This window comes from Onychostruthus taczanowskii, unplaced genomic scaffold (genome assembly GCF_017590055.1).
Source record: "Onychostruthus taczanowskii isolate IOZ18803 unplaced genomic scaffold, ASM1759005v1 scaffold16, whole genome shotgun sequence".
Taxonomy (NCBI): Eukaryota; Metazoa; Chordata; class Aves; order Passeriformes; family Passeridae; genus Onychostruthus; species Onychostruthus taczanowskii.
Genome location: NW_024498795.1, coordinates 6191832 through 6336010, shown reverse-complemented (window position 1 = coordinate 6336010; position 144179 = coordinate 6191832). Strand labels below are relative to the sequence as shown.

Genomic DNA, 144179 nt, shown 5'->3' with positions numbered 1-144179 from the left:
AGGCAACTCAGTCATAACTCAAGGGAATGTTTGTCACCTATAAAATTGATGTCAGGGAATAAAAATAGAAAGAGTGATAAAATAAATTAAATATGTGATAATGGGTGTCAGCATTGCAGACAAAGCAATGAAGGCAGTGCTTTGCCATAAGTCTACTGTGAAGAAAAGATCATGGGGGTTGACTGTGGGTCACCCTAAGTAAAATCATAGACCAAGTGACTGAATAGGTTAGCATTGAAGTCAAAAATATCTTAGTTTTGCTAGATTTTTCAAACAGATGAAGCATTAAATGATCATTTGTGATACTTGCACACCCCTGAAGCCTCTTGTAGTTTTGCCATCTGCTTTTTATTTAAAAATCTCAAGTTTGTGGATCGTATCACCTAGCAAGAGTGTAACACCAGTTACAATGTCTGATTTTTCCCCTCTCCATATTCCCTGCATAGCAAATAGAACAATAAATATAAAGAAGCTCAGGTGATGATTGATTTGTCATCAAAATATGCCACTAACTATTGGGGGGCTCATGATGGTTTTTTGCTTTACATCCTGAGGTCAGTGAAGCTCTCTGAAGTCAGGGGGCATTTTAGAGACTACTTAGAGGGAACACTGTCTTTATGAGAGAAAAGCTGCAGGAACCAGCTTGCAGCATGCTCAGGAGTGAGCTGGCTTGCTGAAATCCATCCCCTGCCAGCTCAGTGTGTGACAGCACAGGTAGACCCCTGCATGTGCCTTCCTCTGTGCAGATATGTGTGTGCATAAGATGTGCTCATAAATATGTTCTAACTGTTAGGGGAAACAAAATTATAGCAGCTGGTGGGAGATGGCACTTTTATAATAGCTTGCTAATGTTTCCATAGCTTATCACCAAGCATTTTAGAGCAGTGGTCTTGCCAGTAAGTGCCATTTCTTCTTGTTCAGTTCAGTTTAATAGCTTAATAATGCATAATTTGAGTTCTTCGGTACTGGTAGTGAAAGGACACTGCACTCCATTAAGTCCAGGATATTTGTTTTGAGAAAAATGAATGAGTGCACAATTTTCTGGGAGCACTAATAGACTTAAATGGATTGCAAAAAGCCTTTTACAATTACAGAATAAGACTCAGCTATGGGTCACATGCTCAGCCCCCAGGATATCACTGACTGTTCTGCACTAAAGAAATTCTGTGAAACTTGCTGGGACTGTCCCTGATTCATTGAGCTATGAATGGGATCAGAGTCAGCCTTCTTATTTTTAGAACAGACAGTACTCTTTATATAATGATATATTATTTTCAAACAACATAATTCAACATTACAGTGATGATTTGGAAGGGTACCCACTAGATGTTACCCTCCCCTCCCACCCCCCGAAATTCTGGTGTAGTCTGATTCATCCACACAAAGGGATGTTGCTCTCAGGATGGTTTAAAGTTCTTTCATTGACTGGTGGGGTTTGTGTTCAGACTTTCAACACCCTCTCTTCCAGAGCTCATGTGTGATGGACTGTAACATAATGTAGCCCCTTCCCTGCTGCTTCCTCTGGCCTCAGCACCATGGATTAGGTGGCTACTGGGCTATAGGGGTTAGGAGTACTCACATGGAGTGATGGACTCTTGGAGCGTGTTCAGCATTTTTCATGTCTGTGGAACACCACACCCCACACTTCAGACATCTTAGTTCCTGAGTCTTCAACACAAATATCCACCCAGAAATGTGCAGTACAGGAGATATTATTTTCTAATGTCTGATTAACATTTCTTTTGTGGCTGTAACATCTCAAGCCTTTCCAACTAGGATTCTACTTTGGTGTTAGAACAAAATTGCTAAGAATAAAAAGAGGAAAACTGGTCCAAGAGATCTGACACACACAAAATACATCCATTGTGGCAATGCACAAGGCTTGTCTGTCTTTCTTTCATGTCACTGGAGGGAAAGGGAAGTTGGGATATTTCCTGTTGCTCAAGCATGGGAACTTTATTTCCTTCTGATCAGGTTGGTTCATCACTTCTCTCTCCAACACCCCTCAGTCTGATACTTTGATCATCTCTGGTTCACGTTCCCACTTGCTAAATATAATGTATTCTCTTGAGGAGATGGGATTATTTTTCTCCCAGAATGCCTGGTGTAAATGTCTAAATGAATTCCTGACTGTGTCTTGCTTCAATTTGAACTTGTTTCTCCTTTGCTACTAGTGCTAGTAAATGTTATTTGGAAAATCTATCAATTTTGTACCCATATCGCTCATCTCATCTAGTGTCTAAATAAGAAACAGATAAAATTCATGAGCCTGTATGCTGAGCTAATGCTTGGCATATAAACTATAAAGTATTAAAACATATAAACAATAGTAAAAAAACCTAAAATATTTCACACTTCACTTTTTACCACTTCTCATCTTCACTTGTCACATGCATTTGGAAAACTGTACTGCAGCAATATTTTCCTTTCCAATTTAATTTTTATTGACTTCTTTTCTTTTCTCAATCCCACTCACATAAATATGACAATATGAGTTATGTATGGATGATTCATTTATCTTGCTGACAGCTAGCCAGTCCAATGAATTCTAAACAATCACAGCTCCATGACATGTATTTATACTTCCCCTGTGGTTTTGCTATGTTTAAGAGGAAAGTACAGTCTTAATCAGTAAGAATGCCAAATTAAAATTTTTTTTTTTTTTAATTTTGTAATCAGGCTGAAGACACATGATTTTCTCCAAGGAGTTACAATACTCTATTGAACATCACAGTTATGATACAGTATAATTATTACATTTCTTATTTCTGGTTATTTCTCTCTCTAGCTGCAGTTTTTTCATATGTGATCATGCTTGTATTTGAGCACCATAGACCACTTCACCCAGAAAAAGGTTTTTTCCCTACAACCACTTTTCCCTTCAGAGTTCCGTTTACATTGTTCTCCACAGAGGACCTTGGAGCCCCCTCAGCTCTTAGGACTCTTGACCTGGATTCAACCTCTGTCATATCCATCTCTGATGATTTTAAAGGCAGTGATGCTAAAGAGTTTCCTAAGTACAGTTCCCAAGGTCAGATGGAAAGCAGAATTCGAATCCATATTCCATGACACTTCCAACTGCAGGGGAAGTCCTAAATAGCTTCTTTCATCACCAGCCATACTGAGAACAAGGATGTGACTTCTTGTTCACAAGAATGCTTCTGTTGTGAGAACCCTTCCATGTTCAAGGACTTCCTTTGAGAAACAAGATTTACAAGCTTGTGTCTGCAGCTTCTATATGAAGATGATCACCAGAAACTAGAAACGTCGCTGAGCTTGAGTGCGAACAGGAGTATCTGCTCCTCAATTCTTTACCAGGAGGTGACCCACACAGGGCAACGCTTCTCTCTACTTTGAGAAGTACTTGCTAAAGGAGGGGGTTCTGAAATGCCCAGGAACTTCCCTACTTTTACCTCCTACTGCCATTTTTTGCACTGAGCACGCTGCTCACATATTGTCTCTGCTCTAGCTGAGACCCAGGAGGGGAATTGTTTTGCTGTATGCACATTCATACAAATGGAGGTAGTCCTACAAAAGCTTACATTTCCAGCTGGCAAAAAGCCGTATAACTTATTATTTTATCTTGCCTCCTGTCTTTGGTGAATGCTGTCATTGACACCAAGGTCATTGTGCCCTTGTAGGTACCATTGTCATTTTTGCCAGAAGGACTCAACGTCAGCTTCATAGAGAGTTCTCTGAGGTTGGTTTTAATCCAGGTCACCAGCATGAAAAAAAAAAAATCAACCACTGCAGGGTAAAATAATGCAAACCGTACAACAATACAATTGAAGGAAACCAAGAGGAAAATCAAAAGATTGTCCCAAATCTGCACATGCTTTAAACTTAATAAAGCACCAAGTGTCAATAAAATATCTTGCGGTTATGAACAGATCAGAAGTTCAAGGCTAGGAGCCATGAAATTATCAAGATTCACAGATATGTTTTGCATGGCTGCTAAACCTCAAAATAATTAGTATTGAATATCTTTGCTAATAATCTAAAGGAGATGTTGGAAATCAGAGGCTAAATCAAGTAATCCTGGATACGAAAAATTTATCCAAAAGTCCTATTTATGGCACACCATTGTTTTGTTGTTTTTTTTATTTCAGTAGTAACTGAAACGTGTGTTTTAGAACCCTAACTGACAAAATCTCACATTTTAATAACTGCTCTGTGTTTATCTCAATGCACATATGAGCATGCCTATTTGGAAGATTCCTGGTTTTCATATACCCATTTTAAAACTGTTACCAATTTTGGCAAACATCCATTTAAAAGCAAACATAAAATTTAAAGGCAAGTTGCTCATAATTAGTCACGTTATAATTTACATTGCAACATGCTCTGGGAGCTTGTGGGATGCAGTCATAGAAAGACCTCTAACAGGCCCAGGTCTGGGAAAACATTTGTTCACTTGCTTCAGTCTGTCTTTAGTCATGATGGTCCCTGCACTTATTCTTAGAGGAGCATTTCCAAAATTTGGGCTGAATGAGTTAAAAGGAGAATTTCAGTGGCTTTGCTATGTTATGAAACTCAATGTGGGTTTTAAAAACAGGTACAGCCCAATTAAAAGATTTATTGATTTAAAGTCTGAGTACACTGTCATTTAAATGGGAGTTGTAAAGAGTACCTGCAGAAACACCATCTGGCAACAGTATTAATGTGCCTAAGCTTTCATGAAACTTGGAAGAAAAAGTTGGAAATTGATTTCTAGCATAATGCAAAGACTATAGGAATACTTTTCTTTATAAAGCTCAATGAAGGAAAAAAAAAGGCTTCATTGTAACAGTACAGCAAACAAGCTATATTGACAAAAACTTAATAAATAACCTCTTTAAAAAAATTAAATACTTTTTTAATGTTTACTACCAGTAGTACGTAAATCCCAGGCTCTTCTATCTGTCTATCTGTCTTACAAATCAGGAGCACAATTGAGAAGACAAGGCTTGAAATATTGACCTTAATAATTTGTGCTGAAATTTTTGGAGTCTGAAATACAGGTCCTGCATTGTTGCCAAAGCTTATCTCCATGATTTGTTCTACTTCAGCGTAAAAGAAAATACACAGAGGGACAAATCCAGTTGTGTCTTGTCTGTTTGATGTGTGATTCTTTTTAGCAATCCAGTTACCTGGGGTGAGTTTCTTCAAGTCTTATAGGAAAATGGCACAGAGAAAATGTAGTCCTGTCTTCTCATACATCAGGCTTTGTGCATAACAAAACCCTCATGCAGACAGGAGTCATGTCCTTCTTTTGCCTCAATTTTTTGGTCTCCTCAGCCTAGGAGACTCAGCCTAACCCCTGTGCCTTCAAGCTGTACCCCAGCTCCCTGCCATTAGGCAAAAATTGCAGCCTTTGTGCACAAGGAGCCCAAAACTGTTCCCAGGGGAGACAGCACTGACCAGACCTTGTCACTGCTCTCTTTATTCCTGTCCCCATTTCTCTTTGTGGTTGGCTGCTGCCGTGCTCCAGCCAGCTGTCCAAAGGTCCTGGGAATTTACACTGTCAGGAAATGCATAAAGCTTTCCCCTTCAGCGTTGAATCTGACCCACATATTAACCTCATTACTCCTACATTTGCATGACAACGAGCAGTTTGCTAGGAGAGAAAAGAAAGAAAAAAAAAAAAAAAAAGGCAAGCCAACAATAAATCTGTGTAAAAATGTAAAACAGAAAAGAAAGAAAGAAAAAAAAAAGGCAAGTCAACAATAAATCTGTGTAAAAATGCAAAAACCTCAGGAAGGATAATAACTGTAAGTCTGAGGACTACAGTATGAGGACTATTTGCTCTTCTCCTGTAAGGCTCCACCACAGAAACAGCTGAGAAACACAGAAGGTAGGGAGGAATTGTAAGCTTCATGAAAAATTTGAGAAATGGATAAATTATCTCAGCACAGATACAATGGAATTTACAGATCTTTTTTTTTTCCCTGTTCAAAAGAAAGGAACTGAAACATTTTTTCAGTGCATGCACCATGTCTTATACTAAACTGCAATTCCAAAAATTTGCAAGCTGTATGCACTGGGAAATTCAGTTCCTGGATAGCTCTGTTTAAATATTTTTATAAATAATATGATATTATTTATAAATAAAAATATTTTTACAAAGTTATTTATTCCACAAGGAAATTTTTAAAGTCATGAATATGTTACTTGAACATGAAATTTTCAGAATTACACTTTCACATAAATAGTTTTATTTTGTATGCTATTCAGCACAGTGGCTGAAGGAGCTGTTATGTAAGTATTAACAGGACAGCTGCAGGTTGTCCTTTCATCATATTATTCAGATAAGCTCAGAGCCCAAGCACTGATAAAAATCTTCCAAAATCTGTGTTCAAAACAAGTCCAGCAGTATTCTGTGACTTAGTCATCTCCACAACAGAGCAAGTAGTTACAAATATCTCTTGTGAGATCCCTCTAAAAAGAGAGTTCCCCACAAAGATATTGCTGTCTGAGTTTATGGAGTCTGACTGGGCTTTTAGTTTAACTGCAAATAATTCCAGCCCCATCAACTGAGTCATTCTAACTTTGCAACAGATCTTATATTTAGAGAAAATGCAGAGAAAATATACAATACTTGTCTTATTCACCTATTTGAGCTGTAAGTTTTTCAGAGAAGAGACTTTTTTTTTATGATTTTATAATAAAAAGGGCCCTACTAGCAGTTAGAGTGTTAAAACAATAAATAGAAATAATTAATGAAGAAATGTCAGAAAGTTCTGAGGCTCACTGAGCCAAAAGTCTTTTATGTTTAAGAACAGAATTTCAATAAATTTACTTTACTTTAGACTTTTATAGCAGACACCTACAGCAACAGGGACAAAATCATTCTGTCTTTTCCAGAACTCACCACAGATATTCCAGTTAAGACAAATTCTGGATTTCTATGAAGAAGTTCACACATCTTGGCAATGTATGTTTGTGGTCTCCTGTCTCTGAGGAATACTTCAGAACACTGAAAGGGACAGGTTAAAGTGAGAATAAATATGCTATCCATACACTAGGGAAGCATTACATATTGTACCTGGACAAGTCAACAGAAAGGGCCAGATTCTGTCACCCAGCAAGGCTTTCCTCTGCTCCCTCCATCAACACAAGGCTGCCATAAAGACTTCACAGGCGCCCTTATCTCAGCACTGCAGAACTCATCTCACAGATTTGGGTAGTAGGCAGTTCCTGCTGCACTCCACACTGTCTGCAGGTGAGGAGAATGGTACCAGATGCCCACCATCAAAGCCATTCCTTGTAGTCAGACCAGCTTCTGGGAGTGTCAGACTGCTGCCAGGGACTGCGCCTGTGTTGGTCACCCAGCTCTGGAGGGCAGCACCAAGGTAGGAGAGCAGTGCCAAGCAGATATTTTATTGGAACAAGTCCTCCTGCCCACTGCTAAAGCTAATTAGATTGACTAACTTCATTATTCTGCTTTGAAAGGAAGCTCAAAGAAATCTCTTGCTATATTAGGAGGGCCCACACACCTCCCATAGCACAGGGCCCAAGCTTGAGTGTTTCTGTGTACTTGAGCAGTCCCAGGTGTAGCTACACCTGACCACGGGGTGTTGAGGTGATGGTGATAAATATTTAATCATTTCTTTGCCCATTGATGTTCCTGATAGTTGGAGTGAGTTGCTATGAAAGCTAGCGCTTCTTGAAGTGCAGAAAGTTGTTGTTTCTCCTCAATTGAGGTGATGGTGATAAATATTTAATCATTTCTTTGCCCATTGATGTTGGAGTGAGTTGCTATGAAAGCTAGTGCTTCTTGAAGTGCAGAAAGTTGTGTGGCAACTTTCTCCTCAGTCCATGGCAGGCAAGTTCTTGGTGTCTCAACAAGAGCCCTTCCCATTTGTGAGAGATACAAGTCCCTCCAGCAGCAGAAAAAGGGCTTCCCAAAGGCACCACCTACAGCTTTAAGCTGACATTTGGCTGTCACAGGCTGCCCACTAATGAGAGCAGCTGGGAGATTAAATGTGTGACTGTCCAACAGATCCTTGGGCATCATCAGGGAAGGAAGCATAGCATGCCAGGTTAGATAAATCCTTCTGTCACGCCTGAATAATAAGAAGTACCTTCAAAACGCTTTCTAAAAGTTCAAAGAATCTTATGCGACAACTCACATCTCAACATATTATTGCACTGCAAGTTAGTAATCCAAAGCTCTTCCCATTCGTTTGTTTCATGAACTGTGTGGGACAATATGAGGAAAAGGCTGCCTTTTTTTAGCAAGGAGAAATATTTCCTCAGTTTCTTTGATTGCAGATAGTTTTTCAGTCATACACTCACAGACTGGCTCTGAGACTCTATTCCAAACTCCTTCTTGTACTCCCTGTGTGCCTTCATACAGTTCCATGCAGACTGCCAGACTAATGAGATAAATTGGAGCTCAGCGTGGTTTATGTAACACTGGAGCTGCGCGGCTTCTGAAACTGAGATGGAACAGTGAGGCGCTCTAACTAAAGAGGGTGACATGCATTAGTGATGGGATTAGAATCCATTTATAAAATGTGATTCAGGCACCTAAATTTAGGCCTGAACAGTGTAGTTGTCTATGATGAAGCAGCTGTCTGTGGCATCACTATACGTAAAGGAGGTTGAAGGGTCAGTTCAACTTCCTAAATCATAGGTGTTCTGGCTATCTGAGACTCTCAAGGGCAGCTATCACAGACAGCTCACAGGGAATTTGTGTCCTGCTGCAGGGTAAAGACTCTGCTAGAGACCAGGCAGGATGACCTTGGGCTGGGGGCTCTCTTTACTCGCTCACAACTGGGCATGCACTGCCATTTGAAATGCTCTAGGAAATCCAAGGTTTGCAAAGGCTAGGAGATAGGGCAGAGGACATCTGGGGGACATGTGCCCATCTAAAATGACAGAGAAATAAGCTTGTGTAGGCAAGACACCCCGGCCATCTCAACTGGCACAAGATAAATATTTGAGGGTGATCAAATAACGATGTATGTCCTTGTCCAAGCAAATGGCTCACATCTCTAGTCAATGCAGTTGGGAATGAACCTGTTGACATACATTCAATAATCCTCTAGATCCATCCACTGCAGGGGCAGGTTACCCTGGAGACATGAAGAGGGTTCATGGACACTGGTCTTGTGTTTGCACTGGAAGTACCTTGTCTTGCCTGATGTCCTGCTGCTGTTCCAGAAGATTAAATGTCTCCTGAGGGTCCTGTGTCATACACACACTGCATGGATGTTCCAGAGACAATGAGACATCTCACACAGCACCAGGAGCCCATTTTTAGGCAACTGAATCCCGCAGTAGCCCATACTGGTTATAATAGCACCCTCACCACCAAACACCTACTGATACTCACCCTGTAGACAGCTCATCATTCATGGCTGAACTGGGAACTTCACCTCTAGCTCTGCCCAGAGCCTGCCATGCTGTAACATTTCAGACTACAGGCTGTTCCCTTACTTTGTGTCTACCACTGCGGCACCCTGATCTCAGCTCCTTCCTCCAGCTATGCTGAAATAGAACCACTGAACCATAGAATCAAATCACAAAATATACAGAGTAAGAAGAGACCCACAGGGATAATTGAATCCAACTACTGACTCCACACAGGGCAGCCTAGAAGTTAACCATATGCATAAAAGTGTTGTCCAAATGTTTTGCAAACACCAAGTTTGGGGCCATGACCTCTTCCCTGGGACACTTATTCCTGTGGCTGACCACCCTCTCATTGAAGAACTATTCCTAATATTCACTTCCCCTGATGATTTAAGTAATTTCCATGCATCCTATCAGCAGAGACCAGGAGGAAGAGATCACCACTCTTTGTACAGGAAGTTGCAAACAGCAACCTGTGCTGGCTGGGCCTGATGCCCTGGCTGTCCTGCACATGCTGCAGGGTGGCACTCAGGATGATCTGCTCTTGGATCTTCCCTGGTGTGGAGCTCAGATTGACAGGACTGCAGTTCCCTGGATTCTCCTTCCACCCTGGGGCACAGGTGGGCATCACATTTGCTCACCTCCAGTCAACTGGGACCTCCCTGGTAAGCCAGGACTGCTGACAAATGATGGAAAGTGGCTCAGTGAGCACTTCCACCAACTCCCTCAGTGCCCTTGGGTGGATCCCACCCAGACCCACAAGTTCATTACAGGCAATAACTAAAACATATCTCACTATTGAGAGAATAGCAAGTTTGTTTGTTTGCTTGAGGCTGAGCAAATCTACCGTCAGAGAAACTGCCCCTGAGCAAATTCCTAATTGCTGTTCCCTGCAATGCCAGGATCACAGTGACACAAAGAACAGAGACCTTAATATTTTTCCCCACCCCCATCTCTTTAATGACTTCCAAATCTCTTCAAGAGCCCATGCAAGCCTCCCCAGCTGCTGAATTCCCAAGTATTCCCTGCTTTACTGATTCAACAAAGTCTGCCTGGAAATGGATAAAAGGTGGTGAATACCTGGTTCACTGGGTACAGGTTTCAGAGTGTTCTCTGGTCTGGAGAGAGTATCCTGAGATGGAGGCCTCCGAGTGCCATTAATTCTGCACCTGCTCAGTGTGCCCATGGTATCATATGATTTTTTTTATTTTTGTACAATTTATAACAATTCTCATTATTACCTTGGCACCTAGGGACTGTGATTTGCAGGAAGGATTCTTTTCCAGGCCAGGCAGAATCATATTACAGTTCCAAGGCATGTTTGGCAACTGCTAATAGTGGCCGGCTATTTTTAGATACTTTTTCTGTTCTTCTCACAGTTCAGATCTGTCCTATTTACCCCAACCCCCCTCCCCTTTTTTTTTTTTTTCAAAAAACAGAGATTTTAGACTTGTAATAGTTTTCACTGAATTTTTGGAATATATTTTTACTGCTTTTAAAAAGGTTTTCTATTAGATTGCTTCTACTTTGATTTTTCTAAAACTGTGGTATAATTATTTTGGACCTAAACTTGTATCTCTTCCATGGTCTAATAGCATCTCTCAGAACAAGGACTGAATTCCCATGTAAACCATTTGTTCACAGTGGATTTTATATATATATATATANNNTATATATATATATATATATATATATGTATATATATCCAGTAACACCTGGTTTTGACATCTGAATATGAGGTTTAAATCTTCGAGGGTCCATCCCCTCAGTCTTTGCCATTGATTTGCATGCTTTCCAGTTTGGACTGTTCTAATTCACAAAGTCAAATTTAGTGACCCCCTCAATGTCTGAAAATGCCTGGGGCCATTTGCTGAGCTAAGAGTAACAGAGGAAGTGGAATTTGGCACTTCCAATAACAGTAGAAATAAGCAGAAAAAACTCTGCTTTCTCAGTATTATTTCACCTGAACCCACACAGGCAATTGCCCTGTGTGGAGCTAATTTTGTCTGAAACCCATGGTTCTAAAAAATGAGGGGAAAGTGGGGGGAGGAGGAAGATAATTTGGAGGAAAAATGTACAGTGGATTTTCCAAGGCAGCTGCCAAAGTTTTCACACATGCATACACAGAGAGGAAAAAATAGTGCAGTAGTGATGCTAGATCTTCTCTCAAGATATTTTTAGCATCTTGCTAAGTGATGGCATCCCCAAAGGAAGGGGATGTACTCTTGAGTATACATTAAGTGTCCCAGCAAAGTACAAATTAGATTAATGTGCCATGAAAATTTGCTTTGGCAAAGGCAAAAACAAAGATCTTTTTTACTTTCCATTTCACAGATATCTCTGTTTTTTGATTACTGCTACAAGCTGATTATAACTCTGGGACATGTAGGCAGGCACCTCACTGGCTGATAAATAAAAAAGGTTCCACCTGTGACCTGCCATGTATCACACATACCATAGGAATGTCTTCACAGAATATTTTCCCTGGATTATTTTTAAATTTACCTGGGTTTCTACTGTCAGAAATACCCATTTTCTGCTGCTGGAATTCTCTTTAGAATTGCTGTGCATTGGTGCACGACATATGATGAAAAAATCTGAAATGCTTAATGGAGGGCTTACAGGTGGCACATTAGAAAATGGAACATGCTTTCCTTTTTCTTGGTAGCTCACTATTGGAAGCTTTTCCAATGCTGTGAAAATATTATTTTTAAGGACTAATATTGCAACTACTGCAAGTAAATTTACAGACAGGGAATGAGAAATATAAAATGACAACTTTAATAAAAAGGTCTTCATCTGGAAATGTGAGGCTTATGTCTTGCCTCTGCTGTTCTTATATAAATCAGGATTAATTTAAATTTTAAAAGAAAGAACTTACCCCAGTTTTAAAAATGTGAGATCAGACTCCTGATCTGGGTGAATGAGAAAGATCTAGTCAAAAAAGGAACAACTATTATTAGTCTGTATTAACTTAAAATATTAATAAAGTGTCTAAGTACATTAGTTTAATGTACTTGCCTTGCAATAAAACCAGAAAATTTCATACAACAGAAAGGATTGTTTTTGCAATTGTATTCTGTATCCCTGGTAACTCAAGCACCTTCCTTGTCTGTTCTGCATGGGAGGACCCATATAGGGCATAAAAGTCTGTGTAGGTAACACCCAGCATTTGGAGAGCCCAAATGCTGTCAATGTACTTGAGAGATAATATGAGAGGAAATCCCCATCCCAGCTTTGGCTTTATCTGCTAATCTTGCTTTCCAATCATGTGTGATACTGTTTCTTGTAAGATACATCTCTGGCAAGAGAGGCATTGTATTTCTGCTGACTTTTCTAACATGTGGGAACAAGCCAGCCAGTAGCTTGCACACAGGAAAATGCCTAGCCCTGATGCTTCTTGTTTTAAATATTAGACTCAGATGGTGAAGAAACTTTGCAGATGCTGCAACTCCAATATTTGCTGGTTTTCCACGTTCATTTCCTACTTGGTTCAGGAGAATTTCTGAGAAATTTTGGCTATCTAGAAGGGCTTGGAAATTTTGCCATGAAATAGGATGATTTTGTATCCTGGTGGTGTTTTGCTAGTGAAAGCAAAGAAAAATGGAAAATTTATTTATGTAGCTGACATGCCACAGACAGTTGCAACCATTTCCCAGCTATATGTTTGATTTACTTTTTCCAAAATTAGTACTAATCATAACTCAGTCTAGTAAGAATTGCCTTAAGTGTACTGTAAGAATTGCTATCAAATGGTCTGGAGAGAAAGAGCCCAAAGGCTGGAAACTCAACACAAAATGCCACTCACAGCTACCACAGCCAGCTTCAAAGGGATTGAAACAGCTGAAAAGCATATCCAGGCCATTGACAAAATGTATGTAAGTTGTTTGCCACCACACCACGGCTAATGCAAGAAAAAGATCATCTTTTTTTCCATTTTTCTTTTTTTTTTTTTTTTTTTTTACTTACAGTCCCTCTTCTTAGAGAGACTATTAATGGATGTATGTTGGAGTATAATGATGCTTCCTGTTTCACCAGTTCTTCCTCCCATAATAAATCCTGTCATTAGATTTGCCTTCTACTTTCCACTAATGTTTTCAAAACAGTAAATGCAGAGACTGCAGGATGTCTTTTCCTCATGATAATAGGAAATTAAAAATCTATCTTTGTACAAGCATAGGTAGGATTCTTTTTCTCTCTTAAAAGCATTACTTTGCTTTCCTTAATTTAATCTAATTTGAACTCATTATGGATCTTCTTTCTTAGCCCATGGCTCGTGCTTCTTATGTTCATATCTGTCTTTCTCTCCTTTTCCAGACACAACTGGCTATAATAACGTTGGCTTTGATACAACTCCCTAGCATGGATATTTAAAATACAGGCTTCTTTCCAGCAAAACCAAGGCTTCAGCTGCCACAAATTTCATTGCCAGACTTCTGCCTTGTGCTCCTGGCAATAGTTTAAAGGTCTGGAGTGAGATTCTTGTGAAGACTGCCATCAAAAACAGGGGTTTTTTTGTTCCTGCTTGTACCAGGTGACCAGGCACTGACGTACAGCGTAGCTCAGGCAACGACCAGGAGTGAGTGCCTGAACTTTAATGCAACTCTCGAGCTGTGGAAAGGAAGGCCCTTGACAAGGCTGCTCTTGGCTTTCCCAAGCAGCTCTTTTCACAGCATCCTGGTCCCAGGATACACAGTTACACCACATCAGGGCTGGCCTTCAACATACAGGCCACTAAATCCTGTGCTGAAGAGGGAAGAGGTTGCAGGGCATCTAAACCCAGTCAGGATCATGAGATTTATATCTTGTTCCTTTACTTCCAAAAGATGCCCCAATGTCACCTGTGCTCCAAAAGTGTCACTTGAATATAAAGCTGCTAATGGATGATGGCAGTTTAGAACGGTCAACAAGTAAACCCTGGAATGAGTGCTACCAAATTCCTGGGAGAAATAGTCCTTGAATTCTCTGTGTGTCCTCAGAGCCTCTGTACATCATTTATTGGTTCAGACAATTGTTATGGATTTCTCATTCCATCCTGCAGACAGTATAAAATGGGATTCTTGGTATCTGGTCAAAATTTCGATCACTATCAGAAGTAATGGAGAAATCTGTGTTCCTCTTTGAATGATCAGAAAGTGATCATTTTAGGAGATAGTTTTCATGGTCATAGAAGTAAAATTCTATATTGTTTTCATTTGTTAAAAACTTAAACAAAAAATGCAAGAAACAAAGAATTTTCATGCCATGTTAGCAAGGATCCATTCAATTAGTATGATTTCCTAAAGGGAAGGCTTTGATTTTGCAGACAGAAAAAGGTGCAGAGTATTAGTCATAGGAGTAAACCATTGATTGAACTAAGCAGTTCACTGGGAATGAGGTGCTTTATATTCATTGAACCAGATGCTTGGATTGCATATGTTGTTATCAATTTGCTACATTCTCTCTATTTTAGACACAGTTCCTTTTTAACAACACAAATAAGACTTTTGAAGCCAGTGTGAGAAAGCAAGCTGCCCCCATCTCAGAGAGGGGGTTGCTTGGAAGTCTAGATCATTATTTTCATGGTAATGGCTTAATTCTTAATAGCTTAACTATCAGGCAGAGTTCAGAGGGCTGAACTCAGAATGCATAGAAGTAATCTAACTACTTACGTGGAAGTGAACCTATTAGAGCTCCCTCAATACCTTTGAAATGGCTAAATTATGCATGGTGTTGGAATGGGTTGTGCTGACTGAAAATCAACAGTGGCATTCTGGAGGAGAATAATAACTACTCTACTCAGTTTATATGTTGGCCTTGCTCTCACAGTGGGAAAGAATGCATGTGCTGCTTGTGAAACTGTATGGAAGGAATGCAGATGCAGGCTGTTGCAATTTTTTTGGCCAAGATTGTGTCATTTCATTTGAAATTCCAAAATGAGGTCACAGTAAATTTTCTGCATCCAAGTGCTAGCTTCTTTTTTTTTTTTTTCTGCTGCTTCAGTTTGCCAGAAATGTGAGCCGTTGTAAATTTCCACACAAAGTTGAATCCAAAAATGACAATGCAGATTTTCCCCTGCACCTGTCAGGCAGGCAGTCACATCCACTGACTTCAAGAGACCAAAAGCTGTAACACCGAGTGCTTTGGGTATTGACTCTGGAAAGAACAGCAACAAGCCAAGTTTGAGAGTTTTTGACAGTCTCATCTAGAAAGGATAAAAAAGCCAGTGAAAGAAGACCTGTTTGGAAAGTCCTTAAAAAGACACTGTGGAAGAAAGATTTGAACTACAGAAGGAAAAAAAATATCTGTTCTTATCACACAAGAATTACAAATAAACAATACATTCTGTGAAAGTGTTCTGAGTATGGTGAAATCACATTGCATGAGGTGCTTAAGATGACGTGTTTGCACCTGAGGCTTTTCACCCTGAAAACTATATTTTGATTTTTAGATTTTTCCTCCAGTGAAACTGAGGTTTACCATGGAAAAATTATGCTTGCTAGTTACAGGGGATTTTTTAGCCTTCATTGTCTTAGATTACAGCCATAGCCTTTCAGTGAAATGAGGCCAGAAAAAAAAGACACGATTGCCCTCTATCAAGTGACTCAATCTCTTTATAATTCTCTCTTTATATTTTTCCCTATGGCTAAATGATGAGACTAACAAGCCTCTTTGTGGTTTTTTAAAGGCATGATACATTTTCATGGCCGTATTTTTATAGTAAGCACCTGACCTTATTCCCAATTGGCCAAGCTAATGCATGTTACAATTTCTTTTGTATTGCTTGATTTGACACACTTGATTTTAACCAGATTTTAGCTCCAGCTATTTTTTGGAAAAATACAGGAATAAGACAATGAAAAAATTATGACAAAAAGTATTTTTACCATTACTTTTTAAGAATGTTTTATCTTTCTTCTCTCATTCAGCTTTTTTATATAGTGCATATAGTGCAGTTAAGAGCTACAAAAATTAAAAGAAGTTATCTTCTCAGATTTCAACAGATCATAGATTTGATAGAATACCTGATTTAAACATACTCAGAAAATAGGAAATCAAGGTCAGAAAACTACTATTTTCTGAGTAAGAAAGAATTAGAGTTTTGACTTGATGCTCCTGCTATCTGAAAACTATGAAGATTTTTTTATTAATAATTCAGGAGCATATCAGAGTTGGGAACAAATTCCAAGTTTAAAAAGTAGTTTATTTCCTCAAAAGCTGATTAGGAACCCATGATTGTGTGACAATCAGGTTCAAGAGCACCTGCAGAACCAGAATATTCCTAAATCCATGGGACCTGATGAGATGCATCCCAGGGTACTGAGGGAATTGACTGATGTAGTTGCTGTGCTACTCTCCATCATATTTCAAAAATCATGGTAGTCAAGCAAAGTCCCCAGGAATGATGGGTGAAAGGAGGACTCTGGAACTACTCACCCTTCAGACTCACCCCCATGTGCAGTAAGATCATGGACCAGATCTTCCTAGAAGATTTGCTGCAACACATGACACATATGGAAGACAGGGAGTTAATTAAAGACAGCCAACATGGTTTCTCCAAGGACAAATCAATGCCTGACTAACTTCATGGCCTTCTCTGATGGGCTGACTGCATCAATGGGCAAGGGAAGGGCTACAGATGTCACCCACCTGGACATCTGTAAGGACTTTATTATCTCTGATTTGAAGGTTTGATGGACTGTTAGATGGACAAGGATCTGGCTGGATGGTTGTATCCAGAGCTCCAGGCAATGCCTGAATGTTCAGGTGAAAACCTGTGATAAGTGGTGCTCCTCCAGTGTCCCTACTGGGACCAGTGCTATTTAATCTCTTCACCAATGACATGGACAGTGACATTGGGTGCCCCCTCAGCTAATCTGCAGACAGCACCAGGCTGAGTGGTAAAACTGATGCACTTTAGGAAAGGGATGCCACCCAGAGGGGTCTTGACAGGCTTGAGGAGTGGACCAACTTTTTACTAAGACCTACATGATAGAACAAAGGGAAATGGTTTTAAACTGAAAAAGGACAGATTTAGATTGGTCATAAGGAAGAAATTATTTTCTTTAAGTGTGCTAAGACACTGGAAGGGGTTGCCCAGAAAAACTGTGGCTACCCCATCCCTATAAGTGTTCAAGTCTGTGCTGGATAGGGTTTTGAGCAACCTGATCTAGGGAATGGCATCCTTGCCCAAGGCAGGTAGGCTCTCTCAACTAGAGATCTAGTTGATCTCTAAAGATCAACTAGATATCTTTAGAGATCCCTTCCAGCCAAAGTCCTACTATGAGTCTATGATTCTATAAAATATGTGGCTAGTCAGATGTCTCCCAAGATTAGCATAACTGACCAAGGGATTAGCTGGGCATCTACCCTATGGATTAATAGTTCAAGGGGAAGGAGCTATTACAGCTCCTAGCCCTTCTTTAGGATGAGATTTCAGCTCATAGCTTGCACATTAGTCTTGATTGTTCTGGTAAAAGGAATAATCAGTTCTTATGTTCCCTGCAGGCTGGCAGGCTGAAATGTGATCTCAGATCTCATTTGAGTCACCTTTGTTCAAGATGAAAACCTAAGGAATTTTGTTTTAAAATCTTCTAGGCAAGTTAGGATAATACCTGCAGGACAGCATGACTGTTCAACCACTTTTGCTAATTTCTCAGCACTAACTACATCAAATACATGTTTGACATTAAAAACCCCCCGAGAAGAAAAGCAGTGATATGGTTGAGGGGGAGGATTAGGACACCAGTTTTGATCCTCAAATAATGACATCTTCCCTCTTCCTCCTCTGCCAGGTCTCTCATTCCCAATTTGGTGTCATGTTGTTATGGTGGATATTCAGGCTGCAGGACCATAGTCTCTGCACTGCAGCAGTGTTTACAGCTACATTTGCTAATCACTCAGGGAGCAGGTCTGTCCCTGCATCAAGCTGTGCAGAAGGCAGGCTTCTCTCTTTCTGGGTCACAGGTGATAAACAAGTATGACCACCTCCTCTCCAGGGAACTTGAGATATTTCTGCTTGTGTCTGCATATGTTCTCACTGCAGAAAGGATAAAACATCTGTGGAGAGATGAATGCCTGAATGCATTTTAAAAAACACTGGTGACTTACTGAAAAAAAAAAAAAAAGCCAACAAGAAAACAAAATCAAAACCAAACCAACCAAATTTAATTAACAGTTGTTATAATCAACAGTGTTATGTATGGGCTTCAAAATGTCAATGACACCCTAAGCAGTGACTAAAAAGGCAAGATTGACGTTCTACAGTAGAACAATCTATTCTTCAATAGATTCTACATTTACTCTGATTTACAAAGCAAAATAAAATTACTCTCCCTCCCTTTCCCCAAGTGTCAGTTGTTAATCTCAGTATTCCAGAGGTTATTAAAGCAGGTAGGTTTTCAGCCTTTACAAAGTACTCCTCATTTACTGATACCACTCACAGTTATATGAGCAGAACAAACATTAGAAGGGATACTGACCCAACTCTCTGCCCCACCAGCTTCCCACTGTGCATTTCCTACATATTCTAAGCAGTTGTAGAGTGTGACAGTAGAATGAAATTTGTCCCAGTGGTCAAAAATCTTACCTGATCACCCTGAAGATCCTTAGCACAAACTCACTCTAAGAACTTCTACAAATCCCAGGCCAGGACCTTGGTGTGTACATTGGATGCTAGCACTTTAGGAGGTTGTGGTTGCGCCCATGAGCATGATGCCTGGTTCTAGGAGCAGCCTTCACAGTCCAAATGTGGATGTTTCTCTCCTTCCCCTTCCCCTGTACTTGGGTGCACATCCCAACCATTATGAAATTCAGTCTATCTCCCTAGACCAGGCTGAGAAAAATGAAGGAGCACTGGTTCTGAGATGTGAGTTGGAATAATGAAGGCAATGGGCTGGACAAACCCTCTACAAACCAGGAGCTGCAAAGGAGATGGAAAATAATTAGTAAGATCTAGAATGTAGAATTTCTTGTAGTGAGATTAAATAAGATAGGGAAGCGTTTGAACTAAAAATAAGGTCAAGAATAGATGTCTAGATGGGAAAGATAACCATGATTCTGCTGCAAGAGAAGAAAGCCAGACTGAAAGAAGGGAGAAGAGTAAGAAAGTCTGAGTTCAGATGGAAGTCAGTCAAAACCAGTGACCTATCTGCTTTTCACATATAAGAAAAACACCCTATGAAAACATCATTCCAGAGACCTAGTGTACACACTGCACAAGATAGATTAATACTACTCCAAGAATTGTTGTCTTTTGTTTTCATTTGTTAAAGTTAGCTTGGTCATTAGGTTAACAAATCTGTGGACTTATCTCAGTTTTACCCCAAAATAAGCAAAGTGCTGGCTGGTTTTTAAAACTGAATTCTTTCTCTTCAGAGGAAGCCAATACCTGCTGCTAAACTCAAAAGCCAGATGGTGCATTTGGATGCATTTAGACATGACCCACTACACAGAAGGGAGTGTTGCCAATATAAGATGATGCCTTTACCCCATGGATTTTCAAGAGGGACCAAACTTCAGCGGGTTGATAAGGCTGAATGCAGAATGATGCTGAGCCCAGCACTGTTTAGTGCAGGAGATTGATCACATTAGCAGCTCAGCTGCATGCATCAGGAATTTAATGCCTTCCAAGGGGCAGCTTTTTCCACCTTAGGAGCTAATAGTTCTTACAAATGAATAAACTGAAAAAGTATCTTCTTGAAGTGGCTTAGGGAAGAAGGGAAAACAAAGACAGAGTGGATGAAAGAAGCCTATCTTTCTTTTCACCCACATTCCTACCTTCAGCCTTTCAGACCAATCCTTGTATTCAGTTTGGCTCTCCAGCCATACAAAAACATCTGCTCTGAGTCTCTCAAAAGGAACTTGCTAATCTGTAATGTTTCATGCACACAACAAAACAAAACCTGGAATCCATCCTACGTATCATATGTAGCTGTGTGGAAAGATGCCTGTGAAATTAAGCTGAGCAAGAGGCATGTATTTATTTTTTCACAGCAATAAAACACAAATAAAGACTCAAACGTCTGTAAGGGCATTCACATTTCTCAAGCAATGCAAATCACCAGAGTCTGCTCACTTGTAGGTGTTCACTAAAGTGACAGTGTCTTAGAATCACAGAATGATCACAACATGACTTTGAAGGTCATCTAGTCCAATTCCCCTGCATCAAGCAGGGACATCTTCAACTAGATCAAGTTTCTCAGGACCCCATTCAACCTTACCTTGAACGTCTTCAGGGATGAGGCATCCACCACTTCTCTGGGCAACCTGGTCCTGTGTCTCACTACCCCAATGGTAAAAAAAACCCAAAAATAAACCAACTTATTGCTTGTTTGTATCTACCCTCTTTCAGCCTAGAACCATTACCCTTTGCCCTATCACTACAGGCCCTGCTGAAAAGTCTGTCCCCATCCTTCCTATAACCTAATCACCCATTAATTTTGAAAGGCCACAATGAGGTTTCACCAGAGCCTACTCTTCTTTCTTTGTTTGCTTTTAAACCTGATACCAAATGATTTCACTGAGTATTCTGTAGCTTTTATACTGTGAGAAACAGTGAACAGCTATTCCTCAACTCCTTTCTTTGTACTACTTGTGGTATTATAAAATTTAACACATCTCTCCCCCTTCCCTCCCACAGAATGTTTTCCAAGTTGATGATCTTGAGATTGCTTACTTTTTTTTCTTGTGGGAGTATCTTCATTTTGCAGATCAATGTCACTATTCTTATCAGCACCCTTCCCAGCTCAAGTAAAAACCTTTCTAGATCAATGGCAAGAATTTAATTACATGAAAAATATATTTGTGAAATCAGAATGTTAACTCCTACATTTGTTTCCTATTTTTTCAACGTGATATTCATCCCAAAAAGATCTTCTGGTTTAGTTCATGATAGCTTTACATGCCTTTGCTAAGGAATCTTTTTAATAGTTTTGAAAATCCATTTGTATGGACAATTGTAATGATCTGTTGATTGACACCTTCAAAAGACTGCAATAAACTTGCAACTGAAAAGAAATTGGAGCTGATTTTTCCCTTGTCTCATATTTACATTTTGCCCATGGTCTAATTTTATTCTCTCCTATAGTTCCTACAAATTTTCTTGATAAAAGTGAGATTTACTGCTCTCAAAATAAATTCTGTAGCTTTTTTAAAGACCACTGCAACATCTGCTTTTATTTTTAATGGGAAAAAAAAGTCCTTCAGTATCCTGGCCGCAACTTTCTTACCCTTTTCTATTAATTTAAATAAATATCTCGAATTAAGGATATAAATGATTGATTAATCAGTAATATACACTTCCTGACTGAAAAACAGCCCAAGTAGACACTTTAGAACTTTTTTAATTTCAGTAATTTATCAGTCTGGGGAGACTTTCTAGCAGCCTTCCAGTACCTGAAGGGAACTTACAAGAAAGAGACATTTTACAAGAGCACAGAGGGATAGGACAAGGGGGAATGGTTTTAAACTGAAACAGGACAGGTTTAGATGAAATATTAGGAAGAAATCCTTTACTACAAGAGTGGTGACGCACTGAAAATGTTTCCCAGAAGAGCTGTGGATGCCCCATCCCTGGCAGTGTTCAAGGCAAGGTCGGATAGGGCTTTGAGCAACGTGGTCTAGTGGAAGGTGTCCCTGTCCATGGCAGAGAGGTTGTAACTAGGGGATCTTTAAGGTCCCTTCCACCCAAACCAGCCTATGATTCCATGACTCATCTCCTTTGCCTTCACTTTCTTTTAGATCTCAAATATTGTATATGGTAGATAAATACTGTCTCAATAAAGTCTGCACATGGAGATTTCTTTTCCCTTTAACAATTCCAGTCTTGAACTGAGGGTTCCAAGCCATTCTTTTGCACTAGAACCTGAAGCCAAATGCCATTTTTCCCTCATGGAAATTGATAGGACTTAAGTGAAGTACAGTCTTAACATCAACCTACTGAGGAGCCTGTGTCTTCATTGCTGCATTTACAAAGACCTGCCAAGTCCTGGCAACAAAATTCATTATATAAAATTAAAAACCCAAACATATACCAAAATCTGATCTAAAAGTAAAGGATCTGCTGAGTTACTGATTGAGAAATTAAGAGATGTTTCCAGGATGCTTGTAAGGATGTACAAAACTATGCATGGCTACTTTGTAGTCCTCATTTGGAGGAAAGCATACACAGGAGTCTCTGAGATTGAAAGAACTAAATGGAAAACTGAGAAACTTGGGTGCAATTTTCCTGCTTGCAGGCATCCATAAAAATATCTTAAAATCTACATCTGTGAGTTCCCTGACAGAGGAAAACAGATGAATAGTGTGAAAATTTGAAAAAAAGAAAGCCTATTTTTCTCACCTGAGCCAATACACATACATGTATATCACAGGTATCAATGCCATACCTTGCAGAAACATTTCAGAGGTTGGCAAGAAAGATCCACACAAGATCTTTTTTTACAAGAGCTTTTAGTTAACATTGTTCTTACTCTCAGGAGCAGAGAGAGGGTGAATACACTGAGGATGAAAGGTGCACCTCCAGTAATAAGACTCATGCAAGTATAAATAAAACCCACTTCTACTTTTATAGAATATTCTACCATCTGACTGATTGGAATAAAAATATCATTGTAGCCCCCGAGATCATCATCTGCAGACTTATGTAACAGCAGAAACTGTTTTTCAGGAAAAAATATTAATTGCAGCCTATTATTAGCCATGAAAACATTCTTCAGTGTTATGAGTCATGGTTCTTGTCATCAAGCTCAACGCTATTGAAGTGTATTTCCTAAGAGCAACACCCTTAACTCTACTTAACACAGTGGTTGTGTTAACATGGTTAAATGCTGGCTCTCCAACATTCTATTATGAAATAAAATGGGCACATGTGGAAGGACTTGAATGGCATCACCTATATTTGGACTTCTGAAGAGGAGGGCTGATGCTGCCATAGCAACAAAGCCTCTGGACTGTTTAAACTTGAAATTAACACAGTTAAACTCCCTGTTGTGATAGAAAACAGCTGTATTGGTAGCCTGGGGTCACCCTATTCTTGCAACTACAGTTGTTTGCAGTATGATCCATATTTATGTTATTAGGGGCTGCATTTCTCTAGGATTTTACAGGCAGACTGGTGCCTCTCTTGTCCTTCCTCCCACCTGACCAAGAATTTTGTCAACACCAGATTTTCAGAAGATAGAGCTCCCTGTATATGTATTTATGTACATAGACACCAAACCCATGACTGAAGCTGGACGTCTCAATAGCAACATTGTCTTGATGTTTCTATCATTTGATTGTAAAGTATAATCCCTGGGCTTGTAAACAAACATATTCATATTTTGGAATCTTACTTTATGTAATGTATGCATATATTGCATCCTCAATCACAAACTTAGGGCAGTAAAATAAGCCTTTTGCCAGACACATTTATGCGATACTTCTGTTCTTTCTGAACTTAGCAGAGGTCTGGTTTAGGAGATTGCCTCTCTGCTTAAAAATTGTGATGCTTGAAAGTTGATGAGACATTTTTGACTTCTGTCTTTTCTGGAATTAGTGTTTACAATATGATGCGTCAGATTTTCTGGATTTTTTTCAGAATTCTGGAAGCAGTAACTATATTTATCAAATACTGATCGTTTTTCATATGCTCAAGTGCTACATCTATTACAGTTATCTACCTCATTGCAAATAGCAGTATGAGAATATGTATCAGTTTTTAATCCTTTTAATGTATTGAGTTCAGCTCTTGGGTTAAAACTCTCCATTTCTAAACTGTTAGTACTTTACCAAGTAATTCTGTATTTTCTCTATCTGCAAGTGTTGCTACTCTGAATTTGGTTCTCCCTACTCTCAGGCTGCCTACATCACTCTGGTGGAGTAAAGGCTCTATCTAAAGGTAGATTATATTTTAATCTACCTATTTTCAGGTATTTTTATGTATAGTAATTGCACTGGGTATGTTTCAGCTGAAAGAGAATCAGTTGTTCTGACGTATTATCCAGCCCTACTGCAATTGCAACAGTTCACAGTCAGAAATAGTTTATTACGAAAGAGCTGCTACCTATTAAGATATTTCTGGTGGGAATCCATTAGTGAAAATTTATGTTCCATTAGTGAAATTAGTTATGTAGCCAACATAGCTTTCTACTAAGTGCTGGGTGAACACTCCTATCCATTCCCACCTTGTAATTGGCTCACAAGTCATAGCAGAGCTTCCGACCACTGTTACCCCAGGGAAATAAAATGGGAGTATTTTTGGATATAAAGTCATTGCTACAAAGCAGAAACTTTCCCGTGGAGTGAAATTATCCATATAGATACAGGAACACAGTTAAAGTTACTCTGATTCTTTTGACAACAGTTTCTGCGGGTAGTTTCTCTTGTGATTTGGAATATCTCTTTTCAGCTTAATATATGTCCCTTCAAAAACATTTCAAGCCAAAATAAAAACAAGCTTAAAAGCACATATAGGTTCATAAGAAGACTAAAAGCAACTCACTGTCAGGGATGTAATTAAGCTAACATAGATTAAAAACTTCCCCAGAGGAAACAATCTTTATCCAATAATAAACAAGTTTATTATTTTATAAAAAGGGCGTCAAACACAAACTCACTATCACATAAGCTGTTATATTTCTTGGTACCCCAGGGAATGAGATGGGTAGACAGTGGGTATGGCATCCACATGAAAATCCTGAATACAGGCATCTCACAGGAACAGTTACCCACTGGCTCACCTTACTGGTGATTTTTTTTTCAGTTCTGGCTCTGAAACTCTGCTGGTATTTCGGGAGCACTGGGCATCCAGGCTGCTGCATTTTCCCTGTGCTACACCAAAGGTTCCTTGACCTCGGTGCAATAGTGTGGAAAATAGATTATGACGCTCAATCCTCACTCGCGTTTTTAAAAATAAACACCTTTTTATCTTGTGACCAGAGGCTAGCACAGGCTGTTCTACTGTTCTCCATAAATTTCATTTGCCTCTGAAAACTAACCAGCTTGGGAGCTCCTAATATATCATCATCATCATTACATTCGCCTTTGGTAAATTTACCTAAAATGTCTTTCCAGAGGACTAAATTACAGCATAGCAGGGGAGATGAGAAATTGCTACTCAGAAGTTACTGCCTTGCAAAGGTTAGCTTATAAAAATGTATGCTGACTTGGGCAGTGTTCTTCTTTGCCATTTTGGGGATGAAGATTCAGTTACATTAAGATTTCTTAAGATTAACAGGGTGTCCTAACACATATGTAAAGAAGAGGAATTGCTGAGCTCTGAAAAAATCACTTAGCTTTGTTTGCAGATTTTTAGGAAACAATAGGGGCTGTGAGGATAGAAAAATTGCTGAATATACTTCCATTTGTCTTACAAAATGTCACTTTTCAGTACTTCCTCTAAGGCATCTCCCAAGGATAATCAAGACACAGCAGTGAAGAAATGAGTCAAGTGCCAGTTCTTGGTTGACAAGGTAATTTGGAAAAATCAGATACCCAAGATCTATGTAGAGATCTTGGGTATCTCAGGACTGTTCTTCCATGGACTACAAAGGATTATCAATAATAATAATAATAATAATCCTTAATAAAGGATTTTGGCAGCAGGTAACATCGAGGTCCTTACTTGGCCAGGTTTACAGTTTTCTGACAACACTCTGTTTTTCAAAAGATAAAAATCTAGTAGAAAAGAATCTTATGAATCACTAAGTTGTCTGAACTCGTATGGGTGTATTCAGATGTTATGGAAGTCATTAACATGTTAAAATGAAGAAAATGTCTAGGAGTTAATCTGGTGATATAGGATTTACACATGATGACAATTTGTTCCTATTATTCAGTATGATTCAAAATTTTATTATGTGAATCTGCACATCCCTAGAATTTTACATGCAAATTAGTGCCTGTTAATTCTTCCTCCCATATGAACCAGAGTATTGGCTGCATCACATTTTCAATAAGGGGAGCTCCATATTTACATCTGTGCTTACATGTGCAAATCCCAAGGTTGTCCTTGCAGCTGAATATTTTGGTTTCTTCTATTTGCATGAAAATTGTTGTTACTAAGGGTAAAAACATAAGTATGCTTTGTATCAAATTATAGGCCTCTATTTCCCAGAAAGATTTGTGCACATGAATTAATATAATATAAATAATATATTGCCTGATCTGTTTTTTCCTTTAGGCTCATAAAAGTGGTAAAAATTTACTCCACATTTGGGAAACTAAGACACCCAAACATCATATGCTGGCCAAAAACATTGCTGCATCATTGCAGTCCCTGAGCCACCAAAGGCATGTTGGATTATTCAGGCATCTAAAGTGGAATTGTCCCATAAAATCTCAAATTTCCCTTTTGTTGGCTAAGCATTGTGAAGAAGTGCACGTTCTTCCCAAAGAACTGCTGTAAATTATCTTCCTGGTTACAAGGCAACAAAAGGGAAAGAAACACATATTTGAGGCACAGCACTTCCTTAAGCAGATCACTTTGTATAAGACCTTACACTTTGCTCTTATCTCTTCTTGAGAATAAAATCTTGTGCCAGAGCTTTGCAGGGTCAAAGCAGCATGCACACATTTTTTTTCTTAAAGTTATTAATTGGGTTGTAATAGTCAGTGATATTCCTAGCTCTTTTTTAGGGCTCTAATTTCCAAGGGCTGCTTTTATATTCACTTCATTTACACAATATTTCAGCTGTTGCAGATTGTAGAAAAAGTTATCTCATTCCACTGGATACAGGATAAGCAAAAGGAGGCTAATTTCCATGGCTCCATTTAACCTGTGTGAATAGCACTTGATTTTTCAGTAGGGGTTTTTTTTCTAACATTTCCATTAAATGAACCATTCTAAATAATGAAATTTATTCTGACAAAGGGAGCCACAAGATCAAGCATAGAGTGTCTGGTATCTGTTCCACTTTATCTTGCATGCTGTCATCAGGGAATAAATTTATAAACAAAGATTTTCCAGGACATATTCCAGATTTGTGAAGAACAACACTATCTCCTCAGTCTCCATCTTTCCTCTGTGTGATATGTTCTATAGCTTGGGAATGCTGAACACTGTGTACTGCAGGCATGTGTTTTGCGTGTCGGGACATGATCTAGAATTTATATAGGTGGATTTTTGCATTGTGAGGATTCTCACCTTTTACCAATCTTTCCTAAGAGGAATGGACAGCCTGAATGGAGGTCCTTCTCAAAACACTGCTCCAAGTGGCAGAGAATAGAACCATCTATTGATTGTGAGGTACAGTAATGTCTCCCTTCTGACACTCAAAATGCTTTGAGAGCTTATGTGCCACCTTCTGAACACCAGCATTGCTCACAGATTTTTATTTTGGTAAGTGCTATACTTCACAGATACATCCTTGAGAAGGAAAAGACCTAACTCCCACAGCTCCCAAGTGTGATTCTTTTAGCTATTAAGCACTGTAATCGAGAAAGCCTGTACAGGACTTTCTTCCAAATATTAGATAAGGACTTTGGTCCTCTCTAGTATTTAATTTAGTGGCCACCTAAAAAAAGTAAGGGTAACGTAATAAATTGCAAAACACGCAACAGAACTGTTTGCTTCAACATGCTTTATTTATTAAAAATATACAAACAATATATTTTACACATGTCTGGAGACTTTATGCTACCATGGTTAAAGTGGGAATACTTTATTATCAACAGTATAAAAAGAGGTACACAAGACCATAATGAGCCCAAAAATAGAAATCACTGGAGAAAATCACAGATGAATGCAAACAGAATCTTTGCACAGTAACAGCTAGCAGACACTCTATTTGATATATTTCATATGAAAATACGTAGTCCTCAGTTATTAACTAGGAAAAGAAAACAAACAAACAAAAAAAAAAAAAAAAAAAAAAAAAAAAAAACACAGTAAAAGATAAAAATGCTCTACCAGCCCAGTGTGCTTTGACCCTGCAGGCGCCTGTACATTCCCCGATAAGGCAGCGGGAGCGCCCGCAGCCCCCGCTGGGTGGCACTCAATAACCGGGCGTGGAGCGAGCCCCGCTCCGCGTCCTCCCCGAGCCCGCGGGGAGCTGCCCGCCGAGCCGCCCGCTCCTCCTCGCTGGATTCCGAACCACAGCTGGATGTTTTCCACCAGCTTGGCCTTTACAGCTGGCAAGCGCAGCACTCTTGGCGCAACTGGATGGCAGGATGGAGACAGCAGCTGTGACAGAACAAGGCACTGCCCCGGCAGCAATCAGCGCTTTGCTCATGACTGTCCATCTTTCATATCAAAGCCTGACCTTTACTTCATCCTTTTGTTTCGTGATAACAAGTCACAATAAATCAACCTGTCAAACCTTCACAAAGAAGCTCTAATGCAGTTGTTGACCAAACCTAAATATAACAAATATACAATGCCCACCATATAGAAACAAAGCATCTCTTAGCATGTAAGAGAGCAGCCTCACAAATGCCAGCCTTTCAAGACTATGTGCATTCTTCAGGACTCAAACCTAGTCCTTTAACACTAATCTTAAAAAAACTTTCTTTAAATGTTTCTCACTTTTTTTTGTGAAGTGAACTTGTTTGAAGTGAACCAAATATCTGAAAAAACCCTCACAGGAACTTAGACTTTGTGCTTATGATTTTGCCTGCTAAAACATGGTATCAGCATAGGTCTTTGTTTTCCACTTGTATGTTAAAAACCATTGTGTGTGAACATGGAATTGGCTGCGGGAGGTCACACTGAAGACCCATCCAGTCCAGCCGTGGCCAGCAGTACCTCACTTTTTAATGGAGCAACCAAACACTGATGACAAATGCTTGCAGTTCCTAGCAGGCTGGAGCTCAGGCACTCACACAGAGGTGATGTTTGTGCTTCATAGCTTTTGGTATGTCTTTTGTTTATTAGGTGGGGGTACAATTAATGAACTTGTTTTATCTCCATTTTCTCAACATGCATACAATTTGCCTTTGGACACTCTGCATGGCAATATGTTCCACATTTAAGTACACATTGCTTGAAAAGGGGTTTATTTCTGTTTGCTTTGAACAAAAAGAATATTGTTTGTTGTATATGTTAGACACAAGGAGAGAAGTTTGACAGTTTTAAATCAGATGGGAGGGCTCCCTCACCAAACAGACTTACACATGCTATTTGCTATCATATATGATAAAAGGAGTCACAATTATTTTTATATCTTCTCTGAAGTCAGGTGATTACAGCATCTATAAGGCTTGGCTACAAAGCCTATGACCTTCAGAACCAAAGTAGCACAATGTTTATCCAGGCATAAAGATGCTATGAGTGCAAAGCTCATTATTTCAGGCCTCTCCAGACTGAGAGAAAAGTGTTATATTCATAATGACATATGGGAAGTATGGTGAAATAAAGCACTGAGGTGAGATTCTGTGCCATGTTTGAGTCATCTTACAAGATCTTTAGATGTGAAGATAGTTTTACACCTACCCAGTTCTGAGGCTGTCTGTGCCTGAGAAGCTCTGCCTGTTAACTTATACTGTTTAAAACTCTCTGAGGCACTCACAGGGTCACAACACTGCCTTGTGTCATCTCCTCCTTCTAAAACTTTTTCTGTAATACAAAATACGTGTTGTATATTTAAAGTCAGCAAAAGGTTCAACCTCTTTGAACTGACTCTAGACTGAATCCATCAAGAAGCTCTGTAGTTCCTCATTTTGACTGCTCAGATCTTAATGTATTGCTTCCTCCAGAAGTCAGGCTAGGATAATTATGAGTGAACCTGCTCCCTTAAATGGATAGGAAAAAGAACTTTTCTTTGGAAAACCATTTAAAGACAGGTGGTTGAAAGATTTTTTATAGAAAATACAATTAAAATCTAATTATAAAGGCCTGGAAGTTTCTCACATTTATTCACAAGTGTCATCTTTAACAAGTGAAAAATGGGCGTTGGCATTTACCCATCCTAAGGCCAGCCAGAAAGCTAGGTGCAGACCTAGAGTTTAAAATCAATTTTGAATAAATCTGTAAACAAAACTAACTGGACAACATTCCTTCCAGCTGAACCTAGGTGAAGCCTGTTGAATTAAGTCAACAAAGAAAAAATTTGACCTATCTTGTTTGCAAAATGTTGCACAAATACAACAAATACATTGAGTAAATGGAAAGAGTGAAGCATCATCATCCAAAATATGTTCTAGGAAACATAAAGGTAGATAGCAAGCTGAAGACTTGCATCACAGAAAAAAAAGCTAAATAAAGATTCAAATCTGTTCTAACAAATTTAGCCTTGCTGCTCTTACTTCTTTCTCTATTTAATTTAGAACGGTAGAAAAATATCTACTTATCAATCAGACAGAATCAAATTAATCTCTGGTTTAACTCAGCTGAATTTAAAACCAAGACTGAATCAGTATTTTGATTGGCAGAGGATGACATAGAGTGGGCATGGGTAAAGTGCAGGACACAATTCTATCTGCATATATTGAGTACCCAAAACCAGTAACAATACTTAGTGTTCAATACACGGATGAAAATACTTCAGTATTTACTTGCACAGGAGACCTGGACTCACAGACATCCTGTTCCTGTCCTCAGCTTCTGGGTGGTACTACATCCCCTGGCAGGAGTTTCTTCTCAGGTCCTGCAAAGCCTGGTAAACTGGTGTTGGTATCAGAATCTGCTTTTTGGTGATGAACAACTGAGCCTGGGGACCACTGTAATGGAAGAGTTCTGAGAGGGTGAGCCAGTCAACACTTCAAGAAGGCATCTGTTTATGCCCAGCTTTTAGGCAAACCTCCTGTTAGGAAACAAAAATCAAGCAATGTTTAAACATGCAGAAGTAAACACAAAGCCTTAGATCTACAATACTGTGACACTGCTGCTGCGTTGTGGTTTCTGATGGTTACATCATTTAACAATTCTCAGCCTCCAAGGCAGTGGTGGCTGAGTTTGACAGCTCTCCAAGGGAAGCCAGAACTAAAGGGGGCATAATCTCCCTTCCCCAATCTCGACTGTGTGTCACTTCTGTTCACACATAGCTTTTGTGTGGATCAAGACCAGTTTGGTCCAAAGGTTTGCTTCCTCTTCTCTAGGTCAGAGCCAGTCTATTCTGTCTGCCAGACAGATTTTACACTTTTCTATGTGCAGGTCCAGTCCAGCCTCTGCAGGTGGGTGTGTTGCTGACTGCATGCTGACCATCTGATTCAAGTCTTTGCAGTCTGGGTACAATTATCTCAGCTCTACTATTTTTGTGTAACTATGCTGAGCAAACAGGTATTAAACAATATTTCACTTCCTGAGTCAAACAGTCTTGTGATATATGTGGGTACAAGGCAGGCAGGACGCCTCATGTTTCTGCTTTAACTCAGGCAGACTTGCAGCATAATTGGGTGCAACACAAACAAAATATATTTCTCAAAAAGGTCCTCTCACTGCAAAGTTTCCCCTACTGAATCTTGCTTCCTGACATTCTGGAGGTAAACTAGGCCATCCTGCAACTGAGCACAGCATGACTTTCCTTTTTTTTTTTGTCAAATCACCTTTTACTCAGCATGAATCTACTCACTGACTCATCTGAGAACACCCTCTACTCCTCGTCTACCTGAGCCACTGTAAACTGCCTTCTCCTATCAGTCAAAAGATAAATGTGCATTAAATATTGGGTTTTCTATAAAAAGGAATGGGTCATTCATATGCCTAAACATTAAGATGACGATTGTGCACTTCTCTGACTTGCAACTTGGTAGCAGTAATGGTTACTTGTTTAAGTAATAAGTAATACAAATGGATACAAATACTAGAGGGAATTTAAAATCTCCTGTTCTTCAACTGTGAACCACAGCAGATGGTTTCAGTCTATGCAGATTAAGAGCACAGTAACACATTTTGTATTTCCATAATAAACAAGAATAACTTAACACCAATTACAGTTAGATTGTGCAAAATAGGAAAGACAGCATTTCAAGCAGTGAACATCTACTGATTTGATCAGATTTTGAGATGATAAATATTACATGTGGCAGTTTAGGATCATCCATACCACAAATGGAAGAAAAACTGTGAGAGAGAAGAATGCTTCTGCCAAAACTAAGATTTGGTTCTCCTTTCCTTTACATCACTCTTCCACTCAAGTCTTTACAGTAATTTCCAATATAGCTTTTTTATGTTAGAACTAGTTTGGTCACTGGAATAGTTGCACTGAATTCGCCTCTCTTACATCCCGTGTTGTCTCCAGGAGGTTAAATCAAAGCATAAACAGGAGAGGACAGATGGGGAAGTGCATGAAAATGACACATCAGTACCCATCAGTGTGTCTGCTATCGGTTCCAGCAGTCTTAAGAGTTGTCATCAGAGCAAAGAAGAACTTTAACAAGGAATTTAAAGGTTGTATTAGATATTCATACACATAGGAAATTTCTTCCTAGTGGGCAGCACAGGGCAAACATGAAACAATTGGGCAATGCATATTGTAACAGATTTTCCACAAACAAACCTCAACCAGACCTGCACAAGGGCCTGCCCAGGAAATCCCATGCACTTGGTTTTCGTTCATGACCCACCAATCTGCAGCCCAGGTGGCTGAATTGATGCCAAACTTGAGGTGGCAATTTGAAGCCAGGTGATCTCTTGTCACTGCACAAGGACAGTGTCCAAGGTGGAGAGGGCATTGTCTGTAAGACAGCACCTGCAGCAGAGATAGGCATTTCTGTTGAGTTAGTGCCAAGGTCGGTCCTTGCTTATCTTTCAGGAGTGATTGACAGTTAACAAGTGTCGTGCAGATTGAACCATGGATTTAGTCAGGAAGGGTCCAGGATGTAAAATGATACCTGGTGTCTTTGCTGGTCCCATAGTTCATGATGTCACCCAGTTTCTGACACAAAATAGCTATTGTACAATTGAATCAAAATAATTACAGGGGTTAAATAGAAGAAAGTGCTCCAAATGCAGCTTGTCTTGAAAGCAAAAGCAATTTTCCTTTGGAGAATAAAGGAAAATCAGAACTTTCCCATATTTTGTGGCCAAATTTAGGGAAAGTGTTTGCAGCAAAATTCTGAAGGGGAAAGATTGAAATCACGAGGACATTTGTTCAGGAGGGAGAAAAGAATGTGAGTGACAGAAATACATAATAGACTTAGAAGTCAGCAAAGCATAAGGGCAGAAGCTGAATTAAAGTGGGATTTTTTTTTATGAAACCACAGATAGGAATTATGTGCTGAGATGTGTAAAGAGAAAGGATGATAAAGCACTAAACAAGAAAGGCAGGTGACTTCAAAGGCACTATTTGAAGATAGGAGTGGTTAAATCATGCCTGGATCTGTGAAGAAGACAACCCAAAGAAGAGTGACTGGAAGGACTGACAATGATTAAAGACAGTGTGATGAGTGGGCAACAGAAACTAAAAGAAAGGATGAAATTAATTTCTTAGGAACATGGTCAGAAGAGGAAGACAAATGGGAAATTTGAAATCTCACTATCTATCATGGCAGGAATAGCATGCTGCAGAGGAGTAAGAGCATATGTGTTTTTGGGTCTGGAACTCTCCTCTGTCTCTTCTCACACTCTGCAGTGTGAGCACATATCACTGTATCAGTTTTCATGAGAAAGCTGGGCCCAGGCTCTGGCAGTCACGCTGCTGGCACCCAGGCTGGGTGCTGGGTCCCAGAAAGGTGTGAGTGTGTAGGGGACACAGCTGTGGCAGGCTCTCGTGTTGCAAGCAGGATCTGTGCACCAGGATGCTCCTCTCAGCTTGGCAGTGATTTGTTTCACCACAGGTATCAAAAGTGTGGAACAGCTGGTTTCTAACAAATCACTACGGTATCAAATCAGCACGTCTGTTCCCAACACACTTAATTACTCTCCAGACTTTGGATATAAGACAAACTTAATTCCTGTGTTTGTAATTATTATCCATAGAGCTGTGAAGGTAGGTCTGAGTAGGAATGCATGTTTTGGTTTACATTAGGTAAAATAGATTCCTTCCCTGAGGATCCACTTTGATGCAAAGGAAAGGCAGATCTGACCTGGTGATAGCGAGAGCTGTACCAACAGAAGCATAAAGTCCTGCCATGACCATCCAAGGTGAACAGATCAAACATTAAAGGACAAATGAAAAACAGCTTCTGGTCATCTAGGATGGTGTCTTTGTAATCACTCAGGAGAAAGAGTTACTATAATGCAGTATAATTATTATAATAGACAGGATAGTAGACAAGGAGGGCAGAGACTTACTGCGCCCTAGGATACCTGGCAGAACAAGCAGCATTTGATTTTATACAAGATACTAATGCATTAGAAAGTCAGTGCTCTAGAAGTCTTACTAGGGAAAGTAAAAATAGCCCTTTAAACTGCATAATAATAACAACAACTGCATATTAATAATTTGACCAGCAGTCAAATTAATTCCTGGTAGAATTTTGCTGCCTTTAGGGGTAAAATGAAGATGTTGTCTCCTTTCATGCACATATTCATTGTGTTGCATTTTTTTGTTACTATTTTTTGTAACCTCAACCCCAAGAGGTGTAATGCATTTTAATTTCTCTTTAAGTAGGTCACTGGTTTTCCTTTTCTGCACTGCCCTCTTTCTAAAACAACTGGTAGTCTTAATCTTTATTTATTCTTTTGAAAATTTGGGGTGGGGGGGGGGGAATGTGCACGGAAAAAGCTCCACAGAAATTTCAAATCTATTTTGGCAATTCAACTGATTTTTACTTTAACCTCACCCACTCAATACCCACCAGGCTGTTCTCAAGTTCTTGCTTTTCCATCTGCTAGTCCTACATGGAGAAGGATTTGGGAAGAAGGCATCCCAGAAAGAATAATCCGCATACTGCAGAAAAGAGGAAACTTGTTCTTAAAGACCATGACAAAGCAATGCAACTTGTTACTAAAGCTGTCACCATTCTGGTCATGCAGGGTTTTTGTAAAAAGACAGTGTGTTACTGGCCATCAGAAGCTTAAAAGAAAACTGCCTAAAACCCCATCCAATTATGGTCTTCCTGTATTTGTCTCCACTGAAAATTAGAGTTAACTGTTCTCCCATCTCCCAGATACCTTTCAGAACCTGGTAATACAATAAATCACAAAACATCAAAACAATCATTTACCCATCCTGAGGTGGGGAGAGACCTCAGTGAGGGATTGACAAGAATTAGAGTACATGCAGGGAGCAGCTGTCTACAGGAGGGTTCATCTTGATTGCTTGCCTGAAAGGTGGAGAGAGATTGCCTCAGTAAATCCTGAGCATGGGATGCTACAGGCTGCAACATCACTGCCTCCATTAGGTCAGCACCCTGAAACCCAGATTACTAATCCAGGGCCATGCCACAGGGACTACAGTGTTGCTTGGAGCCTGTGAAAGCAACATTCAGACTCCTATCTCTGCCAACAAGATGTGAGGTTCACAGGCACTGTGGGAGGAAGATATAAATAATAAATGAGCTATATAATGACAGCTAGCTGTACCTAATTATAGTTCTCGTTGCCCTTTTGAATAAAGAAAGTTCAAAGCTGCTGCAAAGAGAGGCTGATACCTTTTCTGAATGGTGTTTCAACTTCACAGATTATTAACATGAAAAAGTGAGATGCCAATGGAAGCCACACCAGCCTGTCATAGCCTTGTCGAAGACAGAAGCAATGTCTCTAACATCAGTTTATTTACACATCAAAACATTCTTCATCTTAAATTAATATTTGGCTTGAATACAGAAGCAATGTAAGAATTAAAATTAAATTGTGTACATTACTTGGAAGATGTTCTTCCTTACAGCTTTTGCTGACTTGGGAGACTAATTTAGGAAAGTAGCTCTGCAGGCTCTGTACACAGGGAGCACAGGGGTCAGCTAACTCCAGAAAGAGTGCAGGTCCCTAGCCTGGGCATTTAAGTGTCTAATGATAAGTATGTGAATGTATTTCCCTCCCCATTCCTCTCTAGTCATTTAGAAGAATTTGTTCCTAGTGCCCTTCCTATGCTGCAAAGCAGGGATTATGAATGTCTGATCACTATGAACTGAATTTCTCTCAGATTAGGAGAGAAACACAGCCCATGGAATAGGATGCCCACAGAATTGGTGAGCTTGTGCTCTTTTCCAGCTCTTGGTGACTTCTTGTGGTTTACTGGGGGTCAATACATATTTTCCTCACATTCTTCTACCTGTAAAATAAATTCAGTAATTCCTCATTACATTCTAAAAGAAATCTTCATCTTTGGGTAACAAAGTTTTAATTACATACTATGATTATTTTGTTCCCAGCACAACTATCTATCTGTATGGGCACATTTAAATTATCATTACATATTTCTAAATAATCTGAGTAGTGGCTTAAATTAGGATTATTTTTAAACTTTAAGTGCATTTACCCTTTATACATAATATGAAATGTACTTTCACATAAAAGTTAAACTGCTACAGTATATTGAAACAACTGCATTTGTAGAAAGCCCAAATACAATTTCAAAGGACTTGTAAAAGTGCACAGTGCCTTTGGGCAAATAGTTAACAAAAGTAATTGTGCGTTGTTTTTATTCCATGTTCTATGTGCCTTCTCATTTTCTTTTCAGTCTCTCTCCTCTTGTAGTTATTTCTCTACAGAAAAATGTTCTGTGGAAGTGGTTCCATGTGCAATCTCTACACTACCCATACAGCCATCTTTTGTTGGAGAAGTTCTTCTGTAATGCTAATAAATACCCATTTAAATTTTTACAGTTCTTGGGTGAGTGTGTTAAGCAAACAGGCAATTTGCCTCTGCTTACAGAAATGGGTCTCAGGTCATATTTTACACTAATTTTTCTCTTAGTACGTATAATTTTTTTATTAATTAAAGCTGATCTATCAAAGTTTTAATCTGAAACACTCCTGGGTATAATGGTCAGTTTTCAGTAAGGCACAGCAGAATGGAGATTGGAACTGAGAATATTTTGTTTTCCAATGTTTTATGGTCTTAATTATTTAATATGATCTCTTGTGTTTGTCCCCTGTGTTTTGACACTTCCTAAAATAGATCTCTGTACTGGTTAAATACAAACATACTAATGTTTAAAAAAAAAAATTTTTTTGAAAGACCAAATAGATCTTAATACCCTTTATTTTTTTCTCTTTTGAGAAAATATAGTTGACAGCAGAGCTCATTAGGTATTTATTGGGATAAAAAGCCTCTGATGCCATTTGATAGATTTTAGGTTCTCTCCAGATGACTTGCTTTGAAAAGAATCTCTTCAAATGGCTTGCCAGCATTCACAGTCCCCACACTGAAAATTACATACTATTTATATTACTTAATGTTAGAGCATGTATTTGTGGATTCCCCACCCCTGGAGGTGTTCCAGGCCAGGTTGGATGGGGCTCTGAGCAACCCAGCCAAGTGAAAGGTGTTTCTGCTCATTGAAGGGGGGTTAGAACTAGATGATCAAGGTCTCTTCTAACCATGCTAAGATTCTATGATTCTAAAATAATAGAAAGCTAACATTTTCAGGTATGATTGGTTAATATTACTTGTACTGCTGTGGCTGAAAATACTACTTTTGAATGTCAGAAAATATACAGTGAATGCCTGCACATGTATACATGAATAATGGATTAAAGATTAATGAAAGCTGTTTTGTTTATTTTTGTATTTCAAAATGGAGAGTAATGTAACAGCCATTAAATATCCCTACTATTATTTACATTTAAGTCAAAAGCCTGAAAGCAATTATTGTGCATAATGCATACTAATAAAGAAATACAACAACACAGAAATTAATTATTTGATTGCAAGTGAAAAAATTAGGTTTATGAGCAAGTAAACAGTAAAAACAAATCAATGAAAATATCAAATACTGGTAGCAGAACGTAAATTACAAATGCTGATGATATCTGTCAGCATTGAGGAAATGATGAATAAGCAGCAGGAACACAACCACTGACTACAGTGAACCCCAATGTAAAGGGCAGTAATCTAGTCAGAGCTAGTACCACATCCTTCCTGATCCCCAGTGCAAATGAAAAGTATTCTGCTAAAAGGACATAAATTACACCAACAGCTCCCAAGCATATTTGTGCACATATGTACATATCCCTGTAGGTATATAAATATCTTAAAATGTCCTAATACATGCAATGTTTAGTGTTTTGGGTTTTCCCTAGAGCTGTCTGTTGAGATGGACAATGGCACTTGTCTCCCATACACACAAGTTTCTTTACAGGAAACCTTTCCTTTTTCAGGTGCACTTACACGGCCTGGCCACCGTGGTTCTCGGTAACCTGGCCTTTTGTCCCAGCAAGTGCCCTGATGGATCATTTCATCAGTAAAAATTCATACCATAATCATGAAATCTTTTTAATACAATTCAGTTTGCCGTAGCGTAGTTAATCCTGCCTTTTTAAAAGTTTATACAAAACAAAAGAGGGTCTCTCAACATAAGTAAGCAGGTGAAAAAGAAGTTAATGCTTTGGATGAAGGAAAACACTGTAAGGAAAGCTGAATTTTTGTTCTGCTGTGTACTTATTAAAAGTAATTGATACTCAGTGTCAACTCGCAAATCATCAGAGTTTTAGTAAAAAAATAAAATGCGCGTGGATAGATTTTCAGTATGAAATTCACAAAATTAATAAGGCTGCCCCACTGAAAGCCAGGGTAAATAGGTGAGGACTACAGGGGAGATTCCTCCTCAGACAGAAGGAGAATACGGTAAGAGATGCTGGAACATCAGGCCATGCTTTGCCAATCTGGAATGCTGAGTACTCATTGGAATAAAAGACTTCCTCCTTGGCTGCTATTCGAAAAACGTGAATTTATTTGACAGTGAAAAGGGTACATTTGCACTCCTCATCACGAAGCCTGAACGATCAAGGCTCTGCACAAGGATGGACCTGTGAGCCACGCTCCTAAGAACCAGCTGCACCTAAGGAAGCGCCTGTTACTCACATCTAGCCCAGATAAATTGCGGATGCGTCATTCCCACCTGTGCTCCAGCCCAGCTGGATGGGGCTCCGAGCAGCCTGCCCCAGTGGGAGGTGTCCTTGCCCATGTCAGGGGCTGGAACCAGATGATGTTTAAGCTCCTTTCCAACCCAAACCATTCTGTGATTCTGTGTTCCAGCACTTGGATTATGGTGTCATACGAGAATCCTTACAATCAGCGTTTATTGTTTCTCCTAAAGGAGGACAAAACATAGGTGCAAGCAGTCCAAATATTAAAACCCCAAACAAGTGGGTAGGAAGGTAGGACACACAGGGCTGAAAAAACCCTCACTAGTTCCCTGCCATTTTCCGCTGTTACAGCTCTTGTTTCCGAAGGAATCTGTTTTCTCCAGGCTGGTGCGCGCCACGAGAGGCTGGAACTCCCGCGGACACCCCCAGGCACCCCTGAGGCGGGTTTCCTGGCGGCCCAGGCCCGTTTCGGCGGGCCGGGACAGCCGGGACAGCCTCCGCTTCCAGAGCGGGCACGCGCGCTGCGGGCGCGCCCCGGCGCATGCGCGCTGCGCGTCTCCTTGGCGCGGCGCGGCGGAGGGCGAGCCCGGGCCTCAAGGAGAGGGATCGGGACAAGGAAGAGCAGCGGGAGCGGGGATCGCCGCCGCCGCCGCCATGCTCCTGTGCGCTGCCCTGCGCGCCGCGGCCGCACGCTCGGTAAGGGCTCCGTGCCACCGCCGGCCGGGAGTCGGAGAGGCCGCGGGCCAGCCGGGAGGCCGCGGCGGGGCGGGGGAAGGGGGCCTGAGGGTGGTCGGTGCCTGGAATCCCGGTCTGTGGACCGCGGACCCGCTGTCCCCGCTCTTCTGCAAAGACGGCCTGGTCGGCTCAGTCTTTCTAGCAGCGGGTCACGCAGGTGCGCCCGCAGTGTAGTGTCACTGGATGGTGGCAGCCTGTCCCTGTCATGTGACCTGTCCCATCCCTGGGAGCGTTCGGGGCCGGGTTGGATGGGACTCTGAGCAGCCTGGTCTGGTGGAAGGTGCCCCCGCCCATGGCAGGGGATTGGAAAGACATGATCTTTAGGTCCCTTCCACCCTAAACCGTTCTGTGATTCTACTTTAAGAAAGCTCAAAATTGCTCAAGAGTTAAGTATAAAAATAAATGCAATTTAATATAAAAATAATTTTTAATAGACTAAATACTTGGGGTAAAATTATAGAATCTTACTAATACCGGCCAGAATCTAGAAATCTTGATTTGTTCTGGCATGTCAGAGAGTACAGAGAAGAGTTGAACAGAACTTGCGTATGGGTCTGTGTTCTGTTCATTCTTCAGCTTTGTGTTTACATTTGCCCTCCTGTGCAAATGTAAACACAAAAGAGTTCTCAGCATTTCCTTTGATAAAAGCTGAAGAAGCATGCAAATGCTTACTGGAGAACTTCAGTAGCAGTAATGGTTTCTGCAGAGTTTATATCAGATGCTATGTAAAGTCACAAATTGGGAAATTCTTCATTAAATGTTGGATGAGAATTTGTGTTCGAGGCACTTTAATTAAGCAGTAGCAGAGTTCAGTCCTTTAATTTCTGCATTGTTTCAGCTGGTCAAGGCAGGAGTCGAGAGATTTGCTCTCCTAATAGTACTCAATAATATCTTCTTGACTTATTTTAAATGATTAGTGATAGCAGTAGAATTGATGGCTTACAATTAGAATGGAAATCAGGCTGGTTCTGAAAGCAGCCACTAGCAGTATGTGCATTGTTAACACTGTACTTTGCTTGTAGGCAAGACAGATCCGATACTTGCATGGAACAGCAGAGCGCAATGCCACTGGAGCCTTATTTGTGGTAAATAATCTGCTTTACTCTAAGGGGGATGGGTCAGAAGAGTTTGGCATGTGCTGTTCCAAATCTGCCTAAAAGCTTCTGATGGGCAGAACTTTGCTATAGAAACCTACTGGCATTTATAAAGAAGAGGGTTTTTTATGTAGAACCTTCTATTAGAGTTGTAATGGAGTTTTATTTTATATTTTATTTTAGTTTTTGTCTCTTGTGTTTCTTGCCTTATATAGTGAAAATGCTCCGTAATTTGTATGTGATTGCAGATGAGATTTGCTTAAACTTTATTTCATTATAAACCAGTTCTTATTTCCTTTATTTATTTGAGTTTGTAATTCAATCTCATTAAACTTTTTGCAGGTGCAGTTTCTTGCTTTCTGAAATTTGCTGCAGAATTACCCATGGGCTCAGGTCCTAGCTGTGTTTACAGGAGTTGAAAAGTACAGTTCTTGTTCATGTTCTGTGTGATAGAGCAAGTTGTACAATGAGTTGTAATTGAGGCCATTAAGCACTGTCATAAAAGGCATAAACAGTAGTAGTAATTGCAAAAAGTAAAAAGCCCTTGAATTTAAGTGTGTAAAGCAGCTGTGTTGTCTGTCTACCTCTGAAGAGAACCTGAAGCATCTCAACAGAGTGTGCATTTTCTCCCATTCTGCTCCATTCAGAGCTTTAGCTGGTCTGCAGTTTACCAGCTGAATAATTTGGCATTTTCCCAACACTTGGTAAAAATCAGCCCTTTACTAGAGAGTTGACCACTGTTGAAAACAGGTGCTCAGGATTTTTGGACACGTTGTTGTTATTTCCTTTCTGCAGCTGTCTCTACAGCTTTAACCATAAAATGAAGTTAATAGGATCTCAGTATTATATGCTTTGTGTACTTTTCCAGAAATCTGAGCAGGAATTGGTGATTTACAGGGTGAGAGCTGGTGTTCAAGGAATAGAGGAAATGCTGTAATCTGGCAAGTTTAGGAAACTTCAAGGGTAGTTGGAGGTTGGTGAAGACAGGCAAAAGATGTCTTTGGCACCCTAATGGCACCTTTGGCTGTTATATCTGACATTTGAAGCTAGATAGCTTTGTCAATTCAAGATCTATGTAATTGTTAAAATTATTTGCTGGAGGGGGGAGCCTGGTAACAAAGAAAGGCAAGTAGAAAAGCAGAGTGCTTTGCAGATGTTTATTTTATAGCATCACTGATGACTTATTCCGCAGCAGAGTTTTTGCTAAAGGAGCATAAGAGCTTGGTTCTATGTGGGTTTGGTTTTTTCCTTGTTGGTTTTTTTTATCAGCTGTTGTTTTTTGATAAGGTAATATTTGTTCTTCTCTGAAGTAAAAGGTAATGGGAAGAAGACAGTTGGATGTCACTGTATGTGTGTTTAATTGTTTGCCCTAACTGAATTACAGATGCTACTTGAAATGGCATATTTCAAGGGAAATTTGTCCTGCTGGGTTGAGACAAAGACATTCTTTTCATCAACACCAGGTGTTCATATGCAAATACAGTCAGAAAATTGGACTTCCCCTGGATTTCTGTAGAGGAAAAAAAAATTTAAAGGGTTGTTTTTGTTTTTTTTAATTACAAGCAGAAGTGTCAAAAGTGTGTTTAAAAACTGCTTGTGCAGGACTGAGAATAATTCAAACCTGTTATGGTGGTTGTCTTAGTATGTCAGTTTACACACAAGTGTCATGGGTTTGTTTTACAAAGCTTATTGCTGCTGCTTCTTGCACTTTTCATGTATAAAATCTGTACGTGAGGAAGGTAAATGCATACAGTGTATTTGTGTTGTAACAGCAGAGGACAAGCTATCAAGGGACCTGGTTGTCATAAAATCTAGTATTAAAAGGCATTTCTGATTTGCATGGCTGTGCTTCCCTTTGCAAACATGTTACATATTAGCAGAAACACAAAGACATAAGAGAACTTCTGCTGAAATACCTTTGTATTCTGAAACACCCAGAAAGTTGAATTTAATGATTGAGAGAAAGGCTCTAAGTGCCATCACAGGCAGCTACATTACACTTCCAGTGAGAGGATATCAAGTACAAAATTAGGCAGATTGTTTGCCCATAGAAATCTAAGTGTGATGCTCCAAATCTCTACATTCTGATGGCTAGGGAAGGCCTGATTCCAGACACATTTATTATGATTACCTTTCTTCATTGAAACATGCATTCTTTATACTTGACTTTTACCTGATTTTAGCCTTCTTATCAGCTAAAACTTAGCTCTTGTACTTTAGTGTTTTCAGTACATGGACTGAGTTTCCTTAACACATCGACAGCCCTGATGTGGCCTTTGTCATAGGGCTGCACAGGGGGTTCAGCACCAAAGGCTGAAGAATTGCTGTATTTGAGTTTTAGTTACTTGTGAAGTTGGTCCGTGAGATACTTGTGTTTGAGACCACTTCCACCATTCTTAAAGAGGGGTTTATATCTTAGAGTTCTGTTGGAGTAGAGAATGTAGGGTACTTTCCCTGTAGAGGAGAAGTAATGCATGTTTTTTCAGTGCTGATTTGATATGGATTCTGAACAGGTTGTTGCCCTAAACATCGCCCCTGCAGACCACCCAGTTCTCTCATTTTGGTTTACAGTGCTTTGGACTGGTGTTTACCATAGGGCATAGGTCAAGTTGCAAGCCAGTGTTTCTGCAGTATACATGGAAACTAAATTATTCTAACTATTCTGTTGTAATTCTTCAGTACTCTGTAGTAATTTTCTGTTTCAGAAAGACAGATGATTGGATCACTGGGAAAAAAGAAAGCATAATAATAAAATGGCCCAGGTCGGTGTAGCAAAAGGAATATGAGGTGACCATTGAGCAGCCTTAGTGGCTTCCATGGGAGTGCACTGGCATCTGTGGCTGGGTAGCCTTTGCAGTGAAGGTGTTCCTACTTAAATAGGCTCTGTTTCTGCAATATAAATGCGATAAAATCAACGTATGAGTGGAATGAAAACTTCACTTATGACTTTGGGAATAAATGCGATAAAATCAACGTATGAGTGGAATGAAAACTTCACTTATGACTCTTCTCATGCATGGGGGAGCATGAGAAGAGACTTGGGAAAAGACTTACATGGGGGGAGGGTGCAAGGAGGACAGAGCCAGGCTCATTTCAGTGGTGCCAGGTGACAAGGCCAGAGGCAGTGACCTCAGAGAACATCAGGAAACACTTTTTCACTATGAGGGTGACAGAGCACTGGCACAGGTTGCCCACAGAGGTTGTGGAGTCTCCGTTATTGGATAGATTCAGAAGAAGCCATCTGGACACAGTACTGGGCAAGCAGCTCTGGGTGTCCCTGCTTCAGCAGGGGAGTTTGACCCAGATGACTTCCAGAGGTTCCTTCCAACTTCAACCACTCTGTAATTTAAAATAGTACTCTTTCCAGCACTGTGTTCTTATTTCTGATCTTGCTCTCTACAATCTGTATCCTGAAAAACCATGGAAATGCACCCATGTCATTTAGGAGCATGTCAGTGTATGCGAGTATCAGATAAATGGCACATTGTCAGACAAATATAAGACTAGAGAACATATAAATTCCTAACTGCTCAGGAGTCCTAGAACTGTGTAAGCTCTTGATGAAAACTATCAAACTTTCCATATGAAGCCCTTTCAGGAAAAGGGAATATATAAAAGGTGGCATGACTTATTTATTGCTCACCTCTGCTATAGCCTTTACAATGTATCATGAAACCTTGCTACAGCTACACCTGTATTTTCCAGTATAAAGTCTTTATTTTTCCTCTTTACATGTAGGGCATTTAAGGATATCTGTTTAGAGATGATACACTGAAAAGAACAGCTGCTCCAGACAAAGAGGGAAATTTGTATAAATCAAATACATTTATTTGCAAAAGCATTTGCCAAAAACAAAGTACAATTGCTAACTATCACATAGCTATGGAAGGCAAAATAATAGCAAAATAGGCTTGCAGATTTGAGAAGGAAAAGCTAAGTTTTGGAAATACCATGAATTGTGGAATTGATCTGTGCAGCTGAGACATGGAAAGGTTTGTAAGGGAAAAAATAATAAAAGTTGTACAGTATTTCCAGTCAGTCTTCTCTCCATAAGCCTCTTTTTGAGAGCTTTTTTTACTCTTTTTCTACCAATAACATTGGTAGAAAACACTCACCAAGACTAAATATGGGTCATCAAATCCTTTATCTAGAAGGGTCAGTGCAAAATAATGGGAATTGTGTTCCTAAAAGGTCTTTTATGTTGTAAACCACACAATAAGCAAGAAATTAACACTAAATAAAATATTAGTGTGTTCAAAGGGCATCATTCATCTTTCTGTAATTCCTGTTCTTATAGGAAAGTCGTCCTTGGTGAACTATTTATCCAGGGTAGTTTTATACTGGATATGAAACTGTGGTGAGGGCACAATGCTTCAGACTGATGGTGGCAGTCATATTGTCAGCTTTGGGATATAGACAGGATAAGCAAAGGCAATCCCTGGACAGACCAACAGATGTAATTGAAGTATTTCCCTTGCAATATTTCCATATTAAAATTTCTAAATCTGAGAATAGCTGTGGACCACACATGTTCTAAGTTCTTCACTGGTGATACATACTTCACTTCAGTATGCAGGTGTTCTGGCAATGCTGAGGTTTTCATTAAATCCTTTGCTGCTTTGTAAGGAGGGTGTAGTGTGGCAACTGCAAAATCACCCTCCGTTGCTGGAGGAAATGATCCAGGTGGATGTCAGTCAAGGGGGCTTCTTTATTCTAAATACACTTCTAAAGCTTTTATTATTGGCTAGTTGTGGATTACTTTTAACATCAAGCCTCAGGTATAGCTTGTATTTTCCCACAAACTTTCCCTTTGATTTGAAATTTCCTCAATTTGAAAACTGTATGAAGTTAAACTTAGCTATAGGTATTTAAAGGAAACCCAAACGAGCTGCTTAGAGACAGCTAAAAATTCTGTGCAGGAACATTTTCTGGTGGAAAAGGATTTTAGTTAGAACTAAGATTTGACTACAGGAAAATGTTACTTTTTTCAAGACCTCCAAATTTGCATTTTCTGAATATAGAAGAAATAATGAAAATTTGATGTTTCCCTAGAAGACCACCTTAAAAATAACTTGTTAGAATATCTTATTTTGGAAATACTAATTCAAAATTCTGCTTCTTGCATTTTGATTCTGAATTGTATATAAAATGAAAATGTTGAAATCCATTACAAATCACAATAATATATTGAAATGGATTAATAATGTGTTTGAATGTGCAAATGTTTTAATTCTACAGCAAACTTCTTGATGAATTGTGGAGCTTTTTTAAAATTAATGTTTCATGGTAAAGGGAAAAATGAACTGTTGTTTTAGTCTCTTGTTTATTAAGGTATTAACCAGAGCGTTCTTACTCTTCCTATTGTAAATTTGAACATAATTATCAAACTGTATTAACAGTGTAAAAAATACGTATTTTAATAACACCATACATTTTCTCAATATATAATTTCATGTATTTCTCAGTAAATAATTTCTTTAATAGGAAGTAATGGGAATAGGTTATGATTTTTAAGATCAATATCAATATTTTTGATAACTTTCCCAAATATATGTAATCACTTTAGTACTATGACATTTTTATGTGGAATACATAGTTTTTATTCAAGCAGCTCAACTGCAACTGTGTAATGAGAAGGTATTTTACAGCAGTAAATGTGTCCTGAATAATTTTCTAATAACCCATTTTTACACATTTTTCTTCTTTTCCTGAAGCATAGAGATAGTCCTGAAAACAATCCAAATACTCCATTTGAGTTCACACCTGAAAACCTAAAGGTATGTAGACAAAAAAAAAAAGTTCAATACACAGACTTTGTGTTTAGAGCAGTACTGATTTGTTTTCCTTCTTTCCCTTTAACAAGCGAATAGAAGCGATCATAAACAACTACCCAGAGGGACACAAGTCTGCAGCTGTCATGGCAGTACTGGATTTGGCCCAAAGACAGCATGGATGGCTGCCCATATCAGCTATGAACAAGGTATTTAGTACTTGATTTTCTTTCAAGCATGATTTTATTGTTTTCTTTCAATATCTTACTAGAATATTAACATTAATTAATGAAAGCTTACTAACATGGGAATTTATATGTGGTGTGCAGAATTGTGAGAATTCCCTATGAGACTACATTTTTAAAATTACAAGGGAAAACTAACGCAGAAAAACTCAGGGCTCTGTTTATATAATATCAGCCCATTGCTAAAAACTACAGGCAGAACAAATAAAAAATTAGGTAAAACCTATTCAGATAGGCTCTTCTCCCAGAGCGATCATAGAATTAGGGGCAGAGACTTGATTTTGTTCACTGCTGAATGTGGGGGAAGAAAAAAAGGTAATGTCAGTGGAGTTTTCTTGCTCCCAGATAAATGGAATTTCACACATTGCCTGGATTATACTTAATCTCTAGATCTGTAAGGACTCTGCAGAGCAGTGTTAGTGTAGTAGATGTCAGGAGTGTTGAGTAACCTCACAGCAAGTGCCCGGAAGACTTGTCAGGTTAATTATTAAATTGTTTCAAAATAACCAGGCAAATAACTACGCTGCTCTAAAGTGAGAGGCTGCATGACAGTAACCAAATACCAAGAAATAAAAAAATCTGGTTTATATTCATATGAATAAATCTGTTGTACTATGTGTTACCATCTGGCATACCATCAATTTTAAAGTGTAAAGTTTTAAATTCAATTTAAGGTGAAGATTGTGAGCATTAGAGGAATGATTGAAGGAGGTGAATGAGCATTTAAAGAAAGGCAATTTATGTCTGCTACAGTTTCTACAGCATAACATAAAGCCTCAAAGCTCCATTAATTCTGGCAGTGTATATTAGTTTTTTTAAGTTTGAGATTGATACTACGTTTAAAACGATCTTAAGGCTTTTAAGAGAACAAGTATTTTCCATGATTTGTTATTTGCCTGCTAGAGAAACTGGAACGTAAAACAGTTACACTATTGAAACCAGAGCCAGTTCTCAACTTGAGCAGTTTGCCAGGGTTCCATGTTAATGAGATCAGGGATACTTGCACTAGAACTGGCTCCATGGAGATCATACTCCACTCCCTACTTATTAGCTGAGACAGGAATCTGCAGATGTAGCCCTGGTGTGTCACAGAACCCGAGGGAGACCTGCTCTGTGTGAATTAGATAAGCACAGTACCAGCTTACAAGTATTCCTTACCAAAAGGCTTCCATGGATTAGTGTGAGCAGGCTTGTACAGGTTGGTTCACTGACACAGCCCAAGTGCAGTGTGAGCTGGAGCTGACAAGGAAAGGCCAAACCCAGCTGACTCCTCACATCCCCTTGTGTCTGACAAGAGATGCTGGAGGGGAGCTGACTCAGCTCCTCGCTGTGCTGATCCACAGCTTAGCGGAGTTTGTGCTCAAGCAGGGTGATGCCAGTCGGAGAACTCAGGTGTCCAGTCTTGGCACTTGGAATACATTTGTCCTTTGATACCCACCCCCACCCTCCTACTTACCTGTTACTGCAGACAGGACAGGTGCCTTCACTGAAATGGTTTGCTAAATGCCTTTACTGCTGCCCTCTGAGAATTCAATATAGCGTGGTTTCGCCTGTCACAGGTCGCTGAAGTTTTAGACATGCCTCCCATGAGAGTCTATGAAGTAGCAACCTTCTACACCATGTACAATCGCAAACCTGTTGGGAAATACCACATCCAGGTCTGCACCACCACGCCATGCATGCTGCGAGACTCTGACAGCATTTTAGAAGCCATTAAGAAGAAACTTGGTATGACGCAAATTTCTAATTTACTTCTTATATTTTTTTACCTTTGTTTAATGATACTGAAGTAAAATTATTGATATCGTGGAAAATGGGCCTTGTTCAGCTTCATAAAGTTCACACGGACCCACCTCTTTGTCTTGTCAAGGTCCCTCTGGATGATAACGTGATGTTAACATAATTTTTGAATTTTCCATGGGAAAAGTCAATTGAGAATGGTGCATCATGGGATGCAAGGAGTACTCAGGGGTTTTGTTTGTAGGTTGGGTTTTTTTCCTCCTTTTTGGGTGGTTATAGGGAGAAGAGAGGGTAAGATCAGCAACTAACAACTCTTCCCCTTTACAAAAAGCTGTGTTAACTTTTTCTAAGAGTGGGTGATAAGAGCTACAGAACAGCTGCCAATTATCTGTTATTTCATATACTCTTTTGTCTGAAAAAAGCATATTTAGATGAAATGTCTTGTTACTGCATAGATAGCTTAATTTCTACTGAAACTCTCAGCTTGAGAAATCAAAGCAGTAAGAATGATTCTGTGGTTTCTACTGAGACAGGCCTTACTTACAACTTCCATTATTTCCAACTCCTTCCTAAATGGAGGAAAACAGCTTTTCAGTATTCTTCCTTCCATGGAGTATTTTGTAGAAATTAGACTCTTGAGATGTTACTTGGACTAACTCACCTCTGGGGAAGGTCTGTATCTCTAGCAGTAGAACAGTAACATGCCATGGATGCTAAGTATGTATACGGTTCAGTAAATCATCTTTTGTGTAAAAACTTGCAAGTTGTTTATCAGTTTGTAGCTAACAATGTTTGGATGTTGGTTAATTTGGGAATATTCAACACTGTATATTACTGCATTTCCTATCAGCACGTAAAAGCTGTGTGTCCCTATTTTTCCATTTTATTGTACTGATTACTAAAAATGTTCTTGAGTAGATCTGTTGTGTTTCTTAGAATTGTCATTTCATGGTTATTTTTCAATGATTCATACCTGTAAACAAGGTCTCAAAAATGTAGCTGAAAATTGACTTAACGGTTTATTAGAAACTTCTGTTTAATGGAATAATTTTGGAGTCATTTAAGGGGGTTTAACTTTGCAAATGCTTTTAAGGCCCAACTACAAGTAATGCAATGATTCATGCTTTATTACTCTTGTTCATAACCATTGCTGAGCCTAATTAATTTATTGGTTTAGGTATTAAAGTTGGGGAAACAACACCTGATAAACTCTTCACGCTGATAGAAGTGGAATGTTTAGGTGCTTGTGTGAATGCACCAATGGTACAAATCAATGACAATTACTATGTAAGTACTGCATTCCCTTTTAAAAGATTTAACTTCTTTGCTGGCTTACCTGTATTTTCCAGTTGTTCCAGACTGTGAAGTTGTGGTCAGTTTTCCAATTCCTATTAACAGGAAGAACTCATTTCCTACAGCATCTTTTAGTTTCTTGGCCTCTTGCTAGAACACTTCATTTGTATCAGTGTATTTTTCATTTCAGTCACTGTCTAGGATGCATTTTTCTGCTTGTGGTCTGCCTGTAAATCTGGAATTTTTAAATAGGTATTTGATAAGCTTTTGAAAGCATTTTAAAGCAGTCTGTTAGAAAGTATGGACTAATTCAGTAAGTGCTGTCTTGAACTGTACCCAAATTTTTTTTTGCTGCAGCCAACACCATTCTGCATGACATATTATGTGTCATGGCATATGTGTAGTGGGTAGGCAGAGACCAGCTCCCTAATATCAGGAAGCTGAAAACACAAACCCTTGGCCTGCATCAACATTGTTTGTTTTAACAGATTTCTGCAACTACACATGAAATAAAGTCTCAACATTAAAATGACAGTAAACTTTTCTGTTTTCCTCATTCTTTAAACTACTGTGTGTGTTAATGGATAGGATGAAAATTACCTGTGCTAGAGTCACGCTGATCTGATAAATTTGAAGTTGCTGCATTTTGAGTAACTGATGACTCAGTTTTGTCAATGATTTAATTTTTTGTTTTACAGGAAGATTTGACACCCAAAGATATTGAAGACATAATTGATGAGCTAAAGGCTGGCAAAGTTCCCAAACCAGGCCCAAGGTATGCTATCTTTATAATAAGCTATAATATAGAATTGCCTGTATTTATAAATTTTAGTATTGGTCACCTACACAAAGGGTGATTCTTCTGAGAAACTAAATTATTTTTCCAGCGATTTGAGTTCACAGCCTACAGCTAAAAAGCATTCCTTAATTTACTGAACAGAAGTGCATGCATTCAAAGCCAAAACAAACTGGAAAGAACTGAGAATTTGCATGTTCTTGATGACTGACCAGAGGAACATGGAATGTGCAAACATGAATTCTGATTTGTCTTAGTACTTAATAGGTGAATGATGTCACCTGTTGGAATTTTTGTCTAGATCATTTAAACCAACAAATTCCTGTTGGTTGGCTGGTTTGTTGGTTTTTTCTGATTTCTGATAAAACCCAAAGATTGTAAGTTGGCTAGAGACTGCTGAACTTTTCTGTTACTTCCCGCTGTTCTTTGTTAGCCCACCAAGTTTGTGTCAGTGGGGAAATTAATAAACACGGGTGTTACCTATTCCTATTGTTTCTGTAAAGATGTTTTGAATACAAGAACAGTAATTTTAAAACAGTTACAGTTTCAAAAAAACACAGGGAAGCACCTATAAAAAAACTGTGATTGATAAAATTTGATGGTGCCTGGCAAACCTATACGTGAATATAAAAGAAAACAAGTGGTCCTAGCTTGCATTTCAGTTATGAATTTTTTTTGTCACTACTTGGATTTGGAATCCTTTCACTTTAACAGCTACATCACACTTTTTCTGAAGGTTGAATGGGAAGTTAACAGCTACATCACACTTTTTCTGATGGTTGAATGGGAAGAACAAAACAAAAAATAGTGGCTTCATCCTTAAGTCAGATTTGTGACTGTCTTCTATCCAATGATTAAACAGAATCTGAGTTGTTATCAATATTAGCAATGAATAAACTGCTTTTGTTTTTCAGGAGTGGACGTTTTTCTTGTGAGCCAGCTGGTGGCCTTACTTCCCTGACTGAACCACCCAAAGGACCAGGTTTTGGAGTTCGAGATGACCTCTAAAGATTTTTGTAATATAAGATGAACTGTCTGAAAAGAATAAAGTATCTTCAATCTCAGTAAAGTTATGTACATTCTAATGTTTTGGTTTTTTAAAAAACCCCAGCAGTTAGACTATCTAACTTACTGTGCTTTTATCTACACCACAGTCTAATCATAATTCCAGACTGTAAGAAAAGTGATTCTATAGACTGTATAAAGTGACTCCCTGAAAGTGTCCACTTACAGTCAACGAGAGATGAAAAGTTGCATCTTTTGATCTGTCCTTGAAAATTCTTTCAATGTTTAGTTCAGAAGCAACAAATCTAAATTACAAATCAAGCAAACAGACAAGGAACCAAACTGAAAGGACATTATCTGACAAAACTTCATCATGTTACTTTTATTGGCAATTTATAATCAAACAAACACAAACAAGAAAGGTTATCTGAGCCGTGTTGTACATAAAATCGCGTAGCTTCAGTTAGAAGTGGTTCTTCTTAAAAGCTTAATTCTTCTTAGTATCATTCTGTAATGAGGAAAAATGTAAAGTCCCAAAGACCAGTAGTACTCTACTAAAAGAATTAATAGCAACCAAACCAACTAACTTCCTTTGTAAGTTTATTTAGTACAGACAAGGCATGGAGTTGGGGAAAGATAGAATAGATCAGAACAGTTCAACATGTGCTTAAGGGTAATAATATCTGACACTGGATCTTTGATTCACAGATCCTTCTTTGACCTTACTACTATGCACCAGCTACTTTCAAGAACTAATCTGTGTGAAATTGAGGAATTTCTTTGAATATACAAAAGATGAAGATAATTTTTTTAAAACTTGACTGCATACCTGTACTTGTAAAACTGGGCAAATGCTTTAGCTATACCAACATACATTTCCATGCAAATTAGGAAATGTGGACATATCAGTCATCTTGAGACTATATTATGTCTGTCTCTTCTCAAATCTGCCATGGAACTTGTATTTGTATTACAATTGACAAGATAGATGAAGATAAATGAACTGTATCATTTATAATTTTATTCTGTATTATGTTTACTTTGTTTTGATAATCTGATTAATAGTACTTCACCAAACTATTCTCCCTCTTCGGAGTTAAATTGTGTTTCTAAGATTACCTGCAAAATGGCTATCTCATGAAGTCTATTCATGCACCACCTTTATTTCAACATGCTCTGTGAAGTTCCTTCACACACCATAAAAAAAGCAGTATTGCTGTTGGTAGTTCTGGGAAGATAATATATCTGTAAATAATTTGTACGAGAAACTTGCTATCTCTTCCATATTAATATATTTATAAAATGAAATAATAGAATTGCATACAAATGGAAAAGAAAATTCAATAAATACATACAACTCATGAGTGAAGCAGTTTCCAAACAAGCAGAAGAAAAATCTTGTGTAGAAGTAGTACAGAACATAAGGCACAGGAGGAAATAGTACACGGATTGAAATCTTATCTCATTTCAAGTCTCTGAATGCTCTTCTGAAAGGTCACTCCATGTTTGTAATAGCCTCAGGCCTTGTAGCAGGCCAGGCATCTGGCACTATGTGGCACTTCTCTAGAGACATGAAGCAGACAGCATCTCACATCTTGATGCAAAGACAGATTCATTTTTGTATTCCAGTCTGACTACACTGTTTGTTCCATTTTAACAGCAAAGCTGTATTCTAGTTCATACAACCTTACCTTATTCTAACCTTTGAAGTATATGTTGAATACAAGTGAGGATGTTGCCTGCATTGTGGAAATATACTGTGCTACAGTTATTCATGGTTTTGTATGTAACAGTGAAATCCCATGGGATTGCATAATTGTGTTGAAGGGAAACAGTTTTGGACCTGCCAAGGTTGAAACATCCAACTATACAAAAACAAAGCTCCAGAATGCCAGACTCCACTCATTTTTAAAGCCACACAGAATTTGTAGCCTTATCCCACTTTTCTCCCTAATTTATTCAATCTACACATGACAATTTTGATGTCTGTCTCAGGAGCAGAACATGGACCTCCACAGTTCCCATATTTTGGAGATTGTTAGTGATGTTGCACAAACAAGCTGTCAGTCATTTTGATGCAACATGTGAGAATCTGCCAATCACTTGACTAGGATAATTTACATTATCCCTACTGCACGGCACAAATCTGATACATCACTCTTTAAACTGAGTACTGGAGGGCAACTACAGGACTATCAAATGATTGTAGACAAATAAGAAAATAACTATTACTTTTCTCTCCCATCTTACCCTCTTCATTCATTAATCAATTATATGAGGCTTTATAGTCCTGGTTTCTCCTCAAAAAAGTATGGGCAATCATTGTATTAAATGGTTAAAAAAAAAAAAATCACATCTTGCGTTATTTCAGGTTTTGTTGAAATTTGAACATTTCAAACATCTCAAGTAGAAATACATATTTTACATTATTTGTTACATGTAGCTGTTTATACAATAAATTATTTTCAGAATGGTAACTTATGCAGGATTGCGACGAGAATTAGCAAGGTGATCATTATGAAAGAGTTTCAGGATAGTGCCAGAATTGATGCATCCCAGTTCTGTTTTGTTTTTCAATAGCTGTAGATAATACCTTGTGCTTGCTTTTACTAGTATTAAAAATGTATATTTTAGTATATACATTTGAAGTAGGGCATTTTTGGTAACAAATATTGACAGGACAGAATTGTCATTTTCCTCAATAGCAGAGGGTCACTAATATTTATTCTAGGCAGTAGCACTAACCTGTCAGATAAAGACAATTGCAATTCTACTGTTTCAATCAAGCAGTTAATATCCTGGATAGAGTACTGGGTGGTGAGTTAAGCAAAAAATGAGTCAACTACTGCATCAGTCCACACATTCCTGAAACTTACTGCAGCACCAAAAGAACTGATTCTGTGTTTTCAGTGGTCTTGTTTGCCTCTCCTGAATGAGGCAAAAAGTAAAGTCACATACTATATTAAATCTCTAAAAGTGGAAGATAAAGAAGTAAAAGAAAGTGGGGAAGGAAAAAAAAAAGACTAGTGGTCTTGTTTGCCTCTCCTGAATGAGGCAAAAAGTAAAGTCACATACTATATTAAATCTCTAAAAGTGGAAGATAAAGAAGAAAGTGGGGAAGGGAAAAAAAAGACTGCCTTGAGAAGATTTTAAAACAGGTAGTCTTGAGAAAGGAAATGTGATTTAAGACACAGAAGCACAAGACACCAAAAGAATCCGCTGGACTGCAAGAGTGGGAGATGACAATTTTTTCCTTTGGTGAAGACAAAAGGAAGTGTGGAGTAATGGGAAATTCAACATACCCAGTGAAGTGTGTGATGTTGGATAACAGAAAGGATTTCCATGACCACCACACACTGCCAGAAAAATGTTATCTGGAACAGTGTCCTGTCATTAAATAGGGAGAAGCAGTGAAATCCCATTCCACCTGTGCAGGATGTCTGCTGGCCCCACGGGCTGACCTGCCAGTTACCTCCTAGAGGCTGGTGCACGTGCTCTCACCTGTGTGGCATCCTGTGAGTTCTTACGGCAGATTTTGGTACTGCAGTCTGAAATTTTCAGTCCTTCAGTTACTAGACTGAATGACACAGTTCAACCAGATGACCTTAGGACCTGTTTGTCCTAACACCAGCAGTTCACAGGGCTGGTGACACAGGACGGGAGGGCAGATCAAGGGAAGTCCTATGCACACCAACACCATGCAGCTACAAAAGCATCTTGCAGCTGTGCTAGACGTAACAGGGAGGGGCTGCTGCAAACAAGGGCAAGAAACAAATGTAGGGGCAGCAACTAGTGGTCAACTGACTGATGCTTTTCACTAGTCCAAACAGTAGTTTTACAAACAGCTTAAGGAACAGTATTTTTTCCAGTTACTGACAGATATTATTATCAGATCATAACATCTGCTTGCTCATGAGAATCCTTTCCCATTACCTCAGTGCTGGTTATGAACACCTAACACACACCAAACTGGAACTCCACACTACTCATGCACAAGGACCAAAATGCAGCACCACAAAGCAGGCCACACCTGTAGCCTGCTTTTACAGTGTGGATCCACATATAATACTATGGAAAAAAAAAATATTCTGCCTTTGCAAACTGCTCTTGCTCCATTTATGCTGACATTCCATAGGCTGTCTGCTACTCAATGAGTTTTCCACTTCTAGAGATAGCCTCTGCCATCAACCAAACACAAAAGAATATGAAGTCAACTCCCTTTGTGACATGGTCACTCAGCTGAGAGTTGTTCCTGGCCACCAGACAGTACGCACTGTACACTAACCAATTAATCAAATTAAAGTGAAGGCAGTTGCTTTACAACACAAATTATCCGTACCAGCATTTGTACAGGAAGATTGTGAAAGCAAACAAGAGAAGTTTGTCTGAACAGTAAAATGTGGAACATGGGAATATGAGAGATTTTTGATGCTCTCCTTTATTCATGCTGGTACATCATGGGGGGGATCAGAATAAATGGCAAGTCCACACAATAGGTGTCCTCAATAAAAGTTATCGTTTCATACTGAAAAAAAACCACTTTTCTGATTAATAAGAAGTATTAAAGAATTTCTACCCAGTAATAGATTAAAGCAATCCAATAGCAGTGACCACAGCAATTAAAACTATGCTAAAGGCCTTTGTTTAGCTGCCTTGTTAAAATACACCCGGCAGCCCTCCAGCACCTCCCAGAAGCGATCTGGAGAGCATTCCTCGAGAACCCACGAGTACAGCACCGGACGTGCTCCTTAAGTCCTGCCACATACTACTCTTGTCACAAGCAGATGCAAAACCTTTCACGAGTGCAGATGAATGACCCCCTTCCACGGCTACAACTACGGCTACATCGTCAGTCAACTCCGTAACCCCTTACATGTCTTTATATGTCGTCTGGCTCATTTGTACAAGCAAAAAGCCCCCAAAAAACCAGTTTGGAAACCTAGAAGTTGTCTTGTCCTGCAGAGGCGGGAGGATAGGAATTGTGCCTGAGTGGGGGGTGGGGGACGCAGCACTGACCAGACCCCCAGGCGCGGCGGGATCTGCATCCCACAGCCTTTGGCGAAAGCGAACGGCCACCCCGGGCTTTCCGGCACCGCGCCACACGCACCTGCGTCCGGGGGCTTCTCCCAAAAACTGCGGGGCCTTTAGCCGCAGTCCCTCCGTACCCGCTAGCACCCGGTGACGGGAGACAACACAGGACGCAACGGGAGGGGCAGCGCCCGCCGCGCACGCGCACAGCGCCCGACAGTCAAAACTCACTGCGCCATCACCGCCGGAAAAACCCCTCCCCGGGGAGGGGGCGGCAGCGGCAGGACAGGGCGAGGCCAAGCGGGGCGCGCTGGTGGCTGTAGGTCGGCTCCCGTCCCGCGGCACGGACCGGAAAAGCTCTCGTCCGCCACCTCGCCCCGTGACCAGCCGGAGCTGCCGCCGCCGCCATTTCCAGAAGGTTCCAGCGGCCGCAGCCCAAGAGGATGCGCGGCTGCCCCCCCGCAACCACCCCCGACGCGCATGCGCAATGCTCGCGCCCTAGTCCTCGTCCCAGCCCCGTCCGTGTGTGGCATCCCGCGAACCCGTTATTTCCCGTCGCCCTGCGGGCGTTCCCGCCCGTCTCCTTCGGGATGGGGACGGCACTGGGAATGGCGAGAAGCGGTGCGCTGCCCACCTCGCCCCGAGCGCTCAGTCGTTGGCAGCGGCACCGCTCGCCCGCGTCCCGTGCCCTGCGCGAGGCCCACGTGGGCGGCGCGCGGCCAATGGGAGCGCCGCTGGGAGGGGGGCGGGGGGAGCCGAGCGGCGGCGCGGGGTGTGAGGAAAGGAGGGAGGGAGAGAGGGAAGAAGGGAGTAGACGGGGAGAGAAGGAAGGGAGGAAGGAAGGTGAAGGAAAGAAAGAAAGGAAGGAAGGAAAAAAGAAGGAAGGAAAGAAAGAAAGAAAAAAGGGCGGGCGGGGTGTTTGCGATCCCCGGAGCCGCGGCTGAGCCTCAGCCCCTGAGCGCTGCGGGCGGCACTCGCTGCCCTGCCCGATTCCCCGCGGCCGCGCCGTCCACAGACAGCAGCAGGAGGAGGAGGACGCGTCCCGCTGCCGTGCTCCCGGGAGAAGGTAAGGACTGGAGCGCACCTTCCCGGCGCGCGGCGGGGACCCCCGGCCCCACCCGGTGCCCGCGGGGTGCCGCCCCCTTGTCCCCGAGCCCGGGGAGCGCCCACCCGGTGCCCGCCTCGGCGGTGTCAGCGCTGCCGCCGTGTCCCCCCGGGCAGCGGGCACCGCGCCTCCCGCCCTGCTCCGTCCGGCCGCGCTGTCAGCCCGTCAGCGCCGCGGCGGGGGCCATGGCCGCCGCTGTCACCGCCTGGCCCGCCGAGCCTGGCCCCTGCCCCGCCGCCCGGCGTGAGGGGCCCGCCGCCTGCGGGAGGTTGCCGCGGGAGGCAGGGCCGGGAACGTGCGGGGAAGGGAGTGAGTGAGGCGGCACGGGCGAGCGGGGCGCGGGTGCCGAGCGCGGCATGGCAGTGTACACACACATAGCACACAGACACACACGCACATAACACACACGCCCCGCCTCCGTGTCGGGAATTTCGGCTGCTCCCTGCGGCCTCGGGAGTTGCTCCGTCGGTGCCGGCCCCGCCGAGGCTGCCTGGCAGCTCGGCAGGATAACGCGTTCCCTGCCTTCCCTGCCAGCGCCAGGCAGCCGCCGATGTGGATGAAGCGCGGCAACTCGCGCTGCACAGGTGACAGCAGGCAACAAAGGAAGGGCAAGGAATGAGAGAATGCCAGGCTCAGTTCTTCATTCTAGTTCCTGTCAGACTCTCGAGGTACCACTGATAATATTCGGTCCTGTTTGCTTGGGATTTTTGTTTTGGTGGAGGGTTTTTTTGGTTTGGTTTTTTTTTTTTTTTTTTTGGTTTTTTTTTGTCTTTTTTCCCTCTAAAGGCTGTGTATGCAATAAGAAATTAAAGGATTCTGTTGTGGTGGGGGTTTTTTTTGTGGTGTTTTTTGTTTTTTTGTTTTTGGTTTGTTTTTTTTTTTTTACTTTAAACTCCCAAATAAAAATAATATTTTGCGGTATTATAGAATCGATTAGGTTGTAAAAGATCTCTGAGATTTTTGAGTCCAACCTGTGACCAAACACTATCATGGCAAGTAGACCATGGCACTAAGTGCTGTGTCCTGTCTTTCTTTAAACACCTCCTGAAGCATTGATTCCACCACCTCCCTGAACAGCACATTCCAATATCAGTATTATTATTTAATATTGGTATTATCAGGTAGAGCTCATGTGGAAATTGCCTGGACACTGTCACTGTGTTCCACGCCTTTCTTCTGCAGCCCATTTGATATGGAAGAAAGGGAATATTATGCCCCTGAATTCCAAGGTAACTGATGGGATAAAACAAATCTTTAATGGAGAAAAGTAAGTGAGTGAGTGGTGATGCTCAGGAACAAAAAGCTATTGGACAGATGTGGAGCAGTCCAAATATACTTAGGTTCCAGGAAAAAAATGTCTAATTTTGGAATGCTAGGAAAGGGTGAGATCATCAGATCTATAAGAAATTATTAACTATTATTAAAATAATTCATTTTGACAAATTATTGACAAGCCATGATTTGGGGGTTGGGGGCACTTCCTTCTCTCTAATTTTGAAACAGCAAGGGTGTGGGTGTTTTCAGTATGCAAGTTGGTGGTATCTTGGCTGTCCTCTAGTCTTGGTTACTGTAGGTAGGCACATGGTGAGCTGCTGTGCAGGTGCTGTGAAGCTGCAAGGAGCCTGTGCTTTCTTTTCCTTGTTCTGCAGTAATCCTTTGCTATAGTTCGCTGGGTAAAGTCCCCAGAGCAACAGATCTTCAGCATTATCTGAGATGTCAAGGTATTTCAGCTGTTCTTTTTATTTGAGGTTTGTGCAGGTGTTGGGTATCTATTGCTTTTCTTCATTCTCTGAGGTGGAAATTCAGACTCCCTGCTGACCTTGTGACTTGATCAGCTGGGAGCTTAATCTCACCCTCTGTGGATTTAGTAGGTTTCTCTGAAAGCTTGAGAAATGCTCTGTTCAAATAAAATTGTAGGGCTTGAGATACAGCAGAATATTTCTCTGGGAAGGTAATGGTGAACCCATTGACTGTGTCTTTTTACGCTCCATCTTCCCCTTAATTGTTCTGCTTTCTGTATGTGTTTTGCAAGCTAAAATGTCAAGGAGTACCAATGTTTTTCTTGGCACCCAGAGGACCATGATGGCTTTCTTGTGGCAAAGTCAGTTTTTCAGTGTGTGGTGTGTGAGTCCCTTTTCCTATTTCCTGGCATTTCTGTAGTAATCACTGAGTGTGGGCAGTTGATCAGAGAGCCTTTGGTTCTTTCACAAAGATGACAGCTCAGTCTTTCAAATATAAATATTTCTGCCTTTCTATTGCCATCTCTTTGTGTGTTCTTCTCCCACCCAGAGGATTATTCAAAATTGTTTGTGAACTCAGAATACTACAGACATTAAAGCTTAGGACAGAAGTTGTGTAAGAAAGCAAGCCCCATGCCACAAACTGAAGTCTGTGTGCAGTTTCTTCCAACAGGCTTGCACAATTGGTGACTTCTTAGAGGAAGGGGTCTTTTAATAAGCAGGCTAAACGAGTGCTTGTGTGAAGGTTCTGTGTTTGCTTGACATTAGTTGCAGGAGGTACTGCTATGATACCACTTAACCATAGGAATAAAAGCATACACTGGAAGTTGAATATCTATGTTTACAAATCAGTGGTCACCAGTCATTCTCAAAAAATAGTTTCTTTGAACCCTTAGGTGTCTGTTTAAATTGCTAGAAACTCCATAAGCTGTTGCAGCTTTAACTTAACTAGGTGCAAGGTCCTAGATATCCTTTTATTGGAAATATGGGCATGTAGAAATGACTGAGCTACAACTTCATCCTCAGCATTAGGCATACAGGCAGGAAAACAAATTGTATTTGTTGAGCTGGTTTACCATGTTTAGACCATCTTAGGCTGATGAAATTGCCTGAGAGACTAGTGCAGTTGGTCCTCTTTAAAACTGGAAAAAACTATTGATCACAAAGTACATAATGATTAACCTGCTACCACACTGTTAATATACACACTCAGAACAGCCTACTTTTGACATTTTTTGGATCTTACCTTACAAAGTGGTGGAGTGATGGGCGCTGGGCATGTCTGTTTGGTGTTTCTTCTTTTCTGTGTTCTCTTGCAGATGGATTTTTATAAATGTTGATTGGTCATTTAGTCTCCAAATCCTATCAAACTATTTTTTAACTACATCATTAGACTCTAGTGACAGATGGTATGAAATAAATATTAGCACAAACTCAGTCTTGCATTTTGTGTTATTACACTGAATGATTTTATTAACAGAATAACAGAAGTCAGAGCTCTGCTAACATCTTTAGGGCTTTTTTTTTTTTTTTGTCAGTTCATTATTATTCCAGAACACAGAAAAGTCTTAAAAGTTCTTCTGTAAGCTTACAGAGGCAGTTGAGGACCTTTATTGCCACCTTGCTTAAAGACTAAATATTCATGTAGAGACATGAAACCCTTGAAAGTATGACTTTGCCTTAGTTTATTTTAGATTATTTCCCTGGATCTGATGGAGGATCCTTATGTCTGCTGCAACTGCTTTTGTCTTTCGCAAGCAACATATGAATAAATGCTCCTCGGTTCCATGGCTTCTACACAGAGTGCTCTAGGTAGTGATAATGTCACAAGTGGGTTGGTTTCACACTGGTTTATGTTAAGAAAAGCCATTAGCAACATTAGAGACAGAATTAGGGGCTATATTAGAGGCAAAAACTAAAAATGCACTCTGAGGAGGAAAACTTTAGATCTTTTCTTCTTTGGTCATCTGCTTTCTACCCTTGAGTAGCTTGCTGGAGACAGAGAGTATTGGAACAACTCTTTCCTTGCCTTATATCTTACATTCATGAGGCTGGAAAGCATCAGAGGTAGAAAGCACTTTTTCCCCTCCCCTCCTCTCTGGGCTTCAGAATGTATTCAGTGCAACAAACCCCAAATAACCCTTACACATTTCCAAGTGTTCTGTGGTAGGTCTTAAAAAGTTCCATTGTTTGATGACAGCAGAAATGAGCTTGTGTGTAAAGACATTTCCTATGGTTTCCCTTCTCTTTCCAAGCCTTTTGTATTACTTCTACTTAAGAGATATCTGGCTATCAAACCTTTCAAGCTCTGTTGGCTAGATAACTTTCTTAGCTGGTTCATGGGAATGTCTTCCTCTTGTTTGTTTCCTTCAATATTGTGTGCAACAAACAATTAACCGAGAGAAACCAACTTTCTGTGGTGCTCTGTACTCTTCAGCAATCTACTAATCTGGGTTCTTACTATTAGTTTAATAATGAAGGGAAAATGGGCCTTTCATTAGTGTTACTCTCTTTCATGTGTGGGTAATGCTAATCTAGTCATCTTTTGACTTCAAGAAGAAAGAGATGTCTTGACACCCATTTTACCTTTTTTAAACAAATAAAACAAAATCCTGGTTTTTGTCTTGAAACTAACTGGTACTTTGCTTTCCAGTCCTTTTGATTCTCCAGATGACACAGTAAAACTTCAATGAAAGTCAACTGCAGTAGTCACTGTAGTTTTACAGCCCTAAATAGTTATACTTGTCTGCAAACGGTATTCTGCTTGTTCTCTGTTTCCACTCCATCTGTTCCCTTGCTATCTCTTTTCCCCTGAAGAAAGATTATTTTGGTAAGGGAGCTGACAGATGATTTTGTTGTTATTTTTGCGAGATTTGGTGATGGCCAAGAGGTGGCAATAAAGCCTGTTGAATATGTTGCACGTCTTCACGATTTAGCCATGACAAAAACCTCTGTTACCCCTTTGGGAACCCATGAGTAAGCCAAGATTGCTTTCTGTCCTGCATCTACTGCTTTAGATTCTTCTTGTGAATGGTAACACTCCAGCTACCTGCTTTACCTGTCCTGAATCCTGCTATAACAGAGGGGCTGTGAGTAGGTGTTGGCAGTTCATCTGTTCTTAGCCTGGGAAGGGCCTTTGTGTGTGTTTTAAGTCATGTTCTTTCTGGTAGTGCTGTGGATAAGTTTTCTTGGTTTTAGATGGACAAATTGTCATTAGTTTATGAAGATTTAAATAGAAATTACTGAGGTTCTAGTAATAACATATGGCATAGTTATGAAATCTCTTGTCTTGGACATCTGTAGATTTCCAGAGGGAAAGTAGATTCCTGTGGAAGGAGTTGAAAATTGTTTGGCAGTAGGTTTGCTTATCTTACGTTTGTCAAAGCACTGATAAAGAGGCCTTTAAGTTTTATTCTGGTAGGTTCTGCATATGCAATAATCTTTCTTAATTGAAAAATATTTATTTAGCTACGTCTTTAAGTAATAACCTGTAGATCCAGCCTGACGTTTACAACTCCACTTCTCCATGTAGTTTAAAGAGTGTATCATATTAAGCTAAACTGTGCAGGTGTTTCCTTTGAACCCATAGCTCATCCTAAAAAAAGACTCAAGAGGAAGCACCTGTGAACATTCAAGTTTATAGACTTGTAGATTAAAAGGGAGGACTAATGGATTTTGCAATAAGTATCTTTGGCTCCTAAGAGCCAGAGTTCTTGGGCCAGTGTATTCTTTTATTTCCCTGGAATAGAATTCTTCTCTGTAGAATCAAGGGTCTCCTTTATTTTGAGACACTATTGAGAATAAGGGGCAATCCCTTCAGGCACTCTGCAAATTTATCTGTGTCTGATTCTAAGAGGTGAGGTTGTTTTTCCATGTAAATGTTTGTTTTGACACCTAGGTCTTTCCCACAGTAGGAATATGATATTTCATTCTGCACCATTGGAGTATAACGCCCATACTCACGAGATGCACTGGTTCTTCTGGCCAGCTAGGTGAGGACCTTGTCCTATGCTGAACATGTCAGCAGGAGGAGAGAACAGCAGCCATCCTGCTGCTGAGGTAAAAGAACATCTGCATTTCTGATACATGGGACAGAATCGTGGACTAGCTGAGGTCAGAAGGTTCCTCTGACCCCCCCATCTGACCCCATCATCTAGTCCCCCCCAGGATCCCTGCAGGCTTGGCTAGAGTTGTGTGCTTTTGGTCATGACCAGCTGAACCTGGAATTTGGCCCAATAGCACAGGGAACATACTATGTTCTAATTTTAGTTGGTCTGTTGAGATTCCTTGCTGAGCTTATTGTTGAAGGCTTGATAAATTTTCAGCTGTTGTAGTTAATGTGTTTTGCCTGACTAATTTAATTTTTAATAGTCAGAGGATGCATTCTTCTTGTACTGCCTGTGTGTGGTAGTCTTGTAAAGCTGTGGTATGTTCTACCAAGTTCTGCTATACAGATTCTTAATTAAGTCATTTTAAAAAATAGTTAAATTACTGATTAGCTGGTTGCATAAGTAAGACTTCTTTGGACTTCATTTCGCCTGTTAAAAATTCAGTTTCTGATTTTTTTTAAAGAAAAATCCATCTATGTCTTCTGTACATTACTTGTGCTATAACTTAATGGAAAAAGTCTCTTCCAGTCTTTGACTCTGAGTAAGAGTGAGAAACTGAAAGTGAAACAATCTTATTTTCTGTTGCTGAAGGAGAAATACAAAAAGTAGCTGAAGTATAATTAGCAATAAGACAATTTATTCAGAAATTATTTGAATATTGCGAACATCTGCAAAGGAGCTTAGTCCTTTTTTGATCCTTTGGGATTCTTTAAAGAAGAAAAACAATTCTTTATTCAAGCTATTCTATTTGTTTTTTTCTAATGATTCCTTGCAGAGCAGCCAGCCTGTGTAAGAACAATAATGCTAGTATCCTCCATGAAAAGACAAAGGGTTAATCTGAGAATAGAGAAATGCACTTGAGAATAATACAATACTGACAAGTGTCCTTCAGATTCATCTTGAATTCTGGCAGCAGTTCAATTCCTTACTGGCCCACATGAAGGAATGCTGTAGAAATAGTGTGAGTGGTTCAGAAGGAATGACGCCCTTTTGTCACTATGTGGGAGCCACTTCTGCCACACTGAAATGAGGGTTGATGTCTGACTCTTGAAAGGAAGATTTTTCACGGTTCTGGGTGAGGCAGCGCTTTTTTGTTTGTTTGTTGATAATGCCAGGAGAGAACCAGAGATAACCTTATTCCTGAATGTTAATTTCTTTTTTACGTCTTATCCTTCCCATTTTGTGGTAGGGAATGTGTGTCTGTATGCATAAAGAGAAGCTTCAACACAGGTCTCTCAAAATCAGGGAGGAGTTTCTGCTTTTAAATAATTCCTAACCATTCTTTAATGGTGTGTGCTATGCAAGTTCCACAAACTTCCAGCTTTTGTACTTTAAGCTGTTCAATTTAAAATCAGTTTTTTCATAAAATGTAAATCTTTCCACGCTGCACTTTTCTTGATTACTGAAAGGAAATTATATGATAGAATGGATAGTGGTAATAGAATGGTCTGCCTTTTTTTGCAAGATAATACTGGCTTATTGATAAAGATTCTGCCGTTCCTGTGCAGTCTGAGATGCTATTGTGATATCAAACGTCCTGGTGTTTTATGCTTTTTTAGAAAAAGTCACCTTATTCCAAGCCTGTTGTGAAAGTTACTAATTACTTAAGACTAGGGTTTTGCAAGTTCATTTGTAATATATGTATCCAGTCTACATGCTTCACTATTAAGCAAGCCCACAGTCCTTCAAAAGCTTCTATGAAATAATGGAGAATTCCATAGTCTCATACTGGTGGAACTGCTGATCTGAAAGTTTGTCCTGAATATAGACATCTGTACTATTTCTGTATAAATCAGAGAGTACTTATTGTAAAGAGAGTTCCTTGACCCTGTGTGTACCTTTTACTAAACAATTAATATTTAGGATTTCAGACTTGTGAAAGTATTTGTGTTCAAAAAATAATAAAAAAAAAAAAATCATGATATTTGATCTTAAGTGTTCAAAAAATAAAAAAAAAAAAAGTCATGATATTTGATCTTAATTTCTTGTTCCTTCAGGTACCTTCTCATCAGTACTTTCCTTTTTCAACCCTCTGTTTATATAAAATCTTTCTAAGGGATCCCTGTTGCAAAGCACCATCTTCCCTGCTCACATTTTTTCAGGGTTGTGCCATCCTGTCTGTTCAGGCTGTCTTTGTAACATTGTTTTTTCACCCTAAATAATGTTATGTAAACATATTAATTCCTAAGGACTTTTTTTTTTTTTTTTTTTTTTTTTAAGTAAGGAGGAGTTCAGCATCCTAGAAGGGAGCTGTACAAGAGTTATCTGGGAAATGAATTAATCTCCTCCCTCCTTCTTTTGCTTTCTACCTTTTCTCAGCACCTTACGGGGCTTTGTTGGCGTTTTCTTGGTGTCTTCTTTTGGATGGGTCTTGTTATAGGTGGGTTTACGCAGGTTTAGGGTCCATGAATCTAAATAATTATTTGAGAGTGTCCCATCCTTTGGAAATTACCTTTTTGGATACTTGGTCTTCAATACTGCTATGAGATGTTAAAGTAGAGACTACCATACTACCATTTTTTTTTTCGTTCTTTCCTGTTCTGTTATTCATGTGGAAGAATTTTAGAGGTCATTTATTAGATATTTGGGATCCTTCTTCTTTTCCTTGGTCATGCTCTGCTAGTAATTTTTAGGTCTTATATGCCAAACAATATGTCAGTTGGTTGACATAGCACCTGCAAGGATATTTTGACAAAATGTTAGTTTTTATGTGTTTTTTGCAGTGTCTTGGAAAGACATAAACAGTAATTAATTCCATATGAGTTTAGAAGTGTGATACCAACAAACTGCTTTGATTTTTTTTAATTTTTTTTTTTCATAATCTTGATGAGTGGAGTGACATCTGCAGTGGGAGGATCTCGGAATCTGTTTGAGACTGGAAACTTCAGAGAAAGTAGAGGAAGGAAATGGGAGGAGTTTGTTGCAAAAGAAGTGAAACGAGTGCTTCTTGTCTGTATTTGCATGACTTCTTGCTGTGTTCTACGGTGTGGCTGACCTTTACCTTTTGCTGTAGCAGAAATGATGTCTGCTCTGTATTAGAGCAGCACTGCTCATTTGCTCTGCTGGACACAGCAGAATTGCATCCTGAGTTTATGGGTTTTTGGATGATATTCCACTTTCAATGATAAACTGTACAAATGTTTGGGGTTAAATGCGTTTGTGCAGTCTAGGTTACTGCTCTAAGAAGAGTCCGGTGGCAAAAGCTGAAATAAGTTCTCTAACTTAAGGTTACAGGAAGAGTGGGTCCCATGTTGAAGGAAGTTGAATACTGACCCTGAAAATTACCTATCTTCAGTCTGTTTTGGATTTTGTATGAGCTACTGGCTTTTATGAGCACATGCTAAGTGTTTTCCTCACATGGGGATATCTGCTTTGAGACTGTTTGACCTTTTTGCTTCTGCAGAAAGACTGGTTGCTTGTAGAAGTTGAAAATTAAGTCAGTAGTAGCTATGGTCTAACCGTGTATTAACTGCTATTTAATGCAAAATAATCACAAAAATAAAGTCTTTGATGTTACAAGTGTGGCAGATTGACCAGTCTCTTCATTTTTTTCTTCTCTTCATTATTTCTGTCAACCTAATTTGCCATCTGTAAAACAAAGGAAATAATGCATTTTCATCTTCCAGCAATATTGTGAAAAGAAATTAATATTTGTGAAGGGAGTTGGAGCACTCTTGGTTTTGGCTTAGGAATAGTAATTTCTTTGGAGTTGTCTGGGATAAGTGCTGCTTTTTATTGAGGATGTTGGTTTTGGTTTTAGTTTTGTTTTTTTTTTTTTTTTAAGGTGTGGTAGACGTTTTCTTTCCTTTAAGAAGGTAGAAATCAAGACAAGCTGAAATAGCAGGAATCATGTTAAGAGTGAGAAAGGTATTATCATTCTCTAGGATTAGGTTTAGCCACTTGCTGCAGCTGTTTGTGGATGTTGGTTCCTCAGAACTTCACCGGGTTGTCAGCATGTTGGTTTCATTCTGACAGGTAGATTTTAGAATTTTAGTTGAGAATTTGTAAAGCAGGCAATGTCCAATTTACTCCAGTAAAAGTTTCGGTCCTTACTTGGTTGATATTTAATATTATGTAGTTGCAAGAAAACCTTTGGGAAGATGTGCAGGGGTATTCCTAAAGACAAGCTGTGACATGAAAGAGGAGTCGTCTCTTGCTCGGATAAAGCTATTACTGCAGCATGATCTCTCTATTGAACCGTATGTATGAACCCATAGCACCTTTAAACTTGAAGTCAGTCCATATAACACATCTCTAAGACATATAGGGGTGTGGTGTTTTCAATCAGTGAATAGCATTTTGTAAATTAAATCTTAGGCCAAAGTTTTTTCTTCTTCTTCCACAGTGTGCTTGCTTGTGCAGTGTCGCTACAGGATTTATAGGTGCCTACAGTTAGGAAGTTTTGTGCTTTCCTTACTTCTTTTATGGTGTTTTCCTGCTCAAGTAACAAACTCAGCCTGGTCTGTGTAAAGTTCAACTGAAGCTGAAAATGTGTGACTGACTAGATAACTGAGAGACTTAAATGGACCTCTAAATGTCTCTTCACCTCAACTGTCCTTTGATTCTATGTACAATGAAGTTCTTGTATTCTCTGATAAGTATGTGTTTAGTTAAAATAAAAGAGGAGAAAAATCTTACTAAAGGTTCATTAGAAAGCTATAGATTCGGTCATGATCTTCATTAGAGAATATTTGTTATAAAGAAGTTGACAAGTCTAGCTGGTACTGCTACCACAGAAATCAGTTGAAGAGTGTTGTGAAATCTGTGGAACTTGACACTTGAAACCAAGCGCAGGTAAACTCAGGCTCTTAAAATAGGGATAATCTGTAAGAGCCCAAGAAATTATATAGGCAAGTGCAACAAAACCACTGCAAAGCTTTTGCTTGCTTTCTGCATAGGAAAGAGTTGTATGTCCTCTCTTTTTTTTTCTCTTCCTAGTAGAAATTCCTAGACTATGAGATACGTTCCTTATTTTGGTAGGAAGTAGTTGTGAGTTCCAGCTGAAGTATTGGAAAATCTTTCTTGCTGCCTGAGTGTTGGCTGTTTTTTAGGGCCTTCGACCTATCCCTGTATAGCACAGTCTGGCATGCAATGAGTAGGTACTTCAGAGTATATTAAAAGCTGCTCTGGAGATTGTGAGTAGTTACTGCCCATGCCTGTTTTACTGTTACACTTTATTTTACAAAGGACACCTTTATAAAATGGAGTTCAAATGAGGAGTTTATTTTGCTTATTGCAGAAAGATTTGTACAATTCTTTTGAATCTTTGAATCTTGGTATCTCAACATTTCAAGTTAAAATGTAGGAATGCTCTCTAATAAGACAATGAGTCTGTTCCATCTAGTGGCTAGTATTTTGGAGGAGTCTCCTAAATAAATAAATAAACTTATATAGCTTAGCACATGGCACATATTTCTGAAATGCATGTTTATTAAGCTGATGCTTTGTTTTCTTTAACTTTTTTGATATATCCACTAAAATCTGGTAGGGCAGATTGCTGCAGGGAAGTGGTAAGGCACTGTTCCTAAGATTGCACAATAGGTATAGCAAAAGAGTAGAACTAATCCCAGCATTGCATGTTCTAGCCACAAAGTTGTCTCAAGTATTGTGTAAATCTTGAAGAAAAAATGTAATAAAAAAGAATTTCTCACTTCTGAACCAAGAATGTTTTGTCATATTTTTATCGTCAAATGCTGTAAAATCTGCCAGATTTGTGACTCATGTCCGTGCTGGGTACTGCATTTGCACTTAATACAGCAACAGACTGTTGCCTTAGGCACATTCGTTTGAGACTGTGTTGGAGCTTAGTTCTTTCATCATAACCCTGACACCGGAATGTGCATGCACTGAACCGTCGCAATTGTGTGAAAAGACCTTGTGAATATTTTCCAAATAAAAATGTTCTTGTCACCTTTCATCTGCAAAAGCCACTGCATGTATCATTCAGACTGTGTTCTCTCTACAATACTAAATTGCTGTGCTACCTAAAGCCAGTGGTGGTTAGTAATTTATTTGCTGGTTACTGCCAAAGAACTGAATTGTCAGTGCAATGAGACACCATGGAGCACAGGGCAAAAAGAGCCTGGTGAAATGTTCTGTTCGTTGTATTCGAGGGTATTATAGTGTGTGCCACGTACAGGAAGTTGTGATGGTAAAAATACAATCTCAAATAGTACAGTGTACACAAATAGCCTTTTATTTAATCTTTTTTTATGCAGAATGTGGTTTCCTTTGAGCTTATAAAGAATAATATGGTTCTAGCCTGCAGCAGGAGGCAGGCTTGCCAGTAGGGATGTATTGCAGTGTATATTTAGTCCATTATAGCTGCATATATCTAATGTATTATCAGCTTTTTAGAAAAAATGTTTTACTGTCTAGATTTTGTACCTATTCATCTTTGACTTTAGCACCCAGGGAGTTAAAATGTTCCCTAATCCTATTTAGCAGTAATATGTGTTGGACTACAGCAGTGCCCTCGGTTGCTAAATGATTGAAAGGAAGTCTTTTTTTGAGGGATCCATGTAACAAAAGAACCTTAAACTATTTCTGCTCAAATAAAGCCTTTAATGACCTTTTCAGTGTCTTCATTGTAAAGATCAAATAAACTGCTCTAACGATTATAGAATAGCAGTGTTGATATAGTTTTCTTCAATTAAGACCTTGGTACAAATGTTTTTCTGGCTGCAGTCACTGAAATTTTAACCTTTCAGAACACTGTTTTGTATAATGTTCTGATGAGATTTTTTTAGTGCTTGCTCTCGGCAGTTTCCCATCCTTTACCATCATTTTGACATTTTCATGAGACATCAGCCATGTTTGAGACTTCATTTCTGCAAGTATATCTGTCCAAGGAGGTAGTGGAAAATGGACCACAGGGATAAGCTGGTCATTCTCAATTTAAACAAAAAGGATATGGATCACTCATGTTTTTTTACAAGGCACAGGAATGACAAGACTAAAGGCTTCTGGTTTGTGTTCTGTAACACACCAAAAAAAAAGTTTTCTGGGGAAAAAACATTTGTGTGTTGATCATGGAGTCCCCTGTGCTTTCCTCCCAGAGACAATCCCTTCTCAGCATTGTCCTGTCAAGTCTCTCTCTCCACTGTCTCCTTGTCACAGTCACATTCTGTCATTTGGCTAATCTGAAACTTTAGACGTATTTCTGTGTTGGAGATACCAGGTTAAAATGCAGACAGATGTTCTTTTTGTAGACGTGGTGCAACCCAGAAAAGCCTGGCCCTGTGCTACTGGACTTCACTGCCCTCTTACTGTGTGTTGTAATCTGAATGGTCTCTTTCCTCACAGTAGCAAATTGCTGGTCTTGTGCCTCTTAGCACATCCCCAGCCTCTAACTGAAATATCCTGAATAATATCTTGTTCTGTCTCAAGCCCTTTTTTTCTTACTGGACACTGTAGTTGAAAAGGTAGATGCTGATCTGATTACATGTTAATTTACCAAGAGCCATTTCATTGTGTAGCAGTTGGCTCTGGTTGAGTAACTGTATGTAGAAGGACTGAGTTCCATAAGAAGAAAATAATTTGCAGTGCTGCTGCATCTCCCATCACACATTGCATTTAGCATTAATAATTAGCTAACCTCTCTTTTGGAGAGAAATCACTTATCTGAGCTGTTTGCTGAAGGATGATGCTTTTGTTGTGAAATAAAATACTGAAGTCATTTGCACTTTCCTGATAAGAAGAAAAAAGAACACGGAGTGTTAAACTTAGTTAAATGAACATCTTTTTGCTAAAACTCTGCTTCTTACAGGATTTGAAAATACCAGTTTTCTGTAGCTTTTTAGTCCTTTGTACTATACCCATTCCCTTTCTTCCAGTGTGTTAACCTCATCTGTCTTTGACACACTCCCACCAGAATGCAGATAACATTTGGTATGGCTAGGCGTGAGCTACCTACATACTTCTTAATTAGCCAGTGTGTGCATACGGGTTGGCCAGCTGGCTTTCTCAGAACAGAATATGTAATGTTGGCTTTTGCCTGCCTTTCCCTCAGTTCAGCTGTTCTTAGCCATCTCTCTTGTACTCATCCACTAACTTTTTTTTTTTCCTTTGGTAGACTCTTAATAGCTTTGAGATATAGATCATACCAGTCATTTCAAAATAAACTTGGAAGAGACAAATTTCTAGGGCTTGGAAGGAGGAGATTGCTAAGAGAAAATCAGGACAGTCTTAGTTTAAATCAGTGACTGTCCTCTCTCCTCACTGTAGTTTAGTTTGCTATGTGTAGTGTTTTCAGAGCTTGATTCCTCCTGCTTTAAGCTGAGACGTGTTTAGGGATTTGTTGAATGTGCTCCAGACTTTAATGTGCATTTAATACATGGAACTGCACTAGAAGTTGTCCAGAGCAAATCTGCTAAATATGACTATTGTAAATTTGGATTTTTGTTACCAGCTGTTCCACTCTACAGATCTGCTCTTGATAATTCTTTACTTGTTGCTAATTTAGATGTAGCCAGAGTTGTCATTTTCAGAAGTTTAATTTTATTATAACATTCTGAAGCATTCCTGTCAACTAATTATAGCAGATTGGTATATTTGATTCACTGTTTCCCAGTCTGGACTAAATCCTTATTGAGAGAGAGAGGTGGTTTGTTTGTTTGTTTGCGTTTTTGTTGTTGTTGTTGTGTTGTTTTGTTTGTTTTTTGGTTTTGTTTTTCTTCTTCCCTGCAGATGAAGATAATTTTTTCCCATAAGATATGGAAAATATGGAAAAACAAAGGTAGCTGATAAGATTTTCTCACTCTAGACCCCTGCTTTTAAAATGCAGATGCTTTTTAGAGCAGGGGGATGGATGCAGTGTCTTGGAAATGAATTCATCAACTACTGGTATTCTCATGGAAGGCTAATCTTGTGCCCCCTTGCTTTGATGTAGTACTAGCAGGCAGCTAACCTTCAAGATCAGCTGTACAGCAGAGCTACCAGAGAAAACCTTCCCAAAGCATCCTGTAACATTTTGCTGTAGGTGTTAAAAGGAAGACAGTCTGAACCAAAAAGGAAACAGGTAGTTCAGTGAGCACCAGAACAAATTATGCTTAATTTGTTAGCAATTTGTGTCTTGTGGTTGACTGACTGGTAATGTGCAGGTCTCAACTGAAACTTCCCCCCATAACTAAGAGAAAAAAGAAAGTGGTTTACAAAGGCCATCTCATGTGGCATTTTCTTACAGCCAGTATGTCATGAAGCTCATATTGAAGCCTTCCCATGTGAAAAATGGTGATGGATTATTATTGTTATTCCTATTATCCACTGGCCATCTTTTCCCATTAAATTAGTGAGTGCTTAATATATTTGAAAATTTCTGCTGCTGTCAAATTAAAAGAAAATCCATCTACAGGCTTGGAAGTCATTAGTGAATCATACATATGCATCTAACAGGAACACATGGCCCTTAATTTCTCAGAAGAACAGACTGAAAGATGTAAAAGAGTGAATGACAGTGGCAGCAGCACTGTTGTAGTACTGCTTGAATTCCCGAGTTTTTTTACATAGGAAAAGACAAGCTTTTTCATCAGTGCTAGATGTAAGCTTATACAAATTAATGCAGTGACTTGTTGGCATTAGAGATTTATTATATTGCTAATTTTCTGTAGCTAATTATATCTGAAATTCTGGTGATTGGTGGGATTTTTGGGGATTTTTTTTTTTATGTCCAGAGTTTTTTATATTAAATAATCCTAGCATTTTATGTCACTGCCCATAGATCTGTCTAAATACTTACCTTTGTTACTTCAAGGAGAAAATAAAATTTTTAGTTCCTTAGTTGAAAAATGACTGAGAGAAGAGTTCAACAGCATTTCCAGTAGTATGACTTATGATTGGTAATGAATGTGCAGGAAAGATGTCCAAGCATAAAATAATATCTGATTTTGTGACAAACAGAGAAGTTTCTTTAGTAGGAAGCAAATTCTGTTTTATTGAAAAGCTTGAAATCAGTTTGTTTGAGAGAAAGCACAGCTGTTGCCTGTGTGTCAGATGAAAAGCGAGGACACTGCCTGTTGTGACAAAGGAGAATAATTTGAATGTAAAGAGTTTTAACTTTTAATTTAGGGTTCTGGTGGTTCAAAATGTGCTATCAAGATTGTCTAATAAACCAGTAATTGCATTAAGAAATGGCTGTGAGGAAAACTCATAGCAGACAGATCTAGGTTTCCCTGGAAGACTCTGTTAATGTTCTACATTTTCACTACGAATGCCAACATTTGTGTTTAGAACTTGAGTTGAAATGGCATTGAACTCCAGACAAATGGAAATAAAAGTTGAAATGTCAGTAAAATCACTTCTTCCGTAGAAAATGTTATTGTTATATACACTATGTAATCACCAGTTGAATAGTTTGCCTAACTTCTGGCCACCATAGTGATATTTTAAATTTTTTTTAAACATCTACCCTTTACGAAAAGTATTTTCTCTCAAATATGTGATGCATTTATGTCTGTTGTAAATTTTGCACAGCAAATTGTGCAAAAGCAATCTGGTACTTGAAATAGTGGAAATAGTGCTGTATGTTAGTCTTACAGTGTGGTGGTTCTGCTTTGATAAACCAGTATGTGACACTCAGTTTTAGTGAACTTCCAAAGCAGTCTTTTTTCCAAAACATATTTGTCTTGGGTCAAGAATTTCACGAATTCCCGTTTACTTTTGATCACAGAATCAGTGGGTCAGGTTGGAAGGGAGCACGGTGGGCCATCCCAGAGCACGTGGCGCAGGATTGTGTCTGGAGGGTTTGTGAATACCTCCAGTGGGGGAGGCTCCATGACCTCTCTGGGTTACCTGTCTCAGTGCTCTGTCACCTGCACAGTAAAGTTCTTCTCATGTTCAGGTGGAGCTTCCTGCACATCTGCTTCTGCCTGTTGATCATTTGGTAAAGAAAATGGGAACATCCTATGCTTTCTGTTTCCATTTACTTATATTCGTATATTAAGCTAATTGTATTATTAAAAATACCTTTAATTGAAATCTATTTTGAAGGTGTGTGCATAATCCTCTTGCCCCTGTACAATACTTGAGGCTGGGTTTTTTTGTTCTGCCACTTTAAAAAATAAACTGTTGCTGTCCAGGTAAGACAAAGGCAGGGAGGCCTTTTGTGAAGGGCAGCTCCTACTGGTGAGGCAAACGAGACCAAGGGTGCCAAGCCTAAGCTAATAAATTTTAGTAAACTCATTAAGTTTGGCTTCTTGCTGTCATACACCAGAGAATGGCATGTGAAACCAGGAAAGGAAGAGAAGCAAAGAAGGAATGGAGGTGGTTTCAGGGAGCCAGGTAGCAGCAAAAAAAGGAAGGAAAGGAAATAGCAGCATATGCAATGAGAAATATTCCAATTAAAATAATAAAGAAAACTTTGACCTATTGATTTTGTTAAAGTAGTTGTAATCATGATATATACAATGTGAATTGTTACAAATGAAACTTACAGATAGGATTTGAGAGGCTAAATGAGCAAAAGCAGATTTATGACTTGTCACTTTTTAAACTCATGAGAAGAGATATTTGCTGCTGTGGTAATACATTATGTTTGGTCTAATCAGAATACAGTAGTATTCTGTGAAGATAGTAACTTGTTGTGCCTTTTAGGATTAAGGAAAGTTTTTTGTAAATGACAGGAAACTTGGTGTAATGTTTCTTTCTCTCTGAACTGATAACCATGTTTTGTTCCTGCAGCTGTTATAAAAAGCAACTTAAAACAAAAGGCTGATAACCATGTGCTTTGATGTTCATTAAAATTGAACAATTACTCTCTGTATCAGTAAGGCCTCATAAATCCTGTTAACACTCCATAAATGAAGGGAATATACTACTGTTTCTTTTCTCTTAGGTAAGAGCAGAACAGTATGAGTTTCACAATATTGTATCATAGTGGAGACAAGATTTTGGTTGTAGAATGTGAGATTGTTTCTAATTAATCTCTTCCTCTTTTTCATAAGCTTGTGGTTAGTGTTAAAAAAAAACCCAATAAAACAAAAAAAACTTCCTCAGGTGTAGGGGAAAGGGAGGAAAACAGCAGACCTTAGTGCAACATTTCCTAATTCTCTGTCTCAAGGATTTAGCTTTTTGAACTTTTCTTCCCCTCCTATTCTGGAAGATTAAGAAAGTAGCATGTTACATTGTTGTATACAACAGTATTAATCTTAGACAAATATTCAAATTTTCCATGTTTTTAACTTCGTGGGGGATGGATGTGTGGGCAGGATGTAGAAATTTGTTTGAATATAAATGTCTCATGTGTCAGGTGTAGTGTACAAAATGTTTTTTTCAATGTCACCTGTATCAGATTTGTTGTCAGTTAAATGTGTCAAACCAAAATAGTGGCCATGGTCCTAAAACAGCAACAAATTCTCTATGTGATGATCTCAAAATCTTAATGGTAAAGCAACAATAGGAGTGTTGCACCTGAAATGATGACTTGATCAGGCATAAACTTATGACATCTCAGTAAGATTGTGATCATGTAAATACTTGTAACAAAATACATCAACTCAAAAAGACCCATAAAAAGTCACCAGTTCTAAATGCTGTCAAATGCAGTTTTACCTTTTGTGTGACCTTTCCTCTCAGCCATTCTTACAAAAAGGGTGGGTCTTCCTGCTGTGGAAGAGGCAAGCTGGACCTCTTCCATCATGTGAATCTGTAATGACACTTGTTTGGTATACCATAGAGATGAAACACTACACAGCTCTTGGAGCTTTATATAGATATATATCTGTCTCGAGAAGTGGCTTATGTAATTGATTTGATAGACAGTGGAAATTAAGGCTTCTAGTTCCAGGTTTAAGCTTTAGAAGATTTTTCTTCTAACAGGCATCTCTTGCTCCAGAAAGAATCATAAAATACAAGACTTGACTTTTTTTTCCATACTACTTTGAATATACAGTATTTCAGTTTCCCAGGCTAGGAAGCCTTGTTCCTCCTTCCAGTGTTGCTAGAAATCTTGTTCATCTTTCTAAGCCTTAGGACATTTAACAGGAAGTGAGATATTGAACCTATGAACCTGTTAAAATAGCCAAAAATGTTCAGTCTTCCAAAAAGGTAAGCTAGAGGGATGAAGCAGTTTAGCAGCTGACTCGGTGTTTTTTTCATGACACTGTCCCCAGCAGCAGCTGTCTTAGACCTTTTGGGGTTTTGCCCCCAGGTTTGAGCTGCATGTGAGGAAGATGCTTGAAGCCAGGTGTTATTATTAGTCATCTTTTTTGGGGTACTATTCAGCTCTGCTACCATCTGCAGTAACATTTGTCCTGAAATGACACTGCAGTGTGTGTATTTATGTAATGTTGTTTGTTTGTTTTTCAGACACAGGATGAACCCACTGATACAAGATACAACTAGCTAAGCAGCTATAAAATGCCCAAATTTGGGTCTACAAAAACAATTCAAGTTGAAAATTCTGACAGCAATAGCACCATGGTGGAAAAAACAACTGCAAGAAAGGTAAAATTTATATTAATGCCCATTTAATTTCAGTAAAATTAAGCATGTTTAATGATTTTTGTTGCTGTAATTGGAAGAAATATTCTGATACCTTCAGTATTGAAAAAAGTTATACATTTTTACATTTATTTAACTGTGAGATAAACTGTGGGACAGAGTTTGACTTTTATTGTAATGTGCAAGCTAATTTAAAAGGAGCTGGATGCTTTGGTTTTATCTGATATAAGTTAGTATAAAGTCTCCATATCTTAGCTAATTTGAAGTCTTCATATACTCACAAGAACAACAACCCATATTTTATTTTATTGTGTATTACTCTCTGTAACAAACACACAAAACAGGTGAAGGCCTGTGACAGAACACAGAACAAACTAAAACAGCAGTTTCCAGTATTGCTTTATAACAGAAGGACTTACTCCCTCTATGAGGGAGCACTTAAAAGCCAAATGCTGCACAAAGCTTTAGAGTAGCTCCTGTACAAGGGAGTCCCATCTAAAAATTGTACAGTCCATTTTTGAGTGTTGAAAAATGAAGGAATGTCATGTCATGATGAAGGGTGGTTTGTTGTTTATAAATGTGAAGAGCCCCATGATTTTCAGAGTTCTGGAAGCAAGTTTCAAATCATCCAGCTCTTCAGTTTGTCTGCCTAGTACACTTGTACGATAGACCACGCATTTATCTGTGCCACTAATGAGTAACAGAAGCTGGAGTAATGCTCTGCATTGACAATGATGAGTGACATGTATATTGCCCTAAGGAGAGAGAATCTGTTTGTTTCCCAACAATCTGTAAAAAGTGTCTTCTCTAGAAAACGATTTTTTTTGTGTGTGTGTGTGGTCATACTTACTCTTGTGTCGAAATCTGTATTCTCTGCAAGACCATTTGATGATGAATGGATATAAGACAGGAGGAGGTTAAAAAACAGGAAAAGATTAGAAGAGTCAGCATCTACTTGTAACTTTTTATCTTCCAAAAACATTCATAGAAACCTTTAGACCTTTTAGACTCTTCCTAGTGTATTTCATTGGTCCCAGTAAAGTGAGGCAAAGGTAATTCTTTCTGCTCACTCTGATGAACTACTTAGATAAGACGAGGAAGATAACAGAATAAAATGGGGAAAGGAAATCAGCTTACTTGTAAAGGGATGAAATAATGTTGGGTTTTCTTTTTTTTTTTTTTTTCTATTTATTCTGGTCTTTATTTGGGATATGGTCAAGTTAATTGAAGTGTCATTCAGTAATTTAGGGAAAGAGTAGGGAATGGAAGTTTGACAAAGGCGTGAATGTGGAATCCCAGTGATGGACTGATAAACTTGATACCAAAAAATAAGCTGATAAACTGCTTGCACTGTTCTATCCAGTGTTGCTCACTGTCCCCCTGGTACAGTGCACTTCTAAATCATTAGAAGTATGAAAAATGTTAGGGATTCATTAGCTAATGCAGTTGATGTTAGGAAGTGCTAAGACCTGGTGTGAAATAATGTTCATAAAAAACAGTGCCTCTTACAAGTGACAAGTAATGCTAAAGGATACCAGTCCATAAAAAAATCCTCATTCTTCACAAAATAAAAACTGTAGGGACCTAAATGGCATAAGTCTATTCCAATGGTTAGCATAAGATAAAAGAACAAATACTTACAGGGTTTTTTTTCCATTTCATAGTTTTTACACTGTTTAGCTGGTTCTAATTGTGCACTCTTAGCTGTTGACAGAGAAATGTAGAGAACTTACTGTTGTTATTATTAGACATAATCTTTCATATTTGTCCAGAAATTAATGCTTACTGTGCAGCCCTAACAACCAGTGAATAGCTGTGTGGATCAACTATGTGTTCAGGTCTTCTGAGAGCTCAAAAAAACCCATTAGAAATAACATTGTTAACTCAGCTGTTAATAAGCTGAGTTTATATAATGTATACATTATTTCTTTAGGGTAAATGTATTTTTATTTCAGTTGCTCATCTGGCAAGCATAAAAAATAGTACACATGTGTACGGCACCTAGACCATCTAGCGTTTGCATGAGATATTTTGTTAACATGTGAACATGATGAAATTTTAATTTATCTGAATTTATACTTCATGGACAAACTCAGGAAGTGAACTATGGAGATCTCTTCCAAAGGAAAAGCACATTTGGAGTTTGTAAGAATTAATTCTCTCCTTGGAAGACTCCAACAATAGTGCCCAAAACCATTTAGTACCATACAGAATATGCTTCAGTATGTAATTATCTTTGATAGGCAGAAAAAGAATGCTTGTTCTCCTAGGGCTTAGTACATCTGCTAGATTATATGGCTCTCTGTTGTCTCCTTTTATGTCTTGTCATTGATTGTAGCAGTACCAGACAATAGAGCTGGAATGGGATATCAAGAAATTGTCCAGACTGCTGTTTGTTAGCCTTCTGAGACAGTTCCTGTTGAACAGATTAAAAATGTGTTCCTCATCATAGCACACTAGTATGGTTTTGTTGACAGAGAAAATTGTTCCTTGTTACTACATCCTCCAGTGAGGCATGCATTAAATGTTGAGACATGCAGACCCAGTTCATCCATTTGCCCCAGAGTAGAATAAGCTATACTCAGTTCCTGACAGATGTTTGCCAGACCTTTTCTTTAAAGGCTTGCCTGATGGAAATTCCTGTCTCCTTGGGCAGTTTATTCTGGTACTTAATTATGCTGACTGGCATAGAGTTAGATACTTAGTAGAAGGATAAATAACCTTAGCTAGTCTCCTGTTGCAGTTTAAAGCCATTAAATGTTCTCTAGCTGTAGTGGACATGGAAAGTATGTAATGCTTTTCACTTTGCAGCAGTAGTTTAGTTTTCTGAACATCAACATGTCTTCAGTGTTTTATCTGATTAGCAGTTTTCACTTGAGATTAATTAACCTCTTTAGAAAGTCCACAGGATTTACGGATTATTTTATAAAAAATATCAAGTTCATTTTAGGTTGCTTATATGGGTCACATTAAAGTAATGCAACAGACCTGTTGATGCTGAGTTTTGAACCTGGCCTTGGCCCCTGAGAAAGAGATGTCCATGCTGTTGCAGTGACCAGACAGTGAATGCTCACTGTTGAAAATGGAATGCCTGGTCTAACTTGTAGGGTTTCTACTTCCTCTTCCTACTTCTACTTTCTCTGCTCCCTTTACTTGAAGTTGAATCCAGGGTGCCATTAAGAGTTTTCTATCTTCTAACACAGCATTTTGTGATGGTACAGTTAATTATTTTTATCAGTTTGTAGGATCTGGTTTTATCCTGGCTTTTCCTGTTTTGTTTTGTCTTAAGAGTGCTTTGCAAATCAGTCATTTTACATTCACCTTGCCAGGGCTCTTTGCTTCTCCCTCTCTTTCAGTTGTGTCTGCACAACTGATTCTATCTCTTATTTCAGCATTGTCAACAAAAATAATAAATAACATCAACTTTGTACAGACTTCTCAAACACCCTGTTCATTGCATCTTTGGATTGGAAAGTCCACCACTGAATGCTGAACGCTAATTTCCACATTACCTAAGGAACAAAATAGTCTCCTTTTTTCTCAGTTTCTGTGTATTCTATGTATAACCCTTTTTAAAATTTTCAATGTGTTTTTACTTATCTGAAACTATGCATTTTGAACTGTCTCCTCCTAATTAGATTATCACAAAATTAATTTTCAGTCATTATTGAAAAACTCGTGCATCAGTCATAATATTTAACATAATACATATAAGCAATTTAAGAATTAATGTAAAGCTAGCAAATTACTTAAGCAGTTTGTGCCTCTTTGTGAGCACCTACTGATGTATTTTACTGAGAAGTGCCCCCAAAAAAGGAATTGTTTTTAAAGATCACCAACTGCAAAAAGTGGTGGGGTTAGTTTTTTTTCTACTGAACAAGTTGAAACCAAGATTTTCGGCTTAGGGATTCCAAATTATTTTTAGTTCATCCTTTCTATTGCATAGTACATAATATTCTAGAAAAAGAAATAAAATTTTGATGCCACTTCATATTGTGGGAAATTCACATACATAGATATGAGAGATAATTGGTTTGTTTGAAACAAGGAATAAGAAAGCTCTTGGTGAGGTTGAGCTCAAGTGGGAAACGTGTGTGTGGTGGAAGAGATGGGGAAAGACTTAATGGAGTCTGGATCTGCTCTTGCCAACTTAGAGATGCATTTGGAAATGATGACTTGTGGTACATGGATTAACTTCTTTCATAACTAATACCACAGGCACTGTATGTTCCCAGGGCCTAGGGGAGTCTTAAGGAACTTGGATTTTTAGATTTTTTTTTTTTTTGTTCTAGCATGTAAAAAAAAAATAAAAGGGGGAGGGTGTTGATTTTTTGATTTTTTTTTTTTTTTTTTTGTTCTAGCATGTCAAAAAAAAAAATAAAAGGGGGAGGGTGTTGTTTCCTTTGGGGTTTTGAAGGAGAGTTGGCTTTGGTTTTGGTTTGTGGATTTTATTCTGCATTTTACTTTGGTTTTTTGGGTTTCTAAACTTGAAGTGAAGAAGACAGGTGTTCTCTGAGGGCAGCAACCTTTATACCTCAGGAATTCTGTTGATACAGACTAATGCCTTCTTTATAATTTCCCTTGTACAGATATTTGTCTTCTGAAGGTTGTAGGGATTTTGGGGTTTTTTTTAATCACTTCTGCCTAACTTTTTGGCAACATTTTAAACTCAGCATGTCAGATGATATCTGCCTTCCCACCTGAGTTTTGTTTCTTTGAAAAAAAAAAGGAAAGGTGCCTTTGAGAACAGTACCTCTACTTTAAGTTATTTTTTAATTTTCCTTCAATCGGAATAAATCTTAAGAAGTACCAAGGACCAGCCTTTTGGTTTTCAGTGATTGGCAAGGTGGTGTATATTCTTCTTCTACCTTTATGAAGTTAATCTATTAGTAATTTCATCTGATCCTGTGTTAAGAATGATATAAAGCTGTAGAGCTGTAATAGCTGACAGAGTGGATAATTGTTTCTGCAGCATGTATTGTACAGAAAAGATGTCTCTGCATTGCAACTCGATTGGTAGCTAAAATGTTGGGTTTGCAGAGGGTTCTGTCAAGCAGTCTTTACACTAACCTAGTATCTTTTGCATTCTTTCCTCCTATATTAGTGAAGTAATCAAGTATAAGTTAATAGTGAGCCTCTTAAGGTTTTTTTCTGTTTTTTTGAAATATGGGTTATAAGCCAAAATCTCTAGACTTATACAACTCAAGAATCCAAATAGCTTGTACCTTTTTTCTTCTAAGTTTGGTCTCAGTTTAAAACATTTCTTCATAGATTTTTCTCAAATGAAACATTGCACTGTTATTGTTGAAATAGAGAAGGGAGTCCTTTATTGATGGATCGATCACAGGGTGGGACTGGAGGCAGGGGAGGGTAACTAGAAGGTTTTTTGGGGGTTTGCAATTCACAGTCTGAATTGCAGTGTGGGCTTTTAATGTGCTTTTAGTGGGATTGTCAGGGAAGGAAATTGGGGTGGTCATCAAGACTTAGCAAATTCTTGTTCAGTTTATGTTGTTCCTTTGCTAATTAGTTAAGCCTCTAATCGTGAACAGCATTTCTACAGTGGTGTGTCTGAAATTAGAAATAACATAGAAGTTAGTAATTTAAAAAAGAAATGACAATTGATTCTTTTGTTTATGGAATAAATTTTTTTAATATACATACACAAGCACATGCATTCTCACGTATCAGTCTTTTCAGTCTGTATATATTATAAGACTATCCTGCTTTATGCAAAAATTACTTAGTATACTTTTTATTTATATTAGAGCAAGGACAAGATTGCATCCTACAGCAAAACTCCAAAAGTGGATAGGAGTGATGTGGGGAAGGAGATGAAAGAAAAGTCTTCCATGAAACGTAAACTTCCTTTTACTATTAGTCCATCCAGAAATGAAGATCGCAATTCAGACGCAGGTAGAACCTTTTTATTTCCTTAACTAATTATTTGTTGGTAAAATACATCCTAACTTAATTAATTGTATATTATGTTTTTACATTGATTTTTTTTTCTCTTTAAAAAGAATGCTAAGTGTAAAAGTTGCTTGCTTCCTTCTGATTGTTGCATCTCAGTCTGATAGGCTTTCATCCTATTATTAGCAATGGCCAGCATGCCACCATAGTTGATCTATATTCTCCCATTGTTTCCTAACCTCATTCTTCCCTTCTGTTTCAGTAACAAATCTTTCTTTGTATTGTCATCCCTAGAGGTCCATTTGTTTAAATGAGTAAACAGATGAAAAACCACGTGAATGCCTTGATTTGAGACACAGCTGTCAGCCTTTCGTAGCCTTTTTTGGGGAGGGAGCGTTGGGTAGATTGGTAGATGTACTGTCCTTCATAGAAAAGGTTGCTAACTAAACTAGTCATGGAGAGCACACTCCTTTCAGTTTAAGTTCCTATGACCTGTACCTTCTCTGCAGAGGCTAAGTAGTTCTTCCCAGCTTAAGCTTATTTATATTAGAACTGATTTCAGGGCTTCATACTGCCATTCTTAACACAGTTCTTTTCAAATCAAGATGGAGGAAGCTGAATACATTCCAAGAGATACAGTTATCTCTGGGTTTAGGTAATTAATTATCTGTGTCATTGTGCAATAATAGTTCAGTAATACTTAAGTTGATAACCAAATAGTATCCATGGCCAGCAGAACACATTAAAATTCCCCAAATTTCTCAAAGGCTGAGTGCTACAGTTTTTTTACATTGCTTATTGTACATTTGAATATTTTCATGACCAGATGGTTCCCTTAATACGCATAGATTTAAATGCAAGGTAGAAGTGTATACCTCAGTGTGAATTTAATTTTTGTTCAGGATTGATTTTGTGCAGATTTGGCTCCTTGATAATGCATGCATATTTTATTACTGTAAAGAGACTAGTATGAAATCCATATTCGAAATAGTCAATTACAAAACAATGCTCTTGGCTTTAGTTCTGTTCCCAGTGGTTTTGCAGCATTCTTGCACTATTCACGATACCATTTGATTTTGAAAAGACCATGTCTAAATTAGAAGTATGCTCCCAGCACCTGCTGTATTACATTTTTTGCTTGATATTAGACCATAACTATTTTTTCATAATGGAAGTAAATGTATTTTGATGTAATGTTAAATGTTTATTGAAAGTTTTCTCCGTTGAAAATCTTTGGTCATGTCTTCCCACCCCCATCAACTTTAAGTAAGCTATTGTCCCAAGCATCTTGTAAAGTAGCAGAACTTTTTGTGGTTTTTTTTGCTATAGCATCTATTTTTACAGTTGCCACAAACAAGATTGATTACTTCAGACATTTAGACATGCACAAAAAGACAGTGCTCACACTGTAAAATTTTTTTTGTCAGAAGTTGTAGCCGGGAGGTGAAGTAGACAGTTCAAGTAGAGGCAAGAAATATTTAATATAAAAGTAAAAGGCATGTGGCTCTTAACGGTGCTAGCAAACACCACAGCTTGGTAAACATTTAATTTCTGCTGAGGTAAGGAGGTTAGAGCAACTGCCCTTTTGCAGGTGGAAATCTTGGTACATAAACCTTCCAAATACTTCAGAGCGGGAGCATTGCTAGGATGAGAAAACTGTTCCTGTAATGCAGATTCTGTGCCTAACCAATTAAATTAGACCACTGGGAATTAGACACTTACACTGGTGCCAAGTTTGTCACTGACATGGATTAGGACTGACATCAGTGATCGTGAAATGCAGTGCTGCTTCTGGCACAAATGTGGCATTATACATAGAAAAGGTTTGCTGTCACTGAGCTAAACTGTTACCTCTGACAGAAGTGTCTCCCTGATAGCTGTGTACAGAGAATGGCAAATGCTGAGAAGGAAGAAAGTTTTTTTGGAAATGAGAGTGTAATTGGACACAGAGGGGGAGAAAGAAAAGGTAACAAAAAGCTTTCTGTGAGCTTCAAGGTCTTTAAAACTATGTCTGAGTTAAAAAAACCCAAAACATAAAAGTAGCTAGGGGTGCTTAAAAGTTTTTAATTTAAAAGTTTAATAAATGGTTTATCCCCAAGATAAGACATTGTAGGATCACTAGCTGATTGTAGAAACTCCATGACAATTGGGTTTCATCCTGTTTAGGCATGTGAATGACTCAAAGAATGGTGATACGTAATTTTTAGAGCTTTACATCAATAAAGGTTTCTTGGTTCTAGCTTGAGAGTCTTTGTAAACTAAAATTTTGTCCTTTTTTTACTGATTTTTGTAAAAATTGCTCCTTTTTCTGGTGGGCTATTTTTTTTGTTTTGTTTCAGGTTTTGTCTAAATATTGCAAGTGATAATGAACATGGACAGCCAAAATGAATGTTGGCGTAACACAGAAATGTTAAGGGGGTTGTTTTTCCATTTGATTTCTGCAACACTATACACAATGTACATTTTACACCCAGTCAGTTTTGGCAAGATTGAAAGCAAACAGTATTTGTAGCAAAATCTAAGAGTCTGCACAGGTCCGAAAGATAATGTGTGTCCCAGGAGAGCTGTGGCCCTCTGAAGAGGCCCCTGGGAACAGGACACACCTGGAAGGACACTCTGTCCCTGTCTTTATCAGCAGCATCCTGTTGTGTTTCTTCTGTTGTGCAGGGCTGTGACGCTCCCCTGGCTGTGGTGGCTTCCCGAAACTGAGGGCTCTGTTGTGACATCCCCATTCTTGGTCAGAGCAATCACAAAAAAATGTATACATCCTGCAGGCAAATTTACTTATATGCAGTGTGGCTTTAACCTATTTATAAGTAAATCTTGAGGAGGAGTCTGCAAGCAAGCTTTGATTGAAACTGCTGGAATGGATGATCAAAGCAGAATTATTTTTCATATATTTTAAAATAAATTCTCTGATTTTAAGTCTCCCAATCCAAAACCGTAATTTGATTGAAAAGCCATCAGTTATTTAGACTGCTTAGACAGAGTTGCTTAAATTTTCTTAAATTATTTAAGTAATCTGGGTAGTTTTAAGTAACCTCTGATGTGGTTATTGGAATAAGAACAATAGACAGGTGTTGATTTTGCAGAGGTCAGATTTGTTTGCTTTCTCTACCTTACTAGTCTGACGAGAGAAATTTGAATCTTTCATAATAATTAAACATAACTGCAGATCCTAAAAATCTTTCAGTTGTAAACAGAATCTCGTTACAGAGTTGATTATTCAGGAACAATGAGTTACAGTTACACTGAATGTGGTAATTCATTGATTTTTGTTGGAAATTATGTTATCCAGATTTACTGTTTATAGCAGGATCTTGGTTTTGTTTTCTGACCCCTTCAATTTCAGTTTTTAAAGTAGTCCAAACCTGGCACAGTCATACTTCTTTTAGCATTTAGTTGTCATCCAGAAGAGTAAAACATCTGACCTCTTCATGTTGCATGGGTACATCACAGTAACACAGTTCCTGTGCTCCTGCTTTCTGTAGTTACAGAGGTTAGGGGGAGTGTTGAAGGGAGTGTTCACACACTGCTTGCTGGATTTGGGCTTATTGTTCAACTATAACAACTTCATTTAACTGTTGTTTGGGCTACAGGCAGGAAAGTCGAGGTGGTTTTGTGTGTTGTTTTTGTTAGATAAATATGTCATAAATTTGATTAATTAGGTATCACAATAGTACCTTGGAATCTCTGCATTGTTAAATGCACTGTGGGGTCTCTGCATCACAATTCTAAGCTTTCTCTTTCCCTGAGGGTAGGAAACACAGCCAGTCATGAAGTGTTTCTCTTGGAAGTAACTTCAGTCCGGTTGCAATGATCACGCAGAGCTCTGTAAAATCTATCTCTGAACTTCAGCATCTGCAGAAGTGGTCTTGACCTAGCAATGAACATATTATTCTTTGGTTGTATGTCATTCAGTCTTATTACTTCATAGCATTCATTTCAAGCAGCTCATATTTTAATTTTGCATGGTCCTATTTTTTGATCCTGTTATTTTTTATGATTTAGACTATATTGGGAGTCTTTTACATAAAAACAGAGTATGATGAGCCCTGAAGTTTGAATTTGGGGTGGGGTTTTTTGCTTAATTTCCTTTATCCACTGAGGTGATTATTTTACCAAATTAAATACTCTGTTAGTTTGACATGATTTTTTTTTTGAGAAATCCACGTATTACATTACTTAATAATTTAATTTTCCAAAACATTAAAAATTACTTGAGTGGGTATTTGTAATTTATCCAATTGGGGGAAAAAAGGCAAGCAAACAAAAAACCAGATACATTATTGGTTGCCTTGGGACAAAATCTGTCATGTGTAAATTATCCTAAAACAATCACCAGTGTCTCTGATGTTCCTCTGATGTGCCGGTATGTTTTAAGTACTGTGAATGGATTTCATTGACCCCTTTTACAAATAAGTACTCAGATGCTCCTCAATTCCTGTTTCACATAAATTGAGTATTTCAAAACAATTTTTTTAGTGTTTATTGAAAAGCTTGTGTTGCCAAGGGAAAATCTTAAAGATATATAGTCCAGAGGGCTTTGGCTTTGTATTATGATGTTTATTTAATAAAGGTGGTTGAACATGAAGCCACTGGAAGAGTTCCAGTTTTTATTTTTTTTTAAAAAAGTGAAAAAATCTCTTATGTTCTGTTTCTAATGAACTTAAGTTCATTTCTAACTGCTAAAGAACAGCAGAAAGTGATGAGAATGTAAATGTAATAGAAGATATTCGTATTCCATAGAACCTGAAAACATAGTATAAAAAATATAAAATAAACCCAACCAAAAAAAAACCCGAAACAAAACAACCAACCAAAAAAAAAAAAAAAAAGAGAGAGAAAAAAAAAACCAAAAAAACACCCCCGAACCAACTGATGGAGTTTCATAGTCAATTTCCAACATTAAATTATATCTAAACTCAATATCTTTAACTGATTCTGTTCCTTTATTAGGGAAGTGGTTGCTGTTCAAATTGTAGAAACACCAAGTTCACAGTGGTGCAAGTTTTCTGTTACTGTGAGATAAAGAATAGCTAAGAAGTTGAAGTTCCTAAATGTTAAGTTGGTCTCATCCTGTTAAAGTGTATTGTGCTATGTGATGGTATTCTTGGAACACTGATTTATTTTCTGGTGTATAAAACTTTCTATTTTATATGCCCTACTCACTTTCTTCTGGTTTGTTTGTTTGTTGGGTTTTTTTGTGGGTTTGTTGTTGTTGTTTGGTTTGATTTTTGGGGTTCTTGTTTGTTTGCAGGTTTGTGGGTTGGTTTTTTTTTGTTTGTTTGTTTAGTTGGTTGGTTTTTTGGTTTTGTTGAGTTTTTTAAATTATTTTTGCTTTCTTCCACCCCTCTTGTCAGAACCAGGTCTTATCCATGAGGTCCTGGGGGGAATTGCACCTGCTATAATCTTGAGAGTTTTTAGCTTTGTTGTTGATCATATTGATTTTTGTTTATTAAACTGTTTACATTAACTGACAACATACATGAAGTCTAATATCCCTTTTAATAAAATTGTGTTTCCTTTGAGCCTTTGAGCAGTAAGTGCATAATTACAGCATAACTTGGTGAGAACAGTTGTGCTCTTATTTGGTGCTTTTAATTTGTAAGAAATAGAAATGCTTTGCAAACACTGTGTTAACAAAGTGTAATAGAAGAATAATTTACCTCCCCACTAAAATGGAGCACTGAACATGAGGCAGGAATAAATTTTGTAATTAAAAAAAAAAAAAGGCAAAACGTGAAAAACTCAGACAATCCCAATGTATAAAAGAGTAAAACCTAGATAATCAAAAACTTTATTTCATTTATTTTGATACATTATTTTCTTGAGCTGAAAATAGCTATAGAATGGTAAGGAATAATTCAGAATGAAAATAAGTGTGTTTTTCAAGGAAAAAATCATGAGCAGTAAATAGCATATGATAGGAAATATCTGATTATACTGGTCAATCTGAAATGTGTTATTTCAATGGAAGTACTAAATTAGTCAGTAAAGAGTATGCTGTACTTTATCTTTTCAGAAAGAACAGCATGCTTGCTGTGAAAAGTTTAAAGCACAATTTTATTGTTAAGGGTTTTTTTTTAATTTTCCTATGCAGATGTTTTTACCAATAGGGCACAACACAAACAGTGTTGATTTGGATATTGAATTCAGTTTTTAGATATTCAGGACTCTGAGTTGCCTGCAGTGTAAGAAAAAGGAAAAAACCATCATTTGATTCTGTAAAAGGGATCTTGTTTCCTTTTTAAGCATGATGAATAAATTTATAGAGGTTTCTAAAATATATACGTGGGTCTGTAGCTTTCCATTCTTAAATACTCTCACTGGCAATTGTTGAGCCCATAAAATCATGTATTTCCGATGGGTCATTATGGAATTCGAGATAAGACCTGTTGATGTGCTTTCCTGTGCCTCAAGAGCACTGCAATACTAGAGCTTGTGTCTGTTATCAGGCCTAGAAAGTGAGATTTAGGGAAGGCTAGGAAGGCAGAAAATTAGTTGAGAAATAAGGCAGAACTATAGAAAGTTAAAAGATAGCTAGGAACCTCAAAGGAACTTAACTTTCTAATTTTTACCTCTGTAGAAGTTCAGTGAAGTTTTCCTCAGTGGAGTCCTCTGTTTTAAGGTCTTCTGCTTTTGCAGATGACAGGGTTTCTTGGTTTTGGTGGGAGTTTTGTTTTATTTTTGATGTGTTTACTCAGATGTGTAATTTTAGCTCCTGGTTTAAAACTTGGAGATGAAATATTAAACAGCTTCTGTAAATATTGATAAAAGGAAAGAAGTTATGTATATAAAATAGCTGTATGTTTTTGAAGGATGTGAATTCTGGAGAAGAAATTGCTTTGAGACAAAATACCAGGATGAGTTTGAGAGAAACAATCTTTTAAGCAATTACTAGCAGATACCAATATTAACTAGTATTTTCCTAATTTTTACCATGGTGTCTTGAGAGAAGTAGAAGAGAGTGTAGTCTCACATGTGTATTCAATGTTGAAAGCTGACCAGCTGATTTTACAGAAATTTTAAGTTGCTGGCTTTAATCTCTGAGAATTAAAGTTTTGACATAGACCGCATTCCTTCTATGAAACAGGTTTTTCATCTGTTAGAATTTTTTTGGTAATCCTGCTTACAGCTTTAAGTGCTTTATCTCAGTAGCTTATTATCCTAATATGATTAGAACAGGTAACCAACACTAATCCAAATGCAGTAAGTTAGAGGTGTAATTTCTGTTTTTCGTCACCTGTCACCAATCACAAGTTTACAGGCCTTAAGAGGATGGTTTTATTTTTAGAAAAATATACTGATGGAACTGCAGTAGTTTGAGTCTTTAAATGTTCCTATTTCTAGAGAAGGAAGGTCCGGAGAAAAAGAAAATGAAGAAGGATGCTGGGAATAAGAAATCAGCACCCGTTAGCATTCTTTTTGGTTACCCTCTGTCAGAGCGCAAACAGATGGCACTTCTCATGCAGATGACAGCAAGAGACAACAGCCCAGGTGATCTTACAGAGTTAACAGTTTTCTTCCTCCTGCCTGTTTAATTCTGTCCTAGTTGGAATATTCAGAACATTGATGTTTTTCAGTAATCTTTTATTTTTTTTTCAAATACTTTAAGTCATTCCTACTTCTGCTGAAATTTATTTCACATGGATGATTAATCTGATGAAAAATTCTTGATATTCTGTATTTATGTGAAAAGCTTTGCACTGTGATAGCTGTAAAAACTGAAAATTTAATTTCTTCCTTTGTTTCTTTTTGCCTGTCAGACACTGTTCCATATGGATTATTTAAAGCCTGAAATACTTTCTTTTTTTATTTTTATTGAAGCTTAACTATTATCTCATTTTCTCACTTTGGAGCAGGATTTTAATTTAGGAGGAAATGGGACTATTTCCTTCTGATTTAATGGGAAAGGGGAGACATCTTGTTCTTAATTCACCATTTCAAACTGTCCTTGGTCCAGCTGCATTTAAAAAAAAACTTTATGTGTGTATATGTTCTACAGGTGTAAAGTTTTTACAGAATTGCTATTTAAAAACTAATGTCTGGGTTTCCTTAAGGAACTATCCAGTCCACCCAGCTGTGGAACTTAAGGAAACTATCCAGCTGTCCAGCTGTGTTGGTACAGCTGATGATTTGTATGTAGTACAATACACAGACTGTAATTCTTTAAAATGGCATCCCACTACATAAAAATATAGTGGAATTTTGCTGGAGGAGGGGAAGCAGGATAGATACTTATCTGTGTGATCTCACCTTGTCTTGATTCAGGAGAATTTATACCTGAATATGTGAACCTTGTAGTTTGGGTAGACTTCTTCCTTCCTAGAAACCTGCTTAAAATAGCAAGGTTTTGCAAAATGCCCTTTTTCATGTTGGAAATCAGCATTGTGCTGACACCTGTGAAGGGTGAAATGTCTTTCATTTAAATATAATTATTCATTGGTCATTATCATCTTTGAAGGCAAGTGTTGACAATCTTTATTTCATCTCAATTTAATTAACTTAACAGTGACCATTTAAAAACTTATTTTGTAGATTCCACCTTAAATCATTCCTTACAAACAACACCAACGCAAAAGAAAACTCCAACCTCTTCTTCAAGACAAAAAGACAAAGTTAACAAGAGAAATGAACGAGGGGAAACTCCTCTACATATGGCAGCAATTCGAGGGGATGTTAAACAGGTCAAGGAGCTAATCAGATTAGGTGCAAATGTAAACGTAAAAGATTTTGCAGGTAAGTTCATATGAGTACTCCTAACTGTATACATTAAAAGTAACACTGAAGTTGTTAACAGAGGTTTCCTTTCAGTTCATGTTGTATGCAAATGAAAAAGTATAACTTCATGGAAATTGCCAAAGTTGCGTTTTTCATTTCCAGTGGCAGTGGTAGTACTGTGACACTGTGGTACACAGTGTGTGATTAGAACAGTGTTTTAATACCGAGAGGTTTCACTTGTGTCCAGGGCCTTGGCGCAGCAGATATTGACAGAAATCTGTGCACACAGATTCTGTGTTCTTGCTGAACTTCATAGGGTTGTGCTGGGCAGAGGTAAATAGTGAGACTGTGGGCTATGGGAGGAGATGCAAATTTCAGTGATGGTGGAGGTAGTGTGCTGTGATGTGCACTGTCTTTACTGGGAGAGCTGATATGCAGCAAGGCAGAGGAGAGTGGTATGGTTGCCATGGTCATCTAGTCCTGCTGGATTAATGACTGCTTTGATATGTCAGTATTTGCTGTGATTTACATAATAGTTGGTGAGCTTTGTTAAGTTGTAACATACACAATATTTTGAGGTTTATGGGTCTGGATTATGTTCTCAGTGGGAATGGTTGAGAGGAGTTGAGGCAGCAGGCCCCCGTGGGAGAAGCTAAGAACTATATAGTACAATTAGTTGTTAGCTCAAACTTGACTTCGAGAGAAGATATTAATGAGATGAACTGAAATCTTGACTTTAGGTAAGGAATAGATTGCTAATTTCTTGATTTGAAGAAGGTAGCTGAATTTGTATTTGAACATGAAGCTGCCCAGGAGTAGCATGTAGAGGAAGAGAAGGTGACAAGCAGAAGTAGAGCACTATGAGATCTTCAAAGAAGTTGAGAGGGGAGATAAGAAGAACTTGTTAACAAGAGCAATTTCAGAAAAGGAGGGGGAGGTTCAGGGGAAGACAGGCCCATAGAAATCACTGGGAGAATAATAGAAACACTTGAAGAAGAGACGTAGTGGGTTGACCTTGGCAGGCTGCCAGACACCCGCCCAGCTACTCTCTCATTTCCCTTGCTCAACAAGATGTGGGGAGAAAATAAGATAGAAAAAAAGCTCTTGTAGGCCATGTTAAAGACCATTTAATAAGAACAGTAAAAGCTGCCTGTGCAAGCAAAGGAGGAAGAGGAATTCCTTCACTACTTCCCATCGTCAGGCAAATATTCAGTCCCTTCCCAGGAAGCAGGGCCTCAGCAGGTGTAACAGATGCTTGGAAAGAAAGACAAATGCCATTGTGTACAAACTACCCTCCTTCCCTCTCCTTTCAGTGAGCTTTTATAGCATGACATCCTATGGTATGGAATACACATCTGGGTAACTGTCCTGGCTATGTTCCCTCCCAAACTCGGGTGCAGGAGGAGAGAAAGAGAAAACCATGACACTTCACAAGCCCTGTTCAGCAGTAGCCAAAACACCAGTATGCTGTGCAGCCCCAAATACAATGCACATTACTGTATGAGTTGCTCTGAAGGAAGTTAACTTCACAGCTTCACCCCAATCTGACCTAGGGCAGATATTTTATTTTAAAGGAAAAGAACAAAAGGAAAAGCACAATGGCTGAGAACTGGTTCAGAGAATCAGTTGGATTCAAGTTGTTGGAGATTTCATTCAGAATCTGGAGGAGTTGTTTGGGATCAAGTGAGATATTTTTTTATTGGTGATCTGAAGTGAGAAGCAGAGATGGCTGAACTTCAAAATACTGTGTAGAGGGAGAAATCAAGAAGAGGGGGAGGATTGAAGCAGTGAGTCATGAGTGGAGAAAAGTAGGAATTTAGGATGCAGTGTAGTTTAGAGAATTAGAGGTTTTATAGCTAAGAATTTGGCAGAACTAAAGGAGAAGAAAATGAATTAGTAATGGAGGAAGTAACCCTGCTCATGGGATATCTGCCAGAATGATACTGCTGTGTGAGAACAAGAGTAAAGGAAACAGATACTGACAGCAAGCCAGCACTAGAGTTGGCAGACTGGACATTGTGAAAGGATGGAAAAGCAAAGCAGTACAACATGGAGAAAAATAAATTATGAAGATAATTAATACAGAGGATAAAAGACAGGGATCAGAGGGCTGAGAGTAGAAGAGTGTTTCACGTTGGGTGAGTGTGAAAAGGGCAAATGGCAAGAAAATGGAAAGATGGAGGTGGTAGCCAGACAGTGCTGGAAGTGAGTAACCCAAGTGATGATTGAAGAGGAAATTTAGTGTATGAAGAGCAGAAAGAAGTGTTTTGCTTTAGAATAACTTAGAACCTTTTTTCTTTTTTTCCCTTTTTCTTTTTTTCTTTCATTTTTTTAGCTGCTTTTAAAATTTAAATGAGTGGCAGCTTAGAAGTTGAGTGAAGGCTGAAGGTGAGAAATCCCATTACTGAGGGATTAGATAAGTTAGGGGTTTCTTGTACCTCCACTTCATGGATGTACAAGACTGCTACTGATAAGCTCATGTGATTAAACTCTTTTATTGGTTATGTTGGAAACAAAAGTTGAATGCCTCCCCAGAACTGGGCTTTGAGAAGGCATCAACAACAGTTCGGGTCAGCTATGAAGTGGAAGTAATCAAGCTGGGGAGAGGAAGTTGAGGTAAGGAATATAGTATGTGTGGGTTGTCATCTTCAATTGACATTCTGCTACAGAAAATGAGCACTGAACTTGAGGAAATCAAAATTGCACAAAATGACTAATGTTCTGGGAAATACCAGAATAAGTTCTCTGCCATTATTTATTAATGGCTTGTTATCTAGCTGCTAATGTTGTTAATGATTCCTAGTAGTACATGTTCAGTAACTCTAAAGGAGCACTGGTTATGCCAATTTGCCACCCTTACCATTTCCAGTAGTGTGGTTTTCAAATGGTTTCCATATATTAGAATATTATTTATATATACACCTACCAGATTTCAAATATTTACTAGCCAAAGAATCTCTGACATGTTTAGCCTGGGGATTTTGTACCAGATTTTGTCTTCTATTATTTGATGTGTGATTCCAGAATTCAGCTTAATCTCAGAAAAACTTGGAATTTGATGTGAGGATTAAAGTTGATAAAGCGTATGTTGTTTATCAGATGGATGACATTGCTGTTCTAACAAGTACTGTCAGAGTGTTTTGAAATGTTCAGAGGCAATAGAGATCTGTAGCACAGGAATGAAAAACCGAATCTTTGATCTTTGTCTTAAGCCTACCACTCTTCACTCTAGGTTGGACACCACTGCATGAAGCTTGTAATGTTGGTTACTACGATGTTGCTAAAGTACTGATAGCAGCGGGAGCAGATGTGAACACACAGGGCCTGGATGATGATACCCCACTCCATGATTCTGCTAGCAGTGGACATAGAAACGTGAGTGTTCTGGGAGAGTGGGAGGGGGATTAGTGTGTGGTTTGAAATGCTGACGCTTCAGTACAAATCCTAACTGTCCTCATTGCAGTCATATGGTCTTGTAGTTCAGCTTCTGCTGTTTAGGGGGCATCTTAAAGTTGTTCTGATTGTATTTGTTTCATCTGACTTCTATTGCCAGATATTTCCTACCAGTATCTGTTAAATATTTAAAAGTTTCATCTTTACTTTCTCAGCAAATAAGCACTTAAGTGACTTTTTTTGAGAAACTTTTACTGTATAGAATTCTCAAAGAAAAAAATTCTCCTAAAAGTATACTGTGGATTCATGTATATTATACATACATGTTTATAAATACTTAAAGGTATATATGCTATTTTTGGTTTTAAATATTTTAATGGCATTGAAATAGAGAATTGATGTATATACTTAATATTTTTTTGAATTTACCAATCAGCACTTAGTGGAGAAGACAAATGGAGCTCTCTAGGTGCTTTACATTAACTTTCAAATTTGTTCTTGATTTCTTCAAGTAAGATGCAGAAATGACTCTGCTTTTGCTTTATATCTCTTTTATTTCATTACTGTGTATGCAATCTGTTGTATAAAGCAAAAGACAGAATACATCCTTAAATTAAGTACACCTTGCAAAGTAGATGTTCAGTTTGAAAGGCTTTTCTCCAAAAGATAGAGAAATTACGTATGATAATCTGATGGGAATTTTTTTATTAGCTGTTTAGTAACTGCTTTTTTAGGTATGTAAACAAAGATCTTGGGTCTTTAGATTACGCTTTCATAGAGCTGTAGTAGAGTCTTGGAGAGTGAGAGCTCTTGCTTGTCTGGTATCAGTACAGGTACCTGTGGCCATCTCACTGACAATATGTACCAGAATAATTCTGAAGCTTCCTGTTAAGGTATCACTGTCTGCTGAATTTCTGCATTCTTTTTACACATAGGGGGTGAAAAAAGTAATTGATACTGGACACTGTGCTAATGCAGTGGCCTTAGATTTACTGTAATATTAACAAATTGTTGCCTTTGATGATGGAGAAGTTGATGATTTTGATGTATTGCATGCAGTTGCAGGTGGGGGTGCTTTGTTCCTCCAGTAAGATACTTGGATCTCTCTCAGGGCTTTTTGGAACTGCCGGGGAAACCAATAGTACTGTGACTTGTAAAAGCCTATCTGTTGCCTTATTTAAGTGGAATAAAATTTGGAGCAAGAGGATGAATCAAGTGCAGAGGGGTGTAAAGAGCCTAGTAGATGGGGAACCAGATAAATTGTGTGAAGAAATGCTAGAACAGCAGGAACAAAAGGCCCCTGTTTCTTTCTTTTATAATAATGCTGTGTCTGTGTAACAGAGGGCAGCTGTCTCTAGTCTTCCCCTTCAGCTCCTTTACAGAGCAGACTATGTATGTACTACCTAGACTTTTCATTTTCATTGCTGAAGTCTTGCTTTCCAGTCTCAGTATCATAGATAGGATCACATGTCATGTTGCTCACATTTTGTGTGCAATGGGAGATTTTTATGCTGGTCAGATAACATGTTGTGGATAACCTCAAATTTAATTTTTTTAATACTGCAGATTGTGAAGCTGTTGCTTCGACATGGTGGAAATCCATTTCAAGCTAATAAGCACGGGGAAAGACCTGTTGATGTTGCTGAAACTGAAGAATTGGAAATGCTGTTGAAAAGAGAGGTGCCCATCTCTGATGATGAGAACAGTTGCTCAGGTAAAATTAGCATTTTATTGCGTACTTAATGCATCATTTCACCTAAGGTTAAGCGGCCTTAATTTTTTGCATAGTGTTAGCTATTAAGGCTTGCTGCAGGCAACAATTGATATTGCTAAGGTTGCCTTCCACTTTTATTTTCAGAGGTAGCTTGTTAAATTTTTCAGCTGCGTTATCTGAAATGCATGTTCTGATTTTTTTTTTCTTTTTTTCTGTCTTTAGTAAGCCATTCCCACTTTGCAAATCAACTCTATATCAGAATGGTGATTTTACCAGAGAAAGAAAAGAAAATACCATATTTGTTGTAATACAGCATGTTTCTGAGATGGTTTGTTTCATGATGAAAAACATCCCCAAAGTCACTTACTTCCCCTCTTTAGTAGATTAATCAGGAGTCAGTGTTTCACATGGGTGTAACTTAGTTACTCAGTGGTAGAAAAGTTCCTGCCAGTGGGGGGCCACTGGTTTCTGTGGGTGAAGTTGCTGAAGTGGAGGCAGTAATTCTTGGTCCCTCCTATGTTTCTGCAGATTGAGGAGTAGGTAATACCTCTTGGAGCACAGAAAGAACTGTTGCCTCCTCTTAAGCAAAAGAATCTTGACCATGAGTAACTTGCTTGAGTGCCAGACAGGAACTTTTTATTTGGCTTTCACAGAATATTCAATGATTCAGAATCTTTTAGGTAAAAGAATTGAGGTCCATCTGAAAACTGGCCAGAATCTAGGCCAGAATGGTGGTGATTAGTGGCACAAAGTTTATTTGGAGGTCAGTACCTGCCTCTGTACCTTGGATCAATACTGTGTCCACTCCTGTTTAACACCTTCATTAATGGTTGGGGTAAAGTATTCCATCAGGAAGTTTCCTAATGACACAGAACTGGAAGTTCTGAGCAGGAGTGGGTGGTGCATCAGAGAGTTGTGCTGCCATCCAGAGGAATCTTACTGTGTAGGAGAAATGGGCTTGCGGGAATCTCATGTGTTTTCAGCAAGGGGAAGTGCAAAGTCCTGCAGCTGGGGAGAAACAAACATCCAAGCAGCAGTGCAGGCTGGCTTCTGACCAGCTGGGAAAGCAGCTTTGCAGAAAAGGCCCTGGCTCGTGCTGAACAACACCAGCTTGACCATGAGCCAGCAATGTGCCCTTGCTGCAAAGAAGGCCAGTGGTGTCCCAGGCTGCATCAGGAGGAATGTTGCCAGCAGGCTGAGGGAGGTGATCCTCCCCCTCTGCTCAGCACTGGTGAGGCCACAGCTGGAGTGCTGGGTCCAGTTCTGGGCTCTCCTGTAGAGGAGAGACCTTGACACCATGGAAGTAGTCTAGGGAAGGGCCAGGAACATGACAAAGAGGCTGGAAAAGCAAAGACTCAGGGGAATCTTGTTGATGCATAAAAATACCTGAGGAGAGGTTGCAAAGAGGACAGAGCTGGGCTCTTGTCACTTGTGCACAGTGACAGGACCAGAAGCAGTGAGCACAGAGTGAAACACAGGAAGTTCCCTCCGAACAGCAGGAAACTTTTTTTTTTTCACTGTGAGGATGGCCAAGCAGTGGCACAGGTTGTCCAGGGAGGGTGTGGAGTCTCTGTCCTTGGAGATAATTCAAAAGCTTTCTGGGCATGTTCCTGGACAGCTGGCTCTGGGTGTCCCTGCATGAGCAGGGTGGGCTGAACGAGATGATCTCCAGAGGTCTCTTCCAACCTCAACCATTCTGTGATCTGTGAAAAACACATGAAGAGCATCATGTCACATGACTGTAACAGTTGGTTTCTCTTTCCCAGACAAATACATAAAACGCAACCCCCTAGGAATGTTTCCTAGTCAAACTTTCAGTATACTTCAAGGAAAAAAAGTCATACTGCCCTATGTTCTGATGTAGTGTTCACTTTTTTGGCATTAGAATAACCTGAAATACAGTGTGTGGTCCTTCTGTTCTAATGGACAGTTGTGGCATCACTTCACAGAATCAGCTTCAGCTTAGTGTAAGCGTTGATCTTAAGACAAATATTTTTACATTTGTGTAATAGAAACTTGTTACTGTTTAGCAACTGATTCCTCAACTGTCTGTGCAGGGTATTGTCCTTTAGAAAGAGTCAGGTTATACAGGAATTATGCACAATAGGTGAGGTTTTCAAAATTTAAACTGCATTACTTTTATTAGATATAAATGTTGATTAGTATTTTTACATGCCTAAGTGAGAGCTGTAAAGGGAAGGGAGAACTTTGATTTCATGACCTTTTGTTTCCTCTTAAAAAGCTTAATTCTAGTGAGAAGTTTTGCTTTGCATTTAAGATAGGTTTTATTATTTTTTTCATTTGTAGAGGTGACTGCTAAACTGAACTCTTTTGTCCTGAAGTGTGACAAGTGTCCAATCAGTATTCAATTAGTTTTCACTTTCCTTACTCTAGATTCTGAAGAAGCTCCATCTGTAAATCCTTCCAGTGTAGATGGGAATGTTGATTCAGAAGCAGAAAAGGACTCTGTAGCCAACAACAGCAAACAAACGGTCCCTAATAAGGCACCACTTCCATCTGCTCTAGATGAGTATGAGTTCAAAGATGACGATGAAGATGAAATGAAAAAAATGGTTGATGACAAACATATTCTTAAAAAAGACCCAAGGAAAGAAGATGAGACTGAAGTTGAAAAGACCAGCTTATTTGTGAAACAAGAAAAAGTTGTCTTTTCAAAATCATTCAAAAACAAAAAGCAGAAACCCTCTAGAGTTCTATATTCAAGTTCTGAAAGTTCAGATGAAGAAATACTTCAGGACAAGAAAATGGTCTCTCCTTGCTCTGTTTCAGAGACAGCAAATTCTGATGTCAGAGTGAAGAAAGAATATATGGTTACAAACGAGCACAAGCAAAAGGGTAAAGTTAAAAGGAAAGTAAAAAATCAAAGCAAAAATAAAGAGAATCAAGAAGTAAAGCAAGAAAAAGAAAATGCTAGAGTAACAAATATAGCTACTTCTGGGTTAGATTCTTTAGATAAAGCTAGAGAGGAAGAAACCTTTAGGAAGTCTTTCACCTCAAAAGAAGATTCTTCTTTACATCTGTTTCATATCACTGCTGGAAAATCTCCAAAGCATCCCTGTGGGTTAAGTGAAAAGCAGTCAATGGCATTGAAGCAAGAAAACACCAAAACTTGCTTATCACCAGGAGGTTCTGAAATAACGCTGCAGTCCGAATTAGTTCGGTATGATCACAACACTGATGCTGATTATCTTGTAGAAAGTTCTAGTGGCAAATCTTGCAAGCACAAAGAAAAAAGCAAGCATCATCAAAAGGATTTTCACTTGGAATTAGGTGAAAAATCTAGTCCTAAAATTAAAGAGGAAGATAATAGCTCAACATTTGAGAATTCAGAATATACTTTGAGAAAAATTGACAAGGAAGGTAAAACACTTAAAAAGCATAAATTAAAGCACAAAGAAAGAGAAAAGGAAAAGCACAAAAAGGAACAGGATGGGGAGAGAGAGAAACACAAACATAAAGAAAATGTTAAAGAGCTTCAAAGAAGTATTGAGTTTGACAGAGAATTTTGGAAAGAGAACTTTTTCAAAAGTGATGAAAATGATGATGCATTGATAAATACGGAACATGAATCTCTTTCTTCAGACAGAAAATCAAAGCTAGAAAAAACTGTGGCAAAAGAAGATAAGTTAGTTAAGGAGAGACAGTTCCAGAAAGAGAGAAGTATTAAAGATGATAGGGAAAAAGAGAAGAACAAAAAGGAAAATGAGAAGTTTCTCAAGGATGAAAAAATAAAAGATCTAAAAGAAGAAAAAGAAGTTATGCTTGCAGATAAGGAAATTGAATTGTTCTGTTTTGGTGTTAAAGATGAGGCAGCCAGTGTGCATATAGTAGAAAGAGAAACAGATACTGAAAAGCAGGAAAAGAATTTAAAGGAAAATAAAGAGAAGACAGAAAAGAGATTCTCAATCAAAGAAAAAGATTTTGAAAAGATAGAAAGAAAACATGGAGAAAAAGAGAAAAAGTTAAAGCATGAATACAAAACAGAGAAAGATAAAGCAGAAGTAAATGAAAATGCAGAGAAAGTAAAGGAGAAGTCTGGTTTTCAGCAAGCAGAAAGGTGCCATAAGGAAAATGACAAAGTAAAAAGCGTGGGTGCTCTTAAAAAAGGTGATGACAAGGAAAGAAATAAGGAAAAAACTGATAAGAAGCATGATAAAGAAAAGGCTGATAAAGACAGACATTGGGCTGAAAGCAAAGAAAAACACTGTACTGAAAGAAAAGTCAAACAGTCTGAAAAAGAATCTGAATATACTAAATCAGAGAAAAATAGAACTAAAGAAAAGGAATTTGAAAAAAAAGACAAATCCAAAGACAAGGAGACCTCCTCATCAGCAAGCTCAAAACATACGCAAGAGGAAAGGAGATGCACTATTACTGAAAGTAATAAAACAGTTCATGACAAACTGTCATCTTTGAAAGAAAAACCAAAAGATGATTTGTTGAAAACTCCAGATGGTAGAGAGAAAGATAAAAAAGATAAAGATATAGACAGATACAAAGAGAGGGACAAGCACAAAGATAAACTGCATCAAAGTAGTTTGCTGAAACTAAAACTTGAACATGAGAAACTTAAGCCTAAACCAGCTCCTGCATCGAAAGATGCTCGGCCTAAAGAAAAAAGATTAGTCAATGATGATTTAATGCAAACTAGTTTTGAAAGAATGCTTAGCCTTAAAGATCTGGAAATAGAGCAGTGGCATAGAAAGCATAAAGAAAAAATAAAACAGAAAGAGAAGGAACGTTTGAGAAACCGCACTTGTTCAGAACATAACAAAATGAAGGAAAAACCCAAACACTCACTATCTGAAGTAAAAGGCAAAGAACTGATTCGTTCAAAAAGTTCTGAGTTGCCAGATGTTTGTATGAAGGAAAAACAGCAGAAAGATGCTACAAGTAATAGATCACAGTCACTAGATACAAGAAGTGTCAATGTTGCAAAGGCTTCATTGGTTTTAGAGAATTTAAATAGATCCCCCAAATCAGAAAGTGAAAAGATGGGGCTGAGCTCCAGGTCAGTGTCCATGGTTTCTGTTGCGAGCTCTGAGGATTCTTGCCATACCACAGTAACTACTCCAAGGCCTGTAAGTGAATATGATTCAGACTTCATGCCAGAAGGTTCTGATTCCCAGATGTCTTTTTCACAGTCACCATTTTTAGCAAGTGCCAAATCACCAGCCCTTGTGGAAAAGGAGGCCGATGGTCTTGCTGAGTTGCCAGATCGCATTAAGCCACCTTTCACGAACAGACTCCCACAAATGTATGTTAGATCAACATCTGCTGAAGATGTTAAGTTGGTTTTAAATGAGTGTAGGCCTGTTATAGAGGTTCGAAGATGCAGCATGCCTGCTGCAGTTTCTGAACGCAGCAAACAGCCTCGAACATCAGAAGAAAACAACCAGAATGCTCTGCCATCAGTTCAGACTTACAATAGCACTTCTCCTAAACCAGAGCTACTGTGCAGTGCACTTGAAAGAGATTGTCAAAGCAGCGTGGCTGTTCTGCAGTCAAACTTCACATCATCTCCAAACAGAACTGTTAGCAGCAAGCAGGCAACAACGGGGACAAGTACCATTAAGGATATTGCTCAGATGAGCCCTTCGGAATACTCTAACGTGCATTTAGAACCAGGTAGTCAAAGTGGTGTGACTCAGCAAACCAAACTGTGGGATGTGCCTTTTGACAGACTTAATTCATTAAACAATGACTTTAACAGCTCAGGTTGTGGTGTACCAGAGCAAGATGCTAAAAGCATTGTAACAGTGCATAATTCTGACAGCAGGATGTTAAAAGAGCAACAAGTATCTGAATTTTTGCCTCAGCACCCTGAAATTAAGGGAACTTCCAGTTCTCAAGAGTCTGCATCATTTTTGCCTTCACAGTCGCCTTGTTCTTTACCTATCCAGCCAGTTCCACTTGTGTCAAAACATGTTTCTTTACCAGGCATTATCAGTCAAGATTCACCATTAGTACAGCAGCAAAATCTAGTTCTGACTGCAACTTCTGCTTTAGAAACAGATGCTACTAATACCAGAGAGCTGGAAAATGCTTTCTTCCCTTCAAACATTAGGAAAACTGATGCACCCATGGTTGTATATTCTGAGAGCTCTGCAAAAGATGGTTCACAGAGCTATGAAAAGGTGAATGATTTACCAATGGTACCATTAGAGAAGGATACTCCTGAAAGTGATAGCAGTTCACAGTTAAACGTGAATTCATACTCTTTCAGTAAAGTTGCTTGTAAGAATACCCTGAGTGAAGTGGATGGTAACACAACAGATACTTCAGATATTAGAAATGAAAAAGACCAACAAGAAAAATTGGTCTCTGTGCATGTTGTTGATAGTAAAGCCAATGCTGATCTCTGTGAACTAAGTTCAGGAATGTCAAAGGGAATTACAAATGAATTGGTTAATAAAAGCCCCTGCCCTGCAGACAGAGAAAATGTGTTGGTGGATGATCCACCACAGTACTCTTCTATATCTAATTTGGAAAATAGTTCACAACCGATTACCCAGGAAGAGGTGCATAAATACAGCCAAATAGTTAAAGCAGAAGAAGAAGTTGCTGAGGATCAGAAGATGGAACAGCAAGAAGTACCGCAAAGAATTACAAGGAACAGAGCAAATTTGCTTGCTAACCAGGGCAAGCAGAATCCTCTTGGCTGTACACAAACATCAGAAAAAGAGTCTGAATCATCAGCATCGATGAAAGCAAGAATTAGATTAACTGAAGATGATGATGCTCAGGTACATCATCCACGTAAAAGGAAGGTGTCACGCGTGCCTCAGCCTGTGCAAGCAAACCCTTCTTTGCTGCAGGCCAAGGAGAAAACCCAGCAGTCACTGGCAGCTATTGTTGATTCTTTGAAACTTGAGGAGATTCAGCCATACAGTTCTGAGAGAGCAAACCCCTACTTTGAATACTTGCACATAAGGAAGAAAATAGAAGAGAAGCGTAAATTGCTGTGCAGTGTTATTCCTCAGGCACCTCAATATTACGATGAATATGTCACCTTCAATGGCTCCTACCTGCTGGATGGCAATCCCCTGAGCAAGATATGCATCCCAACTGTAAGTAACATGGTATTTCAATATGCAGTGCAATGAAAGGCATATTTTGGTTTTATTTTTTTACCTTCTATATTCATCCTAACTTGCTTTTGAATATTCTGCTGGCAGCAATAAGTTGACATATGTCAAATTAATATAGATTAGTAGAATCATATTTAAAAGCCCCATTCACTGGAAATACAAACAGTGGTTTTACAGTCACTGTAAGACAAACCATGTATGACACCTGTCAAGGGCACACAGACAAACACTCTATTTCAAAGTATGTAAAGCCTACTCTTTCAGAAGTGATTTATTGAGAGCTTCTCTGAATTTCTGCTGTCAATAATTTTGTTAAAACTAATTAGTCAAAGCTGTTTCATTTGGAGGGGAGTGGACGTGCAGTGCTTCAAAATACCAAATCTGTTGCCAGATGTTTTAAGCAGGAGAGGTCCTGCCAGCTATCTCAAAAGCAGCAGATGTAATCTGCTGTGTCCTGGCTTTTGTAATCCATCAATCTAAAGTGTTCATAATTTTATTAAATAATGGCAAGGTCTTTTTTCTTTTTACTGAAGAATATCTGTAATTCAGAGATACTTATTTAGGTCTAAGCTCTCAATTTTTGAATGGACAAGTTATGTCAGCTCATCTAAGATAACTCACCTTTACATGAGAGTAAAAAGCTTTAGCTTTTTCCAGTAGAGTTGAGGATTTTTTTGATGAAGCAATGGACAGAGGTTTAATGTGTAAATTTTAAAATGTTTGCTTCATTATGCAGCTAGTCTTAATTCTCTGCACAAGCTGTTGTTCTCATTTTTGGGAATGACTAGGCCAGTTACAGTCTGAGGAAAGATGTGGGTAAGATGACCCTTTTGCAAGGTCTGTAGGTGAACCAGGGTGTATGGTGAGCTTCACCATGATGTACCAGGCTGTCAGCCTTCCCAAGTCTACAAGTCTTTCTCAGTAGCTGTTGCAGCTTCTGTAACATCTTTATCACAGATAAAGAGGCACAGATTTCATTTTTTTTCAAAGCTGCCACTAGTCAGGTACATACTGTTTCCAAGCTACAGCTTGCTGCTTTGGCATCACACTTCAGTGCTTAATTTGGGATAAGTGGAAAGTCGAGAAGCATGGAATATTTTTCCCCGGCTCACCTACTATCTGAGCAATAGAATTCAATTCCCAATCATAAATGGCAGCGTGTGTGTAGACACCATAAGGAGGACAGAGTTTGTGACTTGATATTAAAGCACTGACTTACAGTTATTTCCTGTCTCTATTGCTGTGTATAATAGGAACTCTGCAGTTAATGAAAATAAATTTAGGTGTTAGAGAGCAAAATCTCAGGTAACAGGTTCAGAAAATACCAGAGATGGATTTGTACTTCCTATTCTCAATGGCTTTTAATTAATTGTTGAAAAGAAAAGCTTCTTTTAAAAATGTTGATAAAAATATAAGTATGTAATGGAAGGATTACAGTTACTGATTTTTGTCTCATTTAGATTTCTGGTTTGCTTCCTTATGTGTACATGTTCTGATGGTAATGATGTTTTAAACAGTTAATTGTTTTGTACATACTTTGATGGTCCTGGTAATATTCTACAGATGTAGAGAGAACAGGTGGAACTTTTTGTTTCAAGTTCCTAGAAACAAAAAGGAGGAAGATAAATTTTGAGAAGCCAAAATAAATAATTAGGAAATTGGTGATTATTTTCATTAGAATTAAGGTGTAAGAAAAAGCATGAGTTTTACTCTAAATAAGAAGATACTCTAAGCAATTCAGTTTTGTTTGTGTGAAAAATCTCAAATGCAACTAAATGCTTTATTTAATTATTGTCACTTGTGTAAATGGACAATCTTGATAAAACTTCTCAGGTTTCCTTTCAGAAAAAAAAAGTTATTTAAACAATTAGTAATATTTCAGATTTAACTTATTGGCAGAATTTGCTTGTGTACACAATCTAATGATTTTATTTTGTCACCATTGAAAATCACAGTTGTAATGATTCCTGTTACAAATACATAAAAAGGAGGATTTCTAAACCAAGGATCATTTCATTCTCAGAAATGAGTGTTTGTTTCTTGTACACGTTGTCCAACAAAGTGAAAATAAAGACTAGGCGTAGTCTCTCTGAAGTGATGAAATATTAATAACATGTTGTTACACCTATAATGCAGAATTTAATAACAAACTGTAAAATTACCTTTTTGTCGTGTTTGTTTTGCCGTTTTTTCCTTCAGTTCTCTAATGATACACTGTTAACCAAATTTTTGCCTCATCAATTTACATAGAGAGAAAGTAGATACTCTTTAATTATTCCTGTGTTACAGATATCCTTTGTGTAGGTCTATGTGGAGACAGTGTATTTAGTCTGACACTCTGAAACTCGGAATGGTTGGTGTATGGAACAGTGTGTTTACTGTTCTCTGCATTGGAATTTTAATGATGCACTGTAGTTTATCTGATGAACTTCAAACATGCTATAGGTGGGAACCAGGAGATGGTGTGCTGAAACCTTGTTTCCACAGCCTTGTTTATGTATTGTAATTTAAAGCCTGGATCACCTAAGGCTGTGAGGATATTCGTGTATGAATTATGGCTTCCCTCTCACCAGTACAAATACAAAACATAAGGTAGGAGACATCAGGTCAGTTCAAAATAGGAGGAACCAAATCTGAATCTTCTAACAAAGAAATTTCAATTGTACTTGGCTCTGTTGCCTTTCAGGTTGTTCCAGGTTCTGCAGGGTTCAGTCTTTATCTGTATTATCTTTATCTGTATTGTCTCCTGAGAGGAGGTGCCAGGATGATTCACTGCCAGCCTCCAATGGCTATCAGCAGATGTGTTTCTAGTAAAGGGGATTCTGTCTGGTCTCCCTGGCATTGCTGTAGAAACTCAAGTAGTAAGATCTAATTTTAGGGGTATTACCAGAAACTTGTTTACAAAATGCATGAAATAGAACATTAGAGTAGGCCAGTTGTTTGGGTGACATAGAAGAGTGGAGGTTTGTAGCAGGCACAAATGGGGATTGAAGTTTAGAGTGAAGAGTTGATGCTGTAGCTGTAGTTGTTTTGATGCATGCAAGGCCTGCAGGAAAGTTGCTGATGGATTTTGATGTGTTGCAGATGGGAAGGGCATGCCTTGAACGTGAGCTCTGACCAATCAAACCTGCTCTAATGGCTGGCTCCAAGTGAGGTGGAGCAGAGGCGCAAGGCCAAGTTTTGTCTGGCTTTTCTGGGTGAATTCTCAGACTGGGAACAGAGAATTCTCTGGGCCCCTTTGTTTCCCTCTCTTCTGTATGGGGCCTGGGCCCTTAAGAAAATAGTTAAATGTTTTGGTTATGCAAAAAACAGAGGACCTTTTTTTTGTGTTCAGGCTCATGCTCTGTTCTTGCAAGTCCAATTTACATGTTTGTATTTTCCCTGCACAGTTTTTTGTGTTCTCTTTAGTAATGGTTTCTTTGACTAGGAGATCCAAGAGTCTCCTCTAGCTGTTCCTGCCTCAGAGCCTCCAAGTCAGACTTTTTGGTCTCAAGGAAACCAATTTCCTTTGTCTGAATCCAGTGCTGGTTCATAAGCTGGTATTTCCAGCAACTGCCCAAATCCTGTGTTCAGACTCCTGAGGATCTGAGGCTCACTCTTCCCAAGTTTCCAAGAAGAGAGGAAAAAAACAGAGAATTCCATAAATGACTGTAACCAAACCTAGTATTTAGCTGTACATTTTGGCAGGTGGTGCTGGGCTGGGCGGGAGTGAAGAGTTTATGAACGTATCCAGTGGCAATAGGGATCTCTGGGGTCATGGAGACCTGTCAGTGTCACACAAGTCTGAACATAATCTGTGTTCAGGGCTGAACATAATCTGCTGAAACAGAGTTCTCCACGTTTAGATAGAAGTCCACACAGCTCTGCTGTCTAGATGATCGGCTACTTGTCAGGTTATTTCTGTGGTGTTGATTTTTATTTCTGTTGCACAGTTAAAAGGTCTGTAAACTTAAGGGAATAACATTTTAAAATATTTGAAATGTAGTAACATTACAAGAGTGAATGGGTTCAAACTGAGAGAGGGCAGGTTTAGATTAGATAGTAGGAAAAAATTCTTCACTGTGAGAGTGGTGAGACACTGGAGCAGGTTGCCAAGAGAAGCTGTGGATGCCTCATCCCTGGAAGTCTTCAGTGCCAGATTGGATGAGGCCTTGAGTAACCTGGTCTAGTCGGTGGCATCCCTGCACATGGCAGGGGGCTTGGAACTCGATGACCCCTGAGGTTCCTTCCTACCCAGACCATTGTGTGATTCTGTGAAATTGTTCAAGTGATGTGGATGCTTACCAGCTCTGAAATTTTTATTTCTGGAAAACCCAGGTGTGTAAACCCAAACCTTATTTAGATACTCTATCTTGTTTCTTATCTGTGCTTTTCTGTAAGCAAAATAGTGGAGATTTTGGGAGATGATTTGGGTTTATTAAAATTAAAGCTTGATAGTATTTACAAGCATCTTGTCATATTTTATTGAAAGATGTGACAGCACTATTGTATTCTACCATGAATGCAAAGTCTTTGGGAAAAACTAGACTATAGGGGGTGTATTTGTTTTTAATATTGATGTTTTACACAAAATGGTATATGCCATAAACATTACTGGTTTGAGAGCCAAACTGTTTCACTAAGAAAAAATGGAGTGTATCTTGTTCTGTAGTTTGAAATGTGAAGGAGTTGAATGTCGTTTTGTACAATATAATAATTTAAGGAATGAACTGCAATCAGTTATTTGGATTATGTGCTATAATTCCAGAGACGTTGGCTAGCTTCCCCTTGGGAAAAAAATTGTCCTGAAATAATTCTCCAATATAATACTAATTCAAGCATTTCTGGTGGATTAATCACTTCATTACTGGAATGTATAGGTGCAAGATTGATACTAATAATCTGGTTTAACCTACAGTGTGTCTGTATTCCATAATGGGTTTATTACTTCTTAACAGTTGAAAGATATATTTTATTGAAAAGAGCTTTATCTTTCTGCTTGTGTTAGGTATGAGGTAGGGTAGAGTAACTGCAGGTACTTACTTGAGTTGTGGTTTTTGGGTATCAGTGGTAGTAGGCAGTGTTTCATGTAGTTTGAATGGGTCTTTCCAGAGCAGTATCAGTGCTCTTGCACCTGTCAGGTGTTAAAACCCATGCTGAACTGTCAGACAGAGCTGACATAAGGGAAAATAAACTTTGGGTGGATTCTTAAAACTCCCAAGATGTTTATTAGTTGCTTCTCAAACAGCATCTGATTTCTGCAGTTGCCAAGAGTGCTCCAGGTGCCTTGTCAGTGTTTTTCATACAGCTCAGACCAGACAGTAATTCTGGCTGTTTACTATAATTGGCTGAAGATGCAAAATGTTTATAGTATAGCAAATCAGTAACAGCGTTGATATGTCACTCAAGTCTATTTGTTTTTTTTAAATTATTTTCTTTCTAAGGAATAAGTTTTTCTAAAAACTTATTTGAATAACTGACAGGAAGAAAAACTTCTTCAAGCTGCTGTCTGGGTCACTAGTCTGCTTTTTGTGCTTTCTTGTGTTCTGTGTGATTGCAAAATTAGGAGCCTGTTTGGTTATCTTTTGCGCAGTATGAAATGCTGTTGCTGTTGTATGAATATATCAAGTGGTTTGGGGTTTTTGTAGCAATACTTTTCTTTTTTTTTAGTTTTTTCTTGCATTTTGCTAGGCAGTTTTTATCTTCTCAAAATGAACAGCAGTGCTTTAAAGGATCTTCAAAACAGGAAGCAAGTTGTATTCTTACTATATTCTACAATATAGCCTTTTTAAAAAAAGCACCTATGGAATGCTGATAATGACTGGTTAAAAGCTCTAAACAGCTTGAAACACTGTTTTCACTTGGATTTATTAATTTTATTATATGGAATCCTTAAAACCTTTTATTGTAAACACTGCAAACACATTGAATTCACATAATTTACGGAAAGTAAAAAGTAAAATTATTTTTCTTAAAAAACGCCTCATTTATCGTTTCTTGGGGTTTTTTTTGATAGATTGCATAAGCAATGGTAAACATGTTAAATACACATTCACTATATTATTTATAAAACTTTTTCCACAGATTACACCACCTCCATCACTGTCGGACCCACTTAAGGAACTGTTTAAACAGCAGGAGGTTGTAAGGATGAAACTACGTTTACAGCACAGTATTGAAAGGGTGAGACTAATTTATTTTTGATGTCCTGGATTTAAGCTTTAGGACTTTTTGCCTTTTCAATGAACAGACTACATTTTTTCTTAATTTAACAGAGTTTAGAAGTAATCTTCTTTCTATCCAAATTTATGAATTGGAGAAACTTCGAAGCGGGGTGGGGAAATGGTTTGAGCAGCTGTTTGCAGAACCCTCAAGTTGATAAGATAACAGCTTTTTCCTGTTAATTGCTCTGAGTTGTGTCCCAGATTTATCCTAGAGGCAGAAGCTTCACACTGTAGTTTTGAAAGCTAATAATGATTGTAGACTTCAGAACCAAATTGACTGAGTTAAAAGAACGGAAGATATAGTGAATTCTGTATTGAGAGGAGACACGTGTGGCTCTAAGACTGAAACACGTTTGGCAATATTCTGCTCAGAAACTGCGTAAAATTATATAAGAGCTACACCTGTAAGCATCACTGATTTTGAACACAGAAATAGAGAAATTATTCCTGGTTTAGGAATGTTCTTTAGTTGTAGGTTGCCCTTTTTCCTTGGTAACCTAGCTTTAGATGCCAGTGTTGTGAGCCAGATAGCTTGTGGGCACAGGCAGGGCCCCTTTCTGACATGGATGTACCATAAGGATTTCCACATAGTTATATAAGGAGCTGCCAAATCCAGTGTGATACTTTTTTCAATTGGCAATTTCAATGTGACTTAACAAACCCAGCTGAGGGAGGGGTTTTACTTGAATTTAGTATTTCAGTGAAGAGTATAAAATAAGCAAAGAAATTGTAAACATGGTTCAAGTTCTGAGTGAAAAGAAATCAGTTGCAACTAAAAATATTGTGGCCAGCAGGGCAAAGGAGGAGATTCTGTCCCCCTACTCTGCTCTGGTGAGACCACTCCACCCCCAAGTGCTGCATCCAGCCCTGGGGTCCCCAGAAGAAGGAGGACATGGACCTGTTGGAGTGAGTCCAGAGCAGGGCCAGGAAACTGATGAGAGGGCTGGAGCACCTCTCCTTTGGAGAACAGACTGAGAAAGCTGGAGCTGTTCAGCCTGGAGAAGAGAATGCTCCAGGGAGACTTCATTGGGGTTGTTCAGTATTTAAAAGGGGCTTATAAAAAAGAGGGAGAGTGACTTTTAACACAGGCAAATAGTGATAAGACAAGGGGAGGTACAGTTGTAAACCAAAAGAAGAGAAATTTATATTAGATACTAAGAAGGAATTCTGTATTGTGAGGTGGCGAGGCACTGGAACAGCTTGCTCAGAGCTGTGGATGCCACATCCCTGGCAGTGTTCAATGCCAAGGCTGTGTGGAGCCCTGAGCAAACTGGTCTAGTGGAGGATGTTCTTGCCCACAGCTGGGGTTTGTAGATAGATAATCTTTAAGGTCCATTCCAGCACAGACTCTATGATTCTAACCAAAGGAAAGGTGGTCCTTTTGTCTGAAATACAGGAAATACACTATAATATTATAATGTGCCTTCTTTTATTTTGATAAAAATTAGAGTCATTTTATTGTAGAGCAGTAAACACATACAAACATTCTTCTTAATTTAAGTGCCTTAAAAAATTGTGCATATTTCTAGTTATTTTGTTCATATAGGCTGTTCTTCAAATGAAATCCACTTTATACAATTGTAAGTCAAATTTTGTCAAGTGAGTTGTATTTTTCTTGTCTCAGTTTAGGAAAGAATATTTATGCAGATGTGAATCTAGGGAGTTACTGCATGATGTTTTTAAAAGAATTATCCTACAAATAATGTATTTCAGCTTCAGTTTGCTTGGCCACTGTGCCTGGAGTAAAAGGCTTCATACAGTTAACATTCACAAATCTGTATCCCAACCCTATGCTCCTCCTACCTTTAATCTTTCACCACCCTCATTAACCAGGACTTGGCTCAGTAAGTGGAAACATTCAGCCATCAGTGGAGGCTGGGGCTAAGGAGAAGGTGCTTTCAGTTCTGACATCCATGGGACACTCTTTGCATCATCAAATTGAAATTTCGTATTTGATTAGAAGAAGAGCCTCTCCTACCTTCAGCAGCTCATTTCTCACAGTGTTCAAAAGTGTAAGCCCTGAAATGTTTAAATTAGTGGACATTTTTATGAATGTTTAACTTGCTAAATGTGTATCTGTATGTTGTTGTCTTAATTAGGAAAAGCTTATTGTGTCTAATGAGCAAGAGGTTTTACGTGTTCACTACCGAGCAGCCAGGACCTTGGCTAATCAAACTCTGCCCTTCAGTGCCTGCACTGTGCTGCTGGATGCTGAGGTGTACAACGTGCCTCTGGATGCTCAGGTAAAGATCTGTTCTCCACAGCTTCAGGCCAAAAGGGTCTTGCTAGCCTGGCTCAAGCATTCGGAGAGAATTATGCTCCCATAGCAAAATTGTCATTGATTTGCCTGGAATTAAGATTATGCCTGCTCTAAATTGTTACTTATATTGGGCCTCATTTGGGTAATAGGAGGATATGTGGTTTTTCTGGTTTGTACCATGTCTGGTTTGCTTTCACCTCCAGGAATTATGAGATGGATAAAATAAGAAAATTCCTCTGCTGATTTTGTTATAAAAAACACATTTCAGTCATAAACAGAACATGTTTTTGAAGCTTACGAATACAGCTTAAACAAGAGCAAAGAAATTATCAGCGTAGAAGATGACATCTATCAGTAATCCAGATAATTGGAATGCAGTAGTGTGTGAAGAGATGAAATTGGTTTATGAAATCTGGAGATACTTTGTGGACATATCCACATTATACTTTCTTTCTCTGTACAAGGCAGTCACTAGAACTGTACATAAAAAACAGATGACCAACAGTGAAATGTTAAATGGTACCAGATAAAATAACTTTTTTCAAAATTACTTCAGGCTCCATATGACTTTCTTGTGCCCTGTTATTTACATGTTCAATGTGAGTATTTAGTCCTGATTAAAACATATAAAATAAGAAATGTGCTTCACAATCTCTGTATTGTGGACTGTCACTCAAAAGTTGGCTGCAGCTGTATCTCTAAGAGAAAATAATCTCATGGTGTTGGTATTTTGTAGACAGTTTTTCCAACTAACAATCACAGCACCAGCATTTGACACCTGTTAGTGGCTGTGAGAAGCACATAATGCAAGGAGGAAATGTTGATGTTTTGGGTGTAATAAAAGTGTTGATGCATTGGATGTTGGGCATTTTAAAATGAAACACATTTCCAACATGTGGGAGATTTTACATTCATTCTGCAGCCCTTTATAGAATTATTGCAGCTTCCAGTGTTTCTTCAGTCAGTTACTACTTTTTTCCCCAGTTTTTGAAGAACTAGACCTATGCCCAGCGAGGTGATTCAGCAGGAGATAGCAGTTTTTGGAGACTGTATTGTTGTCTCATTTTAAGCTTCATGCAGATAAATTTTTAAAGCATCATTTCCTTAGTACTTCTAACTGATGGGGCAAAAATTTTTCTCTTCCAAAATTTGGAATATCCTTTTCTTTATTTCTGCTCCAGTTCATAGGCCTTGACCTTTTTAGAGATGAAGAGTACATGAGTTGTGCACAAAACTGCATTTTTTAGTTAACATTTTGCAATTCGTTTTAAGTAAACTGATTCCGTATTTGAATGTTGTGAAACAAAAGGAATCTTTGCTGGGGGAGAAGTTGAGGTGTTGTGTGTGCCCCCCAAGTATTGCCATTTTTTTGACCATCTATATAATAAGAGCAGTAATAAAATGCCTCTCCTTCCCCCTCACTACTTCAACAGCTTTGTGTTTCAGTCTGTGGCAATTTTTCTTAGGAAATTACATTGCATATAATGTTTAGCAAATTATGAAATAAATTTTTTATGTCATTGAAATCAATGTTTTATACTACCAGCTTGATGGTTTGATTAAAATTTGCTTAATGGGAAGAATGTAGATGCATAAGAAAACATTGTCTAGTAGTGCATCTGCCATTTTCCTATTATTACCTCATTAGCAAATACTAATTTTGTTCTCTAGAAAGGTCAATCTTTGCACATTTGGTTGGGCTTCTTTTTGTTTGGGCTCTCCTTCTGCTACAGTGTACAAATTCCTGCAGTGTCTTTTTTCTCTGAAAGAGGAACAGCAGCTTCTTGTATTTAGTGGTTATCATTTAAATGTTAGATTGGCATAGTCTGGCTTTAGGACTATGCATAGAGTATATCTAGTTTCTCACAGTGGGCAGATGTGACATTCCAAATCCTTTTGAAAAAGTTGGAATTTAAAAAAAAAAAAAAACTATTTCATTAAGCAGGACGTAATATAGGTCTGCTCAATGTTTTAATCTCCTTTTGGGGATTCTGATGGCAGAAATATTTTTTAATGGCTTTCAATGCTTGTGTAGTCAGTTAAATGAGGCTGCTTAATTTTTCCTTTATTAATGTTTTTGCTTTTCCCTGAGGGATATTGATTTCATTTGTTACTGAATTTTAAAGAGGAAAAAAGAGAGACAGTAATTTTGTGGAAGGATCTTTTATTAGTTAAGACTTTAAGGTGTAAATCCTTAAGCCTCCCCTTCTAAATTTCAAAACCAGAGCAGAGTAAATAACTTGAGGAAATCTGAAAATACCCATTTTTAGTGAGCAGCTGGCTCACAGTGGAAGTGTTGGTCAACATTTATACTTTCATATACCTTTGTGCTTTGAATCTGTTTTTCCATGAAAGCAGTGTGTTTGTGGGATTGTTTACTGTTTTATATCCCACAGAGTAGGTTTTGTGTTTTAATGTTTCAGATTGAATCATCAAGTTTGAATAAATTTTTGTTTTTTGCAGACTGATGACAGCAAAACATCGGTGAGGGATCGATTTAATGCAAGACAGTTCATGTCATGGCTGCAGGACGTTGATGATAAATTTGACAAATTAAAGGTACACTTCTTGGTTTTTCCACTTTAAAAAAAATAATAAAAAAACAAAATTAATGTCAGCATGAAGATGAGATGAATAAAGAGCAGATTTGTGTGCAGAATCATGGGCTTCTGTGGAGGCAACACAAAGGAAGGTATATCAGTATAGAAAAAACCTAACTTTTGTTCGTGTAGTGTAATGGAATATTCTGAAAATTTCTAAATACATACTGGGGGAATTATTTACTATCACCAGAGAGGCTCTTAGAGATATTTCCTGTGTTCAAACCTGTTGCAATAGTATTTTTTTTCAAATACTTCAATAACTTCTTTCTCGATTTTAAACCAGACGTGCCTTTTGATGAGGCAGCAGCACGAAGCAGCAGCGCTGAACGCGGTGCAGAGACTGGAGTGGCAGCTGAAACTGCAAGAGCTCGATCCTGCTACGTACAAGTCTATCAGCATTTATGAAATTCAGGAGTTTTATGTTCCTCTTGTTGATGTGAATGACGACTTTGAATTGACACCCATATGACAGCCAGCACCGTCTGGCTCGCCCCTCCCCGTGGACAGCTAGAGACTGAGGTGCAGTGATGCACAAAGGCATTTTTTCTTTTGAGACAGAGCACTTAATTCTGTGGAATACGACCTTTCTCCATAATTCGGGTGTTCCTGCAGAGAAGTGTGGCACAGACACTTGTTCAAACACAGAAGATGGAAGCTGATTTTAAATTCAGACTCCCAGTAACTGCTGTTATCTGTGTTTTAAAATTGCCTGTAGCTTTAGGGCTTATTGCCGAAAAATATGACAAAACCTGGTGAGTTTACAGCGCTGGAAGCTGTTGATAACTAAAACATCCACCAAAAAGCAAATGATACTTAAAATCTGCTATAAAGCTTTGTATTATGATACTTCAGTAACAGTTGAACTCCCACAGAAAAATGATGAGAAAACCTGTGGAAGAAAGTGTAAGACTTGGAGGAAAAGAATCAATCTTATTATGTTTTGTAAATTACTGTACAGATTTCTTTTTGAAAAAAGATGTAATATTGTCTTCATTTATAAATAATTTATTTTATACATATTGTGCAAATGTAAATAGTCTTGTAATTAATGTTCAAACCTGTATAAAATAGATATTTTAACTGTAAAACTGTTTTTGTCTAATGTTTTATTGGACCAAAGTTGTCGTTTCTATTAAGTGTAGTGTGTTCCTGGTTGGCAGTTCCTTTTTGTATGGCATGTGTTCCATTTAGCTGCTTGTTCCATCACATAACTGTAAGAGGATTGAACTGTATTGCATGCTCCACAGGACTCTGAACTCCTTCTCTTCAATAACTGATACCTAAACTGTTGTAATATTTACAGAATCATACTTCATATTAGTCTGCTGTTGTAATGCCATACCTATAACTTCCTATACTGAAAATATTTTTGTGTAAAACAAAAAAACCCTTTTGCTCTTATATGGTGGTCTCGTAATAGAGCCTATTTTTTCCAACAAAATGCCTTTGAATTAAAATTCTTAAATTGTATATTGTCTATTTTAATATTAATCTATGGAAGGGATATGTAAATAGTTGTAAATATAATACTTAATAAATTTTATTGGTCATGTTATTAGTTGGAATTTCTTAGTATTGGAACCCTTGATATATCAAACCTTAGCATTCCTGCAATATATAAGGAGACTCAGTGGAAAAGTTAAAAAAAAAATTCTCCATGTTGTGAAATTTAATGCTTTTTTATTCTTAGTACTGTTAATGAGCAGACAGTTAATTATTTATTAGTAGGAGGTTACAGATATTCATGAAAAAGATTTGTTACCCTCCAGGCCGTAAATTATTCAAGAATGTTTGAGATCTGATGTCTGTGAAATTATTTCTGAAGGAAATGAGGCTTGGGCAGGACAGCTGGTTACTCAGAGTAAGAGATTTAAACTCCTTGTTTTTGAACTGATTTTTAATGACTGGGTGAGCTACCACAGAGAATTTATATTCCTTGTGCTTGTGTGAATGTCCAGGGGGCATTTCCTGGGGCAGAGGGCAAACGGGCAGTGAACAAGAGACTCTGTGGGCAGCAGACTCCTTCCATCTGCACATCACTGCTAGTGCCAGTTTAGAATAGATAGTAACTCAAGCACAGTAAAGCAAATTAATATGTAGTTCCTGCCCTGTAAGTTTTCTTTTTTCACTTTTAATTTGTTTTAATACGTGTGGAAGGAGAAGTTGTTCCTGCTTTTATTACAGGAATATCTTCCTGACCTCATTCAAAATTGAAACTATTGAGGAAAAAGCAAATTTCTTCTCAAAGTTAAATACTCTTCTGAACACAGCTGTAAAATCTCAAAATGCTACAGAAATCTGTTTTATGTGCTTGAAAAGATGAGGAAAAATGGATAAAGCTGCAAGGTGTTAACTAGTAAGTGGGTACAAGTTACTTCTATCGGATACTTGCTAGAGTAGTAAAAAGTAGTAGATGACTGGAAGTGGCAGAAATACGAGATAAAAGTAATTAAGAGGCTAGCAAAAAGAACAGAAAATAAACTGGGTTGTAGAAGTCTTGGCTGTGTTAGAAAAGAAGTGTGTGACAAAAATACATAGTGTGCAGGAGACAAGAAAAATATTTTGGCAGTATCTTGTAAGGAGATGTGAAGACAGATGTTTCTTAGCATTAGCCTGGCTCTTCTTTATAAGGAGAAACGATTTCCCAGTGTGTGCAACAGAGTTTTTACAATTGCAACTTCTTAGTAAGTTTTATTGCTCCAAGTTGTTTCAGTCCCATAGATAATGATCTCTTGGCTTCTCTGATGTGAATCCAAGGTTTGTTCCGATTGGGGTTTTTTTGTTTTGTTTTGTTTTGTTTTTTCCCGACTTTACTCTGTGGCATGACATCTCATGTGTTGTTTAAGGACACCGGCCTGTGGATTTACCTCCACAGAGTGGTGGGAGCTGGGAAGAAGGCATGACATGGAATACGGTAGTAAGGCGTTGGCGCAATTGTCCTGTTTCCCTCGCCGGGGTCTCGCTGCCTCCTGGGAAGCCCGAGAATTACTCTGAGTTTCTGTGTACCCAGCCAGGATCCTCTTGTGTTTTTCTTCTAGGGACCAAACTTGTTACCTTGGTCCCTTGGAGCTTGGCACGTGGGATGATAAAGCCTCCGTCCAGCCTTGTTTTAGAGGTCCTGGGAGAGGTTGTCCGGAAGCCCAGGGTCCCTTCCCGATGCAGGCGGCCCCTGCCTTCCCCCGGGCACCTGCACCTTCTCAACCATCGGGGAAGTTCATCGCGTTTCCCGCTGGCGCTTCCAGCGGCGCTGCCCACCGGTTCCTTTTGTCCCGCCTCCCTCCGGCACGGGAGCGCTGCCCCGGGCTCCCTCTGCTCCCCGCAGCCCCCGCTCGGCGAGACCCCCGCGCCCCGCTGCTCCCGCCCGGCTGCCTTTCCTGCCCACAGAACCCCGAGTTTCGCACTCGGGTTGCGGGGCAATTCCCTCGTCCTCCCCTGAAGAAGCCCCTCCGGAGGCAGTGGCCTGGCCGTCCCGTCCCGCTAGGCACGGTCCGGCGGCAGCACCCGTCCCCCGGCCCCTTCCTCCGCCTCCTCCTCCTCCTCCCGCCCCGCTCCGCGCAGCCGCCGCCCGCCGGGGCGGAGGGTCCCGGGGGGAGGGTCCCGGCGCCTGACGGTGCCCCGAGGCGGGGCGATGATGCGAGGCCGCCGCCTCCGCGCTGCCTGCGGCCGAGGGGGGAGCAGTGGGACGAGGCGCGGGGTTGCTGCTGCCGCCGCCGCCTCCGGAGCAGCGAGAGCCGCCTGCGGAGCGCGGGGTGCCCGGCCCGGGGCCGCCCGGTGAGCGCCGCCGGGGGAGCGGGCGGGGGGCGGCAGGGATGGAGCTGAGGAGGAGGAGGTGGAGAACGCGGCGGAGCCGTGGCTGCTTCTTTGTGGCAGGAAAGTTTCGGTGCGGCTCGGCGCGGCCGCCCCGCTGCCTGCGTGCCTGCCCGAGGAGGAGGAGGAGGAGGAGACCCGCTCCCCGTGCGGGGCCCCGCCTGCCCCGAGCCGCTTCGGCGGGGGGTGTTCTCGCACATCTCCCTCCTTGTCACCGGCCTCCCGGCCCCTGGCAGTGCCATCTTTGGGGCCCGGGCCTCTCGGGAGCTGCGGCGGGGAGCCGAGCGCGGGTCGATCGGCTGGAGGGGTTTTTGGGGAGTTTTCCCCCCGAGTGCGATCCCGGCGGAGCGGGGGAGCGATGCTGAGCCGGTGCCGCCGGGGTGGGCTGCGGGAGAAGAGGGGCGGCGGGCGGGGGTCCTGCTCCGGGGGGACCCGCGCCGGATAAAAGTCTGGGAAAGCAGGCTCGGAGAATCGGAGCTGGAGCGGCGGGGGGAGGCCGGGGAAGGGGCACCCGGACCCCGTGCGCACCCCGGGGGTGCCCGCGGAGGCGGCGTCGCTCGGCGCCGCTGCTCGGGACCCTTTATGTAACGCAGCCCCGCGCCCGAGCCGTGCGGGAGCACGCCTGGATCGCTCCCCTCGGCCGGCAGCGTGCTCGCTCGGCTCCCGCGCCCGGGATGCGGCACCCGCCGGCTCCGGGCCGGCGGCTGTAGCCGCTGGAAGGGAGCGTTCTTGGCTCCGGATGGCAGGGAGGGAAGGCGGTGAGGGAAAAGATCCCGTGTTCTCCGTGCGTGCCCCCGCGTCTTGCAGGGGGGTCTCCCCAGCGAAACTTGGTACAGATGGCGGCGTGCCCAGCACAGCGAGATTCGGAGGCATTTAACAACCATTGTAAGAAGGACTAATCGGACACAGACTTTCAATGTCCAGATCGTGCCTTCATTTTCCACTTTTTTGCTCATTGAGGGTGTTGGGTTTTGCAGTTCATAAAACAGAAAAACATTTCTAGATACCAAAAGAAAGCCATCCATTGCTCCATTAGCATTCTTTCTCTCTTAGGAGAACAATACAGGCTCACTGTAAGCTTGCCCAAACATGGGCTGCCTTTTATTATATACTGGTACAGTGCCTGGTGCAATAGGTCCCCTTTTGGCCGGGCTCACGTGCAAAGCACGAGTAAAAACTGAGTGGCACGCTGCTAATCGTGATATATTTGTCGCAAATACCACCTGCCGACAGGCTGGGTTTTCACAAAGGGAGAAAGGTGGAATGCTTTGAACAAACCCTGTTCCTGTCTGTTTGATGTAGCAGATGCTTGTCGTCTCTGGTTGACCTCAGACACTTGCTTGGTTCTTGAAAGTTACTTTGTTCAAAGTGTCTGGTACTTTTATTTTTTTTTTTTTTTTTTTAATTTAATGTTGGTGTCTGTATATTTTTAAAAAAGAAGTTAACAGCTTTGTGACTGGGTTGATAGCCTGTGTGACATCTAAGGGTCCATGTGAAAACAGCTCCCTGTCTGCATTAAAGATGAGAGGGGTAACTTACCTTGTTGTAAAAGGTTGCTGCATGGCCTTGGTCCTACAGACCTGAGTGTACCTTAGTCTGAGGAGATACTACACAAAACCCATCTTTCTGCTTTGGGCATTTACAAAATTCAGTCTCCTTTGGTGGGTTTTCTCATCCAAGGCATTTTTTATCATCGCTGCTTATAGGATGTCATATTTGATACTGCAAACTTGAGATTGCTCGCCTCAAGTTTATTGCAATTTTAATCCAAAAGTGCAATAGCAGAAAGCTTTGTACAAATAAGTTAGCTGAAGGAGGAGGTGTTGGGTTTGCAGTTAAGTACCCCAATTTGCATTTTTTTTAAATATTCATATTTATTGAAGAAATTGAAAGGGGCAATGGAATAGAATTTAACTTGTGTTCCAACAGCCTTTTCAGTCGCTGGTTCTTGTTTCAGTGCTGGTTGAAGTACTTGTGAAAATTGCTCACCTGCAGGAAACATGAGGTCACAGTACATCACGGCACCCGCAGTCACTGTCCTTCTGTTCCTGCTGTGGATCCCCTCATCAACAGGCTGCAACAAGGCTCTGTGTGCCAGCGACGTCAGCAAATGCCTGATACAGGTACGAGTCCTGTGTCCTCCATCTGCTTTCAAGTGTTCAAAAAACTGTCCTGGAACTGCGTCCTGAAAAGATACAAATAACTGGTATTTTATGTTTAGTAGTGTCTCTGTACAGAGGTTGTTTTGATCTCCTACCCATATAAGTGCAGATTAACAACCAATTTATCGACAGAGAATACCAAGTTCATATTTATATGGGCATGTTTTTTGGGTTGTTTTAATTGAAACTTTTTCAAGCCAAGGATTATGTCTGTCTGAGATGTTCCCCTTAACTTTCAATTTGTCCAGTTCCTTAAATCTCAAGCAGAGGGTCAGGAGTTGATGCCTGATGCTCTCCATAGCATCAGGTTTGTACAGTGAATTAAAAGATGCCTAAAACCCAAACCAAATACCTATGAGCTGAACTGGTGGGAAGTGGATGTTAAATTCAGATGCTGCTTTTGACTCACTGCATGTCTGTACAGTGAAAGAAACAGAGTGAGAGCAGATTGCTCTTCTTAGAGCAGGAGTTAAGAGATGTGGTGTGCAGCAGAACAAAAAGGCCTTTTCTAGCAAAAAGACAAGCAGTTCTGGTAGCTACCAGGTATTTTTTTAGTTGTGGTAAACAGAGCATGCTTCTTGACTGCAGACTGAGAAAGGAGGCTTCATGTGGTCAGCTGCAGCTTTTTTAAAAGCAACTGTTTCCTACTGCCTCTTTGAAGATTGGAAATGCAATAACAGAGAGCACCAACGTCATATGGCAGTAAGATGTGAGTGTGCTTACTGTAAATTCATGGTCACAGCCTGAAAAGAGCTGCAGAAGTGGCCTCAAGCATTTCCATGTTTACTTCATTTTGCTGACTTCTGTCTAAAAGTTGTCTGAGTTACAAATAAAAATACTTGCCAGATTCACAAATCCATCCTGTGGAGTGAAGACTGACTGTAGACTGAGCCATCTTCTTTCTGGGTTCTGCACTGCCTTTGCTTTAAAAGTAAAGAAAAGTAATTTCTTCTTCCAGCCCCACCACAATCTGTGGAGTTGTTAAATAGGGGAGCAAGAACGAGGCTTCTGATTTTTGTCTTTTCAAGCAGGACTCCAGTGGTTTTGCTGGCATGTTGGACATTGTGCACTGTGACAAACTGATACACTTGTAAGCCCCTTCTCTTGCATTTTTTTAAAATCAGCTCCAGGATTGAAACCGGTAAGAAGTAAGATGCTAATTGTGGCATTGCATGTACGTGGCACTTATATAGTAAATCCAGTGGTACAGATTTGTTGATTCAGGGGAACGTTATTGGTCCAGGTGCTGGATTTCAATCCTGGAAGCTGTTGATCTGCTGCTTGTTTCTCGGTAAGCGAAGGGGAAACAGGGAAGATGTGTCTCCTTTCCTGGTGCCACTGATGGAGTCCACCATCTGTGAAAGAACGGATATTCTCCTCCTTGAGAAATCATCTCTTATCGAGTCCAGCTTGAGACAGCAAGCATTTAAACTTTATTTTTATGAGCTAGTCTGAATAGAGCACAGCCCAGGAGGGGTGGAGTTAATTCTACTGGAGTCCTTACTCAGCTGGCAATAAATGGCTGAGGTTCAGCAGTGCATGGAAATGGCTCATACAACTGTGCTTTCCTTGGATTATTTTGGCATCTCTGTAGCAACACAGCCCTATGCATACAGAGAAACCACTGAACTGCTTTACTTGTGGTAGGTGTGTTTTCTCTTGCTTTGTACACGTGATGTGGAGTCCCTTTTTAAAGCATTTCCCTAAAATCAAAATCATATGCAATTCTCTAGGACCCTAAAGTAGCCTAGGCCATGTGAGTTGTGTGCAGTTGCAAGGAATTACACTGTTTGTTTTCACCATCTGGCTGCTGTCTTCCTGCACACAGGCCTGACTTACCAGTCAGTATTCATTCTTTATAGAAGAACAGATCAGGTCAGACTAGTCTGATTGTGGACAGGAAGATATCCTAAAGCTTTGACTTAAAGCAATTGTCATCTTTCTTCTTGGCTTTTTTGTTTGTTTTAAAACTTCAGTGCTTTTGTGGCAGAAGTGCTGCACTGCTATATGAAATCCATGTTCTTTCCTGGATAGATATGCAAGTAGAGCACATCCATGTACTTTTTTCCCCTCTAAACTCTTCTGGAGGAATCTGAACTTAAAAACAAGATACCATGTTGAGGGAGGTTGCTTGACTATCACATAACATTTTTCCCTCACCGACTTTTATCGCTGTTCAAGTTTGGCAAAATCCCTATCTTGAAAGATAATGTCACTCGGAGACAGCCAGGGGAGCAAACAGGCTGTGAATGTTTGTCATCTGCATCTGTGTGCCTGTCCTGGAGGCACAGAGACAAGAGACCTGCTCACTCAAAAAGCATACGCTTAACATAAATATTTTTGCCAGCATGGCTGGAAGTCAGTACAGTCATGACTGCCACTCCTTAGGAGCTCCTCTGCTTAAGGGTGGTCCCTACATAAATATTTATTTTGTTAGATCCAGAGCAGTGCATGAGATCAACAAGTCCCATGGATTCAGCTTTCCCTTTGCATCCTGGGCTCTAGCTTTAGTGGTGTTCCTCTTTTTTCCACAAGCAAAGGCCTGGAAGAAAATAGCTTGAGGCATCTCTCTGCATAAGCTTAGCCTTTGCTAAGAAACTTTGTGGCTTCCTGTAGTTGTTGAGAGAGTTGTGGGTAAGACTTGGAAGTGTAGGGAGCAAGTCCACAAAATTAGTTTGGCCCTTCAAGGCTCTGGCCGTAGCTGCTTCCCATGTCCCTGGGGTTGGGGATTGGAGTCCATGAGCCACTGTTGCCATGCATTCCAGGTGGAGCCCTGGGTGCACAGGAGCGTGTGCTGCAGTGTTTACTGAGCACATCTGCTGTTGACTTGGCCGCGTGGGTTGTTTTGATGTTTCCATGTGTGGAGGAGATGAAAAGGCCAGTTGCACTCACTGGGCGGGGGGAGGCACATATTGTGTCCTTGCAACATGGAGGAAATCCTTGAAGGCAGAAACCTCGAGGATGAGATGTTCCCACAATTGTTCATAGCAAAAGGGTTTGAGGCGAGTCCCAGGTTGGCTCTTGAGGTGCAGAGCTCCTGGCAGGAGCTTTCAAGGCTCTGGCCGTAGCTGCTTCCCATGTCCCTGGGGTTGGGGATTGGAGTCCATGAGCCACTGTTGCCATGCATTCCAGGTGGAGCCCTGGGTGCACAGGAGCGTGTGCTGCTGTGTTTACTGATCACATCTGCTGTTGACTTGGCCGCGTGGGTTGTTTTGATGTTTCCATGTGTGGAGGAGATGAAAAGGCCAGTTGCACTCACTGGGCGGGGGGAGGCACATATTGTGTCCTTGCAACATGGAGGAAATCCTTGAAGGCAGAAACCTCGAGGATGAGATGTTCCCACAATTGTTCATAGCAAAAGGGTTTGAGGCGAGTCCCAGGTTGGCTCTTGAGGTGCAGAGCTCCTGGCAGGAGACGGGCTCGGGTGGAATGTCAGTGTTGGGCTGGAAGCTGAGCTTTGCTACCTCATCTGCAGCAGTGCTTTAAATTGCTGCTGTGCATAGGAAACAAGTGGTGTTATAAATCAGGCATGGTTTTATGATCCTTCTAAAGAGAGGTTATTTTGTGGAGAAAACAGGATTTTCTCTCCTGAACTCTACAGACCTGCAGCCACCTCAGCTGGTGTGGTATCGTTCCAATTAAAATCTCTTTTCATCTGTCTTTTTCGCCTCCTGTTAATCTTGTGTACAAACTTGTCAGCCTGAAAGGATTTCCAAGACATTTTAGCCCCGTGGTATGAAATAAACGCCACTCCTTAACTTCAGGGCTTCAGCATCTAAAAATTACTTCCAGTGTGTGTTGTAGCTGCAGTACGTAACCCGGTTGGGTTAACAAAACAGTTCTGGTTGGTTCACTTCCAGGAGATTTTCTGTTATTAAACTGTTCTAGGAAGAAAAGCTCTCTTTCACTCCCCCTTCCAGTTTGCAGAGAGGTTTCCAATGCCTTCAGGTCCTGCTTCTCTCTGCATCAAGGACATAGTCTCTGAAATTTCAAAAAAATCTTTGGAAAAAACTCAGATGTTAAACATCTTCTAAAAATTTTTGCTTGCTCTCTGGAGTAGGAGTATCTTTATTGTACAAACATGCCTACTTCCTACTTAATACCATATTTTTAAACTGTGAGGCTTATTTCTTGCCTAGCAAAATACATTCCCCGATGCACCTTCAGTAGTTCAGCTTGGGAAGTTGCCAAGTTGACTTATGAGTAATATTTTCTTCCACTGACGCCTCACCACCCCCAGCTATCAACAAGGAACGTTCCTTATTCTGCCTTGCTTTCACCCACGTCTCATGCAAACATTCTTTTAAAAGGATGTATCCTGTACCAGTATCCAGTGTGGATGAGTCAGGCAGGAGGACTCAGAACTGGTTAAGGAAACCATGGATGTGCAAACATATATATAAAAAAAACATACAGTTATTGCCCCAAAGTGGCAGAAGACTAATTAATTAAGTTGTTCTTTCTTCCTTACTCTCCCTTCAACTTTAAAATAAAGAAATAGTAATAAAAAAACAAACCAACAAACAAAAAAACCCAAACAGCAACAAAAAACTCCTTAAATATTGCACTGCTCATGAGCCCTTCCTGTAAAAACAAACTTGTTACAATACAGGTAGGTGTAGTTGTGCTGGCCCCAAGTCAGTGCTTTCACACACAGATGCTAAGCAGAATTTTTTGTTAACAGGTTGCACATGCAGAATTTAAGGTTACATTTAATTCTCTGAGAATACTCTTCCATAAAACCAAAACAACTTTAGTTTAGTGAACTTTCTGGCTTCTATTCATGCATTACATTTAATAGTTCAGGGAGAATTGCCTCCTCCCACATGCTGGCCTGTTGGTGTCTTTAAAATGTAAAAGTTGTTTGCCCGGTTTTACTGTTGAAGAATAAATTGGATATTTTTAATGCTAAACTCGTGGTTATTTTTAAAGTTGTTCTATTCAGGCTTTTTATTCTAAAGGCTGACAAAATCTGTTTATCAAATGGTAAGATAAATATTTTAGAAATGCAGCATTAATTCACGTAAGTCATCTTTCTAAGTTTGTGGTGTCTCCCGTGGTGGAAAAATGTACATATTTTGTTAATTAGCCTGGTTTCATCTCATGCTTGAAAACAGCACAGTTTGTGTGGAAACAGTGATAGGTGCCATTCATAAATTTTGAGGATGAAAGAGTAATGAATCTTAGTCATTTCCCCCTCTTTAAATAAAAATTCAATACTTGCAAGGGCTGCCTATTGCAGAAATATGTGTGGAGCAGGGTTTCACTCTCCATCAGTCAGTGGGGCAAACAGGTCACAATAAACTCTACAGGTGACAGCGTTTCTCAGCATTATGCATCACAAGCAATAGTTGGTCAATTTTGTTTCTTTGGTGGATACAAGATGACTTGTGACCTGGGATGAAGTAAATGGAAAAATAAGGAATCAGTGGATTTATACTGCATTAGTACATTGTAGCTTGTCTGCAGCAGTTCTAGGGCTTCTTCAGTTTTAGTGCAGGCCTGGGAGCACTAAACTAGTGCAGCTCCATTTGCAGTGTTCTGGAGGCCTGTCCCTAAACAGACTTTCCTCTGGCCTCCCTCTCTGAAGTGCATCCCTTGGTCTCCTATGTGCCCACGTGAGTTGGTGGGAGCGAGGGGTGGCCACTGTGCAGCTCAACAGGCTGTGGATATTTGCAGCTGCCAGTTTTGCAGAGTAAAGAGAGAGCAGGGGTCATACACGATCAGGTGCAAGACTGCACCTTGCTGTGCCTTGCAAACGTGTTCCTGATGTTTACTATAAAAATGCCTCTTTCTCCCCTGCCTCGTCAATAACAAGCTTCTTAACAATAGCAAGCAAAGAATTATTTAAAGAGTGGAATTTTGCCCCATGAGCTTTTCCCAAGGTGCTTTAGTAAGAAACCTCGCTTTGCAGGTAACACTGGTGCTTGCCACCAATGTAAGGAGCGATGCCCCTGGCCCAGCTGGGGTGGAATCATGGGTGGAGACTCCAGGATAGAGAATTTCAAACCAAACCACCTTCCTGCCCTTCTCCTATCCATGAACGTCTCCTGCAGTGTGTCCCTCCTCTGTCTCTGGATAATGGGATCAAAGAGTGGGGATGGGCATAATCTTCCCCCTGGCCTGGCGTGTGACAGATTTGCCGATGACCCTTCCAGTAAAGCCGGGGTGGAAAGATCCCGTGGTCAGTGTTTCCAGTAACGGGATTTTGTTTTCTCCCCAGTTGTGTGTAATGTGATAGTTGGACAGACGTCATCAAAACCAAATTCTTAGACAGGCCAACCAAAGGGACTTCTTGGCTTGTCTGTGTTTTGCACTATGATGTAATTCAAGGCTGTGAATTATTGTCATGCAGCCGCAGTCTTTTGGCCAAACTGGAATTGGTAGTATGGATTTGAGTTAGAGGGAAGGAGACCGCCCGGGTTTTTAGATTTTCTTCACCCATGTCTGCTTTTTCCATGCTTTGAGTCCACAACTGTGTGTCTCCAGCAGGACTGCTAAACCAGAGCTTTTGGGTTTAGGTAGTACGAAGAGAAATATTTATCTTTATTCTTCCACACCTTTTCCATCTTTTTAGGTTATTAATGGTTAAAGAAAAGTACTTGTGTAGGTCATTTCACTTTCTAGAGGCTCTAGAAGCCTTGTAGGTATCCCAAGGTGTCAGTTTGGAGGGACGAAGCATAAGATTGTTTTCATAATAGCAAAAATGAATCATCTAGACTTGGGGCAGATGGGAAGGGGGGAAAATCTGGTCACTAATGTTGCAAACAGAGAGCAATGTGTAACAAGTGTTTGGAGATGCAGAAAATCCTGTGGTCAGATGACTTAAATAGGTAAATTCCTCTTAGAATCCAGGGATAGTTGTGATGGTAGACATCATGCATGTCTTGAGTGGGCACATGTGGCTTATAGTAGCTTTCTTTTTTAGCTAAATTATAATGTATGGTCACTATTTATATATAAAGAAGCATCTGTCTCCAAGTTTCCTGTTGTGATGGGAAAACATTCAAAGAACTTGCAGATTTAGGAATGCACTTGCACAGAAGTGCAGACACCTTTCCCATGAATAGGAATTTTTGTCTTTTAAATGCTTGCTTCAGATTTCTCTTCAGAATGCCACCTTTAAGGGGAAAAAAAAAAGCAAACTTGCAAAAGATCCTTTTGTAAACTTGGATCGGTTTTTGGCTGGAGTTGTTTCACCGTTTACTCACTGTATTAGTGTACTAAGCTTTTTTAATGCCCTAATTTGAGTTGCGGCTTGAGGAAAAATCACTGTGCTGTGTAGTTATTTTACATCTGGGATTGCTGCAGTGTAATGAGTGTCTGTTGATTCCAGGAGCTGTGTCAGTGCCGCCCTGGGGAAGGGAACTGTTCATGCTGTAAGGAGTGTATGCTCTGCCTGGGCACACTTTGGGATGAGTGCTGTGACTGTGTTGGTAAGTTTGCACTTTTGGGGGGACTTCCTGCTTTTTTTTACTTTGCTTTCTCCTGCCACATGCTGAGCTCACAGTCTTAAAATAGAAGTAAAACACCTGGACAGAATCTGTGCTCTAAGCAGCTTACAGCTCCTTGTGGGGGTATGGAATAAATTACTGTGGAGACCCAAACATCTGAAGTCTGTGTCTGCTCTGTGGAGCTGGGGGTGGCAGTAGTCCAGGTGTTGCTTGTTAAATGTCATCATTGCTGATTATTAATTTTGTCTCTCAAACGCAAAACTCCTCTTTGAATTGTCGTCTTGAGGAAACTCCCCAGTGCTTGCTTTGTGGGGTTGGACGCTGTGTTTCTGTCTCTGTGTTTCTGAAGGTTTCTACCTATAACTGGTGCATTGACAGGTACAGCACTGGGACACCTTTAGGATTGAGTTGGGACTACTAGTAAATATGCACAGCCCAGTGTTTCCACTGTTCTTTTATTTACAAAAATAGCTCTTTGTGAAGGGTGAGAAAGAAATAGACAAGGTCTTACTGTAGGACTAGATGACAATCTTAAAAAGAACATGTTGCTGCTGACAGGTGGTGTTCAGAATGCCCAAATCCTTGCAAGCGAGTGCTGTCCCAGCTTAAGAAGGTTGCATTTTTATATGTAACAAAAGCTTCATCTTCCTGTGGTTGTTGTCCCTGTGCTGCCATCCAAAACCCTAGCTTCCGTGGAAGAGATGCATCTTGAGTGTTGTACCTGCTCTCAGCTTTTCTAGGTCAGTTTTCTCCAAATTAATGAAGGTGATTAGTGTCAAAATGCCCATTTTCAGTGCAGGTTATTTCCCTAGTTTAGAACCATTATCTGCTGTAGAAAGCAAGGCATAGTGTACTGATTTCTATGGGGAAGAAGGACCTACTTCTTGGGATTGTGAAGTCACACACAAGCTTCTTTTCATAAATCTGCAGGTGACTCACTGTTCTGCGGCTCTTTCCCATAGTGTTTTCCTGGAGAGGAGTTAACAAGGTTTCAGGATCAGTTTCCCAGTACTGAGTAAACTAAAACTTCTGATCATTCTTTGGGTGCCTCAGGCCTTTTTGAATTCTATGGCATGGTCCTATTATTCTTCTCTTCAGTGTAGGATCATCCAGCCTTATTCAAATGAGAGAACAGGAATACATGCCATACCTGACTCCCTAGACACAGTTCTTTGCTGATACCTGAGCTGATATTTTAAGTTTCTTTATAAGCTGATCTTGTCTAATGTAAAAGCAGATAGATCATTGTGTCTTAAAGATCATATGTGCCTTGAGGGCAGGAATTACCTCCTATCCTCCACCACTAACTGTACTAGTGCTCAGTTGATGCCCCCATGTTTTGTGTATGTTCTCTCCCTTCTCTGACAGGGAAAAACATGCTGGAGGAGGGAGAACAGCAACAAGTCCCCCATTCCCTTTGACTTAAGCTCTTCCAGTCCCTTGTGTAAAGGCTTATCTGCTTCCATCATTTTAATAGCCCATTTCTGCATCTTCTCATCCATTCCAAAGCAGTAGTGTAGGCATATTTGATCCTTACAGGTTGCTCATAAGTTAAGCTTTTTAATTTTCTTTTTAACCAAAGCTGCAATTTTATAATATTTACTTTATAAAAATATTATTATAATTGAAATGCTTTTAAAAACAGTAAAGAGTGAAGGATCTTTGTGGATGAGCATTTACCCATTAAACTATAAGCAATGATTTTTTGGTAATTACCACCTTAAGGTAATATTTTCATACTGCATTGATATGCACAAAAACTTGCAGGATTTTGGTAAACAATCTTGATGTTATTTTTTTTTTTCCTTGTGTGTCCCTTTTATCAGTGAAATTTTTTTCAGAATCCTACCTGGCAGAGGTCTGGTCTGACAGGTCTAGAAAGGACGACTGGTTTCTGTTTCACAACATTAATACAATGACATCAACTAAAGCATAAATCCCTTGATGTATCTGTACAAAACTCTTACCTGGTTTGATATCTTAACTGATTTTCATGTGATTATCCTTTATTGCAATTGTATGGTTAATACACTGCTTGTTAAAGCATTGTTAACATTAGTGCTTATTAAAGGGTGGTAAGGAAGGGATAGAAATGTTTTATTGAAGCAGTGAGTCTAGAAGTCTGTGAAGAACAAACCTAATTGAGAGGAGTACAAAAACAATCATGTACAGTAGGGTGCTTGTGTAAGTGGAATTATTTTTTAGTATGACCTGATGTTGTTTGGAAAAGAGGCTTATTTTTTTCCTACTCTGTACTTGGCTCACCTTTGGGAGCAGACTGTCGTGCAGTGTTCCTATTACCAAATGCTGGTAATGCTAACCACTTGCTTGAGATTTGCTAGATCTCATGCTAATCACCATGGACAAACTTCCCTCTGCTTTGTTCACTGTGGTAATCCATCTCCTTATGTTGAGAACATTATGGGTGTGTATAAGGCTCTAGTTAAACACAATTATTTGTGAAGCCAGAGTCCCAGTGGATCTATGGGGCAGGAGATACTTCTCTGGTTGTATGAGGCAGGTAGACTTTGGACATTCATGTCTCTTATCACTTTAATACTTCAGGAATTGCTGTGCTTTGCGCTGTAGCTGTCTAAACCTGTGTCTGTGAAACTACCCAAAATTTTATGCAGATGCACATGAGGAAAATGGATTTGACTGTCTCTTGACAGGTGACGTTAGTGTTTTATCACTCCTGAGTTTAAAATATGTATGCAGATACAAATTTTCTTTTTAATCTTGGTGGTTTCCACAGGTTGGACTTAAATTGAAATACACTTGTTTAATAGCTAGTAATAAATTTTAGTGTTTAAACGGTTAATGAAAGACTGGAACTGGCAATGCATATCTCAAAAACATTTTGTAGAATTGGCAAAATGAAAAAAGATTACAAGGTTTCAAAAAAGATACTGCAAAAGATGTTGAAAAATAAGGAAGAGGTAACCTAGAAATTAGTATTTTGCCTGTTGTGGCCCCTCCAGCTAAGTAGCCAAACGAGGTTCTTCTTAGCTGTCTCTACACAAGTAAAGTAATTCAGACTCATGCTCTGTCCTGATAGTGATCTTTGTATCTCTGGCAGATGACTAAAAAGATCTAGTGCACTGCTGCAGCAGATGAGATGGAATACTTGAATTGTGATCAAAAGTTTCACGTACCTCAGACTTATCAAGATATTCCCTTTGTTCAGTCCTAACCTTGCATTCCAGGTTTATGCTCCTATCGATTATACCGTGCTTCGTATAATCTCTCAGGGAAAACAAACCTTCCACTGAACCCTCCATTTTCTAAGCTGTAACACTGACAGGGAAGCAAAGTGCTGCTTAGATGAGGTTTTTCTTTCCACTAGTCACAGGTGTGTTTTGTAGAAGTCTGAATGATCCAAAACCTGCTGTTATGGAAAACTTGTCCTGCTGTATTCGATAGCACTTCTGCTATTAGGCTGAGAGTGGGATAGATATGAAAGAGCTCTGTTCAGCAAATAAAGAAGCAATTTTAATTGTCCCAATATTCCTACCTGTTTCAAGAGGAGCCTAGGGAGTTCTGTGTAATTTACTGTTTGTTTCCTCTGCAGGTATGTGCAATCCCCGCAATTACAGTGACACACCTCCGACATCCAAGAGCACTGTCGAGGAGTTGCATGAACCAATTCCTTCCCTTTTCCGGGCACTGACAGAAGGGGATACTCAGCTGAACTGGAATATTGTTTCCTTCCCTGTGGCAGAAGAACTATCACACCATGAGAACCTTGTCTCCTTTTTAGAAACAGTGAACCAGCCACAGCATCAGAACGTCTCTGTTCCAAACAACAATGTCCACACGCCTTACTCTAGTGACAAAGGTAATGAGTGTATTGTCTAAATCCCTAGCATCTCCTCTTGTCTCTTCCAGGAGTCTTCTCAGTGCATATCCTCTGCTTCTCTATGCTTACTTCTTCTTTTCCCATAAGAATGTGTGAAAGGTTGAGCCTAATTTTGAGCATGACATAACAGAAGAATTGAGACAAAGGTGTTGAGGAACGTGGAAGATGGTGTTAAAATGACTGATGTTCTTAGGAGACACTGAACCACGTGAGTTTGCTTCTGTAATTACTTCTGTGGCATGAGGCAGTTTGTTCATGTTGTTTCATGTACACTGGCACGGTGTGTTCTCTGACCTAGAAACAGTTACCTGTAGCTTAGAAGACAGGACAGACCAGAAACTGAATCCAAATTATGTATCCGTGCAGAAGTAGGCAACCGAAACATGGCTTAAGAGGTCTGAGAAAACCATGTGCCATAAGCTCTTGTATCTGGAACAGTTGTTTATTTCATCTGAGCTGGCATAACTTGAAATCTTTACAGGGATGTTTTGTATGGAATTCAGGACTAATAGTAAACCTAAGCAAGATGAGAAGGATTGATGAAGGAAGCATATGTGACAGACTGTCTTCAAAATAAGTAACTTGGTGGTAGGGGTTCAACTTACAAATTCATTCCTTCTATTTCATATTAAGTTTTTTATATTCTTACATTTAGTTTGACAGAGTTCAGGATACTGTTTGCTGTGGTTAGGTGGGGGAAAGATGAGAAGTTTGAGGTAGTGTCAACAGTGGTATAAAAAAAATACTGTTTCTTGGTTTCCATACTAAACCTGAAACATTTTTTCCTGCAAATCATTACATCAGACTTTAAAGAATCTCATAAACAGTTCATAGTGGAATTGCTGCTTAATAGGGGAAAAAGAGCATCTGATTTATTAGTGCAATTAATGCTTTGCTTCCTTCCCAACGTACACTTTAAATATTCGTAACCCCGTATGTTGCTGTTGTGATGGCACTTTTATTTTATCAATAAAAGATACCTTAATTGATGGACATGCTGCTCTTCCATACCAGTGTGAACCATTGACCTAGTTGTGTTTCTGAGTAGGACTGCTGCTGATTAAATGGAACCATAATGGCAACTTTTCTAATTTCCTTTGGCTAAGGCACATTATAAAAATAAATTAATTCCAGAACTAGGAAACCAGATGGGCAGAAAGCATCTCATTCATATGTCTTTGATGTTATTAAAATGCTTGCTTGCCATTACAAGAATAATGTACAAAGTCATGTAAAATGGAAAGCCACAAAAAGCCCTGTGTACAAAGACTAAAATACTTAAAATTATAAATTAAACTCAGGGGAAAAAAATTATGTTTAGTACAGCCTTGAATATATCCCACGTTACTTAGGTACTGCAATCCAGATGGCTGTTCCCTGACAGTCCTTTACTACCATACCAACAGGATGGGCTAATGATAGTTTTGGATTAAACTTAGAATTTGAATTGCATCTCAAGGGTGTGGAGCAGTTTTGAGTTCAACAACACAGACAAATACATAACATTGCCATTTTTTCTTAGTCAAAAGTCCCCTTCATTTCTTTTACTAGGAACATATTAGAGATTAGGCTGAGAGAGCTCTTACTGGAATGATGACAGTCCAAAAACAACAGTTATATTTGGAAATAGTTACTAAATGCCACTGGCTTTCAGGCCTCAGCAGACACTTAAAACAGAAATAAATGTCAGAGCCTGTTCTTGTAATCATTTGCTATGCCTTCGCCATCTTAGTGACCAGTGAAGAACTGGAAAAGATTGAAAATTACTTTCCACATCCTCTTCCTATACTTCTACTTGTCTAAGTACGTAAGCCTGCCGACGAGTCTCTTTTTTTGGTTGCAGTGTAGATAACTTTGTAGTGCTCTGTTTTCTCAAAAGTCATGTTAAATTTTGCTTATAAAAACACTGATTATTTGAGCATTGAGAACAGAGGAGGTGGAAATAAAATTGGCGTCTGGCCTTGGTCTGTTGATGTTTATTATGGTGGAAGCAGGACAGCCGAACATCCAAGAGTGCTGGATGTTGTGTGAGTCATGGGGTAGCATTGTTTCTAATACTGTTTTGCTGAGTTCATTGGGGAAGCCACAATCAAAAGATGGAGGGGTAGTAGGTTGGAACTGAAGAGCCTTGTGAGCATGCGCACAGTGAGGCAGCTGAGGAGGCTCCTGGAGCCTGATGACTTCTGCCCATGCAAAGCTCAGTCACACACTCGGGTCACTGCTTTAACAAGTTGGCAAGTGTTAGAACCACTGGAAGAGAGGGAGGGTTTGTGAAGGTGTATATGTGTGCTCAGTGGCAGTAAACACAAGCTGAGCCTGCAGTGGGAGAAATAGACCATGTCTTTACCCTTTTCTTCTCCCCAGAAATGCTGCTAGGCTTGAAGGCAGGTATTGCAAACAGAGATACCCTTAAGGTGACTTGCTAAGCAGTTGTCTTCGAGGCTGTGACAATCAGGGATTTGAAAGAATATTCCTGTGAGCAGGAACACAGATGCTTTATGTTTCCTTTAGTGCTGTGCCTCTTCCATTTTGTGGTTCTTCTGTGGCTCCTTGCATGCTTCCTTCCAACATGGTGTGCTGGCAGCAGCCGATGGCATGGCCTGTTAAGGGAGAGGGGCTAATGAGAGGTAGATTTTGTTGGGGGACAGTGGTCTCTGTGCTGTCTTCTGGAATACATTCCAAAATTTGGAAAGGCTCTGCTTACAAATACCCCTTGTCACGTAGTGTAACACAGCTCTGATTTCAGCTTTACTGCGCGTTCTCGCGGGGATCGCCGTTAAGCTGGCCCAGGGTGCCAGATTTGCCTGATGCAGCTCTGGGTGAGTGCCAGGAAAAGCAGCACCAGCCACAGGAACCGTGAGCTTTGTGCCTGAGTGGCCTGAAGCCACCACCAGGGAGGGCGGCTGTGGATCCGGGAGGAGGTGGGGTGTGGTGGGATATAAAGCATTCCTTTCTCACCCCAGCCTACTGTGAACCCAGCCACCAGACCTTGAACTTCCCCATTATTTTCCTAATGAGTGTCTTCCCTTTCCTCCTGTGAACTGACTTGTAATGTTTTAGCTGCCAAAGTTATGCATGCGCTGCTGGAGCTGCTGTAATTCTTTGTATCAGTTGTTTCTGGCACTTGAGCCTCTACTTCAGAGAGGATTGCAATGGTTATTAATCTGGAGCTACATTTGTACTTCATTCTCTCTGCTGTACTTCTAGCTGATACCCTCAGAGCTCTGAACTGTGAGTTCAGAGATTTAAACAAGCTTAGTTGTTTCAGATGATGACAGGATGTTGGCGAGAGGGAGAGGGGAACTAGATAATTTTTGGCAATTGATAAAACAAAATCTGTGCTGTAGTTAAGGGTTTCTGACTTACAGTGCTTGTGACACGGGGGATGGTGTTTGGTCTGCTAGAATTCCAGTGAAGAGACATCTACCTCTGTAGGTAGTCTAGGAAGATATTTAAAAAAAAAAAAAAAAAAAGGTTTTTTAATAAATTGATTGGCATAAAATTGACTTGTCCAAAAGTAGTAGATTATGTAAATGCTTGTGTACATGCTTATGTAAATTGTTCATAATCAGTTGCAGATTAATCTCCTTGTTCTTGTTTTCCCCTCTTCTCACTACTGCACTAGACTAGTGTTTTTTCTAGTGGAAGGTGTATCCCTGCCAACAGAAGAGGGGTTGGAACTAGATGAACTTAAGGTCCCTTCCAACCCAGGCTCTTCTATGATAAAATGGTATGACTGCTGGATGGACAGTTACCTTTTCAAAGAACTTTTAGATCTACCAATAAAGTGGCCAGCTGAAGTTACACAGCACATATAACTTCAAAGATCCCGTACAGCAAATTATCATTAACTGGGAAGATTCTCTGAGTTGCTAAATTTTTCCATATTATACAAATACAGATAATTTTATAGCAAAGCTTGGTAGTTTCTTCTGTTCACTTTTAATTTAGACTTGGTTGCTGTTTCTCTTACACAACTTTCACCGAGTATGAAGTATGAGGGGGAAAAAGGTGAGAAATTAATGTTCTGGGGAAAAAGTTTACTGCTGCATCCTTCTTCCTCCCTGCATCTGCAGTCTGTCATCCTTAGGGTGTGAAAATTGGCAAAATGCAAATGAGAAAGCTGTTACTGCACTAAGTAATATTGTTTTTACCTGCACTGAGGGAGCCAAGTGATGACTCGGTAATTAGCTTTGTGAAACAGTTTAAGTACTCTCCCAGATCCCAGCTGAGCCTGTAGGTAAGTATTTTTTTCCCCTGTGTAACTCTCTTTCTGCAGTCTATAGAGCAGAATTTAGTGCTTGAAGAGAGGCGCTCTCCTGCTTTCAGTAATTCAGCCTCTACATGAGCACAGAGGCATTGCTGAGGAGGGGACCAGGAGTGCCCTGTGACAAACAAAGTGTTCCCTGGACAACCTGACTTGTTCAGACCTGGCAAGTTTTTCAGTGAGCAAGACATCAGAAACAATTTGGTAACATATACATGGAGCACATCCTCCAGCTGCTTACAAGAGCTGCTTGGGACCAGACAGATCTACTGCTGGCTCTGGCCTGCCACATGCATTCTGCTCTCTCCCCTTTGCAGCATTTTTGTGCTTGTCCTCGGGAACCTAATCCTCTTGACTTGTGTGCAGGTGGAAATAAACTTTCTTCTCTACTCTCCAGTCAGTCAAGATTAATGTCCTTGGTTGTCACTGCCACCATAATAAGGTTGAATTTTGGCTTTGGTCCTGGGAGAGTGATTCAGGAGACCAGTCTGCACTCTCACAGGAGCTGACTGATGCCACCTAGTTTTGCCAGAGTTATAGACCAGGTGCTGCTGCTCCTCTGGTCTCCTTTATCCAGAGAGATGATTCCCATGTCATTGATCTTTACATCCTAGAAATCACAGGCTTTCCTTCCCCACGAAGTTTATTTCATTTCTGCAGGCATTAGCTGATAGGCTTCAGCAGGACTTGTGAAGAAGTACTAACAGTGCTGAGGCTGTCAGAGACGAGGTTAACATGAAGGTGAGCACAGATGTCTCCTTACACAGAAGGGACTGGACATTCTTTGGTGTGAAGACAGCCTGTAAGTACTGGGAGCAGTTAGCACATCTCAGAGTGTGCACAGCTTTCCTGACAACTTCCCTGACCTCCCTTAGGCTTTTCTTTGTGTACTGCAAGTTGGAGTGCCATGATCAACAGATAGTGAGCACTTCTGGCCACCCCTTGGATGGCTGCTTCCTTTGAAGAGCTGTTTCACTCCAATCTGGAGGTAGCCGTGAATCATTTTGCCTTCTCAGGCTTATCCAGAGACTAAGTCAGTCAGCTGGAGATGGCATCCCAAAAGGTGATTTTGCAGGAAGAAATCTTTCTAGATTAGCCAGGATTGCCAGTTTCAAGGGAGAGGGTCTGTGCCTCCAGCTGACACCTTCTAAGACTATGGAATTTAAGATCAAACTTAATGTAGTAACACTTCAGTAGAAAACTACTAAAAAGGCATCAAAGGACGCAGCAGAGATTAAGCAAAAGAGTATGAGTAATGTGCAACAAAGGCTTCTGTAAGGTTCGTGTGCTTGAATCCCAGCACTGACTTGGATGACTGATGGGACATGAGAATACTGTCTGGAGACTCGCGCCTACTTTCTCATCCCTACCCTTCCACTAAAAACTTCCTGTGAGGAGTAGAGGGAACAGATACCTGGGGTTATCTGGGCCTTATGGGAATGGATGGTGTGTGCTTCTTCTTGGGACTATGACAATCTGAACTTTTTGTCACTGGTGATGAAATGTTGCCAAGTCCTTGTGCATTCCCCATAGAGGTTGGAGCTGCTGTCTGGCCTTTGTCTTCTTGCCTTTGAGGCTGTGGTGGCTGCATCTCCATACTACTTTTCAGCTTTGGCTGAGCACTTTAGGTGTACACCTATCACTCTGCACATGGTACCATACTTCTGTTCAGCTCTTTCCTCTTCCTCTCTGTGAATCAAACATCGTTATTGAAGCTGTAGATATGTTGGTTGTTTTCAGGTAGAGATTTTGTTCTCTGAGAACTCTATTCCTCTGGTTGCTTTGCCTCAGGATATAAGGGCTTACAGAAATAGAAGTGCCAAGAATGAGACAGGACTTACACAGCCACAGTGGACTTTGTTGATGTTTCCAGCAGTACTTCAGGTACTGCAAGATTTTTTTGACAACTGCAGCACAGCTTTTCTGGGGACAGAAAGTGCTTCAGCTCTGGGTCTGCCTCTCCTACCCAAGATCCCTATTGCCTATGGCTTTGTATCTGATATCTGCAAGGCATGTACATCAGTTTGGAGCCTGATCAAGGCAGTGAATCCTCTGTTGCTTTCAGTGGGCTGGCAGCACATCCTCTGACCTTCTTGTAGCTGTAGTAGCATAATAATTTGACGGTGGTCAAAATCAGTCATTAAAAAAAAAACCAAACCAAACCCACTGTCTTGATTTACTCTTCAAGTTTGTATTACTTTTTTCTAATCCACATTGGAATGTATATAGTGGGTTTCTCCTAGGTGCACCATGAGTAGTAGTAGTAGGCTAGAAAGCCCTTGACATCTCCTGTTCACAAGTTGGTCTGATCTGCATGAGGGAGACATTCCTGTGTGCAGACAGCTGCCAGTTGTGCTTTCCCCAAGGTCTGCCAAGTTATGTTCTGGGTAAATGTTATGTAAGCGTGGTCCCTTGGAGGATGAACCAAGTTTTATGGTATAATCACCTGGTCAGTACAGAAGAAAGATGGTGGAATCTGCCAGCTTTGAGAATTGGAAGTGGACTGAGGGGGGGATGGTTTTATTTACAGTTGTGAATGCCTTAGCTCCGTTTTGATGTTGCAGCACCAAACTTCATGGCATTTCAAGTAATTGCATGGGTGTTAGAAGCACAAAGTCAACATTTAGGCAGAAAGGGTTTCTTAAGGTTAGTAGTAAGGCTGGTGGTGTTACTAAAAAAAAAAGAAGAAGAAAAAAGTGTGCAGTTTCATGCTGATGCAAAAAGGATTATTTAGGTCTGTGATTTAATCTGGCTAAAGATTATTGTGGAGTTTGGGGTGGGGGGCGTAAAAGAAACATTTACATCCAAATAAGTGGGTTTTGATTTTTTTTAAAAAAACTTCTCTGAAGTTTTTTTTTTGTGGTAGCATATTACCTTCAGAGGACACATTCCTGCTTGTAATTTTGGCATAGCTCATCCTTATGCTCTTGTAACTGGGGGACAAAACTTAAAAATATTCTTGCCTGTGAATAGAGAAATGCATTAATCCAGGAGGAGATCAGAGAACAGGTTGAGTTGTAGATGCTGAAAATATGAAGTTGATAGATTTTACCTTGTCTCTCTGCCTTGCCTCTCTGCTTTTACTGTCACCATTTTTCCTTATGCCTCATAGTCCTGTCAGTTTACAATCATACTTCTAAAGCTACTCATTTAACTAATTTCTAACTAACCTTTAAAAACACTTTAAGACCCTTTAAACCAATTTTTTTTTCTCCTTTTGGTTTAGAACACATGTGTACTGTGGTGTATTTTGATGACTGCATGTCAATACATCAGTGCAAGATCTCTTGCGAGTCCATGGGAGCTTCCAAATACCGATGGTTTCACAACGCCTGCTGTGAGTGCATTGGGCCAGAATGCATCGACTATGGCAGTAAAACTGTCAAATGTATGAACTGCATGTTCTGAAGCAGGAAAATTGTAATATAGCAATACTGAGGCCAAAGTAATCTCTCTCAGTTAAAGAGACTGGGATTGCAAATACTGAGTTTTGGTGGAGTGCCTGCTGGTTGCAATTAAATGTACCTGGTTGAGAAGAGGATGTATAAAATCAGAGAATTCTTTTTCTTCTTTTTTTAATTTTAACTCATATAAGCGAGGCTAACTAGTAGATAACACTACGTTTTAAACTTGTTTTTCTTTATTTCTGCTCAAATGGTACAGTCATGCTCATCATTACTGTTCTGATTGTTTTCCTTTGATTGAAAAGTATTGGCTATACTGGTTTTCAGAACATAATACTTTATCTTGTAGTTTAGAGTAGGGAAACTTTTAGCATATGGTGATGAGATTTCCATTATCTAAATTGAACAAATAAATGGCTGCTAGGTTGGAGGGAGGGTGGATGTTGTTTAGGGGCTGGGTTTTTGGGATTTGGTTTCTGGTTTTGTTTTTTTAACTTTATTACCTTCCAGTTTTTAAGGTTAGCTTTTATTGTGGAAGTGATATTTGGAGAAAAATTAAAATTCACACTTTCTCTTCATGTTCAAAGAATGGGCTGTCATGGATAAAATCCTAACTTCTTAGAAGGGCTGCCCAGCAAAACACCATGTATGGGATACTTTTCCTCCAAGTTTCATTTGCCCTGCTCTCTTTTCACTGGGGCCTATGCGTTACACAAATTAATCTTTTCAGTCTTCTCTTAGATCCCAAAATAAAGCTGTTCAGTGCTGTTGCATTTCCCACCTTTTGCACTGTCCCCTGGCGTTGTTACACCCTGAACATTTAGTCCAGTAAAGGAAACATGAAAGGCTATGATGGATTTAATGACTAAAGGAATAAAGAATGAAATGACGAGAACAAGCAAGTGGTACAGGTCTACCAGCTGAGCAGCTGGCGGCAAGCATGTTCCCATTTAGTAATTTCCTGTGAATATTTATTCCAAAACATTTTTGTTATTGTTAAATTTCTTCTTTTTTTCCCCATAAATTTTTGTCAGTGAAGAAGGGAATATGTGTCTGCAAGGGCAAAGTTAAAGTGCTCTGGGTTTAGAACATTGTCCATTTTTCTAAGTAAGAGTTTTTGTACGTTGACAGTTACATAGCAATTACTATGACCGATTGAAGGTGTCCACTGATAATGGTACTAAGTACAAGAATAAAGTGTATGAGTAGTTAATTATCAGCTTTTTGTATTTATAATAATGTAGGTTTTAACTCCTTCAATTTTTTATGCATATATGCATATGCAAACACAAAAAGGAACTTGACTATTCATTTTTCTCTCATTAACCTCAGCTAGAGGGTTTAAACTGTTTTCTAGTTACACCTGTCTATCTGTACCATGTACACATGAAAGCAGTCATATTACATTTATTTTGTTGAAAATTTTGCCTGAATGTTTTTTTCTAATTTTTTTCTCATGATACAGTTTTTTCAATAAGGTGGAATAATAATAATAATAATGATAATGATAATAATAAAAGAAAAATCTACTCTTGTTAAATAATGTTACTTCCTTCAGTGTCTTTTTCAGCTATAAAGATGTACTTGAAAGATGAATGTTATTGTTTTGAACTAGTGGATAATGGAATGTCTTCATACTTTAAACTTACAGTTAAGTGATAAAAGATCATAGACAAAAATAGAAAAAACTCAGTTTATAATGGAGGAGTTCTTCCTATATTTTACAACTCATGTTATATTTTCTTCTGCTAGAATTTCTTAAAATGAATGGAGGGGAAGAATATGTTAAGAGTAGTTGTGGCTGTTTGTAGCTGGAGGGTGATGCATCCATGTTCCTGACTGAGACAGGCGACATGTAGCAATCAATCAAGCAGGAGGTCATTAGCATGCTTCGAATTTTTGCAGTCTTAAATTATTGGAAATATGAGGGTAGCTCAGAATCTTCTTGGGGGAGGAAGAGGGCTTGTGTTTCTGGTCAGGCACCTGCTGCCCCATGGATCTGTGACACTGTCTCCATTTACATCCTCAGAATTTCACTGTGAGGTCAAATCAAGTGGGGGCAGGAGGGATGGGGGAGTGGCCTAAGAGGTGTCCAGGAAATGCTGTGGGGAATGGCATAAAAATGTAAACACAATTGTCTGTAGTGGCCTGAGAGAAGGTAGTGCACACCTTCTGGGGCTTGCCTTACTTTTTGTAATTCCTGATGCTGTCTAGAGTTTGCTGAAAGTGTTGTGTGTACACAAATGTCATGCAGCAACACCCAGTGTATTTTATGATGATGAGTGTTTTAAGAGGTATTTTAATAAAAAGACATTACTGGTTCTTGTGTGTTCTTTCTCAAGACTTTCTCAGGGAAATATTACCAGGAAGCATATTACAAAAGTTACTGATCTAGATGGATAGAATAATACTGAGAATTAACTCTTCAGCAGTTTTTTTCCATACCTTAAAGTGTTGCTTTGAAGTATTTTCCTGTACATAAATGATTAATACTCAGAATGTTCTTTCTGAAAAACGTAACCATTTTAGGAGGTTGTTTATTTAGTCTTATCCATTTTGCAGGAAAAATCATAATTTATTTTGGGGTCTCTTATTTCACCCTACATCTGGAAAACCAGCAAAACAACACCTACATAAGAACATGTTTTTAAAACTTCTTTTAGTTAGGAATGTTCTCCAGGTAAAGCATTGGCCACTTTTATCACTGTCCTTTGGGACAGAATTGTAAATCACTGAATGTAAAGGGAAGCAAAGAGGGATTCATGCTGTAAGAAATAATACAAATCCCTGGTGTGTTGGGGGTCTGACTGAAAAGGGGTGGAGGTCCTTTTGTTATTTTTCTTTAAGAGTAAAAAAAGTTTTTGTTTAGTTGCTTTGGGGTTTGGGTTTGTTTTGTTCAGGTTCTTAGTTTGTTTTTCCTTACAGACACTTGAGTACAAAGGTCATATTGTGACACTGCTTTCCTGTCATTTCTTAAAGTGCCTGGCTTAATGTATGCTTAATGGATTTCACATCTAATTCCAAAAAAAAAAAAAAAATATAAGGACACCTGCTTGTATCTTTAATAATATATCTATGGTCACTCCAGTGTCCCTCCCAAAATTATGGCTATTCTAATACCTGGCTCTCAAGCCCCTCATCCTGCTGGCTGGAGTGACTTGAAGCTTGCTGGCGATTGCACAGTGACACACAGTCCCACACAACACGGATACGCTCCAGTCTCTCCAGCCCCGTGACCCACGGCTGGCACTTACACCTTCATGGGCAAAGCCTGGGGACTTGTAGCCTGGGGGGAGTTTAATGAGAAGAGAGGACCGACCGTGCCATGGGATACCAGCAGAGCACAGCCAAACAACAACCTAACATTTTCCTGTTGGATGGCAATGTCTGTTGGGCTTGGCAAAAGGAACACCTTTACCTAGATTTCACAGTTTCCCTTGGCACGAGATCTTTCACCAAATCACCAGTACATCTTTAAAATTTGTGCTGCTCACATGGGAAAACACACTTAGATACAAAATCTTCCTAGAAACAGGGCAAACCTGATTCACACAAGTACATCTAGGATGTAAAGGTGGCCAAGGCTCAAGTTTTCTTATACCAATTTCATTGCTTAAGTATTTATAAATTTTCTTCCTACTGCAGAGAACTTGGAATTATTTGGCTTTGAGCAACCTGTTCCAGGGGAAGATGTTCCTGCCCAGGGCAGAGGGGTTAGAAATAGATGGTGTTTAAGGGCCCTTCCATCCCAAACCATTCTGTGATTCTATGGCTCCATAATACTGCTCATAGGAGTTGCTTAGGCAGAGTTCAGCATCCTACACCTTTATTGGCTCTGTTCTCCTGCTCTGTGGTAATTTCTATGAACAACATACTTTCTCCCTCAAAGGCATGAACTAATTTACTACTTCCATGTTTTCTTATTGTATCTTCAGGCTCTCATTGTTTCACTTGCTTGTTTCGGTATGTGGCTAACTAGTTTATTTCCTAACCTTAATCTTTTTATGTTTGCTGCCTATTCCTTTATTGCTAAGGAGGATTACACAGCATGTCTAAAGTT

The 144179-nt window shown here is 39.5% G+C and overlaps 3 protein-coding genes across 6 annotated transcripts; all 3 read left to right on the top strand.

Annotated features, from left to right (window-relative positions):
- The first annotated feature begins 39683 nt into the window (after nucleotides 1-39683).
- On the top strand, nucleotides 39684-51893 carry NDUFV2 (NADH:ubiquinone oxidoreductase core subunit V2). The gene is made up of 8 exons (XM_041399267.1): nucleotides 39684-39846; nucleotides 40908-40970; nucleotides 46694-46756; nucleotides 46843-46959; nucleotides 48555-48723; nucleotides 49913-50022; nucleotides 50727-50803; nucleotides 51739-51893. The coding sequence occupies exons 1-8, from the start codon at nucleotides 39805-39807 to the stop codon at nucleotides 51830-51832; spliced, it is 735 nt and encodes a 244-aa protein (XP_041255201.1). The 5' UTR covers nucleotides 39684-39804; the 3' UTR covers nucleotides 51833-51893.
- Nucleotides 51894-57658: 5765 nt separating this feature from the next.
- On the top strand, nucleotides 57659-116721 carry ANKRD12 (ankyrin repeat domain 12). Of its 3 annotated transcripts, XM_041399264.1 has the most exons (12): nucleotides 57659-57923; nucleotides 77113-77250; nucleotides 83013-83160; nucleotides 90511-90657; nucleotides 91699-91899; nucleotides 95114-95256; nucleotides 96841-96988; nucleotides 99383-104079; nucleotides 110164-110262; nucleotides 112403-112546; nucleotides 115027-115122; nucleotides 115450-116721. In XM_041399264.1, exons 2-12 carry the CDS (start codon nucleotides 77164-77166, stop codon nucleotides 115633-115635), a joined length of 6096 nt encoding a protein of 2031 aa, XP_041255198.1. In that variant the 5' UTR covers nucleotides 57659-57923; nucleotides 77113-77163; the 3' UTR covers nucleotides 115636-116721. The 3 variants fall into 3 exon arrangements, with proteins under 3 accessions (XP_041255198.1, XP_041255199.1, XP_041255200.1); XM_041399265.1 differs by lacking the exons at nucleotides 57659-57923; nucleotides 83013-83160 and having other exon boundaries at nucleotides 77115-77250; XM_041399266.1 differs by lacking the exons at nucleotides 57659-57923; nucleotides 77113-77250; nucleotides 83013-83160; nucleotides 90511-90657; nucleotides 91699-91899 and adding an exon at nucleotides 93320-94497.
- A 2021-nt stretch (nucleotides 116722-118742) lies between these two features.
- TWSG1 (twisted gastrulation BMP signaling modulator 1) lies at nucleotides 118743-142436 on the top strand. 2 transcript variants are annotated; one of them, XM_041399416.1, is made up of 5 exons: nucleotides 118743-118937; nucleotides 120931-121096; nucleotides 128472-128571; nucleotides 132161-132427; nucleotides 139942-142436. In XM_041399416.1, the coding sequence occupies exons 2-5, from the start codon at nucleotides 120974-120976 to the stop codon at nucleotides 140121-140123; spliced, it is 672 nt and encodes a 223-aa protein (XP_041255350.1). In that variant the 5' UTR covers nucleotides 118743-118937; nucleotides 120931-120973; the 3' UTR covers nucleotides 140124-142436. The 2 variants fall into 2 exon arrangements, with proteins under 2 accessions (XP_041255350.1, XP_041255351.1); XM_041399417.1 differs by having other exon boundaries at nucleotides 118776-118937; nucleotides 120969-121096.
- The last annotated feature ends 1743 nt before the right edge of the window (nucleotides 142437-144179 follow it).

What these genes read in the sequence shown, in the direction of transcription:
- NDUFV2 (XM_041399267.1), top strand. Translation starts at nt 39,805, where the DNA reads ATGCTCCTGTGCGCTGCCCTGCGCGCCGCGGCCGCACGCTCG. An exon ending in GCGCCGCGGCCGCACGCTCG is followed by an intron (nt 39,847 to 40,907) that starts GTAAGGGCTCCG and finishes CTTTGCTTGTAG; the next exon opens with GCAAGACAGATCCGATACTT. An exon ending in TCACACCTGAAAACCTAAAG is followed by an intron (nt 46,757 to 46,842) that starts GTATGTAGACAA and finishes CCCTTTAACAAG; the next exon opens with CGAATAGAAGCGATCATAAA.
- ANKRD12 (XM_041399264.1), top strand. Translation starts at nt 77,164, where the DNA reads ATGCCCAAATTTGGGTCTACAAAAACAATTCAAGTTGAAAATTCTGAC. An exon ending in AGATCGCAATTCAGACGCAG is followed by an intron (nt 83,161 to 90,510) that starts GTAGAACCTTTT and finishes TCCTATTTCTAG; the next exon opens with AGAAGGAAGGTCCGGAGAAA. An exon ending in CTAGCAGTGGACATAGAAAC is followed by an intron (nt 95,257 to 96,840) that starts GTGAGTGTTCTG and finishes TTAATACTGCAG; the next exon opens with ATTGTGAAGCTGTTGCTTCG.
- TWSG1 (XM_041399416.1), top strand. Translation starts at nt 120,974, where the DNA reads ATGAGGTCACAGTACATCACGGCACCCGCAGTCACTGTCCTTCTGTTC. An exon ending in TCAGCAAATGCCTGATACAG is followed by an intron (nt 121,097 to 128,471) that starts GTACGAGTCCTG and finishes TGTTGATTCCAG; the next exon opens with GAGCTGTGTCAGTGCCGCCC. An exon ending in GCCTTACTCTAGTGACAAAG is followed by an intron (nt 132,428 to 139,941) that starts GTAATGAGTGTA and finishes CTTTTGGTTTAG; the next exon opens with AACACATGTGTACTGTGGTG.